The sequence below is a fragment of the Felis catus genome, chromosome B1 (genome assembly GCF_018350175.1).
Source record: "Felis catus isolate Fca126 chromosome B1, F.catus_Fca126_mat1.0, whole genome shotgun sequence".
NCBI classification, from domain to species: Eukaryota; Metazoa; Chordata; class Mammalia; order Carnivora; family Felidae; genus Felis; species Felis catus.
The window spans coordinates 20,979,782-21,101,677 of NC_058371.1; the positions used below are offsets into that span (position 1 = coordinate 20,979,782).

At 40.9% G+C, this 121,896-nt stretch overlaps 3 protein-coding genes and 1 long non-coding RNA gene across 8 annotated transcripts in view; 1 reads left to right on the plus strand and 3 right to left on the minus strand.

The window, feature by feature from the left end:
* PDGFRL (platelet derived growth factor receptor like) overlaps nucleotides 1-9,511 on the minus strand; it is a 70,444-nt gene extending 60,933 nt beyond the window's left edge. The window contains exon 1 of the mRNA XM_003984634.6: nucleotides 9,187-9,511. Within this exon, the coding sequence (XP_003984683.3) occupies nucleotides 9,187-9,241 (55 nt within the window). The 5' untranslated portion in view covers nucleotides 9,242-9,511. The remainder of the gene's footprint in view (nucleotides 1-9,186) is intronic.
* A 9,176-nt stretch (nucleotides 9,512-18,687) lies between these two features.
* Nucleotides 18,688-94,613, minus strand: SLC7A2 (solute carrier family 7 member 2). 5 transcript variants are annotated; one of them, XM_045055289.1, is made up of 13 exons: nucleotides 94,464-94,590; nucleotides 51,215-51,301; nucleotides 43,437-43,827; nucleotides 42,466-42,621; nucleotides 39,120-39,285; nucleotides 37,592-37,725; nucleotides 35,872-36,094; nucleotides 33,858-33,997; nucleotides 30,897-30,999; nucleotides 29,043-29,248; nucleotides 27,905-28,071; nucleotides 27,054-27,162; nucleotides 18,688-23,912 (listed from the first exon to the last, which is right to left on the minus strand). In XM_045055289.1, exons 3-13 carry the CDS (start codon nucleotides 43,810-43,812, stop codon nucleotides 23,716-23,718), a joined length of 1,977 nt encoding a protein of 658 aa, XP_044911224.1. In that variant the 5' UTR covers nucleotides 43,813-43,827; nucleotides 51,215-51,301; nucleotides 94,464-94,590; the 3' UTR covers nucleotides 18,688-23,715. The 5 variants fall into 5 exon arrangements, with proteins under 5 accessions (XP_044911224.1, XP_023108170.2, XP_023108169.2 ...); XM_023252402.2 differs by lacking the exons at nucleotides 33,858-33,997; nucleotides 51,215-51,301 and adding an exon at nucleotides 33,446-33,582 and having other exon boundaries at nucleotides 94,464-94,613; XM_023252401.2 differs by lacking the exon at nucleotides 51,215-51,301 and having other exon boundaries at nucleotides 94,464-94,613.
* Nucleotides 62,826-63,146, minus strand: LOC109498746 (40S ribosomal protein S29-like). The gene has a single exon (XM_045055290.1). It carries the CDS (start codon nucleotides 63,106-63,108, stop codon nucleotides 62,938-62,940), a length of 171 nt encoding a protein of 56 aa, XP_044911225.1. The 5' UTR covers nucleotides 63,109-63,146; the 3' UTR covers nucleotides 62,826-62,937.
* An 81-nt stretch (nucleotides 94,614-94,694) lies between the features above and the next one.
* LOC102899793 lies at nucleotides 94,695-119,509 on the plus strand. Its single transcript, XR_890197.3, has 5 exons — nucleotides 94,695-94,859; nucleotides 95,260-95,342; nucleotides 99,165-99,334; nucleotides 117,056-117,124; nucleotides 119,082-119,509. It is a non-coding gene; the product is annotated as an uncharacterized LOC102899793 (long non-coding RNA).
* The last annotated feature ends 2,387 nt before the right edge of the window (nucleotides 119,510-121,896 follow it).

A 121,896-nucleotide genomic window follows, 5' to 3' on the forward strand; every position in this document is an offset into this window, starting at 1 on the left:
GACATGATATTATATATATAGAAAATCCTAAACACTCCACCAAAAAACTACTAGAATTGATAAATGAATTGAGTAATGTTGCAGGATACAATGTTAATATACAGAAATCTGTTGTGTGTCTATAACACTAATAATAAACTAACTGAAAGTAATTCAGACAACAGTCTCATGTATCATTGCTTCAACAAGAATAAAATACCTAGGACTAAATTTAACCAGGAAGATGAAAGACTTGCTCTGAAAACTGTAAGACATTGAGAAAGAAAATGAAAACGACACCAAAATATGGAAAGATATACCATGTTCATGATTACAAAAATTAATATTAAAATGTACATACTATCCAAAGGGATTTACAGATTCAATCTATCCCTATCAAAATATAAGTGGCATTTTTCACAGAACTAGAACAATCTTAAAATTTGTATGGAACCACAAAAGACCCTAGATAGCCAAAGAAATCTTGAGAAAGAAAAACAAAGCATTAGATATCATGCTCCCAGATTTCACACTGTACTACAAAGCTACAGTAATCAAAGTAGTGTGGTACAAAAACAGACACACAGATCATTGGAACAGAATAGAGAATCCAGCAATAAACCCACCCTTATATGGTAAATTAATCTATGACAAAGGGACTAAGAATACACAATGTGGAAAAGACTACCTCTTCAATAAATGCTGCTGGGAAAACCAGAGAGCTACATGAAAAGAATAAAACTGGACCACTGTCTCACACCATATACAAAAATCAAATCAATATATAAATCACTACATAAAATCAAAATGGATGAAAGGCTTAAATGTAAGGCTTGAAACCATAAAACTCATAAAAGAAAACATAGGCAGTAAATTCTTAAACATCAGTCTTAGTAATATTTTTTTGGATCTGTCTCTATAAGGCAAAGCCAACAAAAGAAAAAATAAACAACTGAGCATATCAAACCAAAAAGGTTTGCACAGCAAAGGAAACCATCAACCAAAGGAAAAGTCAACCTGCTGAATAAGAGAAGATATTTGCAAATGATATATCTGATAAGGGATTAATATCCAAAATATATAAAGAAGTCATACAACTCAACACCAAAAAGAAGTCTGATTTAAAAATGGGCAGAGGACCTGAAGAGACATTTTTCCAAAGATGACATACAGATCACCAAAAGACACGAGAAGGTGTTCAATATCACTAAATATCATGTTAATGCCAGTCAAAACCACAATGAGATAACACCTCACACCTGTCAGAATAGCTAAAATCAACAACACAAGAAAGAACAGGTATTGGAGAGGATGTGGAGAAAAAGGAACCCTCATGGATTGTGGGGAATAAGCTTGAGTTTGCACTGATGGGTTAACAAGGCATAAAAAATTAGAAAGTCATAGGATGTACACACCCAAGTTTGGGTAAACAATATTAGGTAAATAAGATTAGGTAAACAGGGCAAAGGCCTCCAGTACAGGAAAAAGGTGTAGGAATAGGGAATCTCAGAATGAAAATATCCAAGATGAGGCAAACAAGATTAGGTATTCAGGGTGGAAATGCCCTCCAACTTAGTACAATAGTAGAAAGCTGATTTCACAGGAAGAATGGACCAAAATAGGTAAACACGGCTATAGACCACAGCAGGGCGAAGTTGCCCAGAGTGGAGATAATTAGCAAAAGAAAGGTACCTTGCTGACCCTGAGACAGCATGCGCTGTCTTTCTTGTCCCCCTAGTTCAGTTTAGGTAAACAGAGGTGGCTCCTCATGTGTGATGTAAACAACCTTCCTCCCAGCTCTACGATTCTGTTTTGTATTGACCCAAACCCCTAACACCACATTATCTCCAAAACCCCCTTTTCTCCACTCCATGAGTTAATGTTCACTGTTTCATTGTCTCTCTGTGCATGCCCATCATACTTGTAAGCCTTCGATCCTAATAAAAAAGGAGCAAGGACCCTTACTCTTGTCTCCTCCCAGACATTAGCCTCTCTCGCATTTTCAGTCCTGTGTCCTGCTCTCTTGATGGACAAGAGAGAACTTCAGACCCAGAGTCTAGGACAGTGGATTACTGATGGAAATGTAAATTTGTGCAGCCACTATTGAAAACAGTATGAAGTTTCCTCAAAATATTAAAAATAGAGGGCACCTGGGTGGCTCAGTCAGTTAACCTGTTGGCTCTTGGTCTCAGCTCAGGTCATGATCTCACATTTCATGAGTTCAAGCCCCACATCAGGCTCTCTGCTGACACCATGGAGCCTGATTGAGATTCTCTCTCCCCTTCTCTCTGCCCCTCCCATGCTCGCTCACTCTCTCTCTCTCTCTCTCTCTCTCTCTCTCTCTCTCTCTCTCTCAAAATAAATAAATTTTAAAAACTGTTTTATTTTTTATTTTTTATTATTTTTAATATGAAATTTATTGTCAAATTGGTTTCCATACAACACCCAGTGCTCATCCCAACAGCTGCCTTCCTCAATGCCCATCACCCACTTTCCCCTCCCTCCCACCCCCCCATCAACTCTCAGTTTATTCTGTTTAAGAGTCTCTTATAGTTTACCTCCCTCCCTCTCTAACTTTTTTTCCCCTCCCCCATGGTCTTCTGTTAAGTTTCTCAGGATCCACATAAGAGTGAAAACATATGGTATCTGTCTTTCTCTGTATGTATTATTTCACTTAGCATAACACTCTCCAGTTCCATCCACATTGCTACAAAAGGCCATATTTCATTCTTTCTCATTGCCATGTAGTATTACATTATGCATATAAACATTATGCATATAAATACTATGCATATGCATAGTATTACATTATGCCATGTAGTATTACATTATGCATATCCATTCATCAGTTGATGGACATTTAGGTTCTTTCCATAATTTGGCTATTGTTGAGAGTGCTGCTATAAACATTGGGGTATACGTGCCCCTATGTATCAGCACTCCTGTATCCCTTGGGTAAATTCCTAGCAGTGCTATTGCTGGGTCATAGGGTAGATATATTTTTAATTTTTTGAGGAACCTCCACACTGTTTTCCAGAATGGCTGCACCAGTTTTCATTCCCACCAACAGTGCAAGAAGGTTCTCGTTTCTCCACATCCTCTCCAGCATCTATAGTCTCCTGATTTGTTCATTTTAGCCACTCTGACTGGTGCAAGGTGATATCTGAGTGTGGTTTTGATTTATATCTCCCTGATGAGGAGTGACATTGAGCATCTTTTCATGTGCCTGTTGGCCATCTGGATGTCTTCTTTAGAGAAGTGTCTATTCATGTTTTCTGCCTATTTCTTCACTGGATTGTTTTTCGGGTGTGGAGTTTGGTGAGGTCTTTATAGATTTTGGATACTAGCCCTTTGTCTGATATGTCATTTGCAAATATCTTTTCCCATTCTGTTGGTTGCCTTTTAGATTTGTTGATTGTTTCCTTTGCATTGCAGAAGCTTTTTATCTTCATGAGGTCCCAATAGAAAGCTTATGAAGGAAATTGAAGAAGATACATAGAAATGGAAAAACATTCCGTGCTCATGGATTGGAAGAATAAATATTGTTAAAATGTCAATACTAACCAAAGCAATCTACACATTCAATGCAATCCCAATTAAAATTGCACCAGCATTCTTCTCAAAGCTAGAACAAGCAATCCTAAAATTTGTATGGAACCACAAAAGACCCTGAATAGCCAAAGTAATATTGAAGAAGAAGACCAAAGCAGGAGGCATCCCAATCCCAGACTTTAGCCTTTACTACGAAGCTGTAATCATCAAGACAGCATGGTATTGGCACAAAAAAAAAAAAAACCCATAGACCAATGGAATAGAACAGAGACTCCAGAATTGAGCCCACAAAAGTATGGCCAACTAATCTTTGACAAAGCAAGAAAGAGTATCCAATGGAAAAAAGACAGTCTCTTTAACAAATGGTGCTGGGAGACTGGACAACAACACGCAGAATAATGAAACTAGACCACTTTCTTACAACATTCACAAAAATAAACTCAAAATGGATAAAGCACCTGAATGTGAGACATGAAACCATCAAAACGCTAGAGGAGAAATCGGGAAAAAACCCCTTTGACTTCAGTCGCAGCAATTTCTCACTTGGCACATCTCCAAAGGCAAGGGAATTAAAAGCACAAAATTGTTTTAAAGAAACAGAAATATCACATAATACAGCAACCCCACTTCTGGGTATTTATCTGAAGAAAATTAAAACACTAATTATAAAATATACATACACTTCTACATTCATTGCAGCATTTTTGTAATAGCCAAGCTATGAAAACAACCTAAATGTCCTTTGGTAGATGAGTGGATAAAGATATGTCATGCATCAGTAGAATGGTACTCAGCCACAAAAAAATGAAATTATGCCACTGTGACAACATGGATGGACCTAGAGGGTATTATGCTAAGTGAAATAAGTCAGAGTTAGACAAATACTGTATGATTTCACTTATATATGGGATCTAGAAAACAAATAAACAAACAAAAGAGAAGCAGATTCATAGATACAGGGAAACAGCCTACAGGTTACCAGAGTGGGGGAAAACAGGTAAAATAGGTGAAGGGAATATGTGGTACAAACTTCCAGTAGTAAAATAAGTAAGTCACAGGTTTTTAAAGTACAGCATAGAGAATATAGTCAATAATATGTAATGACTTTGTAAGGTGACAGAGGGTAACTACAGTTATGGCGGTGGGCATTTCATAATGGATATAAATGTTGAATCACTATGTTGTACACATGAAATTAATGGAATACTGCCTGTTAATTATACTTCAATAATAATACCAAAAAGACCTTACTTTGAAATATTAGAGTATCCATTAGAATAGGGTTTATTGCTCTCTTTTAATTTTGCTTTGAAATACAATTGACATGTAATGTTAGTTTCAGGTGTACAACATAATGACTCGATATTGGTATGTATTGTGAAATGATCACTCTCTTCTTGAAGCACTCAGTTTGCCTGGCTCCTAAAACAGGGCGCTGAATTGGTTTTGTTTTCTTTGTTTTTTTGTACGGCACTGACAACTTCTCAGTCTGTTTGGCGGCCCTTCCTCGTCTTCTTTTCCTGCCTGACCTGGGTCCCAAGGGCTTAATCCTTGCAGTTCATCTCAATCGTTTATGACATTCAATTTCTAAGTGGCCTCACACAGCCTCCTGGGTCCTAGCGGCATTTATATGCTGAGAGCTGCCTTGTCCCATCCTGACTTTGCCTCTACACTCCAGATCTGAATAGTCTGTCGCTGACTCAGCACTGCCACTTGGAAAGCTAGGAGGCATCTCAAATTGAACGTGTTCAAACTGACCTCTGGATGCCTCTTCAGTCTGGCTCCTTCCCTGGTGTCCCTTTACCCGTATATGACAACTCTATTCACCCAGTTGCTCAGGATAAAAACCTCTGAGTCACACATGGTTCTTGTCTTTTTCTCCCAGGCCACATCAAATCCAGCAGCAAATCCTCTCAGCTTAATAGAACTCGAGCCCAGTAGGGAGAAGCACCTACATCCACTGCGGCCATGCTGGACCAAGCCACTTTGCATGTAGACTACTAAAACTGCTCCCTATGTAGGCTCCCAGCTTCCACCCTAGCCCTCCTACCTTTGAAAACATAAGTTGGATCATGGGCACTACTCTAGTCAAGACCCTCCAATGACCTCCATCTTAGATAAAGCCGTAAGTCTTCCTGTGCCTATTAGCTTTTGCCATTTCCTGTCTCCTCCCTAACGGTCCTTTGGCCACACTGACCACTGGGACACCTGGAAGCCGCTCTGCCCCGTGCCCTTGGCCCTTGCAGCTCTTCTTTTGGACACCTGCAGCATGGACTTCCTCTCTCCAGAAAGGCCTCTGACTCTACTGTCCAAACCATGCTCTGACTCCCCTCCATGGTCCTGGCATCCTCTCACCCCACGCTGCGTGTTAAATGTGCCCCGCAAAAAGGCACACTGAAGTCGTAACCCCTTGTACCAATGAGCGTGACCTTATTTGGAAATAGGATCTTGGCAGTGGTAACCAAGTTGAGATGAGGTGATTAGGGTGGGCTCCGATCCAATATGCTGGTGTCCTTATAAGAAGAGACACACACAGGAAAATGCCATGTGAAGTCAAATATACACAGGAGACCAGGTGACCACAGAGGCAGCAACTGGGGTGACTCAGGTGCAAGCCTGGGGGCACCAGGGATAGACAGCCACCAGCAAAAGCCAGGAAGAGGCAGGGAGACCAGAGTCACAGAGACAGAAGTTTCCTGAGGACAGAACTGGGCAGGAGAAACTTCTGTTGCCCTAAGCCACACCACCTGGCTTGTGGTATTTTGTCACAGCAGCCCTAGGAGACTAATACGTCCTGATTATTGATTCTTTGTGCTGCTTATCACTTCCTGAAATTTTATCTTTTCTCGTTTACCCACTTTCGGTCCTTCCATTAGATTATGGGCACCACAAAGGAAGGGGCCGTACAACCTTGTCTGGAGAAAGCCATCAACCCTCAGGACTCGCCACTGGGCTGGCACACTGCCCCACCTCCCCATTGCCATCAAACTTCTCTCTTTTTTGGCTCTAAGGATCAGAGATTATTTTGTAGGCCCAACAGATGAGCCAACACCCTGCATGCTTAGAAACATTATGTAATCTCATAGGTGATGAGAATGTTTACAATTCTTTTTTCATTATATGGATTTGTGAACTAATATTTACACTCCTTTTCCCAGGAATATATTGAGACATAAAAATGGTACAGAGTCCTGGTTGAAGAATCACCAGCAGTGTCTCCCTCCTGACCTCCTTAGACATATGGCTACGTTGCCCTCACATCATAACAAATCTCTGCAGGCCTCCCAGACAGAGAACCTTTTCATAGGACACAAAATAAACCCACGTTAGACCAAAGATCACACTAGCATTGACCAAAGGTCTGGGGTAAATTCAACAAAACAGTGACAAATCCATTTTTATGGATTTGCTCTTGACCTTGGATAAAAAAATATTTATGTAAACAATGAAAAGCTGGCTAAGCGCTTGCGATTTTATACGTTATATAAAAATAGCACCATATGGGGCGCCCGGGTGGCTCAGTCGGTTAGGCGTCCAACTCTTGGTTTCCGCTCAGGTTATGATCTCACAGTTTATGAATTTGAGACTTGCATCGGGCTCCAAGCTGACAGTGTGGAGCCTGCTTGGAATTCTCTCTGTCTCCTTTCTCTCTGCCCCCTCCCCGACTTGCTCTCTCTGCCTCTCTCAAAATAAAGAAATAAACTTAAAAATAAATAAAAAATGGCACCATATGAAGACACACAGTCGGATTCTGTATCTCCCTCTCTCTCTGCCCCTCCCCTGCTCATGCTGTCTCTGTCTCTCTCAAAAATAAATAAACATTTAAAAAAAAAACCTTAAAAAAAAAAGATCTTTCCTAGAAGTGATAGGAAAAGCAAAAGGCAGTGAGGTAAGCCGTATCACAGGCCTCGTGTCCGCAGCGCGTGCTTTGGGATGGCCCAGGATGCAGCAGATCCCAACCCACCCATGAGAGATTGTCCCTGGAAGGGTTTCTGTATGTGCCTCTCTCACTGGCCTGTTCCTGGCCCAGCCAGCCCCATGATAACTCAAAACAGGGGAAAAGAAAAAAAACATTCTTAATAGGTTTAGGAAAACGGTTACATAATTTAGTGAAGATTTACTTTTCTAATTATGTATTTAATATTTTATTGATAACCAGTATATCCTTTGAAAAACAAAGCTACAGAACTATGACACCTGAAACGTGTCCATTATTTTCTATGAAATATTCACTTTGTGCTCAACTCTCCCTGTCTCATAAATGTTTATTGAGTCACATTTGACTTAAACAGATGCTAATTGATTCAGGCAGATGCTTGCAATCATTCTCCTGGTCTGCACACATACTGGCTGGGAGCGGTCAGGGAGGGAGTGGCGGGCGGGGGGTGGGGGGGCTGCCTCCTGGGCCCCGGAGGCGGGCATCTTGGGTGAACTGTACAACCACGTGAGCGGGCTGTTTGAAGTTATTTTGTCTGGCTGTCTACTGCCCTATTCCAAAAACAACACCAGATTCTGCATCTCTGTCCCTTCAGTAACCTGCCAGGGGCATTTTAATAGTGCATTTTAGAACATGAACCCATGCCGGCTCCTCCCCGGGCAAAGCGGGCGGGTCGCTCCTGGAGCAGAAGCACTTGTAGACTCTGTATCCCGCGAGTCTCTAGGCCGGAGGGTCCTCTCCTCAGCTGCCAGCCCCACAACCATGTTGGACTTTGCAAACTAGAATTGTGGAGGGCGGGGGGGGGGGGGGGCGGGAAATGCTTCTAGTTTCACAGGCAATAAAGGAACTGGTCAGGACGGAGTAGTGGTTAAGACGTGAGCCAGGTTGAGATAGCGCCAGAGTGAGATTGCATAACAGCAAAAGCTGCTTTCAAGCAAAACTAAGCAAAAATCGGGGCTTGTAGCTGAGGAATTCCAAAGGAGGTGCCAGGATACCAGGATGGACTCAGGTGCCAAATGTACTGTATAGATAAATAACACTATTTGAGTAAATAATGGAGCCAGCCAAACAAATGCTAAAGTCATATATATATAGATATAAGAAGAACAACACCACACACACACACACACACACACACACACACACACTGACCCTGTGGTTGTGAATCTAAGCAACAGGGTGGGCCCAGATAGACGCACACGAATATCCGGTCTAAGCCATAGGTAGATCTTGCAGGATTCAAGCCCGTAGTGGTGTAGGAAACAAATCCAGGACTTCGGCTGGGAGGAGGAGGACACTTCAAAGTTTGCCGAAGAATCAGCAAATGCCTTGCTGAGGTGGCCCGCGCCCTCGGAAGCCGAACCCTGGGTGAACGCGTGCGCGGAGGTGGGAGCGATCCAATGCTCCCGCGCCACCTCCCAGAACGACACGTTGACACTGGGGGCTGGACCAGACGCTGGCAGGGGATGCTCGGTTCGCTCTCCCAGCGCCTTCCGAGAGCGCTGGGCGGTCCTGGTGGGGATCTGAAGGGCTGGGGTAGTTACCACTATCCCAGGGGAGCGCAGGGGAGGTGGAGAGAGGGAGGTAAAATAGGGCAGGTGTCCCGGGGCAGAGCCAAGGCTGAGCCTCGGAAGGTCAGAAGTTCTAGAAAGAGCTGGCTGGAGGAGAGTGGGCTGAGGGAGGATATGGGTTGGAGGTCCCCGCCCAGGGTCACTCACCATCCTCTAGCGCTTCGTGCACGAGCAGAAGACCAAGCAGCAGCCAAACCTTCATCTTCAGGGCAAGGGACGCGGGGAGAGGTGCCGGGACGGCGGTCGGAGGAGCACCCGACAGAACAGGGCTAGGGCAGGGGCGCAGGGGGAGGCGGCTGGCGAGGGGCGTGTCGGGGCGGGCGTCTGGGACGCCACAGCTGGAGGATTCGGTTTCCTGAGGTGGAACCCAGTTTGGGGGAGAAGTTTGGTTTTTTCCTCTTAATTCTGTGTAATGTGACCTCTCCTGCCCCCTGGCGGAGCAGTGGAGAGAGGCGCTTTCTCGTGCGCTGAGAGCAAGGGCTAAGGGCCAGCTGTCAATTACCAAAACCTTAACTGGAATTTCTCCACCTGGGCTTTTGACCAAGTTTACCAACTTCAACAAGGCCCAGTGTGATCCTGCAGGTACGGATGGGGTCACATTTAACCATAATTGTCCAAACGTCACCATCACTCTCTCTACCTGCTCAGGCAGAGCTTTAATGCTCTGTCAAAAGTGCTCTCTAAATACTTCTGTGTATTGCCAGGTCTCCACTTGCGCTAACAAGAGCATTACCCTCAGCTTTTTTTGCTGTTCCTCTGTGGCCAGAGATGGGCTCTGCACCTAGCCCTGTTTCAGCTGGCTATCGGCTTCTCCCCTGCAGTCGAGATGTTAGAACCCCATTTGGGGCTCCCAAATGGGGAGGCTGGCCTTCCATCAGAGGGAGCCACAGCAGGCCAGCTCCTTCCTTAATATCCCAGCAGAGATTGTGGAGAAATGACTGGACCCTTTTATTCGCAAGTCCCGTTGCACAACACTCAGGTGTCCAGGATAGACTGTGCCAGAAAACAGCTCTAAGTAACAGCATCAGCACCCCTGGCCCCCAACACATACATACACATCTTTCCCTCTGAGTCAAAATCAGCACTCTGGGCTTCTTTTAAATGTAGTATCTATATTCTCCTAGAAGGCTCCTTAGTTCTAGCAAATTCTTCCCTAGCCCTTTTAGGTTAGGAAACCCAGAGAGGTTAAATGGTGCTCCATGGACCCTTCTGTATGCTCATTATGAAGCATGCTGAGGAGGTGACTAAAATGAAAAGGAAAAAGTATTGGGGCACCTGGGTGGCTCAGTCAGTTAAGTGTCCAACTTCGGCTCAGGGCATGATCTCACAGTTCGTGTGTTCGAGCCTCGTGTCCTCGTGTCCTCGTGTCCTCATGTCTGTGCAGACAGCTCGGAGCCTGGAGCCTGCTTCGGATTCTGTCTCCCTCTCTCTGCCTCTCCCTTGTTTGTGCTCTCTCTCTCTTTCTCTCAAAAATAAACAAATAAACTTTAAAAAGAAAGGAAAAAATATTGCAAACCAAAATATAATTCAATGCTAAATGGTGTAATAGATACTATTAATAGTGGGGAAGTTCAGAGGAGTGGGAAATCCCAGGGGTAGGGCTTGAGTTTGGAGACACAGGAAGGAGGGGAGGGGGCAGGAGTGCATCGGCTCTGATTCCTTGGCCAGTGCTCAGGAGAGCACGGGCCAAGGCACAAAGCATAGACCTGGCCCGGTAGTGTGGGCTGGCCAGGCTGGAAGGGTAGCTTGGCTGAAGGAGTAGAGTGGGAAGGAGACTGAAGCAAGAGTCTGGGGCTGCGGAAGGTGGGCTGTGGTGGGGTGGAGGATATGGACGTTCATATGCCCCTCTGCAGAGAGGGTCCAGTTACGAGCTTATAGATTCATATGATGAAAGCCGCTCGCAGGTGCAGGTGAGGTGAGGAACAGGTTTTCCCCAGGGGAGGAGCAGGGTCTGGGCTTCCAGCCCACTTTGTTCAAACAGTACTATTAAAGTGAGCTTGATTCAAAATAGCAGGAAGGGGACTTCTCCTCCAACACTCAAGGGAAAAAGTTTAGCACAAACTAGTGCTTATCAGCCACTTCACGCCTGGGGACCCAAGAATTCCATCTGCCATCACCTGCTTCCCTTGGTGCCACTCTGGTGCCAGCTTTGCTATTCCCTGAGTGCAGTGGAGAGAACGGTTTCCTGGGAATACAGGAGACCAAGGTTCGGGGCCTGACATTGCCACTAGCTCTCAACTCCTCCCTCAACTCCCTTAACCTCTCTCGAGTGGGGCTCTCTCCTTGGTAGAGGGAGGGGGCTGGATGATTATTTCAGTATGTGTTTACTATGTGTTTCTTGTTGTGAAGGTGGAGACATCCTTGCTGTTTTTATGGAGTGGACACTAGTCTGAAGGCAAGCATCCGAACTGCCCTAACGGGAGGTGTCTCATTCTGGGGAGCTCTCAGGAGTAGACCGAGTCTGCCTGGGCTGCCTGCAGGCATGGAGTCTTTCATCTTGACTCCATGAAGTTGGCAACTTCGCTTTTGCCCTGTGTTGGAGCCTGGGTTCCGTCTACAGCTCCCCTCCCCCACTCCACACACTCAACCAGACCCTGCCTGGTCTACCTGTTGACTGCCTCAAGGCCACCCCTCTTTACACATCACCCCTCGCCTCACTGTCCTGGCCACATCCACCTAGTTGGTCTCCCTGCACCTCTGTCTTGCACCCAAATCCATCCTTTCCTCAGCAATCACATCTATCTGTGAATAATACTCTAAAAATCTAACCCAACTGAAACCTTTCAAAGGCCCTCCAACAAGGCTGAGACTCCCAAGTTCACAGCCCTGCTGGCCTCTCCAGCTGTTTCACTTGGTGCCACTCCCTGTCCCGCCCTCCAAACTAACAGCACACCGCCCTTGCCTACCCCTCAGCCATCATGAGGGTCCACTGCTCCTGTGGCTCCCTCTGTCCCAAATAGCCCCTTCCCCTGTTTTACCACCTGCCCAGCATCTCACCACACCCCAATCCCTGGCCTCACTTCCCCTCTAAGACTTGGTTCAGACCTTGCCTTCTCCCAGCTGGTCTGAGCACTTCTCTGGCAATAAAAGCTTCCATCATAGCACTGAGAACAAAAGGCAGATGTTAGCTGTGAATCTGGTTACGTCTCTTTCTCCTGCGCTATTCTATGAGTTCAAGGGCAGGAAGTGCGTCTTGCTAAATGTTGTATCCCACCACCAGGTTCTGGAAAATAACAATTATTTGTTAGGAACTTTCTGTGTTCCAGGCAGTGTGTTTCTCATTGATCTAATCAACAGGCCTATAAGGTAGGCTGTGCTGTCAGTATCATCCCCGTTTTATGGATGAGGGTGCCCGAAGCTAAACTTGTAGCTGAGTTATAATCCAGGCTTTGTCTGACTCCCAAATCTGTGGGTCTAACCCCTCACTCTACTGGTTAAAATGAGCTGTTGAAATCGGTATGAATAAAAGCTCTCAAACAGGGGCCTTCCTGACCTGTAAACTGGAGACACCACTAAGTTGTCCGTCTTAAGCTCCTGAGACTGGAGGCAAATGTTGTGCAAGATGGCAAGGCAACCAGTTGAACAGAATTGCACAGAGACAGAAAACCCACACTCTTCTCATTTGCAGGAGCCTGAAGAGTGGCCGGCTGCCGTTAAAGCAGCCATCAGAAGACAAAGCTAAAATGTTAATGAACTGTTATAAAGCCAAACCTAGAGGGGAATGAAAGCTGAGGGTCCCCGGGAGCCTCAGACTCGAGGAAAGTCTAGAATCACGCAGGAGCTCTTCCCATCAGCCTCTGCCGGCTGTTCACGATGAAGAGACAAAATGGCACCACATGGGAAAAGATTGGCTTTAATGAAGAGCTGCACTCAGCTGCTCCACCTGTGTCTTCTTTTATTGCAAGACCTTTTTTTTTTTTTCAAAATTACTCAATTAACCCACTTAAAAATATTTTAAACATCCACAGAATTATATAGAACAGAAAACGATAAGAAACTTTAAAAACACCTTTTCACGTCCCCTCCCCTTCCTACTGGCTATAAAATACTGCATAGGAAAGATGCACCAGAGCTTGTTCTGTTGATAGCTAGTTCAGTTGTTTCAAATACTGTCTTACAAAAAATACTGCCGTAACTACTGTGATCCAAATATCTTGATGCCCATGAATATTCTATAAGATAGATACATAGATATTAAGTTATTTAGCCAAAGGTCATGATATTTAACACTTTTGGTGAACCCTGTCAATTCAAAAAACTCTCCCTATTTACAACCAATTCCACTTTCCTTGGGAGTACCACCCTCACCAGGACTGCATACAGTCCTGCTATTCAATTTTTACAGCCTGTGGGTGGGGGAGGGGAGTCTCATTATGCTCTTTCCCCCCCCTTTTTTTTAAGTTTTATTTACTTGAGAGACAAAGGAAGCCAGCAGGGGAGGGGCATAGAGAGAGAGGGAGAGAGAGAATCCCAAGCAGGCTCCGCACTGTCAGCTCGGAGTCCAGTGAGGTGCTCAGACTCACGAACTGCGAGATCATGACCTGAACTGAAATCAGGAGTCTGGTGCTTAACCCACTGAGCCACCCAGGTGCCCTTCACCATATATGCTCTTTTAATTCCCATTCCTTTTGTTACTCTCAAGAATGAGCGTGTTACCGTGTTTTTATTTGCCAATTTTTGAAAATTGAGTTATTTTTATTACCGTCTTACAATGGTAGGATCTTAACATATTCTGGCTACTAAGCTCTTGTGTGTTACACATATTGCAGACGTTGTCTTCTAATCCTTTGCTGGTGCTTTAGTTTTGCTAATGGTGCCTTTCTTCAAATAATTACAATCAATGTTTAAGCAATTACATTTTCAGGAACTTCTTTCATGGCTTCTGGGTTTTACATTTTTTTTAATGTTTATTTATCTTGGGGAGACAGAGAGACAGAGTGCAAGCTGGGGAGGGGCAGAGAGATTGGGAGACACAGAATCTGAAGCTGGCTCCAGGCTCCGAGCTGTCAGCACAGGGCCCGATGTGGGGCTGGAACCCACGAAGCTCAGGATCATGACCTGGGCTGAAGTCAGATGTTTAACCAACTGAGCCACCCATGCGCCCCCATGGCTTCTGGGTTTTATATCTCCTTAGGTAGGTCTTCTCTGCCTCCAATTATCCAACTATTTTTATATTTTCATCTGCAACTTTCATGATTTGTTGTGATGTTTGGTCTTTAAACCCATCTATAATTTTTTTTTTCTTTTTTTAGTATCACAAGTTAGGAATCTAATTTTATGTGTTTCCATTTGGATGGTCAGTGTCACACTATCATTTGTTAAAAGGTTGGTCCTTTTTCCATCTTTTTGAATCGACTTCTAGTGTGTGTTAAATCACACATGTATATGGGTCTGTTCTGTACTGCTTTAGTCTATTGATTTCTTTATACCTGTAGAAATACCAGACTGCATTAATTGGTACTGATTTATAGTATGTTTTGTCACTTGTTTGGACCCCCCATCATTGTTCTATTAATTATCATTGTACATTTTCTCTTCCAGGCGAAGTTGGGAATCAGCTTGTTGATCTCCGTAAAAATTTGATTGTGTCTTGATGATGATTGCATTGAATTTATGTTTGGGGGCAGAATGGTCATATTTACAACATTGAATCTTCCCATCCAGGAATGTGATAATGTAATATAGCTTTCAACTTATCCAAGTCTACTTTTATGTCCCCATTATATTTTATAATTGTTTAATGCTGGTATTAGGACAATAATTTTAGAATTCTGCATTATCGGGTATATTTTGTATCAAATACTCTTTAGCTAAGTGTTGGCTACATAAGCGTGTGTGTGAGAGAGAGTGTGTGTATATAATTACATAGCTAAACACTTAAATAGTTACGTTCACATAGTTATCGTTTTTCATGTAAGTCTTGCTTAATACCAAGCAATAGTAATATACAAGGCTTATTTCTTATTTTTGCTTGCTTATTTGCTTTGCTATTATGAACGACTTTCCTCAAGTACATTGCCAAATAATTAACCGGTACATCAAAAATAATTTTGGAATGCTGCTTTCCCAGCATTTTTTTATCGCATACACTTCAGATAAATTTAGGTATCTGTTTATCTGAGGTTCGTGTTATGAGCTGAACTGTGCTCTTTCCTCCTTCCAAATTTTAAATGTTGAAGTCCTAACCTCCAGCACTTTAGAATGTGACTTTATTTGGAAATAGGGTCTTTAAAGAGGTAATTAAATTAAAATGCGGCCATTAAAGTGAGTCCTAAACCAGTATCCCTGATACTCTCAAGGAGTAAACCTAGACAGAGGTACAGGTACAGAGGGAAGGCCAGGTGAAGATACAAGACAGCCATCTACAAGCCAAGCACAGAGGCTCAGAGGAAACCAATCCTGCCCACGCCTTCATCTCAGGCTTCCAGCTTCCAGAGCTGTGAGAACACACTTCTGTGGTTTAAGCCATGAGTCTGTGGTACCTCATTATGACAGCGCTAGGGAGCAAATAGTCTATTAGGATGGGAGCAAAAGTTACAAGAAATACAGGGGCTTTTCCAAGACATGTAGCTGCTTAATCATAGGCTTATTATCCTTGAATGAGGCAACCTCAAGATGACTGAATTTGAAAAATAAAACGGCCAAAGTTGTATTTTTTATGGGTTGTATTTCACTGTAAAAACCCATTTTCTTCTTCTCTAGGGTGAGAAAGAATTTTATTTCTAGAATCTCTGTTTGCTTTGGTCTTTGTGCATTCTTTCTCCCAATAATTGCTGGAATATCGGCCAATTAAAATAAGCATTTACGGACAGCTCCAAGTCAAATACCACTTGAAGCCTGGTTTCCTAAGGCATGATTAATTTTTGTGTGTTTGTATCTGGTCACCTTAATGGACCCTCTTATTAGTCCAAATGGTTTTCTACTGAGCTCTTGGGTTTTTGGATCAATGATCATAGTACCTGCAACACCCACTCTTTCTTTCTTTATTAGCTGCTGCCTGTCTGTTGCTTCCACCTTGCTGGTACAGCAGCCTTTAGTGTTTGTAATCCACTGACCCCCAACCTCATGAAGCACAGAGCGGCTCAGGGATGGAACAAATCAGGGACTCCAAGCCTTCCCCGAACCATCAGCTACTTCCTGATCTGGGAAGAGAGGAGGCTGAAAACACGGCAGTGGCCTTTTAACAACAGTGTCTAGGGAACCAGTGTCACCCGTGGGAGGAGACAGCATTACCAGAGCAATTGTGCATCACTGCTTTTCTCTGATGAGCTGGGGCCTCAGCCACTGGCACTGGCTTAACAAATGAAGACCTGAAGAGAAAAGAGGAGTAAGTAGCAAAAGGGAGAAGCAAAAATCGGGAAATGGAAGAGAGAAGTGAGTGGGAGGCTGTACCTGGAGACATAGGTCTAGAGAAGCATATTTCTTTCAGTTGTCTTTACAAGCACAATTGGTACACAATGTGTATCTCATGGCCGATGAGACACAGTGTCAGCAATCCAGGTTACCAAGGGCCAGACTGAAAGGTCAGCACTTCCATTACGATTTCCTTGTTTGTGAGTGATTGTGTAGGTCGCATTTGCATTATAAATTAGTGATCATTTTCTAGGACTCCTTTGTGCTGAAAAAATCTCTGTTCCCTCTCTTCTTTCTGTCCCCTTAAAGGGCCTATATTTTGGGCACATGCTCCCCACCCCCAAAAACAGGACATTTCTCTCCTCTAACTGGTCTTCACTAACTATGGAAATACAACCAAGATGAATATATATTTTTAAATTAATGTTTCAAGGTTTTAGTAGGAGCTAACGTTAAGGGTTTTAAATACAGCTCTGAAAATTTAATAGAATGCCAATTGTGGATCCCAGGAGCTGGTAGTACTTCCCTACTCCAGGATATAGCATGCTGTAAAGATGTGTTGCCAGTCTGTTGGTCACATGAGCCTGTAAGTGGCTAGGGGAAGAGGGGCAACTCTGAGCTGTGGTGGAAGGGACTTGAAACCCCCATTCTCTCCGTCCTTTTTATTTATTTAATGGTGAACTCTCAACTATCCTTGCTTACTTGCTCTAAATGCTGACCTTTCCATAGTGTCTTCTGTTATTTACAACTTGGTGCCAAGTCAATGTTTCAGTCCAAGAACAGTGGTATTTTAAGTCTCATTTCTACCAGGGCAGTGAAACCCTTGGCCCTTGTTTGAAGAAATGGCAGACATCAGTGCACAGATAGGGGGAGATTGGGGAGACCTGGAGACTCAGCGACTGGGGAGCCCAGAAATGAATCACAACAATGGTATGGTACTTGTGGGTTAAGGGACTCAGAGCCCAGAAACAAGCTTTTTCCCCATCATCATGGAGATACAGGCCCACCTTGGGCTGTAGAGTACTCCTGGGCAGAATAGCTGATCTTGTTTTCCTCTTCATGGTGGCTGCTCCATTTTTAGGAGAGAGCAAAGATTCTTCACTCAGCTTTGACTAGCAAAGTTCAAGTAAGTAAATCAGTATGGAGCTGAGTTTCTTTCTGGACAGTTTCATTTCTTTTTTTGACCTACTCTAAACAAGCTGAGATAATGTGATAATAGGTTATTTTTGTATGTCTTTGGGATTTTTTTTTTTTTTTGGAGATATTTTATGGGATGAAATGAATCATTTTTTCCACAGAGATAGAGATTTCTCAGTACAATCTCTTAGCAATCCATGGGCTTTGGGCCCTTTGCCTGAAAAGGAAGGCTATCCGTGGCCTTCTTTAAAGAACACAAAGGAGATGGTATTCTTATCGCCAAGGGTTCCTGGCTGGACCCACAGCCCAGACACAGTTCCTGGCGGATTACTGCCTGCATGTGACCATATGGTACCAGGGCAGATGTGGGTCATCAAAACCTAGTAACAATCCTAATACCCAACAATTAGATAAATTAGGTTTTAGGCTTCTACTTGGCAAATACTTTGCTGTTTCAGCTTGGTTTTCCATGCTGGCTAAAGTGATAACTACCGTTTTCTTACTTCAGTAAGGCGTTCCCTCCAGTTTAGTAAAATCAGTGGGAATTAAGTATATACACAAAGACATTTCAAAATTAATTAATTCAAGAGATTTGCAATTTTAAATAACTTTGAGCCCTGTCCAGAACGCTCTTTGAATCCTTTCTTCCAGAGGGTTGACGTTGGTAAGAATGCTTTACTATACCGTAAAAAATGTTAGTTGTACATAACTGATTGCCAATTATTAAAGGCTATGATTTGCTGAGGACAACATTGAGAAAGGAGTTTCTTACGGATAAAAGCAATGAAAAGACCGGCAGTTGAAGTGGTAAGATCTCAGCTCTTTGGTCCTGGGATGGCATGCTTTAGGACCCAGTGCTATTTTTTAGAACGTGCCATGAGGACTGAGGCTTTGTGAAAACATGTCTTTTATCTTACAGGACTGGGTAGTCCTCAGGCTGCCAGGTGAGTATTCTTGACAATAAAATCATTTCAATTTAGATTGCACCATATTTCTGAGTTTTAAAAGTTCCCAAATTAAAAAAAAAAAAGGTTACATTAGATAAGTGTGTGACATGTATGCTTTTGCGGTGTGTGATACATATGCATATTATATTAAGTCATATTACAATTTATTTAAAAAGTACATGGTCACATTAGAAAGCGTATTTTACAGTGGTAAAGCAGCAATAGTTTTTATTTATTACACTTCTAAAACATAATCTAATGTTATAAGTAAAAAGGAACTCTGATTATCATTTAAAACATTTAAATTTGAAATTACCTACTCAACAGAAAGTCTTTACATTCAGATCAGACAAGTCCTGTGAATCTGTTGGTTTTTTACAGACATAGAATTTCTGTAGGGTTTTGGGCCCTATCAACAGTTTCTGTTAAGTACAATGACAACAAAATAGAGCAATAAAACAATGGGGCAGCCTAGTGGACACCAAAGACAAAAGGCCCCCTACCCGGGCCTGGGCCAGTGAAACCCACGCTGTTGGAAGTACCAGCTGAGCCTAGGCCCGTGCACTTTCCACCTCAAGGCTGTCAGTGCCGTACGGGGACTGTAGTGGGCCCGACCCCGTGGGACCAGTTCCAGGAAGCAGCCATCCTTCCTATGAGTCACAGACCTTCCTTAGTCCCTGTCATTTACGTGATGTGTTGATGGGATATTTGGACCCCACACTCCTTACTTTCATGTGAAGGCTTTCACTTCGTATCCCACCCTATCATCCCAAGACCCCACCCAATAAGGCTAGGTCTAGGTGCTTACGCTCTATGGGCTGCCTGACTCTAGATCCAGCCCAGGCTCCTGGTCATGATCCCCATGGGGCACCAGTGGTCAGCAAAGGGTCTTTAGGGCCAGATAATGGCAGCAGCTTCAGCCAGGGTGAAGAAAAGCTAAGTACTACTCTCAACAAGGCTGTCACGAGAGTCGAGCCATCACAAGACACATCTGAAATCAGTGAGACTAAACTGTGTACATATAAACAATAATGAATGTTACAAAAACCAACAACCACAAAAACAGAGCAGGCCTCTCAAAATCCAGAAACCAGAAATCCATTTAAAAATGTTTAAATATAATTATACAAAGAGAAAAAAAAAAACTCAGCTAAACAACAAAGCTAAGCAACCTTATCTGCAAATCTACATGACTGAAAAATGACCTGTGCTGGCATTATTTACTACTTGAACTTTGGTACTTTCTTCCCCTTGATATTTTAGGACATGTCAGAGACTGTAAGTAGAAAATGTACAGAGAAGGCAGTATTTTGGCACTAGCAACAAAAAAAAAAGTTAATCCCCTCTCCTGTCCCCCCCCCCCCCCCATTCACACTAATCATGTGAATTTTAATACGCTGTGATATACACTCTAAACCCAATCCTTTAAAATGCTGTGCAAATTGTAGTTTGGGTGTTAAGCAGGAGTTGCTTGAAAGGCATCAGGAGGAAATCAGGCAGCCACATCACGAGGCAGAGTTGGAATCTTGGCACGTTATCACGTGGTTTGTCATCTCAGAATATGCCCTGATTTACAAAGAAAGAAGAGTAATATACTCCTCTGGCATTATCAGTATTGCAGGGCAATAAACCTCCTTATTCCCCCTGCTAAGCATTCCCATTAATTTAGAAAATAACTCAGTAAATACAGACTCTGATTCAAAATATGGTCAACAACTACCAAGACTTAGCAAATATGCTGGCTAGTTTCTAAAATTAAAAAAAAAAAAGTTAAAAAAATCTTTTATTCATAAAATTGAAAGACAGGCTTTTGGATTTTAAAAGAAAATAATTCTCAAACAGATATTTTCTATTAACTATGGATGGCAACAGTAAAGTTTTACATATATCAAGGTTAGTTTTTCCTCTAATGTATATATCCCAGATGATGTTTTTGGTCTTAAGAAGTTTTCTTGATGTTTATCTCTGGGGAAAATGTGGGTAAGCAATAATCTGTATCTCGGTATTGATCAAAAGTTCTAACATAAGTTTTCTCATAAATAGGTTTTAAACTTGGATTTGTATAGCTACCTTTTTAAATAGAGGGTAGGCATATTGCCTTTATATGGTTATTTATAAGTCATCTTTTCCCTTTTCTCAAGAGCTTAAAATAATGGTGCTATTATAAGTTTCTCACTGAAAATGTTAAGACAGCATATTTCCTAGTGTAGGAAAGAAAAGTAATTTAAACTGTTTTTACTCAGTCACAATTAAGAGATTGTGTGGTATGTATTTTTTCATTCCTGGAGAGGAGTTTGTATAAGTGTGACTGACTACTAGTCAAATCTATACAAAACATTTTGGTAATCCTAAGAAAGTAAAAGCAATATTTTGTTCTTTAGGTTATGAATTCAGATGTAGATATGGGAGGCTGCTAAAAGAGCCAGAAATACGGGCTTTTACTAATAAACACAGAGCAAGACAGAGATGTCAGAAAAGGGGCCACAGAAACAAGTAAACAGAAATACCCTAATAGCTCCTACCCCTACTCCATTTCAGATTATAAAGCACCTGTTATAATAGAGTTTAGTGATTCCATATTACATTATAAATATATCTTTCTTAAAGAATCTATAGAAAATATCATACATATAAAATTGCTGTATATTGCAAAATAGTTTAAAACCTAAAAATTTTGTATAAGCATACCTATCAATATAAAACATTATTTTTTCTCCACATCAATTGGGTTTTTTTTTAAATCCATATAATGGTATTGTTTCCAAAGCCCATCATAAACCCAACCGACTTATACACTATTTGAAATACACAGACATATACATATATATATATACACAGACTCATACAGGGATATGACTCATACATATTTGAGTCTTCACAGAAAAAAAGCACAGTCACCGACGAAGCATCTTTTCATAGATACTTGTGTTTGCAAAGTGTTTTAATGTGGAAAAATAATTTTTAACTAAATTCTTCTCCTAATTGAACACAGTGGGCATAATAGTTTTAGCTGCCTATCACATTCTAAATAAATTTCTTTTGTTACAGTAAAAGACCTAAATATTTATGTAGGAAATTCCTTATGTTCCCTGTGTTAAGGGTCTATTCTAGATTGATTATAGAATAAAAGGGTGTTCTCAGTGTATTACTCTAACAGCAAGGACTTGTGATCATACGTAAAGTCCTTACAGAAATATTTTACCCCTTGCATATCCAACTCTTCTTCTCTAGCAAAACATGCTTAAAAGAGAATTCTGGGCTTCAGATTTTACCCTGTGCAGCCTGGAAACTGTGGAATGTCAGGACTGAGTTCTAGGTCAGGGATGCTTCAACAATAGCAGCCAGAAACCCAGGCTTTCTACCTGTTTACCTGATATTTACTCACAATAAACTCTTGGTTCAACAAAACAATCACAACTTGCTTTTTAATGGCATCAGTGAAATAACTAATCTCTTGGAAGTGCTGTCAGAAAACAAATGTTTTCCTTGCCTTTTGACTAAGCTGGTCAACTGGTGTGCTTGATAACATTTATCCTGGGAATGTAACCCATATATGTAAGTTTTTAGCCTCTAGCCTCACCTAGTAAACCATGTAATTATTTGTAAGAAAAACAATTCATTAGAAGCAAAGCGCACTGCAGATAAACAGTCCACTACTAGAGAACATTATCCAGTAAAATATAGTAATTAGAGAATCTTACATGTAAAAACAAATCATTTACTTATATAAACGTTACTGTGTTTATATAGCTTTAATTTAATTAGGTTACATTTTTTCAGTTGGAGGTTTTAAAAATCATGTATTTAACTAAAATATTTTATTCCCCAAACACTGTTGGGTTACTAGAGTTTTTATTAATAGATTTAGTGTGGTCAATTAAAAATAAATGAGATAAAAAGTGCCAAACAATTTATGGGATTGGGGGAAGAAAAACATCTTTCAATGTTTCCAAAAGATACAACAAAGGCAAATTAGATCCAAACCCTTCAAACTCGGTCAAATGCAATTTAATATCTGAATAGGCACTTTAAACTCAAAACGGCAATTTTTTCTTCTCGTGTCCCTTCAGTTCTCCTCTTTGGCATGTAATAAAGATGTAATTTGCTACTGTAGCCCCTCATGTCTAGGACAAGACAAAATAATAGAAACAAAGGAGTGAAATCTGTACCTGAGGAGGTTTAAAAAAACTGAATTGTGATTAGTTGTTAAGTAATAGAAAAAAGTATGAATCGTTCTACCAACTGTGTGACCTAGAAGATTCTACTGGCTTATTTTAAGTGACTTTAAAGACAAGGATGCTTAGTGTCTACTTTTCCAAGCTTATGTCTAACTCTGATTTTCAAATATACCCTCGTCACTGCCACTCACGCAAGCTTTCCAGCCATGAGGACCAGCTTCACTTTCTAGCATAAAAGGCCCCATGTAGATCACACATACTGCTCTCAAATCCCTGACTGGACTGAGGGATATACAGCACTCACAGGAGGTGAAGTCTTCATATGTAAAGAGCACATCTCTTAAAAAAGACAGCGGTTGAAAGAGGCCCCATTGGGTGACACAGAACACCACTTTTGCCCCATGTGGTATATCGCAGGAACAAATCCCGTGGCGGCTGAAGTTTGGGCAAAGTGCCATCCTTCATAGAATAAAAATCTCTACTAAACCCACTGCTGGCATTTATAAGTTATAGAAAAGGCTCATTTCTTATCCCCTCCTCTTGCTCCTGACCAATGACAGACACCAAATGGGTAAGTGCATTTTTAGGATGTTCTAATTGACATTAATGACACCTAATAAGGAAAAGCAACAGGTATTTCCCCAAACGCACCAGGCACATACAAAACACTTCTATTCAGTGACTGCCTCCATTTCAGCATGTGCTATAAGCCACCAATTAATGACAACACCGGAAAAATGTAATGTGGCAGTAGTAAAACACAACCAACTTTCCACATTCATATACCCCAACACACGCACGCACACACACACACACACACACACACACACACACGCTCCTGCTATTTGGGGGGTATTCGCCACTGAGGAGAGGGCTTGGGAGGTCTCCCCAGGTACATAATTCACCATCTGAGGAGGTGCTGTTCAGGTAAGCATAAGTTAGAGTGAACTATGTTTGCAGCAAACCCACAGCAACCTAGCGCGATGCTGACACCCTGTCACGGTTTACTCCACGGAGGATAGGTATGTTAAGACTGTGGCCCAACTCAGCTCCTGTAAGCGTTAGCATTCGCTCGTCTTTTCGTGGAATATGAAAGGCAGACTCAGGTTTCTTTGGTGATGGTCGTTGGCTTGAATGGCCGATTTTTCTTCTGTTGTTGCATGAATGTTGTCTGAGTACGTCTCTTCTTCATCTTCTTCATCTCTTGGATTACCCTCCAGGCTGTGTCTAATGCCATAAGCGAAGTAGATCAGGAAACCTTTTGGAGGGAAAAGAAAAAAAAAAAATCAATGTTTTAAGTATATCAGAAAATGACAGTTTGAACATGGGAAATTTAATATAGAACAATAGAGTTTTCTGCCTTCTCTTTCTGGTCTATTTTAGAACACAAGGCAAGAGGATTCCCCTGCAGAAGGTCCCTGATGGATGCTTTCTCAGCACAATGTGTTTCTCCATTGTTAACACCCAATCTTTATAGAACTTATGTTTCTCTCAATAAGTGTTTTCAGACATCTAGGTCAAAAAAATACACTGATTTTCTCAAAACTCAATACTACACTCTAAACAAAAGGATATGGGGGGGGGGGTAAGATCTCAAATGACATCCTAAACACAAGTGGTGGGGTGTCAGACTCACAGTGAGATATTTTGGAAAGCATGCCCTATGTAAACAAAGGGGGCATGTGTAAACATGTTACTGTCACCAGGAGAGGCCAAACAATCATGTACAAAGCAACTAGTTATTAACAGCTACGCTGGCTGGGAATTAGAAGCAAAGGTTTTAAGTATCCCCACTAGATAGTTTATTACTTACATGTAGGCATTTTGCTTTGAGTTATATATTTAAACATTGGTTGAGAGTTTGGGGTTGATGTGAAATGCATTATAATCTTCCCATCTAGGGGCGCCTGGGTGGTTCAGTCGGTTAAGCGTCCGACTTCAGCTCAGGTCGATCTCGCGGTCTGTGAGTTCGAGTCCCGCATCGGGCTCTGGGCTGATGGCTCAGAGCCTGGAGCCTGCTTCCGATTCTGTGTCTCCCTCTCTCTCTGCCCCTCCCCCGTTCATGCTCTGTCTCTCTCTGTCTCCAAAATAACTAAACGTTAAAAAATAAAAAATTAAAAAAAAAATAATCTTCCCATCTAAAATAACAGGAAGCAGGCTACCAATTAGCATTTTGGCAGGTATGTTGAGGAATGATTCTACTTCCTCTCATACCTCAACGGTTTAAAGACCCAGCCCTCCCTGTCCTCACATAAAGGTACTATGATCACCATTTTATTTTTTATTTTATTTATTTATTTATTTATTTTATGATCACCATTTTACAAAGAAACAGGCACAAAAGCAGAGAGGTAACTTGGCCTCGGCCACACAGTGAATAAATGGCAGATGTAGATTCAAACACCGAGAGTCTGGCTCCATAGTCGATGCTCTTAACTAAGATCAAGTACATTAAACTAGAGTGGACTATGTTTGAGGAAAGAAGCAAGGGCTCATGGAAAGGTAGGAAGCATGCTGAAGTTCTCTGCCAGATTTCAAAGAGATTCTTCTGGGCTCAGAGGAGGGGAGAGAGTTCTAGAGTCCTGTGCCCTGGGGGTTTTGGGCTCCGCTCCCTGGTAGCATGTGCACAGGACCCCAAAGGAATGGCTGTGTTGCTACATCCCTGAGGGTGGGGCTGACCGGCAGGGGATTCCTGTCAGGATCCTGGCCCTGAAGCAACAGAAGCACCTACCAGAAGTGGCCACGGTGATAGGAAGAGAGGACAACCGGGTGTAACCTGTGTGAATGAATAACCTGTGACCCGAGGCACCAGCATCCCCGTTCCCTGGCACAGTGTGAGGTCCCCAAAGTATGGGCAAAGCCCTAGTGTGGGTGTGGGGAGATGAGCAAAACTGACAGAGGTCAGATCTCCCATCAACTCAAGTGGGTTGGTGGCTTGAAACTAAAACGAAGTTAATTTCTAGCCAAAGCAAACAATTACATACACAAGAGTGAATCAGGTTCATTCTTGCTAAGCCAATGGGAAGACTGACAAAAAACACACTCTTCAACTGCTCGGGCAACCCAAACTATGCAGATTTAGCTCTTGTTTCTCTCTGCTTCACCTTACAGACATTTCTCCTCACATTTTCTTTAAAAATGTTTATCTGTGTTTGACAGAGACAGCGGGAGCAGGGGAGGAGCAGAGAGAGGGAGGGAGACAGAGGATCTGAAGAGGGCTCTGTGCTGAATGCACCCAGCCAGATGTGGGGCTCGAACTCACCAACTGTGAGATCACGACTCACAGTCGTGAGTGCTCACAGATGTGAGCAGGAGTCAGTCGGTCGACTGATTGAGCCATCCAGGCGCCCCTCTCCTCACATTTTTAAGACAAGTGCTCAGGGCTTTAGTTACAACAAATGCAAACTTTTATTTTATAACTCAATTTTTCACATAGGAAAGAAATCATAATGAAAAACAGTATAGTATAGATATAAATAAGCATACTGACGTCATTTAATGCTAAATCCCAAGGTTCAAACAGTAAGAACTTTAGATAACAGAAATTTCTTGCTATCAGCTCACTCAAAATGTCTTCAGGGGCACCTGGGTGGCTCAGTCGGTTAAGCGTCCGACTTTAGCTCAGGTCATGATCTCACAGTTTGTTGGTTCAAGCCCTGCCTCAGGCTCTGTGCTGACAGCGTGAAGCCTGGAGCCTGCTTTGAGTACTGTGTCTTCTCTCTGCCCCCTCTCACTCACGCTCTCTCTCTAATATAAATAAACATTTTAAAAAATTAAAAAACAAAACAAAACCCCAAATATCTTCAGAAGTCTACTGGTATACGCTGACAAGAACAGGCTTTGGAATCAAAGTCTCACACTGCCATTCACAAATTTGATCCCTGGACTTTTTGGGGCTTCTTTTTTCTCTCACCCATTAATTGGAGAAAGCAGAATTTACAGATTCTACAAGGTTACTGGGAAATGTAATTTAAAAAAAAAGGGGGGCGCCTGGGTGGCTCATTCGGTTGAGTGTCCGACTTTGGCTCAGGTCATGATCTCACAGCTCGTAAGTTCGAGCCCCACATCGGGCTCTGTGCTTACAGCTCAGAGCCTGGAGCCTGCTTCTGATTCTGTGTCTCCCTCTCTCTCTGCCCCTAACCCACTCGCATTCTGTCTCTGTCTCTCCCAAAAATAAAAATAAACATTAAAAAAAAATTAAAAAAAAAGGTATCTGAAAATATTTGGAAAAGTAAGCATGCTGATGATCTAAAATTGGGAAAGGAAGAAACTGAAAAAAAAAACAAACAAAACCCTTTATTTCCAGGAAGGGGGAGGGGATGAATTTGTCTAATCACAGAGCATGAAAACTGGAGAAACAGAGCCAAGGTTCAGAAAGCTAAAACATTGAAAGACCTACCAAGTGCCATCCAAATGCTAAATCGGATCCACGTGTCTGCACTCAACTGGACCATCAAGTAAATGTTCACCAGGATGCTGAAGGCTGGCAAGAATGGTAAGAATGGAACCTAAGGGGGAAAAATATCTTCTTAACTATACTCAGATTTGGAAAGCACATTCCCCAAACTGTGTCAACACTAACTCGACATATGTACTTTCACACTGTGTCAGTAAGCTTATATCCTTACAAAAAGAACAACCTGGAGAAAAATCATTCCTGTAGAGTATACTAAAGGCAACGTCCCATTTTACACTATTTACGTGCAGCCCAGAGCAACAGGGATTTATCCAGCCTGCTAACATCTACATCATCACCAAGATGCAATGGGTTTTAGGGTTTGGTTTAGTTTAGGGTTTACTGGTTTAGTTCAGGTATCAGCAGGCACGCCTCTGGAAGTCTGGATACATTTGGCATCTCAGAGGGATCGTTCCAGGAAGCTCTCTTCAAGCCCAAACCTGCTCTTAGTTCAAATCCAACAGGACAATTATAGCAGAAGGGCTTTTAGTGGGAATAATCTTCTTGAGAGAGTACTGAATCTCTAGAATAAAATTTCTTTATTCCTTGATTCCATAGATTACTTGACAAGAAATCTGTTTACTATTATACATAATAATGTGATAGGAGCATATTCAGGGTTTTGAAAAGCCACATAGGGAGAATACTTATGACAAAAAGTATCATCTCCAAGAATCGTGACACTCTAGTTCCCTGGTTAACTTCATCAGAAGTGACTTTTTTTAAACTTATAAAACTAACCCATAAGAGAAAATGCGCGAAATATTTAGGATCTTAATGTTCACAATTCGTACCATGAAGGCTACTTTTTGCTGATTCTGAGGCTGCCTCCAAATGGTGAGCACGATGACGATGCAGAGAACGAGGAAGAGCACAAGGAGAGCGAGACTCCACGCCTCCAGCCGGGCAAGAGCGTGGACTCCGTAAGTGGTCAGGATGCTCAGACCCAGAACCAGAAATGCTGTACAGGTGACATGTATGGAAAACAAAGTCAGCACGCGCACGTCACTCATTCCCTCAGCTCAAGCCGTCTATTTTGATAAGATATCAAGTTCTTTCCGGATCTACTTTGCCAAATACTAAGATTCTTCATTTCCATTAGGGGAAGACATGGCTGATCCCACTGACTTAACCTCCACTCGCTTCCTCCTGACGGTCTCCTGCCCCCCTCCTGGGACTACCATCTTGCTCCCCCTCCCCATGCGTCCTCTGGGTCCCACTTCGTGACATCCTCTGACTGTATCACATGGGTTGATGGGATGCTGTCTGGGCTGGAGATTTCTCTGTTCTCAAATGGGAGATGGCAGGTCTGTCCACTGTCCACAGTTGTAAACAGTGATTGTTAATGCAAACAAATAATACATGATCTGTGTCTTTTCCCCCTATTTCAGAAGGTGATGTCACCACCCGCCCACCCTATCTCTGACCATCACGTCCCTCCTCTGTGCTCTGGAGAAGTCTGTACTTCCCTCAGCTTGCCACCAATAATCCTGTTCCTTTCAGCCTCCCGAGAGCAGGGACTATTCTTCCTGCTGTCCCAGGTGCCCAGCAGAGCTCTTGGCACGTTGCCAGTGCTTGGTAAATGTTGCTGAAAATATCACCCATGACATAACTGCGGGTGAGCAAACAAGACTCTCTCTTTACTGGCAGGTGTTCCTGGGAACCCCCGGACGGCCACTGAGATGTACCAGCTTTGTACAGCTGCCACTCACACCCTAGGGAATGTCTTCCTTTCTTCTTCAATTACATGATAAATCTATCCCACTAATACATGCTCTCAACTACCAGTGACCCATTGGGCAGAAACTTCAGGGCTCAGGGCAGCGGCAAACTTAGTCTAAGGCAAGGTATGGCCTTTGTCCGCGTCCACATACCCACTCCAGCTACACACCCCTGGGGGCCTGTGCTCTGTGCGCGGCACGGCGGACTTACCGAGGAACCCCACCAGAAAGCTCACGAGAGAAGATGACTGTTGCGTAGGCAGAGCCGAGGGGCTGAAGAGAATCCGCAGGCTGAAACCCTGCCCCTGCAGCATGGTGACTTGGGACTCGCTTTTCGAGGCAGCGCTGGCACATGATCCCAGCGCTTCTTTTTCAGGACAGCATTTGGGCTGCTCGTAAGACAAGCCGGGCTGGTACCTGTTGCCAAATAAACGCCCGTGTCTTCATTCTCCAACAGACACTTGGCCCAAATGAAACGAACACCGTAAACTCTAAGTGAGACCCCTTGCAGGGTCCCAGCTTGTGCAGTAAACTGACACGTTTCATGACTCCGCCCCAGAGCATGCGGAGCCAGGCCACAAACCTGCTCAATAAAACATCTGCAGCAACTCTGAATTTCCTCTGACAGCCGTTTCATTACAAAGTGACACAGTAGATGCGGAAGAGAGTTACGTTTTCCAAGGGAGGCGACTGTGACTAGAGGAGGATTATCCTGAAAATATCTGGGTCCAAAGGAAATGCGTTTCAAGAAAACAGCACAGAAACTCTGCTTAAGCGTCAGCTGCAGAGGGACATCCAGTCTTCAGGTTGGCATTCAATTGCCGCTGGCCATCTGCCTCTCTGGCCTCATCTTCCTCAACCTTCCTCTCCCAGTCCTCCAGTTTAATCCAGATGAGCTCCGCCCGCCATGCTTCCCAACCCCATGTATGCCAAGTCTCTTGATCAATTTATCCCCTTCCTCTCCAGCCTGCGTCAGGATACCAGCCTACTTCACCTCCTAGGATCTGCCCCTGTCTCCTCAGTGTGGTCTCTGAGCAGCCTTTCCTTAAATGTAAAAGTAACATTTGACCTCAATCTAAAGAAGAAATATGCTCACTGAGGGAAAAAACTCACAAAATACACAGAAGAGAATCAAAACCACCCAGTGTTTTGAGGCAATTTCAGCCAAACAGAAATGCATATATATGATATGCATTAAAGAGATCATAAAAGATGCATTAAAGTGAAATCATGAAAATGATTTCTTCATGTAAATCTATGGTATTATTTAAATAAATTCAGATGTTAATACAGCTTTGCTGAATCAGATACATTTATCCATATAATTATCATATTATTTGCTGTAGAAGAAAAAGCGTTTACCTCTTTCGTAGAAGAAAAAGGGTACCCTCATTTGTTTCACCGTTCTGCTATTGATATGCAGGTCAGTTCAATTTTTTTCACTTTTACAAATTGCTTTTTTCATAAACATCCTTTATATATCTATATAGATATCTTTCTCTATATCTATATATATCTGTGTGTGCCTCTGATTAAAATCTTTATTATAAAATCTTAGCAGCTGAAATACTGGGACAAAAGATAGAATATTTTTAAGTGTTTTTATACATTATAAGAACTTGCGGTTCATATAGATTAGGCCAACTTACTGCTAATTATCAACTGTATTTAATTCTTTGCTAAGTAAGGACCGGGGCGCCTGGGTGGCTCAGTCGGCTAAGCATCTGACTTTGGCTTAGGTCATGATCTCGCGGTTTGTGGGTTTGAGCCCCGTGTCGGGCTCTGTGCTGACAGCTTGCGGCCTGAGGCCTGCTTTGGATTCTGTATCTCCCTCTCTTTCTGCCCACCCCCACTGGTGTTCTCTCAATCTCTCTTAAAAATAAACATTAATTCTTTGCTAAGGACTAAGTATGTTTATTATACTTTATAGTGATGTTTTTCTGCCCATGACCTCTTGCCTCGTGAGACCACTAGCTCCTTGAAAGCAAGGATGGTGAGTCCTAATTTTCTTTATTCCCTGGGCTCCATGTGACACGCAGCATCCGGGACCAATGAGGACACTCACCTAAGGATGAGAACACATGCTGCAACCAGAGAGTAGGCCAGAAGAGTGCCAATGGACATCATGTCCACAAGGGCCTTCAGGTCAAAAAGAAATGCCATCACAGCTATTGGGGAGAGAGCAGAATGGTAAAGAAAATGGCCTATCATGTAACTCCATACAGTTGATAACTTTCAAGTCAGGGACAGTTGTCATTTTATGGTTCCAGGACCAATGATAAATCAAACAAACTATAGAAAATATATTTCTCTCAGTCAAAAAGGTGTTCCTTAGGTCATACAAACTGCTGGTGAAACTTCCAAACCCCTTAGCTATCTATCAAGTATAAAACACATCTACTTTGATTATTTAAAAAATATTGGCCTGACAAAGAGTGAAAATATCATATGACAGAACACTCTCCTTTGATGTTTCAAAAGAAAAACATTGCTCAGAAATAGGAACTAGCTCTTGTGAAACAACCATTAAAAAATTGAAATGGAAGAACTTTCATTACAGAAATTCCATACTCATTTGCATTTCCATCTGCATCTTGAATTATGCATATATGAAAGAAAGTAATTTCCAATTAAATTACATTTCTGGTATAGGTGAAATTCCATGCTGGTTAAAACTCCTCACTCTGAGAAGATGGGGCTAAATTTGAGGGATGAATCTATGTCCTACACTCAAATTGCAGTAATGTTATGAGGCTAGAAAATATACTTTCTAGCTGAATAACTTTCTAGCTGAATAGTTAACTTGCACTTGGCAATTTTTTTCTCCATTGAAACATCAAATACCGATTAATACTAACTTGACTTGACCGCATAGTTGTCTCTATCATTAAGTAGAAACACCACATTCTATTCCCATGGTGTACCAGACGTCTCTTAGCAAGCTTTATATCTCTATGATCTCAATTTATCTTTACTCCAATAATCCTATGAGACAGGGAAATTAAACAGGCTTAACTATATGCAGTGGCCAGAATCTGACTGGTTTTGATCTCCAAACCAGCAATTTCACATGGTTTGACCTGAAAAGATAATGATCCTCATTTTATAGACAGGCTAATTTGGCAAGGTTATAACTGGTGGCAATAGAATTCCATGTAAACTCTACTTCTACCCTGCTTCCTCATGTTCCTTCCATGATACATCATTTCTTTAAATGCACCTCATGCCTTACTTTGAAAACCTTCCGTTGCTAGTATACTTATATATTAGATTATTACAGTTTCAGTATGTTTTATAAGAATTACAAATAGCAAAATAAGTAGCTTAGAAAGAGGAAGATGATTAATTATCCAGATAAGCTCTCTAATCTAAGCTAAAAACAAGCACAGTAAGGTGTGGGAGTAGAATAACAAAAATATAGTATTTCAGAACATTTAAAAAAAAGCCTTCTGCAATAATTATCTTCTTTTGTTATGTCAATATGTTATACTGCCAAATTAAATTCCTTCTGAAGAAAGAAGGATATATTTTGTAAAACTCTGAATACAAAATAAAGTATTACTGGGCAAGATTTCACTGGGAAAAAATAAACATTTTTATGGAATAAATAAAATGTATGATCCTTTGTCAAGATTTATAAATTCTTTTCACTAGCATAATGTACCGTTTAGTAACAAAATGGGCTATAGATCATCTAGTGCAACCTTCATTTTATGGGGGCAGAAATCTAAGCCCCCATTAAGAAAATAAGTGACTTGGCCTTCCAATGTATGTCTAATAAAGTGCCAAATTTATTAAAAAACATTTACAATGTGAAGTTGTTTAGGCAAATATTTTCTGGCTCTGAAAAAATACTATTTCATGCATAATTTAAGCATTAGCATTCTGTAATTTCCCCCCAATTGAGAGCCTTAATCAAGTTACCAGTTTTGGTTTGAATTTTTACTACTAAAATAGCTTTATAAAGCTTGCTGAAGTCTCTCTCTTGCTTCCTAGAACAGGACCTTTAAGGCCGTTCTCTCAGTCTGTATGAATCTCCTTGAAAATTTCTTCATGGAATAAATAAGAATCTGGCCAACGGCATTTTACAGAGATATTATGACATCCCCAAAGATAGGCATCTGCAAGTTTTTTTCAATATGAGTTAAACACCAAAACACATAGTTGAAAGCAAAAATAGAGTCCAAATGGGGTTTAAGAGGAAACAGTTGTTAGTAAGTCTTAGAGAACCATGGTGGTCCAGGCAGTGCAGATATCCCCACTCTGAGGGTGGGTAATTACCACAGCAAATATAAATTACCCTGACATTTCTTATATTTAATTAAAAATGAGTAAAAATACGGTGAAGACCCATTATAACCCTTTGCACATTTGTTAGGTGCCCCGAAAATTAAAATAATGAAATGGTAAAAAATCCCCAAGGGTCAGTTAAGAATGAATTTCAGTAGACCACCACCACCACAATTTTCAGATCTCAATGTTCATAACCTAATTTATCAGTGTTTTTTTTTTCTTAACTTACATGCACAGCAAGCAGACCCTCTTTATAAGTCCATGCATGCGCATAAAACGTTTAAGGCCAATGATGAAGAATCCTACGTTTGGAAAGCTTACCAGAAATGACCCCTGCCGTCAACGTGGCGGCAACTGGTGACTGCCTCTTACTCACTCTGCCAAGAAATCTAAACAGTAAACCGTCTCGGGCCATGGCAAATAGAATTCGGGGTAAAGGAAACATAGAGCCCAGAAGACTAGAACAGAAAAATTCATAATCCGCATGTGAGTTATTGTGAAGTATTACTCTAGACAGGCATACACAGGTAAAGACCGGACACACTAAAATGCAGAACCTAGGCCAAAAACCCCAGAAAAACAAACAAAAAAACATCAAAAAAGGAAACATTCACAAAAAAAGTTACTGACCTTTACTTAGATCAAAACAGAAAACTACCTAACTGCATTTCTCTTCAGAATCCTTGATGAAAAAAAAGATCCCCCTTTTCTTAACAAAAGTCAACTCTCTCACCTGCCACCGCACCCGATGATAAAGTAGCAATTACTGGTGTCTTCGTTTTGGAATTGATTTGAGCTAGACATTTGAAAAGCAACCCATCCTCCGCCATAGCATAGATTACCCGCGGCATTGGGAAAATGGATCCAAGAAGACTGAATAAAAAGCAAACACATGCAGGATGGCAAATACATTCATGCAAGATGACATCTCAGAACTGAAATTAAGCGACTCGTATAAAACTCAGCATCACAACCATGATTATGACGTCTTGTTATTTTTAAATGTGTTATGATTGGGCATTTAAAAATACTTGCCAATATTTACCATTGTGCTACCTATTATTCTGTTATAGATATTTGCCCCGCACACTCACCACACTAAGAACAATAGTGCAAGTAATTTGTGCATGCCCACAATTATTACTGAATTAACACTAAGTAATTAAGACTTAAGAAAACCAAAACCAATCACAGCATTAAGACGTTTTTAGTGGCAATAACTCAGAAAACAAAATTTCTAAACGGATATGAAATTAGAGATTAAGTAATTTGAATTCATAGTATAGTCACTTCATTTATTCAATGATTATGATTCTTGTATTTATTTTACCACTATTTTCCCTCCTATTGCTTGGTATTTGATCATATTAGTAATAATACCCAGCATCACAAGATAATCAAGAGAGAAAGGGTAAAAAAAAAAAAAACACAAAAATACACCAACTTACTGTAAATTTAGTACATAGAAGTAGCCACGATTAAAAGTCAGGAACAGCAAAGTTTTAAGAAAATGCTCTTTGCTTTAGATGTTTCAAATTTCTTGTGTGTTTACTGGCTGCACGAATCCATACATGACTTAGTTATAAAAAAAAATAACCATTTGAAAGAAAATATGTAAAATATTTTGTTTTAAATATTCATTTTATCTTTTGATAAAGCTGGGCTGACTTGGCCATGGATAAATCTTTGTCTATCTTCTAAGACCATGATGGCATGATGTCTTCATAGTTCAGATTTTTTCAAACTATTCAGAATAAACCTCAACATTAGCAGATGGCTGAGAAACCAATGGGGGCAATTTCTACTTGCTACTAAATATTATCCTGAATAGAAAATAAATAGGATTTTTTGAGAGCGATGAAAAGCTAGGCTGATGAATTATATGAAAAGATTTTTTTTTCTAATTCGGACTTTTAACAACTTATTTTCACTTAAAAAAATAGTAATCAGGCAGAGATTAATTTTCTCTTTGTAATAATGTTATACAGTATCCCATGATATAAACCAGAATGAAATATCTTATAATCACATGTTAATTTGAAACGTGAATAGCTCAGGGAGCCTGAGAAATGGATTCTCAAGTACGAAAACAAGTAGCCCCTGAAAATCTGGCCACTTGAGATTCAACTACCTTTTTCTTTCCACATAGACATTATATGAACTTTCAGCATTAATTTCAAAACAGTAATTTCTATTTCTAGACCAAGTTCACTCCGATCACTACTAAGAGAAAGTCTCAGTGTTTCACAGTAAAAAGCATATTACCTTGGACAATGTCACAGCATACAGCTCCCAGTCACAGAGATTTGATATTATTTTAAAAGACGACAGAGAACATCAAGTCTGCACACCAGGTCTCAGTGGTCTGTAACACTACAAGTAATACCGAAGCCAGCAGGGAAACATGCTGGTATAAGGGTCCTAGAGTTTTATAATATATACACATATGAATACGTGTGGCATACATGTGTGTGTATGTGTTCACGTGTATCAATGCCGTATACATTTCTACTGAAGCTTGGACCACCATTATCTTGAAAAACTGACTTTTAACTGATGGGTGAAAAACGTTTTGTCACTTAAGACTTTCATATGGAAGTTCTGGTCAAACTATTCAGAGAATATATAGTTGCATAACATATACCTTATACTAGGAGTATTTTTAAAACCTACTGAAGCAATTCTTTAAACAATGACTCTTCTGCAGTAACACCCACAGCCCCTGCCTCACAGGCAATGCAATATACCTTGTTGACAAAGCACAGAGGGAGCCCGCTGCAACAACGTATTTGGCAGGACCCCATCCAACATATTCAAATGCTACTGGAAGAGGGCTTTTCTCATCCAGGAGGTAGTATGGCATCATAAGTGTTAAAGCTGCAGAGACTCCAAAATAGGCCATAAAGCAAACAAGCAAAGAAGTCACAATTCCAATAGGAATCGCTTTCTGAGGATTCCGGACTTCTTCACCTAAGGAGATATAAACAAAATATTTGCATATTTACTAAAACATTAATAGATAAAACACGGATTCTTCTTCTCCTTCATGGTAATTTCAGTCTGCTTTTGTCCCTTCTGTTTTCTTAGCTTGATCCATCTATTCTAAATGAAATTTTCTCTCTTCTTAAGCGTACTCTGGGGTGTCTGGGTGGCTCAGTAGGTTAAGTGTCTGACTTCAGCTTAGGTCATGATCTCACAGTTTGTGAGTTCGAGCCCCGCGTTGGACTCTGTGCTGACAGCTCAGAGCCTGGAGCCTGCTTCGGATTCTGTGTCTCCCCCTCTCTCTGCTCCGTCCCTGCTCATGCTCTGTGTCTCTCTGTCTCTCAATAGTAAATAAATGTTAAAAAAAAAATTTAAGCGTACTCCACTATTACAAAAAATTCCAATTCCCAGAGGCAAGAAGAGAAAGCAAGATATCATGCAGGTCAGTTTCCCATTTCTAGAAAGAAAACATGATATACCAGCATATTAAATTTTTTGGGATAGCATAGCAGTCTTAATCATTTGGAAAGTGATTCATCCACAGAAATTAAATGATTGCCATGGCATTCTGTGGGCTCTTACATAGGAAGGCTTCCATAAATATGAAGGTAAACTTTTTCTACCCAGTGTATCAGTTTATATTAAGCTCCAGTTTCAATAACAACAAAAATAGTGCTTTGAATCTTTCTAGTAAGAGTTGGCATTTGCAATGCCTCAAAATGGTCAATCACACAGCCATACAGTAATCTGAACCCAGAAGAAGCACGTAAGAGAGTGATTCTGACATGATGGCTTTGTTGCATAAGATAAAGAGAAAAGAATTACCACAATATATTTTATCTTACTAAAAAAGAGACAACTTAAGAGCATGGTCATCATTTGTTACTCATTGTGATAGTACTGAAGGTTACTTCCAGGCTGAAGGTTAAGGACAGTAATTATGACTAACATTTATAAAATATTTGACAGCTTGCAAAGTATTTTTCAAGTGTATTATATTTTTAAAAAAATTTTTTTAATGTTTATTGAGAGAGACAGAGTGCGAGCGGGGGAAGGGCAGAGAGAGAGGGAGACACAGAATCCGAAGTAGGCTCCAGGCTCCAAGCTGTCAACACAGAACCCGATGTGGGGCTCAAACTCACAGACTGTGAGATCATGACCTGAGCTGAAGTCGGACGCTTAACCGACTGAGCCACCCAGATGCCCCTCATGTGTATTAAATCTTAAGTAACCTTCATAACATGAGGGGTTAACATGAGGGATAGGTACTGGCTCTCCCAATTTTACCAAAGTGGAAACCAAGGCTCAGAGCATTTTACTAAGTTTCTTTTTTATCACATACAGTAGGCGCCACAGCTGGGTCCAGAACCAGCCCTGATTACCCCAAATCTCACTCTTTCCTTGACCTTCTGCTGCCACCCATGGGTACTTGTGTACAACAAGGAACACCTTTCCTTCCACAGAGCACCAAGATTCTTCCCTTACCAGTTGTTGCAATGCAGTCAAATCCCACGAAGGCATAGAAGCAGGTGGCAGCCCCAGCCAAAGTCCCTGCAAAGCCATACGGCATAAAGCCACCAGCCCCATAGATACTTGTTCCATTTTCGGAAGGCAGCTCTCTAAGGCGGAAAACAAGCACAAGGGAAAGTTATTTTCATAGAAAACTTCTTCTAGTGATTTGTCTCAAACTACCTCTTTGGAAAGCTATTGTGTTCACCAGCTCTTTGAAACTTACATATATAAAATGAAGAGTAAATCCTACTTTTCTCACCCTGTCCTAGAGAATGTAGTGGTGTTTCCAACAATGGCGTCCTCCTGGGTTGCTAACACTCAACTGGAGGCTGATCGATAGCATAAGCACAAAATCCGGATCCACTCTGGCTGGAACTCACAGCCAGGCAGGATTGTGAGAGCAGAGATGCTATATATGGGCCATGCTCTGAAACAAAGACATGACACTTCCTCTTCTCATGGATAGTTGGGCAGGCTGCACAATTTTCCTAATAAGGCATTTGAAAAGGTGGCATCCAATTCTCTAGGCTTGATTACTAATATTGAAGTTGAATATTTTATTACATGGTAAAAATTGTATAAAACCAGGGGCACCTGGATGACCCAGTTGGTTAAGCATCTGACACTCAGTTTAGATTCGGGTCATGATCTCACAACTCGTGAGTTGGAGCTTTGCATCAGGTTCCTTGCTGACAGCCTGGGATTCTCTGTCTCCCTCTCTTTCTACCCCTCCCCCACTCATACTCTCTAAAAAATAAATAAATTTTTTTCAAAATTGTATAAAACCAGAGAATATTAATTTTTTGCCTCAAAATAATGACTATAAGCAACATACATAAAGAAAACCATGTAGTTACACCTCACTTCATGTAACAGATATTTGTGTAACCTTATTTTATTTACACATAGGAATATTAATATAAATCTTGGGCTGAAACCTTCTGTATATAATTATCACGAATTCAATTTTTGAGCCTATCAGGTTTAAAGTAAAATGCACAGACAATTCTGCTTTTGCAACCAACAACATTTTCCAAAAATCAAGGCCTGAAAAGTACTACAAGGCTGCAAGAATGCAGTGAAACCAAACAGTGTTCCCCAACGGAAGCACTAAGGAATGCAAGTCTCCAAAACACCCATTGTTTGTAAAAGGGGGGAAACCTTTGTGGGGAAGGAGCATCCTTCCTCCAGTTAGGATCTCACTTCACTCTACTCCTATACCAACCGCAGAGCTTGAAGCTGAGAAGGAGCCGCTGCAGGCCTTCCAATGGCTGCTCAATAGTGAGCACACGTATGCATTTGTGTGGGGGTGGGGGGACACTGGGAAGAAAGGTCTCGGAAGAGAACAGACCCTCAGATATCTCTCCTAAGCACAAAAATTGAGAACCACTGCTGGTAAAAGAAAATGTAACGTAAGACAAAAGCAGGCAAATTGATGGGGGGAGGGGGGGAGGCGGGTGGAGAAAGCACTCAAAATAAGGGAAAAACCCAAATATTATACCTGGCACTTGCTGATATATTTTTGAGAAACTCTTCACTAATCTTCCAGTTTGCCACATTGCCTTTCACAAACCCAGCAACCATAACAAAAAGAAGGACCAGGATGTTAATAGCTGTGAAGATTTTATTCACCCAAGCTGATTCTTTCACTCCAAAAGACAAAAGACCTACGGAAAAAGAAAGGGTATTTTAATTTTTACCCAAGTTTTAGCAAAAGCAATGGCATTTTGAGGCTGTTACACGGTTTAGGATATTATTTCACCAGGATTCATATATTTAACTTACATTTATCCCTTTCTATCGCCCGTTTTGACTCATTTAACTGTGTAACAATGTCTCCTGAACACAACCAACTTGGTTTTAGAAGGCCGGCTGTGCTCGTAGCCAGGAGACGCCACACTTCAAGAAATGAGTAGGTCTAGTGATTCTGGCTATTATCACCAATAGATGGACAGAGGTAAAGTAACTGAATTTTAAAGAAATGCTTGTCTAAAAAAGCCATCTCAACATACATACAACAAATAATACATACAACAAAATAATTCTTCAACTGTTACACCAAAAGGATATTTTTAAAAGTCAATTCTCATTTTAATAGCTTTATTTTATATTCTTATTGTAAAAGTAATCAATTTCCTATTCAAGTAATTTGAAGATACAGAAAAAATATGAAGGAAATAAAGATCAAGTATAATCTCTTCTCCAGAATTCTGGGCGTGAGCACGTATGCATGCACACACACACATTTTCATGTTGACAAACAGAGAACCTCATTTTTAACAGCCACATACTCTTCCACAATATGAAGACACTATAATCCCTTATTTATAGACTGACAGGCAGCTCTTAGTTTCTTACAACTATAAATAGTACTGACATCACATCATCATCCTTTTATAAATATCTTTGTACATTTTCAAATTATTCCTTTATAATAATGTTATATAAGGTAATACCACATCAAAGGTATGTCCTTTCATACAAGGCTTTCAGTTCATATTATCAGAAATATTCTCCAGAAAGTGTGGCCCAATTGAAGCTGCCCATTTTTTTTATTAGGTTATTCTATTTATATCAATTTGTTAGATTTATTTATATAATAATGCAAGGAGCTGTCTTCCTGTCATGTATTGCATGTTTTCCCCAGTTTATCATTTACTTTTATTCTTAGTGCTGATTATATATACATATGTAAAAGTTTTAGAACATAAATTTTTCCTCTTTAGTTTTTCTACCTTTAGAAAGAGTCTCCCCAATATTAACACCAAACGTTTACCTTTGTTTCCTTCTATCATGACTGTATTTACCATATTTTTATTTTTAATCCATCTTATGTTAACATACAAATTATGGACCAAAGAAAGTTTACTTGTTCCTACTAGGGAGAGGATGGTGATGAAGGGATTATGTCACATAACTACTTGCTTCTCCCACAAATCCAAACCACCCAGGATCGAATAAGCAAAATTACCCAAGTAAAGAAGAGGGAGACTGGGTTTCATTCTTCTACCTATATAATTCCCAGAATTTTATGATAATGTAACTATAATGAAAAAAAGGGAACGGCATGAACGGTATAATTACTGGCTCTTTCACACTAGAAACCTGTATACACCTACACGCTTTGTAAATACACTCTATACGCTGCACCCCTATCCATCTGGAAAAAAATAAAGGCACTGTCAAGTTTTATTAGAGTTTCCCAATACCCCGTGTGCATGCTCTATCCTGAGATCCCTACCTCCTGCCAATAGATTAGAGACCAATGAATATCTCCTCTAAATACTGTATACACTTACTTCCCTGTGTCTTTAATAAAGCAAAAGCTTCAGCTGACAAGACATCTGGTATTACAATATGAATCGAAATTTATATTCAGAGATTCTGATCTTCAGATATTCTAAGGACAACGTTATCATGTGAGCTCAGCCTGTATATAAAGTAAAAACATACTGGTCAACGACACAGGACAATGATGCAGGCCAAGGCCTGAGTCCTGCCATGGACTTTCATGATTCTAACCTTGTCACAGCTACATGCTTCTCATCGCTTAGAGATTAAAGCTGAATACGTTAAGATCATTGAAACCATCCCTAAATAAAATATGATGTAACTAAGTTAATGTTAGCTAGGCTATTTAGAAACCAAAACAAATGAAATCTCTCACCTGTTGAGAACAATTGTTGCAATTTTTCTTGACATTACAGGTAAAATGTCAAATAGTTTTGAGCTATAAATTTTGTTCATGTCCTTAACCCTACATAAAATATTTAATAAATGACTAACTTTTTTAAAGATACAATTTTTTTTAATTGTATAATTGTATAAGTAAAACGTTCATTATAAAAAGATATTTCTGTCACACCTTTGTAAGCATGGGAGAGAGTAGATGGAGAGAAGGTTGGACAGGAAAATAAGGGGCAGCTAGCTATCCAGGGTACATCAGGTAGGAAGTGAGAACATAGATTTTATTCTTAGTAAAATCCTTGATTGGTTTAAGCAGGAGTGCAAGTGAGGATGACCATCAAAATAGAAAATGTTCAAATAATCAAAACAAATGTAATGTGGCAACAGGGATTAAGTATGCCTACAAAATAAAACTGTCTGCCATCTAAGTGCTTCCTATGAACCAGGCAAGAAGTCTGTACAAGACAGACACTGATATCCCCATTTTATGGATGAACAAACTGAGTCACAGAAAGATTATGTCATTCAATGGTCCAAAGATAGTGAGTGGCAAAGTAGGACTGAAAATCTGGTTGTTCTGACTCTAATTCCTTTCTAAATCACTATGCTACATGACTGATAAACATGGGAAAATTCTAGCCTCAAGTATGTTTGGCCACATAATATCTGTATTAAAAAATGACAGGTGGTTTGAATATGCTTCTTTTTCAGCTAGATACCTACATTACATAGATGAAGGCATGAATAGACAGAAATTCTTCTAGAAACCGTATGTTTGCCAATATGCTTACTGCAGCCAAGATAAAATAATGCCAAAAAGTGTACATTCCTCCTTATTGAAACTTCATCCCTGCAAATCTCCAATTGCTACTATAATGATGTGTCTTATCCTATTCTTCAGTGCATTCCAAGTACCATTTACTTAGAAGTGCTATTTCTCCCCTTCCATACAATTTAGATTTCTTTTTAAAACATGTCTGTCACATAAGAAAAAATGTGATTCTAGCCAGTGACGAGGCCCATGGGTACCCAACAGTAACCTAAACACATAAATATGCCATCTCATCTTGGGAACTCAGGCCCGAAATCCAGGGGTAACTTATTTTGCCGGGATGATTAGTCTGGCTCATCTCAGGGAGGAGTGTGATTGGTCTTCTTACCTGCTAGAAGTAATATAAGACACACAGCAAAAAAGTCAGGATACTCTGCAAGGCCGGTATAATTCATTTTGAAGTAGGTCCTGAAAAACTGACCAATCTGTTTGCTAAGAAGTTCATCAAAGGTGCCACTCCATGCTCTTGCAACACTTGATGTACCTTCCCAAAATAAAGAACATACAGAGAATACGAGGTCACTGGGAGAAGATTAACATAACACCATTCGCTACTCTATTCTAGGAGGAACGTGGGTTAGTTCAGACAGAATTCAAAGTTTTAATCACATATAAAATTACCCTGATAATTTTATATAGAATATATATACTATTACATATAACATAAATATATATATATATATATATAATAATTTTATAATTATACATTGGTAACCAAATGCTCAAGTATATAACTGTGGAATCAGCTAACTTTATTTGCATTAAAGAACTATGGTTATTTATTCTATTTTATTTTATTTTATTTTATTTTATTTTACTTTACTTTACTTTTTATTTTATTTTATTTTATTTTATTTTATTTTAGAGAGAGGGCAAGAGTGGGACAGAGGGACAGAGGGAGAGAGAGAGAGAGAGCAAGAATCCCAAGCAAGCACCATACTCTAGCACAGAGCCTGATGCAGGGCTCCATCCCATGACCTTGGGATCATGACCTGAGCTGAAATCGAGTCAGGCGCTCAACCAACTGAGCCAGGCACCCCATGGAACCATAGTTTTTCAGAAAGCAGGTTTCCAAACCCACTAAGAAGCATATTCAGAGATGAAGCAGAATCATTGGATTTTGCAATCAGGGAGATATTTTAGAGGGGAGATAAATGGGACATACAGGGATCAAGTGAGTCACTCACGGTCACATGGTCACTAACTAATGAAGACCTACAAAGATAGGCCAAGGCCTCCACTTCAGTGCTATTTCTACCATTTCACAAAACTAGATTGATTTTTTTTTTTGAAACGTACCTATCACATAAGATAAAATGAGATTCCAGCCAGTGATGAATGCCCACAGCTCTCCAACAGTGACATAGGTGTATAAATACGCAGACCCAGTCTTGGGAACTCGGGCCCCAAATTCAGCATAGCAAAGGCCTGCCATCACGGAAGCAAGGGCAGCAATGAGGAAGGACACCACGATGCTGGGACCAGAATCTGCTTTGGCCACCTCCCCAGCCAGGACGTAAACCCCAGCACCAAGAGTGCTTCCAACCCCCAGGGCGATGAGGTCCATGGTGGATAAACAGCGGCATAATTTGGAATCTTCTAGACTGTCCAGAGTGACGATTTTTCTCCGGATCAGACATCGGGCAAAAGACAGCACGGCTCTGCAGGGAATCATTCTGAAGAAAGTAGCCTGAGGAAGAGAAGAGACGAGGTTAGAGGTGGAGCTGGAATCATCACCCCTCCAACTATTGGCCTAGCTTCTCAACACAATTATGGCACCATGTTATTTTTGTTTCTGTTTGACTTTTACCAGAAACACAGCCTAGAGCAATCAGAAAGAGGACTGAAAAAGTCAAAGTTGTGAATTTCTTAGAGTCCACTAATACACGGCCTTTTCTAAGACACTACAACAAATGGCTTATCTGGGGAACACACGAATAGAAGCTTTGGGTGGTTAAAAAGATTTGCCATTTTTGTTCATTTGTGCTGCTACAATTTTTAAAGATATGCTGATAGAAATCTCTTCCGGGACACGGCTCCTTTGTCCTCACTACAAGCAAGGAGATGTATTACCTCATCTTTCTTTTCTTCAATCATTCATTCAACTCATGTTTTTTATGCCTTATTGAATGCTAGGGGTTGTGCTAAGAAACAGAGCACCTGGGTGGCTCAGTTGGTTAAGCATCTGACTCTTGATCTTGGCTCAGGTCATGATCTCACAGTGTGTGAGTTCAAGTCCTCTGTCGGGCTCTGCACTGACCCGCTTGGGATTCTCTTTCCCTCTCCATGCGTCTCCCTTCCATGAATGCATGCACACGTTTCCTCTCAAAATAAATAAATAAACTTAAAAAAAAAAAAAAAAAGAAACATGTCTAGAATGGGGTGGTATGTATTCACAGTCTCCAATTTTATGGGGCTTGCAGTCTACTTATTGTCTAAAAGCTGGTAAAAAAAAACACATTATGTATTTTACAGCTTTATCAAATACATGTGAGCTCTGTTTTCATTTCAGTCTCTTTTAATGTGAAGCCATTTGAACATTTTAGAATAAAAAAAACTCCTCCCCAAACACACTTGAATTTATCTAAATAAAATTGCTATTCAGTGATAGTTTGAGTATGAATTTGTAGTAAAACATACACGCTCATTTACAATGACTTGAGATTTCTAAATAAATAAATAAATAAGCCCTAAGTCCATGCCAAATATGCTGTGTTCTTTTTAAAATGGAATGAATAAGGTAGACAGAAAGACTTACTCCCCATACTCTGTAGGCCCAAACAACCTAACACCGCAAAAAATTATCAGGCTATAAAATAAAGTATGGATCTTAGTAAGGAAAAAAAATGTATACATATTACAGTAAAAAGTCTGAAGTAAAATTTACCAAAATATTAACCATGATGATCTCTGGGTAGAAGCTAATTTCTACTTCCACGTATTTCATAGAATATGTATTATATTGCTAATATATATTTCTAAATTATCTCTAGTAGACATGTATACCTTATATGCAAAATACATATTAAAATTAAAAAGCCCTACATGGCCTTGTCTACAGAGACATATAACTCAGCAGACTAGGAAATAACTGAGGAACGGGGAATATAATAGCATATGCAGCTTATCAGTCAGCAAAATTAAATGTATGTAACTTTCAGAAGTTCCGAGTCCTGTTCGCCACTTCTGCACAATGATGCAGAGATTGCGTGCGGTCTCCTTCAATCGCATTCTATTATCAATTATCTAAACTCATGAGATCACAGCTTTGCCACCCTCTCTGAAGAACCTAGAGCTTTCTATCTTAGAAAATAAACCCTTGAACATTTCTCAACCTTCATATCTATAAAAGACAGCTATTATTAAAATTATTTAAAAACAATAAATAAGATGAATATTCTATGTTAAATGTAAACGACTTGGTGCTCAGAAGAGACACAGGCATTTCTGGGATACGAATCATCCAGTTTTACACTAAACTAGCAGACGAAGCTCACTCCCTGAACAGAATTCATGTATCAATGTAAGTGCAAGTCCTTGATTTCAAGAACAGGTAGTTCAAAGAAGGTAGAGAAAAACCCTGCAGAAATAGTAAAATGAGTGAAAAGTTCCTTGACAGTGAAAATAAACATTTTTTTAAATGTTTGTTTGTTTATTTATTTATTTATTTATTTATTTATTTATTTATTTATTTATTTATTGAGAGAGAGAGAGAGAGAGAGAGAGAGAGACAAAGGGAATGAGGGAATGAGAGGGAATTCCAAGCAGGCTCTGTGCTGATAGCAGGAGCCTAATGCAGGGCTCGATAGTACGAACTGTGAGATCATGACCTGAGCCAAGATCAAGAGTCGGATGCTTAACTGACTGAGCCACCCAGGTGCCCCTAAAGTTTTACGTATCACTACTGTCCACACCCCCTGACCTAGTGCCCAGCACGGCCCTTCACAAATACTTGTTGAAAAACTCTGCAAATACATGTGACCTCTCCAATGTTGCCAATATATTCTAGCTTCCAAAGTCTAAACAGAATACTTCTATAAATCAAATATGTATCAGTTTCTACCCCTACCTAGCCCTAAGTAGCTATTTCTCAGATAACACAGCTAGAAGATAAGGTAAGAAAGTGATCTGCTTAAAAAAGAGTCAAGACTTGAAAAGGTGAAATTATATAAAAGGCCAAGTGAGAGGAAGTGAAGGGGTTTACTACACTCACCTTCCATAACACCGAAGTGTTTTTACACAGAGATGTGCAAAGAGCAAGGAGTAGGGATCACTGCCAGCTGAAAAGTGCTCAGCAATAAAGAAGAACGAAATAAAAAAATTTTTTAATGTTTATTTATTTTTGAGAGAGAGAGAGAGACAGAGCAGAAGCAGGAGAGGGGCAGGGAGAGAGAGACACAGAATCCAAAGCAGGCTCCATCCACGCTCTAAGCTGTCAGCATTGAGCCCAATGTGGGACTTGAACTCAAGAACCCTGAGATCATAACCTGAGCCAAAGTCAGACACTTTACAAACTGAGCCACCCAGGCGCCCAAATCCACTGACTTTTAGTAATGATTTAAGATCATGTGAAAATGGGACACGTCGCCTACGACTTTAGGAAACAAGTGATAGGCAAAATGAGGCACATCTGTTCCTCACTGAACTAAGTGAAACACTCTTGATAAAGTACTGGATTAACCCCAGTTTTCATGAATAAGTTCTGCAACTATTGCAACTATTTCTGTTTAAAGGGAAAGCATCTAGAAGGAAGCAAAGCAAACTAAAAAGAAAGTGGCGGGATTCTGGGTGGGCTCTTATTTTTTTAATTCTTTTTTTCTGGTAATAGAGTAACAATGCTGTTTGTGAAATTTTTGAAAAATAAAAAGACAAAAAACAAAAAGCCACACACACAGAAAATGCAGCATAAAAATTAAAGGGGCTAAGCAAGCCAACCAATACTACAAACCTCTCTGAAATGTTAAAAACAGCAAAAACTCTTATTAACATTTATCCAAAATGAATACGTGAGTGACCGTCATCTTGTCAACAGAAAAGTGAATTTCATTTCCTCCAGATTACATAGGAAGCAAAATGGTTTTGCAGAAATGTATAGTTTTAATCAGGTAAGATCTACTACCTCTTTTGTATTAAAAATGGAAAGTATTTTCTCTGTTGCCCCGAGGAAATAAGACAAAGCTGCCATTTGTCAAGCATTCATTTGCTTTGAGTAACAGAAACACATACGTCAGAAACTCTTCTCAGAACCAACAGGTTACACAATGTCCCTCACAAACAATCTCAACTACGCACACCTATCTGATAAAACACTGATTGCAGACGCTATGACACAAAACCAATTTTGCAGAAATATAATGGGATGAGAAAAAAGCAATGTAAAAACATACGGGGTTCATTTAATGAACCATTATTCAACAAACATATATTCAATCCTGTAGATTTTAGTCAATAAAGAAAAAAGAACTGTGCTTTTGTAAAGTAGGTTTTTGTGGAGACCACCTAATACATGGAAGTAGAAGAGCAACAGGGGAATAAGAAAAATAAAAGATATTTGTGCTTACTATCAGTGATATAATTTGGTATTTACATAGTTTTCATAATTTTTCCTTTAAAACATTTTAAAAAGATATGCTCCTGGGGCGCCTGGGTGGCTCAGTCGGTTGAGCGTCCGACTTCAGCTCAGGTCATGATCTCATAGTTCGTGAGTTCCAGCCCCAACATGGGCTTTTGTGTTGACAGCTCAGAGCCTGGAGCCCGCTTCAGATTCTGTGTCTCCCTCTCTCTCTGCCCCTCCCATGCTCACGCTCTCTCTCTGTCTCAAAAATAAATAAATAAATAAATAAATAAATAAACCCATAAAAAAAAAGATATGCTCCATATGTGAGACAGGATAACTTTATCATACTTCCCCAAGTGATTTTCTTTGCTGAAAAAAAATCCACTCATACCTCTCCTTTGAGTCAGGTCTGTATCCATCGTCCTTGCCTGGGCCCCTGTGTGCTGTCTCATCAACAAACAACTATGCAGGGAGAATCTGCAGGGATTTTGAAGGTGATTCTATCGGTCTAGGGTGCACAGACAGTTTTTCCAAGAGCAGACAACAATCCGCACCATCATATCCACTGTCAGCTGTTGCTGTTGTGACCAAGGACTGGTATTTAAAACCAAACCTCCAGAAATGTAGTAAAGGATGACCATCTAGACTTTAGGGAGAGGCCCACACAACACTGATTACCTCATGGCCTTAGCCTTAGAATATAAAAGCTCCAGTCAACATTCCCAAAGTCACAAATGATTCTGGTAATAGCAGAAACAGATACGTATCTTTCTTCAACAGTTATTTTACTAATTGCTAAGATAGCAGCCTCTCTATTGAGGAGGGAAAATAAACACACCTTAGCTTAGATCTGAAAATGCTATTAGCCAACAGAGGGCTAGAAGGGATTTTCGACAGACTCTGCAACAGAGAAGTCTCTGAATACATTTAATGAGACTAATGCTACAATTAGATCGTCCTCAGCCCCCTGCTAACCCTAACCCTAACCCTAACCCTAACCCTAACCCTAACCCTAACCCTAACCCTAACTGTTTCAAGACACCTAACTCTGTGAAGGAGCCCTATTGATTCTTGCCAGAAAACGAAAGTACTTCCTCAGCAGCTGGGAATCACCTCCTTCTCAAACTTCTCCAATCCAGATTGCAAACGACAGTACAGAATTTTAGGTCAAGTAAATTCTTAGCTCCGATGATAGGACACTACCATAGAGCAGACTTTCAACTAACCACAGAAAGCTTCCAGAATCTGCTACGTACAGTCAAAAGTCAATCAAAACTTTGATGTAGTGTTTAGTGTCATAGAAATGGACCTTTCCCCTCCTTCCCTAAATAAAGTGAAATTTCAAACTTAATACTCTGTGTCAGTGTCACAGGCCCTGACAATAAATCTTACAGGAAAAAGCAGCTGCAGCCAGACAGAGGGGTGGGCCTTCCAACAAATCCTCAACAAATTAGCTGGTCAGAATTGTAACCAATTCTTCCCGCCTCATTTGAGTTGCTAGTTTCATGGTGAAACAGTCTGCACTTTCTGTTTCTGGACTGACAGGGGGAAAGGAATTAAACCACACAGAATTGGGATCCCTGCCCCACTCCGTTTTCCTCTCGTCTGACGTAGGCCTTTGGGGTTTGCAATCTCCAAGTTCAGCATCAAATACAGTTCTAAAAGTTTAAATTTCAAAACCTTATTTTCAAATTATATTGTAGGTTAAATAATTTAGTGAAAAGGAGAAAAGGCATATGGACATAATACCATGAGATTATTGACTTTTTTTTCACTTTTTACTTACTTTTAAGAGATTAATTTCTCAAACAATACATCAAAAGTATAGCGCAGGATAAAAGACAAAAGCAACAAACGTTTTCATTCAAACCCAAAACTTTTCTTTTTTCTGGAAAACAAAAGTACTTTTTCATACATATTTCACTTATATTTTGTTCCAAAGCTTATCTTTCCTTCAAAGCAAGTTTTCTGAACAAATTTCTCAAAAGTTCCTCCAAAGCTTTCTGCAGCTAGGTGAATGCAAATGTAGAAATAAATAGAAATCGAAGACTCAATTCAGGCCAACACAAAGTCAATAGCCATTGTAGCAATAACATTTGTATTTTGGGCCCTTTTATATGAAATCAGTACAAGGATAGTAAACTATTTCAAAATTTCTGACACAAAATCCAGAGACAAGCATTTTTTCTAAGGACATGCAACAAACAAACAGCTGATAGAGTTTGCAAAGGTACTTGGCTGATGCTTTAAAATGTGAACCCATTTAGGGGTGCCTGGATGGCCCAGTGGGTGAAGTGTCTGCCTTTGGCTCAGATCATGATCTCATAGCTCGTGGGTTCGAGCACCGTATCAGGCTCTCTGCTGTCAGTGCAGAGCCTGCTTCAGATCCTCTGTCCCCTCCTGTCTCTCCCTCCCCAGCTCCTGCTCTCTGTCTCTCTCAAAAAATAAATAAACCGGGGTGCCTGAGTGGCTCAGTCAGTTGAGCGTCCAACTCTTGGTTTCAGCTGAGGTCATGATCTCACAGTTCGTGAGTTCAAGCCCTATGTTGGGCTCCACACTGACAGTGCGAAGCGTGCTTGGGATTCTCTCTCTCTCTCTCTCTCTCTCTTTCTCTCTCTCTCTCTCTCTCTGCCCCTGCCCCACTTGCTCTCTCTGTCTCTCTCAAAATAAACAAGTAAACTTAAAATTTTTTTTAAATAAACATTTAAAAAATTTTAAAAAATAAAAATAAAATGTGAACCCATTTAGCTTTATTTAGCAAAGGCAAAAATACAGGACTAAGGCATCCCCAGCTGCCTCATTTAGATAGATGCAGAGCAATTAAAAAACATTAAGTTTTCCAGTTTCAATTTTTAGGGTTGGAGAAGAAAGGAAGCAAAAAAAAAGAGAAGAAGAAGAAGAAGAAGAAGAAGAAGAAGAAGAAGAAGAAGAAAGAAAGAAAGAAAGAAAGAAAGAAAGAAAGAAAGAAAGAAAGAAAGAAAGAGAAAGAAAGAAAGAAAGAAAAGAAACCAGAGCCCCCAGTACCTTGGTAACCAGAGTATCTGCCCAGGCAGCGCCCCACTTTCACGCTCAAGGATCTTGGTGGCAGCTTCGGCACAGACAGAACCCCGTTCCCGTTAGGTTTTAGCGATCTCTGGCTAATAAATCACTCTGAATGCCAGAGGGTGCCACCTGTTCCCTCTCCCCTGGCAGCTACGGAGGGAAGTGTCCTCTGCTGGGCCCAGTCACCCTATACCTGCCACATCCAACATCAGGAGAGGCCCTTTCCAAAGCGAGGTCCCAACTCCGGAAGTGCTATGCTAATAAAACCGGCTAAGACTCATTAAGCATTTCCCACGTGCCCGGTATTGATCTAAGCCCTTTTAGTCTACTCCTTCAAGACTCTTCCCAGTATCCATATGAGATCAGGACTGCTATGAATTTCATGGCATAGCTGAAGGCACTGAGACAGAGAAAGTCTAGGCAATATTACAGACACCGCTTTTTACAAGGCAGAAAAAAATGTTCTTCTTGGACGTACCTCCAATCAATGGGGACTCCTGATAACACTATTACTCCAATGCTCCTCGCAGTTTAAATGGTCTCTGTTCCTTGAAACCAGAACCTACTAAAGAAAATTAAGGTGCGATCAGCAGGGCCTACTCTACTGGGTTCCACTTGCAATCTCAACCCTTCGAGACTGCTGCTACTTCTTGACATTTCTGGTGTATTTCCTGATAATTCCTCTTCTCACCAAGAGCAGGTATCTTCATGGAATTAACTTGAATTTGTTTAGATATTTTTTCTAATAAGGCTTTCCTTTATACCCACCTACATATATATACACCCTCTACCTGAAAGACACAGCTTTTAATTTTTTTAAATTAAAAAAATTTTAATATATTTTTTAAATGTTATTTATTTTTGAGAGAGAGGGAGACAGAGAGAGAATAGGCAGAGAGAAAGGGAGACACAGAATTTGAAGCAGGCTCCAGGCTCTGAGATGTCAGCACAGAGCCTGATGCGGGGCTCAAACTCATGGAACTGTGAGATCATGACCTGAGCTGAAGTCGGACGCTTAATGGACTGAGCCATCCAGGCGCCCCAAGACACAGCTTTCTATAAGGCAGAAATAAACGTTTTCTTCTTGGACATACATACATCCAGTCTGGGCTCCAGATAACATTATTTCTTTAATGCACCCTACATGTAGTCAAGATCGCAGGAATAGCAAACAAGGGTTCTACAGTAATTACTAAAGACATTTAAAACCTTTTTACACCAATGAATTACAATGATGAATCAATTGTTCACTTAATTAAAGGAGGGATAGCTAAGGAAGCACAGGAAGTATTTTACCACACTGGAGAAGGTTAAGAGTTTGCTGAGTCAGAGTCAGAGAGGGATGAACTGGTTTTGGCCATCTGCATGTGCCGTGGGAAGGAGTCCGGGAGGGGAGCGGCTGGGATTATGGTATTTTGGGTGGAGGGAATGGCAAGTAACAAAAAGTGGTTTTATATACCAAGAGCTTAGGGGCTTGAGGAGAAGCTAGAGGGAAGCAAGATAAACAGAGGGGCCCCCGGGTCATGCAAAGAGCTTAGACTTCATCCTGAGAGCTGTAAGGAATCACTGATGGACTTTAAGCCAGATCTACAACTTGACAACTATCATTCTGACTGTATCGTAACACAGGAAAGAATGACTATATCATAATACGGGAAGGGAAGGGATGAGAAAGATCAAGACTGGGGGTTATGAAGAAAGGAAATCAGGCTTCTGGAATAATCAAGGCACAAGGACTAAGACCTGCTCTCGGGTGAAGGCAGTGGGGTGAAAAGGAGTGGATGGACTACTGAGCTGCTCAGGAGGTGAAGGATACAGAAGCTGATGACTGTGGAATTCAGGCCCAGGGCTTCTAGATGGTTTGTGTGTCCTTCACATAAGGAATGAGAGAGAGACAAGGGTGCCTGGGTGGCTCAGTCACTCAGTGTCTCTCTCTCTCTCTCTTTTTTTTTTTTTTTACTTTTTTTTAATGTTTATTTATTTTTAAGAGAGAGAGACAGAGTGCGAGATGGGGAGGGGCAGAGAGAGAGGGAGACACAGAATCTGAAACAGGCTGCAGACTCTGAACTATCAGCACTGGGCCCGATGCGGGGCTCGAACCCACAAACTGTGAGATCATGACCTGAGCTGAAGTCGGCCGCTTAACCGACTGAGCCACCCAGGCACCCCTCAGCGTCTAACTCTTGATTAAAGCTCAGGTCATGATCTCACACTTTGCGAGTTTGAGCCCCACACTGGGCTGTGTGCTGGCAGTGTGGGGCCTGCTTGGGATTTTCTTTCTCCCTCTCTCTCTGCTCCTCCCCCATTCTCTCTCTCAAAATAAATAAATACACATTTAAAAAAATTTAAAAAAAGAATAAGAGAAGGCGGTTCTTTTTGACCACCCTGATTTTAAGGTATGTACAGGACTGTCATGTGGTCTCAACAAAGCTCAAGAGAGCACAGAAGGCAGGAGATATGAGAATTATCAGCACAGAGATGATCATTAAATGGACAGTGTCACCCAGTAACAAGACTGTACACGAGAAGGGAAGTGAACAAAACACCAAAGATCCATACATCTAAGGAATGGGAAGGAGGGGTGGGGGAGCAGGAGGGGGAGGGGGAGGGGGAGAACAACAACAACAACAACAACAACAACAACAACCACCACCACCACCACCCATGGAGGGGTGAGAAGAGGCAAGAGCAGTAGAAGGAACCAGGAGTTCTGACCCAAAAGGGGAGTGAAGCTTTGAGGAAGGAAACAGTACTCAACTGGGTTGGACAGTGCTTGAAAAGAAGGCAAGAAGCATGATGTGGGTTTGTAGTAACAAGCAGATCTTTGGTGACCCTGACAAAGGAAGTACCTGTGGCTTGGTGGGGGTGTAAGCCGGGTACATTGGGCTGAGAAATGATGAGAGGTGAGGCAATGAAACAAGTTCAGGCGGCTTTTTCAGCAAATGACATGAGAGGCCATGGAGTCGAGGGGGGACTTTGGATAAAGAAGGAATTTACTGCATTTAGACACTGAGAGGAAAGTGTTGGGAGAGAGAGGGAGAGAGGTAAAACATAGAGAAGGGAGAATGGATAAAGAAGGTTCTTGAGATGTGGAAGACTGACATCCGGAGCTGGGATGAAGTGTCAGGTAGGAGAGGAAATGGCACATACACCCTAAGAGTCCAGGAGGACAGGGCAGGGCAGGGGCAGACAAGCTGTAGGCCAGATGGTAACTGCTGAGCTCTCTTTCCACTGAGAACTCCTAAAATCCTTCCTGTATGTAGCATATGCAGTTGGCCCTTGAACTGCGCAGGCCCACTCACACACACATTTTCAATAAATACCACACAGCACTACAAACGTATTTTCTCTCCCTTAGGATTTCTTAGTAACATTTTCCTTTATCTTACTTTAAAGTAAGAATGTTGTATACAATAGTTACAATACACAAAACATGTGTTCACTGTTTATATTACCTATAAGGTTTCTGGTCAACAGTAGCCTATTAGTAGTTAAAGTTTGGGGAGAGTCAAAAGTTATACTTGGACTTTTGACTATGAGAAACGTTGGTGCCCCTGTCCACCATGTTGTTCAAGGGGCAACTGTAATTTATAAATAATAAAAGGGAATGAACAAATAATGTCAGAATGACTTCAGTAAAACTTTGTGCATGGATGTTTCTTTGTTTTGTTTTAATCATCGAAAACTTGTGCTCTCATTCTAAACTTAAAAAAAAAAATAAATGCATAGTAAATTCAAGTATGTGCTTCTAGACTATAGTCAAAACTTCCATGTAGAGTTCTTTGCATTCTCAGAAAACAAACAGTAATATTTGGCACAGTCATTTCATGGAACAAGGTATCCTAAATAAATGGGCTTTCTAGATAACTGAAGCTTATTTTTAATTTTTTAAAATTTACATCCAAATTAGTTAGCATATAGTGCAACAATGATTTCAGGAGTAGATTCCTTAGTGCCCCTTACCCATTTAGCCCATCCCCCCTCCGACAACCCCTCCAGCCACCCTCAGTTTGTTCTCCATATTTATGAGTCTCTTCTGTTTGTCCCCCTCCCTGTTTTTATATTATTTTTGTTTCCCATCCCTTATGTTCATCTGTTTTGTCCCTTAAAGTCCTCATATTAGTGAAGTCATATGATTTTTGTCTTTCTCTGACTAATTTCACTTAGCATAATAACCTCCAGTTCCATCCACGTAGTTGCAAATGGCAAGATTTCATTCTTTTTGATTGCCGAGTAATACTCATCTATCTATCTATCTATCTATCTATCTATCTATCTATCTATCTATCTATAGAGAGAGGAGATATACATCTTCTTTATCCATTCATCCATCGATGGACATTTGGGCTCTTTCCATACTTTGGCTATTGTTGATAGTGCTGCTATAAACATGGGGGTGCATGTGTCCCTTCGAAACAGCACACCTGTGTCCCTTGGATAAATGCCTAGTAGTGCAATTGCGGGATCGTAGGGTAGTTCTATTTTTAATTTTTTGAGGAACCTCCATACTGTTTTCCAGAGTGGCTGCACCAGTTTGCATTCCCACCATCAGCGCAAAAGAGATCCTTTCTCCGCATCCTTGCCATTCTCTTTCTAAACAGAGCTAAAGTATCCCTCTCAAGTCACCACCCTACACCCTACACCCTCCCCAAAAAGCTAACTACTTTAATTCATTGTTAGAATTCAGTCACTTTTGTTCCAGTGCTAAGCAAAATTCCTTCTATCAAACTGTGGCAGAAAAGGAATTCAAGCGGAATTCAGATTCATTTTGAGTTCAAGTTCACAAAATTTAGATGGATACTATGCCCAGTGTACTCATGGTTTATGGTTTCACTGGAAAGTCCTTTCTTAAAAATTTGTCATTTTGTTTGAATAACTATATTTTCAATTTTGCAAAGCATGTTCTGATTTGGTACTTCTTAAAATACAGAAACAATGTGTCTCCAGAGATTTTTATCATTAGCATCTTGGCAGATTGTGGAAATACCACTATTGGCTGAGACGTGTTTGGAAGTTCACGCTGGCTTCAAATAAATCTGAATAAAACATCTCTATTCTGTGCTCAGGGAAAGTAATTACAGCAGTGCCAGTTCTTCATTATCATAATTCAGAGCCTAAGATTTAAGCTCAGAAGATGAAAACAAAGAAGTTTAAAACTAAAATAACTTGAAATAATGTTCCTAACACTGAGGTCTGACATTCTTGTCACATTCATATTCCACTTATTAATATGCCATGACTGCAAATAATTTCTCCAACTTAAATTTTCACCAAACTTTTTCTTAATTTTTGGAATATTATTGCATAGACTGAATTCGACCTATTGATTGCTAAATGAACTTTCAATTTCTCTAAAAGATTAACTCTTGGAATTTCAAAAAGAGGGGTATCTGGGTGACTCAGTGAGTTGAACATCCAGCTCTTGATTCTGGCCCAGGTAATGATCCCAGGGTCGTGAGATGAAGCCCTGAGTTTGCCTCTATGCTGAGCAGGGAGAGATTCTCTCTCACTCTTCCCCTTTGCCCCTTTCCCACTCATGCTCTCTCTCTAAAATAAAAATAAACAAACAAATAAATAAAAGGAAAAAAAGACAAAAGGAAACAGTCTAAATGCAACTTATATATTTATATTACATACATATATGTTTTTATATTATAAAAATATGTATCTTCTTTATCCATTCATCAATCAATGGACACTTACAAAGGAATATTACTCAGCCATCAAAAAGAATGAACTCTTTCCATTTGCAATGATGTGGATAGAGCTAGAGAGTATTACGCTAAGCGTAATAAGTCAGAGAAATATCATGTGATTTCACTCATAAGTGTAATTTAAGAAATGAAACCAACCCTTTACTCAAAGGGAAAAAAAGAGAGAAAGGCAAATCAAAAAACGGACTCTTACCTATAGGGAACACACTGATGGTTACCAGAGGGAAGGTGGGTGGGGGATGGGGGAAATAGGTGATGGGGATTAAGGAGTGCACTGTCATGATGAACACCGGGTGATGGCTGGAAGTGTTGAATCACAATATTGTACACATAAAACTAACATTATACTGTATGCTAACTAACTGGAATCTAAATAAAAACTTAAAAATAAATAAATAAATGCAATTTCTAAAGAAAAGTCCAAGTAGCAAGGAGATACAGGCAGAGGAAGACAAAAACAACTGGCTGTTACCATATAGTATGCTTATGGGTAAGGGAAGTCCAGAGTGACTGTGGGACATGGGGGTGTCTGGGGGGGGGCAGCCTGTTCAGACTGAGGTTGGTGCTGGGATCTTTAGAGAAAGTACTCCTGGGGGGGGGGGGGAGGAGGAGCCATGACTAATCTGAATACCTTATGCATTCTTCCACTCCAGAAGTCATTGAAAGAAAAAAAAAAAAAAAGAAAAAGAAAAAAAGCCTAATACTGTTTACCTGGTCCTCAGAACAAAGCAGCATCCATAATCTTTAAAAACTAATTTTGAAATTCTGGCAATTAATATAATCAACCACTTCTAAAAATCACTTACTTCAAAGTTCAACCTTTCCTCATTCTTACTTTATTTGAAAATTTCCTTTTCTGGAAAAAGATCCTGAATTTCATATAAATACTTAATAACAACTGAAGTTATTTCCCTAATAAATAGTACCAAATCCTTAAAATAATTATATATCTGTAAATTCTTAATCAGAAGTTCCTGGAAACATCTATTTTGATCTTAAATTCTAATAGCAGTGGCCTAAGTAGCACTACAATTTAAAAGTCAGATTATCACATCATCTTCTAAAAATTCTATGGGGTAATGGCTGATCAGTAACAGTTCCCTAAACAAATCAATTATTTAAATAATGTGTGAAGAGTGGGCTCTACAAGGAATAGGATTTATAAAAACAAAAAGAATAGAGCATTATAAGACCTTCCAATTAAGCAGAAATTTAAAATATATGAACACATATATGTACTACTCACACAGTTTCTCAAACTTCTTTTTAAAAACACTCATTTGGGGGCACCTGGGTGGTTCAGTCAGTTAAGCGTCTGGCTTCGGCTCAGGCTATAATCTCCGGGTTTGTGAGTTCAAGCCCTGGGTCAGGCTCTCTGCTGACAGCATGGAGCCTGCCTGGGATCCTGTCTCCCTCGCTCTCTGCCCCTCCCCCACTCACATTCTCTCTCAAAAATAAAAGTAAACATTAAAAACATTTTTTAAGTAAAAACACTCACTTTGTATCACCCCAAAATAAAACTATTATCTTGGCCTTCTTGCCTCTATATTGCTCCCGTATACAATGTAGCAATGGTACCCCTGGAGTAGGAAAACAAGAATGTAACAGGAAGATAAATAAATAAACTCCCTTCATCCTCATACTACTGCTGCTCCTTTGCAAAGAGCTGTTTAGGCAGTTCTTAGCACCAACATGCAGAGAGAGAAATATCAAACGCGGGACTCTGAATTCCAGTAAGTCCAGGAGACCAGCACTGTTATTTCCCAGTGTTGACGTTAAATGGTCCCTGCAAGAGGAACCAACTATGAAACCATGCTGTGCAGAGATTTGAAAAGAATTATTTTGGTCAAAGAGAGTTTAATGTCTGTCATTTTAAAACATGCCTGGAAGTGCTTCTAAATATCAGCATACTCAAAAATAACAGAGGATGATGAAATGCATAGAATGAGCTGAACGTCAATGCTTTGGATCTATTATTGACTTACTTGGATCTAATCTGCCTCCTGCCATTTCTCCAGCAACCCCAACACCGCAGCCTGGACTTCCACAACCACCCCATCTGCCATGGGGCTCAGCCTGCGCTCTTCCTAAGCTTCTATTTTGCTACTCTCCACATGAATGCTGTAGTTCAGGAGGTTCCTTTTGACTCAAAGAAGTAAAAAAACACACACCACACACTTAAAGAAATTAAAGCCAAAAAGCCAGGCTGATTTATATAACAAAGGGCTGGGGGTGGGGGTGCATTTGGGGAAGTGCTGGTGTGGAGTAAGAGCTCTGTCTCCTTCAGTAGATACAAGCCAAAGTCCAAGTTCCTTCTAGGTATACTTTTGGCAGTGTTTCTTTGAATGTGGCCTCCCCCCAAGGGACTGGGTGCCATGGCACCCGGGTAGTACTAACTTTTACTTACACTGTGCATCCTCCTGGTTCTTCCTTCCCCAATGAACGTACAACTGTTTGCTTGGTGTAAAAAAGGATGTACACATTTACATACCATCACTTATAAATAGGAATTATTTGGCTTAACACAAATGACTGGCAACTGATCCCTGGGAACGAATCTGATAGAACAAGCCACATAAGGACAGCTGAGAGAACATGAGGAAAAGGAAAGAGGTATTTGTACCAAGGACGGGAGGGGAAGGACACCCACCACAATCACAGCAGAGTGTCGTGAAAGACCAGCACACTGAAATAATTCCGCAAAGATTTTTTGAATGGAGATATAATTGACAGACCACATTGTATTACAAAGGCTTTTTAAAGAATTCAGTTGTTTCATAATCCCCCATGGACATTTAATCTTAAAACCTTTCTTTTTTTTTTTTTAATTTTTTTTTCGTTTATTTTTGGGAAGAGAGAGACAGAGCATGAACGGGGGAGGGGCAGAGAGAGAGGGAGACACAGAATCGGAAACAGGCTCCAGGCTCTGAGCCATCAGCCCAGAGCCTGACGCGGGGCTCGAACTCACGGACCGCGAGATCGTGACCTGGCTGAAGTCGGACGCTCAACCGACTGCGCCACCCAGGCGCCCCTAATCTTAAAACCTTTCTAATGCTCTTACATTTTAATTATAAAGTATGGGTAAATGTATTTTAGAAATCTCAAGGGCACATTTGAAAACCTACCGATACTTCTCATGGGGGACCTTGGAGAACATCATTCCCCACCTTACCTTCACTGCAGAACACCTTTCAGAGCTGATGGATGGCCAAGGCACAGAAAGGACTCATTCTCCAGGCATCCCCCTGTTCTTTCCCATGTGGCTCCGTGTGGCTCTGACTTCTAGAAGCTTTCCGGTAGCTCCTGCCAATCAGTCTAATTCTGCCCCAAGAACAACTACAGAAAAGTCTTCTCACCCAAATAATTCCAAATGGCTGCCATCCCAGGATTTCTCTCCTCTAGGGTAAATACGTGACTTCAAAGTACAACTACAGGGGGCCTGGGTGGCTCAGTTGCTTAGGCGTCTGACTTCAGCCTAGGTCATGATCTCACAGTTCCTGAGTTCGAGCCCTGTGCCAAGCTCTGTGCTGACAGGCCTGGAGCCTGCTTTAGATTCTGTGACTCCCTCTCTCTCTGCCCCTCCCCCACTTGCATTGTCTCTCCCTCTCTCCCCCCTCTCTCTCTCTCTCTCTCTCTCTCAAAAATAAATAAAACACTTTTTAAAAGTTTTTTTTTTAAAAACAAGCAAAGTACAACTACTACACTTTGAAAAGCACTAACTTAAAAACTGACACTGTGAACAAGACAAAGCACTCCAGATGTGGTCAGACAAGTACAGTCTCGTGTGCCTATTATCTTCTTCCATCCTGTGTACTTCTATTAATCTTTTTTGGTTTTGTTTGTTTTTAGTAGCCACCCCAAGCCACCTCAACACTGTGTACAAAGCTCTGCTGGATCTGGCTCCGTGCTATCTCCTTAGCTCATCTTCTGCCTTCCCCTCATACCCTTGAGCTACACTGGGTTTCCTTGTAACTTTCTCGGAACTCCAAGCCTCTGCCTGCCTCCAGGCTTTCAGCACAGTTGTTTCTTCTTCCTGGAAAGAGACTCCTCCTCTTTGCCTGGACAGCTCCCAATCATCCTGGATAGCCTCCCCCAAGCTCGTGTTGTTCTCACGGCACTGTATTTTAAAGGCAATTCTTCCTATCAGAATTACAGTCAACCACTTGGACGAATAGTTTTTAATCCTTGTTATGGGTGGAACGGTGTTCCCCCAAAAGATATGTTGAAGTCCTAAACCCTGGTTCCTTATTTGGAAACAGGTCTTTGCAGGTATGATCAAGTGAAGATGAGGTCACTAGGGTGAGCCCTAATCCACTATGATTGGTGCGCTTACAAGAGGAAAATGTCATGTGATGACGTACAGAGGGAGAATGCCACGTGATGACAGAGGCAGAAGTTACAGTGACACAGTTGCAAGCCAAGGAGCCCCAAAGCCTCACGGCCACCACCAGAAGCCAGAGCGGCAAGGAGGGACTCTCCCCTACAGGTTTCAAGAGGATCATGGCCCTACCGCCACCTTGATTTGGGACCTCTAGTTTCCAGAACTGTGAGACAATCAATTTCTGGTCTTTTTAAGCCGCCCAGTTTGTGGTACTTTTTTATGGCACCCCTGGGAAATTAACGTACTCCTTTAGACTAGAAACTTCTTGAAAGCAAGGTCTCTATTTTATCACTTGTATTCCCCATGTACTTAGCGATATGGATAGGGGCACAATAAACATTTGTTCACTGAATGAATGAATCAGACTTGATTTGTAGTCAACTACAACCCTAGGTTTCTTTTCTCAAAGATATCAACAGATTGGTTGTTTAGATTAGATTTTGTTTCAGTGATTATTTTAAAAGTCAAATTCAGAATTCTAAGTTTCATATTATTCAGGATTATGTTGTATTATAAATCCACCAATCAATATACTAAGTACTGTACCTATCTTTATGTCGCTGCAAATTTAATAAGCATGTGTTCCATTTTAATCCAATGATAAAATATTAGAACTGTTAAACCTGATGGGGTCAAGGGCAGAGTACCATGGCCCGCCACAAAGAACATCCCTCCAAGCTGGTATCGACCCATTAGTCAACACTCTGGGTATATCATGCAACCAACCAGGAAACCACATTTCTCTCCAGCTCATCCCAAGGTTATCACAACACATAACGTGGAATGCTTTCTGAAATCCTAATACTTTATGTTTAAACTCCTAAATCTACCAGCCTAAAGCCATGTAAAAGTAGAACACAGAGTTTGTTAGGCATAACTTGTCCTTGGTGAACTCATGCCTTTTAGAAATCAGTCACTTCTTTTCCCACTACATGCCAAAAACTGCTAAGATTTTGCTGGTGAACTGTGTCCAGCTCCCTCGTCTGTGGTTTCCAAGATCTACACTGGCCTCCATTTTGAAAAAAGGGTACTGGATCTTTCCTTTTTTCTGCCGCCTTTCTTATACTTTAGGGCACCTCCAAGATTATAGATGGTCACTCCACACTCGTATCTACAAATTATTTTAATATCACGAGGCATAATTCATCCAGGCCTACAGTTGGGAACTAGCTTAAAGCAGCTAGGATCCCCCTCAACAATTTGGGCTTTGGATTCCCTTTCAGTTATTTGTTCTGTCCTTCTGTTTAGATGACCACCCTTCTAGTAAAGACAAAAGCCACACAGGAATAGCTGATCATTTAGGGAATGTTCTAAGGTACAATCAAATGACCTCCTTGTCACCAAAAGACTAACATTTTATGAATATGACCAAAAAGTATAGTTTGTGCAAATTCTTTGAACCTTCTAAACTTTCATACTCACTCTCCCTATTTGGTTTATCTTATGTCAACAAAGACCAAGTTTGTTTAAGAATCTTTCACAGGAAGGTTTCAACAAATCCTGCTTGCGGGAATGTCCTTGTTTGCAAGCAACAAAACAAAGTTTCATCATCTGTGGCTCTAGCATCATCGAGTTGTTTAATGTACTCTGAGCACGAGCCCACACGCACCCAGTCATCACCAGAGAGGCACAAAGAATTCTACTGTGATCCTTTGAATCACAGATCATTGTCAAATTAAAACCCAGGCAAACAAATCCTTCCGGTTTATCACTTGTGCCTCCCTCAGAACTTGTCAGGCCTAACAGTTCACACATCCGAACCCCTAGCTGTGGTCCTTTGTCCAGGACATTTTTCTGTGAGTGTAAAGATAATTTATTGAGGAATATGAAAAAAGTGCAATACTAACAATTACAACTATGATTTTTGGCCACTTTCTTGTTTCATATTCTAAAGCTCGTTTTTTTCCCCCTTACGACTTCTAAACAATTCCCTTTTTATTCAAATACAGAAATGCTCATAACCAAAATATCCTTTCTTTTTTTTTTTTAAACACTCATAATTGAAGTATTTTTATTTTATGTACAATGAGTTGGCATTAAGATAGGTTATCTTGGATATCTTCAGTTAAGGTAGTGATCTTGGATGACCCATTCAAGGAAGTTCACTTAATCCAACTTAATGAAGCCTATATCCTTCGCGTGTTGACGGAAACACTGGCGGCACATGTTGAGGCCGTATTTCCGGATCAGACCGTGCCGGTTTGAGCAGACGCGGCAAGAACGAGAACCCTGGCCAAATTTCCTCGGATGGCTCCAGTAGAGTTGCTGGTGACCCATCTTGCTCTCCCGGACGCAACGAGGCAAAAGGCCCAAAATATCCTTTCTAATGGGGCATACGAAGAGCTTTACACATCTAAGATACTCAGTGAAGGATACTACTGAACTTAAAGAGTCAAGGCAAACTTCTCTGTTGGGCTGAAAGGCTAACTCCAACACAAATACAGCAAAAATCTAAGGGAAGAATGTGGCAAATGGCTCCATGTTAGATTCCACCTTCACCTAACACAAGGATACAGAGTCTACCTCTGACTCATTCTTGATTCTTGCCCCAATCAATAATTGTTGGTAATTTCTCCACTTCCAAAAGTTAAAGGGCTATCATTACACAGAAATTAAGTAAAGAGAAACTAGTCATCTATGCCAAGAACTTGTTCCTAAGAGCATATTATGCCTCTGAATTTTTCCCTAATCCAAACAACACAGAAAAAAAAAATCAGTTAGATGTGAAAGTCACAACTATGTACATAAATGCATACACATTTCAGCCAATTATTTTACTTATTCCAGGCGTTGAGCAGGAAGGGGGAAAAGGTGGGCAAAGCACTTTTGTTTGCCCCTTTACAATGGCAATAACAAGAAAACGATAATTATTGCCATCCTTCCAGGCTTCCAACAAAAATTTAAGATGGCTCTCATGCAAAATTAAACACCTCTAGAAAATTCTAATGAGTATCAGCTGTAATTATAACATTACCACACTCATTTGAACCTATAGTTAAGTGATAAAAGCAGATTCCTAAAAGCAACCCAGTGTTGGAAAGCTTGAGAGGGTTTTAGAGGCAGACAGATGGGTGTTTACCTGTCAGTCCTCATTTTCTCATTCTCATTAGATAGTTCTGAGGGTCAAATGAGATAAATACATGTGAAGTGTCCACTACAGAGCAGATACTCAATGGAAGGTAGTAGGTGTTGTTAACTTATTTATTATAATATAAACCGAAGACATGTGTTTGACATTCGCATCTTGGAGCACCAAATATAATCCATTTATAAAAGCCACTTATTTTTATTTCAAAAGATTTATAGAGGGGGAGAAATTAAGATTCAGAATGAAATAGCCTGCTAGTTTAGTACTCTAACTTTTCAAGATGAAAACTGAGGCCAGGGATAGACAGCCAAGGAGGCTGGCTCCCCACTCCCGCCATGCTGGGCTGATGACGGCATATGGCTTACTGCTGTATTCTGTCTCTCACCACCCTCAACCAAACGTGGCACCTTGCAATGCTCGGACAGGAAAGGACTTACTTCCTAAGTAAGTGGCTGATGCTGTACCTCTGCTCAGTGGTTTTCCAGTTGCTCCCTGAAGGCATTTTAGGGGAACCCCAGTAAGACCCAAGGGGTAGGCTCCCTTCCTCTCCTTGTCCCCATCCCACCCTTGCCCCTCAAGAGAGTTCGTATAAACAAGTCTCCTCCTTATCCAAATTGTAGAGGTAGAGATATTTTAAGGAGAGGGAAAAAAATCCTTGATTGGTGTTCGAGAAGCACAAGTTCTCTCTCTTCACATAAAATTCCCCTTGCACTCACACATGAACACTCTGCGATCAGTCACTTGAAGGCTCTACGACACAATCTTCTAAGGATCAGGAGACCTGAAAATCAGAGTTAAATCTCGTAGGTAGAAGGATAACTTGTACATATTGTAACTGCTTGTTGAAAATTATAAAATCTGCCTCTACTATTAATTCTTAGCAAGTACATGAGGATTTCTGTTTCCAAAAGTAGACGAGGCTGCATACTCCGAAGCACTATTCTACAAAAACACCACTCACTCCTGGATAAATGATAACATAATCCTGGATACATGACAACACAGTACGGTAGGGCTCAGCAGAAAATGGAAATTTCCCAAGGTAAAGAGACGGACTGAGAGACAGAGAGGATAAACATCCACGAGGAAGATGAAAGCGGAAAAGTGGGTGGTTAAGTTTATATGAAGGGAATGAATGCCTATGTAAGTACAAAGCCTCAGTCCCTCCTCAAGATGAGGCAGCTGCAATCAGGGCTATTATTCTAAGACAGGACAAAGGGGGTTAGATCAGCCCAGTAGCAGTTTTATGCACCTTCTAAAACTGTCTCCTAGCTTATTTGTATATAGAAGTACAGGGGTGCCTGGGTGGCTCAGTCGGTTGAGCGTCCGACTTCAGCTCAGGTCACCATCTCGCGGTCCATGAGCTCGAGCCCCACGTCGGTCTCTGGGCTGATGGCTCAGAGCCTGGAGCCTGTTTCTGATTCTGTGTCTCCCTCTCTCTCTGCCCCTTCCCCGTTCATGCTCTGTCTCTCTCTGTCTCCAAAATAACTAAACGTTAAAAAATAAAAAATTACGGGGCGCCTGGGTGGCGCAGTTGGTTAAGCGTCCGACTTCAGCCAGGTCACGATCTCGTGGTTCGTGAGTTCGAGCCCCGCATCGGGCTCTGGGCTGATGGCTCAGAGCCTGGAGCCTGCTTCCGATTCTGTGTCTCCCTCTCTTTCTGCCCCTCCCCCGTTCATGCTCTGTCTGTCTCTGTCCCAAAAATAAATAAACGTTAAAAAAATAAATTAAAAAAAAAAAAAAAAAGGACAAATCCTCTCCCCATAGGAAAGCCCATCCCACTGAGGCCTTCAGGACCCCCAGTAAATAAATTTAACAAAGGAGTTCACAATAAAAATATCCATTTATCTAAGAAATGCAAAACATGAGAAAAAATATAGAACACACATAAAACACAAAATAAGATGACAGAAACATGTCTAAAAGTTCACTCATTAGAGTAAATATGATGGACTCATTTTCCAGTTAAAAGTCACAGTATCAGATAGGGTTTTTTTAATTCCAGTTATTACTGTTATTACAAAGAAATATCAAGTCAAGGGCCGCCTGGGTGGCTCAGTTGGTTGAGTGTCCGACTTCGGCCCAGGTCATGACCTTGTGGTTCACGAGTTCTGTGCTGACAGCTCAAGAGCCTGAAGCCTACTTCAGATTCCCTCTCTATCTGTCCCTTCCCCCCCGCTCATTCTCTGTCTCTCTCTCTCTCTCTCAAAAATTTAATAAAAACATTGGAAAAAGTTAAAAAAAAAAGAGAGAGAAAAGAAATATCAAGTCAAAAGAACCTGGAAATGCTGGAAATAGAGAAAAAAACAACCAGACAAATTCCAATACTAAATGAACAGATGCAGAAAAACCAAGTAAATAAATACTAATAAAAAACAAAGCTGAGGTAGTTATATTAACATAAAGTACAATAGACATGAAGACTAAAAACCTTATTAAGTCCATAATGTGAATATATGCAAATTAGGGGGAAATTATTCTAGATTTGTATGCACTAATAAGATAACCTCAAAATACATGAAGCAAAATTTGAAAGAACTATGGAAAAAAACTGACAAATGCATGCCCATAGTAGGAGATTTCGACCACTTCCTTCAATTGTTGATGTTAAACCAAGAAAAAATTATCAATGCTACAGGCAACTTGAATGTCACAGTTGATTTGACTTACTTCACTTGCAATCAATAATTAGAATCTGCCGTATGTCAGTCACCATTCTAGGTAATAGAAACAGAGCAGTGAACAAAACACAGTCCTTACCCCCCACAAAAATCAGATTCTAGAGGATGAGACAATAAACACTATGGAAATAAATGTAGAGCATTAACACGCACAGAAACCTGCTTCTAGCAATTATAGAATCCATATGCTTTGCAAGCCCATGAGAAACACACATAAAAATGGATATAACTTTAGACCATTTAAAATAAATCTCAATGAACTTCAAAGGAAACCAAATCGTAAGAATCCGACCACAATGTAGATCGGTCAATTAGATCAATCACAAATCCATTTTATCAATCACAAATCCATTTTATAATCCAAAGTTTTGGACGTTTTGGAAGTTTATGAGCATGCTGAAGAAATTCAGAATAACTTGATAGCTTTCAGAGAACTGCAGGTTTAGAAAAATCTTCCAAGTTTTAAATGTCTCACTTTGATGAAAAGAACTACATATAAGCAACTCTAGTATAGCTGGGCTGAATTGTCTAATAGATTTATCCCAGAGCTTAACAGTTCCGTCTAGTCTTTTTTTTTTAACTGTTCACTATTTAAAAAGGTATCCTATACTGAAAATTTAAACCTCTTTTGCATATCTTCATTTCAACTTAGTTACCCCAATCTTATTCACCAGGATTTAGGTTCAGCTCTCAGTGACAGAAAACCCCAGATAACAGTGGCCTGAACCAGAGGCTCATTTCACTGTCGTGGAAAGTCTAGAGGCCATGTGCTGGGGCTCCACTGGACCAAGGGCACAGGCTTCTTCTATCTTGCTCTCCTGCCCATTCTCAATATACAGCATTCACTTCATGGTCCAAAGGAGATCTTCAAACTTCAGCCCCAGATCTGCCTCCCAATCAGTGAGAAGTAGGAAGCAGGAAGGTGTCTCAGTTTGGGCTGCTAAAACAAAACCACCATAGACAGGGTGGCTTAAACAACAAATGAGACTGGGAAGCCCAAGATCAAGGCATCAGCAGATTCAGTGTCTGGTGAGAGCCCACTTCCTGGTTCATAAATGGCCATCTTCTGGCTGTGTCTTCATGTGGCACAAGAGCTCTCAGGGGTCTCTTTTATAAGGACACTAATTCCATTCAGGAAGGACCCAACCTCATGACCTAATCATACCCAAAGGCCCCACTTCCTAACATCCTCACCCTGAGGTTAGGTTCTCAACATACGAACTGCAGGGGGACACTTTCAATCCATAAGAGAAGGGGTGAATATCCTAAAAAAGATACTTCCCAAAAGTCACAAGACACTTTTCCTTACTTGGCATTAGCAGAATTAGTCCAATGCTTCAAGGGAGGCTGAGAGCCTTGTCTTTATTTCAGGTGTTTAAGTATATACCCAGGTAAAAACTGGGAAGATGGGGAGGAAAAACAGCACTCTCTATTAGATCATCTGAGAAAATGTGATTAAATATAGTTAAGAACAGAGGAACATAGGGGAAGGGATGGAAAAATAACATAAAAACTGAGAGGGAGGCAAACCATAAGAGACTCTTAAATACAGAGAACAAACTGAAGGCTTCTGGAAGGGAGGTGGGTGGGAGGATGGGCTAAATGGGTGACAGGCATTAGGGAGGGCACTCGTTGGGATGAGCACTGGGTATTGTATGTAAGTGATGAATCACTGGGTTCTACTCCTGACACCAATACTACTCAGTATGTTAACTAACTTGAATCAAAAAAGAAAAAAAAAAAGAAAGAATCCTGGCCACTCTCCCGTCAGCTGTTTACCAGGGTGGTGCAGGTGAGTGTGTGGCACGCTCAGGTCTCCGGACACACACTCAGCTTCGCTGGGGCCAGGAGGGTTTTCAGTCTCTAGGGTCTCAAGTACAGTCTGGATCATTCCTGTCCTCTTGCCTATAAGAGGTGGTGTTGCTGCAGCCATCTGTATTTATTCTGATATTCTGTAGCTTTGGTTAAAGAAACTTGAAAGAAATTCCAAATACAATTTCCTGGGCATGACCTACTGCGTCACATCTCCCTAAGGAAGCTGCTTGACAGAAAACTTTCAAGTGGGAAATGAAAGCATTAAGAAACTTGCCTCCACATTTGGGTTTGATTTCTTCCTTTTATAACCAGAGGCTGCATGCTAACAATGTATCATTCTAGGCACCCACGCAAGGAAAGAGTTGGGTTTTCTTCAAGGCTTTGCCTTGGATTTTCCTCCTGAGCCAAGTGTATCCCAGCACCCCATGCTAATGAGGGACCTGTTGCCAGTAAGCTGAAAAGAGGTCACAGCCCAGAGCCACTTCTTCCAGTGAAGAGCCCCTCTCTGGGGCTCCTGGCATCACCTCTGGGCTGGGTCCTGCCATGGCTGTCTGTACAACAAGGTCTGGCCCAGGAGCAGGAGACCCTCAATGGATGGCAATCCTGTACGCATAAGACAGCACAACTGTCCCACTGTAATTCCTTAGCCAAGAAGTTCACACGCGCTAACAAGACAGAGACAGTGTGCCTAGAATTAACTAGCAAGGACCTATCAGAACCCTGCCAAGTGAACCTGATGTAAATTCTTCCAGTCCGACACTGTCCCCTTCCCACCAATCACAAAGAACAAACACAGGCCATCTTTTCTTTCTGTGCGTGGGAAAAACACAGCTACAAGTATGCCAAACATTGCCTAAATTCTGTGAGGCTTTCCCTCCATTTTTCTGAAATATAAACATGTCTTTTGACCTCCGTCTATCAAAATACACAACATCATATTTTAAATATACTTTTCCTAGAAGACAAGTACCCTAAAAAGGCTCAAGGACTATAAAAAAGACTAACAGGAAAAAAAGATGTAGTTACCTCACATAGACACATATATATTAGCCTAAATAATAATATCAACAAATCAGTGACAGTAAATATCATTATGGTCCTATGTTTTCTTTCAAAATCAAATCGTATCTAATCCTGACATAGATTCACAAAGGTCACTTTAGCTTGAGGTTAAAATTTTAAGTGACTTGAGGGGTGCGTGGGTGGCTCAGTCAGTTAAGCATCCAACTTCAGCTCAGGTCATGATCTCAAGGTTGGTGGGTTCGAGCCCGTCGGGCTCTGTGCTGACAGCTCAGAGCCTGGAGCCTGCTTCCGATTCTGTGTTTTCCTCTCTCTCTGCCCCTCACCTACCCGCGCTCTGTCTTTGTCTCTCTCTCTCTCTCTCTCTCTCTCTCTGTCAAAAATAAAATTAAAAAAAAAAATTTAAGTGACTTTAAAGCAGGTAACAATTTATTTGTTTTTAAGATACTTAACATTTTATATCGCAGGTCTCTGGTCACAAATCAATTCTGGGATATAAAATAAACATGCTATTCTATTTAAAAAGATATCCTCTTTCTTTAAAGACTTGGGAATTTGTAAATATGAAAATACGAACACTACTGTTCATGGGGCCTTCCTTCCCAATTGGGCTCAGTGACCTCAATTTAAAGTGTCAGTGAACACTGTTGTTATTGCTATAGTCTTAGTTCATCCCATGGTCCTTGCTTCACAATTCAGACACCACCGCCCATCAAAATACAAGCTCCTTCTCTCATCATTCAAAGTCAAAATTGTGAACCTAATCTATATTTCTAGCCTTATCCTACTTATGATTAAACAGCTAATACAAGTAAAGGCTTAAAACAGTACCTGGCACATAGTACAGACTTAGTAAGCGTGAGGTATTACTATTATTCCTTTTCTTTCCCTCTTCCTCTCCCCTCTCCGCAATTCCCTCCTTTTGCACCTTACCTCAGTCAAGGCGAATTATGTGCTATTTTACCGATAGGTCCTATACTTTTCACAGTCCTTTGCTCATGCTGTTTCTGTACCAAGAATGTCTTCTTAACCTCATCTCCACTACTGGATATCCTTTCTGGATATCTTCCTCTTTCTAGGTCATTTTCAAATCCTATCTTCTTCATGACACTTCCTCTTGATCCCCTCCAGTGGAAGTGATCTCTCTTTGAAGAGCCCTTAATTTCCTGTTGACTCCTCTCTGGATATGGTATTCATCACCTGTGCCCTGGACTAGAGTCCCATATGTATCTGGCTTATCACCCTGTCCTCAAAACATACACATTATATCAACCTGCTGGGCAGAAACTGTGTTCTATGTATCTTCATATAATCCCTTTGGAATTTACCACACATCCCCTGAATTGAAAAAGACACTAAAATATTTTTAATTGTTTACAATTTTCTTTAAAAAAAATTTAACTATCTCTGTGTTGAAGAAGTACCGACATTTTTATTATAGCCAAAAATATGTTTCTCATATATCTCTAAACTTGATAGGAGTCTACTCTGAAATATTTCATGGAACATATGCCATAGTAAGAAATTTTCCACCTTCGGTGATTCTTCCCTAAAACACATTTGCTATTTGTTACACATAACTTGTTTTAAGATTTAAAACATCTGTCACTCATCAAAGTTTCAAAACGGCTCCAAATCTAAAATCAATGCCAAATAGTATTCAAACTAATATAGTTTCAATATATGTGTTTTACTATGGTCATCACTAATAATTCTTTTTTTTTTTTTTGGTGACTAATAATTCCTTCTTATAGAATACTCTTAATTTCCCCAATTCATTGTTGAGGAATACGATGTTTCATTCTATGAAATCGGTAGACAACGATGGCAGACTGGATCCATTAACAGGATTCATAGAAGCAGCAGCAGAGTATTCCTCTTGGGTCAGTCTGGAAGGCTTTATGGAGAGGACAAAGTAGAGAATACTTTAAGCAATCAGAAAGAGTCAGCTTGGCAAGCTGAAAATGAACATTTGTTGGAGGAACCTGGCCACTCTCTCAGAAGACCTGGAGAAACTCTCATCTTCTGTATCTCAGTGACTCTGAAGTGAATGAAGAAAATAAGAGGCCGTAGCTGGGGAAAAAGAGAAAGAGTCTAAAGGGTTTGAAGCAAAACTTAGGGAGCCACCAGGCAATTGGCAACAAGCACCATGCCCTTAGTGGAGGCTGCCCTGGAGGCACAGAGCTGGAACGAACAGGATTCTGAGCAAGCAACTTGCTGTTATCCTGGGAAAAGAAAATGGCAGCAAGAATATGAACAGGGCTTAATGAAAAGTCAATCATCAATTTAAAATTTAAGAAGGGTCCTGGTAAGTTCCTGGAATGAGACATGTTCACAACGTGTATACAAATATATCACCTCTATGACTCACTTTTGCTGCTAGCACTGGGGCTCACATTTATCAAGGGCACTCTTGGTTTCAGGGGCTGGCTAAGTGCATCAAATAGAGTGGCCCACCCAAATTGCCCAAGATTCCTATGAGGTAGGTACTCTTACTATCCTTACTTTACAGATGAGAAAACCAAAGCTCCAAGAGGTACACTAGCTAGTACCTATCAAAGTCAGGACACAAAATCAAGTCTGCTTGGCTCCCTATAATAAGATATAACATAAGCATCAGCTTTTCAGAAGCAATGTCACAGTCTCACAATTTAAAAACAACAACAACAAAAAACTACTACTTCTTTTCTTTCTTTGCTAATGGTTTTCTTCCATTACAGTCACTGAAGCTTTGGGTTGCACTGCACCATCTAAAGAGACAAGCATGAAGTTTACACTTCTTTCAGAGCTCAAAGTTTCCCAGGACAAGGGCTGCGCTGAGGAAACAGTGGTCTGATGAGCGAAGTGTTAACTGCCACATGCCAGAATGAAACACAGGCAGTTCTCGGCCAATAAATAGTCCAGTTATGAAGTCCACATTCTAAACTGAGCAGAAATACGATCCAGAGTGTGCCTTAAGGAAAGAAACTTGTTGCCACAGCCTGCTTAAAAGCCAATGTTAGCTAACGGTTACATCATCTAGCTCAATATAGCACGCTCAGGAGGAGCTCAGAATTGATGGGGTTGCAGGACACTGTTTCTTTACTTTTGGATATTGTGTGGGAGGGGAAAGGAAGAAAAAGGAATAAATATTTGAGACTATTGACTAGAGAGAAAAAAGAAAAACAATTCAAAGGGGGTTGCATTTAACCACAGGCTTTGAGATATGAAAATAAAAAGTATCAGTTGGGGTCATTCTCAGCTCTCCCATGATGTTCTGGGTGCTCGACATACATTCCTTTATTTAATCCTTACAACCACCTCGGGGCAAACACCGTCTCATCTTCAGATGGTGCAACTGCTGTCCAGAAATGTGAGACTTGCTTAAGATCTCAGAGCTATAGGGGCCCCTGGGTGGCTCAGCTGGTTAAGCATTCGACTTGTGATTTCAGCTCAGGTCAAGATCTCACAGTTGATGAGATCGAGCCCCGCGTTGTGCTCTGTGCTGACAGTGTGGAGGCTGCTTGGGATTCTCCTTCTCCCTCTCTCTCTGCCCCTTCCCTGTGTGCCCATACATGCACTCTCTCTTTCAAAATAAATAAATGTTAAAAATTTAAAAAAAAAGGGGGAGGGTGCATGGGTGGCTCAGTCAGTGAAGTCAGGCTCTGTGCTGACAGCTCAGAGCCTGGAGCCTGCTTCGGATTCTGTCTCCCTCTCTGCCCCTCCCTCGCTCATTCTCTCTCTCTCTCTCTCTCTCTCTCTGTCTCTCTGTCTCTGTCTCTCTCTCTCTCAAAAATAAATAAAACATTAAAATTTTTTTTAATTAAAAAAAAGATCTGAGAGCAAGATTTGAATCTGAGGGTGTGTAGCTCCAATATCCATGCCCATTCCTCAAAGTCACATAACCGAGAAGCAAAGAACAATGTAGAATTCCAGCTTTTCCCAGGCTTTTGGCAGCCCACCCAACACTCAAATGATGAAAGACGATTTGAAGAGTATCATTAAGATGTTACCAAAAACAGGGACACCTGGGAGGCTCAGTTGGTTGAGCATCCGACTTCAGCTCAGGCCATGATCTTGTGGTCCATGAGTTCAAGCCCCACATCAGGCTCTGTGCTGACAGCTCAGAGCCTTGGGGCCTGCTTCAGATTCTGTGTCTGCCTCTCTCTGCCCTTCCCCTGCTCGTGCTCTGTCTCTCAAAAGGAAATAAACATTTAAAAAATTAAAAAAAAAAACCAACGATATTACCAGAAATGTAACTGGAACACTTTGGGATTTAAAAACCTTACTTCCAATAGAGTTTCACCCTTCAAATTCGTGAACCACTACCACCTATGACTGAAAGTGTAATAGTTATTAAAATATAAGTGATGAAGGAAAAACATTAAGAGCATCATAATTTATGTCTACATTAAAATTTTAACATATATTAAAACTCACTTCTTCTAGCTAAAAAAAACCCCAACGATCTAATAGAAGAAAGCTTCCTGCAATTGAAAAACATGAAGGCTTTTACTGCTTTTACTAAAATACACAACATTTCTGAAACATTATATTCATTTTATAATTTACCTAGTTCATTCCTTATCCATGTTTTGGGTTCTCAAATATCTAATATTCTCAATTCTCCCCATATTTCTAAATTCAAAACATTGATTCAGAACAAATGAAGTCTTTAGGTTCTGCAAATCACATCTTTCATGTTTCCATTTTGCTTAGATTTTATTCCAAATGGCCTCTGATAACATCAGGCACCTCTCCCTTTTTTTCTGTGGCCTTGTTTTGTGCCTGGGAATAAACTGATATAATTCAGTAAAAGTCAACATTATTTTTTTAATCCATAAAAGGAATCTGTCTGAAGGGATGAAAAGGGGGAAGTGAGCAGAGATGTGAGATACGTATTTGATACACCATTTGGAGTTTTATAGAGAATTCCCACTTAACTCCTGAATGGCACAAAGCCTGCTGTTCTAACCCTTCAGTCTCCTGTTTCAAACTCCTCTTGGGTGTTGGCTGTGCAGGAAGGGGCCTCAGCTTCAGTGTAAACCCTCACGATGCACAAGCTTCACAAGGGCAGAGATTCCGTTCGATGGCTTTGTTCACTAGTGTTTTCCAAGTCCCCAGAGAGTGCCTGGCACACAGCAGGCACTCAAACAGTGCCCGAATGGATGACTGCTTGGCTGTATGTGGCCACCATCTTTTTCTTCAATGTTGACCAACTACGTCCAGTAAGGAGCAACCTGGATAGGTTGAGGAGTCTGTAAACCATGTCAGCACTTAAACAATTAGATCAGTAGCAGGTGTTTGGGTATAAAAAGCAGGGGTGTGGCTGGAGCCTAGAAAGAATCCTAGCCCGTAAGACTGAGAGTTATTGGCCATGTATCTGGGCAAGTTGCTGGAGTCTCCATCTTTCCACCTTTGAAATAGAACTGCCACAAGCATTAAATAAACAAGAAAGGTGTCTGGAAAAAGCAAAACACTTATGAAAAATAAGTTGGTATTATTTCTACATTCTTGCTTCTTTTCACTCTTGGGAGAAGAAAAATACTTAGAGACGGTAACTTTCTTCAAATATGTGAATGGCAACATATAAGAAGACAATAACACTAGCCATGTTATACCAGGAGGCAAAACTCCAAATAAAGGCCATAATACAAAAAGAGTAAAATATTGACGCAATAAAATAAACACCTCCCCAATAAAGAGTGTTTCTGCCCAAAGAAGCTGCCCACCAATAAAGGTGTCAGATTTCTGTCATTATTTTAAACAGAGGACAGGTGATTCAGAAATCTGCAGAACTGGGTTTAGTTAAAAGGGTTTTAGCTAAGGTAACTGCCAACTCAGATTCTCTGATTTAATATTTTTCTGTGGCTGAAAAGGTTTATTTTTCATGATTCTCTGCATATATATAAACCAGCAGTCAGATTACACCAAAGTCTATGTTGCCAAAAAATCTCCCACCCCAATCAATAACCGTATCTTTACCCTTCTCAAGAAAGTGGCCAGTCTCCATCTTTGTAAGACCACAGTGACGAGAAAATAAAAAAACCCACCAGGTATGGCCTCATTGCACTGATGACTTTGGGAAGTGTCAAAGGGTATTACACCATTACATTTCTGTTATTCAGATTAAATAAATACTGACTTGGTAAACTTTCTTAAGTTTAAAGCTTCACCTGCCTTTAATGGCAGCTCAACCAATGTACCTTCCAAAACCAATGTCCTACAAGACCAGGGGGAAAAAAAAGCTCTTACTCTCTTAACCCAGACTATGATAATACTCAACACTGGGACTATTCAGATCGCATACTAACAGGAGACTGTCTTTCTCATTTCAGTAAAATTTATCAGACCCTCTCCTGCCTGTATCCTTATTACTGTCATGCTTCTAAGACTTAAGGTAGTTGTGATCCATCAATTTGAAAAAGTAGAATCTTCTGGAAGATGAGGTTTTAAGTGATCATTTTCACAAGACAACATTTTTGGCTGAAACAAAGGATAGTGAAGCTAGCCTAAAAGGTGAATACAGAAACTGAGAAACAGGAAAAAGTCATTCCATACAGGCAAGACTCAGCTTTGTTCCCACTCAGAATAGCTTTCAGAGAAGAGGGAAATCTAAGAAATTTAAAAGTTTAAGTTATTTCAGAATTAAATGCAAGGAGTCAACTGCCACCAACTGCGGCTACAGATCTCCCAGCTTCACCCTTTCTCTGTGCATTTTTAAGGGAAAAGATATTTGGAAGTGCTTTATATATAGCGTGTTCTGACATACTTAAAGAGAGATGGAATAAAAATAGGGTTTTTTCCTGGGCTGCATTCTCAAGTCACATCTACTCTTTCCACAGTTTCCAGGACTCTGCTGACTCTATCAGCCACTCTTCCCACCTCCCAAACGATGCTTCAGTGCACGTGGTACTTTTAAAAGTTTGCTTTCTAGTTCACCACACGCCTGTTTCATTCGTTTGCATTACATACCTGGACCCAGGGAATTGGGACTGAATCAGTGGGAAGCCTCACGAACGTGGAGGGGGGCTTTGACGCCCAAGCAATCCTGTAAGAGTGGAGCGTGTACATCCTTATTCACATGCTATTTGTGTGTTGAGACAAGCTCAGGGCTTTCTTTACTGACAGATGCTATTATACAAAAGGCAACTTATGTATATCTTTTGCCTGTTGTATACAAAAGGCAACTTACCCTGAGAATAAATGGAAACTTTTAAATCTTAGGAAAACAACCAGGTAATGTTTTAAACTTCTTTTGGTGTGAAGGAAAGTAAAACATTTGATTTTATATTTATTTAGTTTAGAGAAAATTTGTAATTATAACAGCACTCTAACACCTACTGGGATGATTATTAATTTAAAAAAATAAAACAGAAAATACTAAGTGTTGGCAAGGATGTGGAGAGACTGGAAACCTTGTGCACTATTGGTGGGAATGTAAAATGGTGCAACCACTATGGAAAACAGTATAGCGATTCTTTTTAAAAAATTTTTAAAGAAGAAAGAAGAAAGAGAGAGAGAAGGACAGCGAGAGAGGGGGAAGGACAGAGACAGATGGAGACACATCTGAAGCAGGCTCCAGGCTCTGAGCTGTAGGCACAGAGCCCAGCGTGGGACTAGAACCCACGAACCACGAGATCCATGACCTAAGCTGAAGTTGGACACTTAACCAACTGAGCTACTGATGCACCCCTATACTGATTCTTTAAAAAAATTAAAATAACCATATGATTCAGCAATTCCATTTTTGGGTATATATTCAAAATAATTGTAAACAGGGACTCAAAAAGATATTTGCACACGCATGTTTACAGCAGCATTATTCACAATACCTAAAGTTGGAAGCAATCTAAGTATTCTCTGACAAATGAATGGATACACAAAATGTGGTGTATACACACACTGGAATATTATTCAGCCCTAAACAACAGGATATTCAGGGCGCCTGGGTGGCTTAGTCAATTAAGTGTCTGATTCTTGATTTCATCTCAGGTCATGATTTCACAGTTTGTGAGTTCGAGCCCCATGTGGGGTTCTGTACTGACAGTGCGGAGCCTGCTTGGGATTCTCGGTTTCCCTCTCTCTCTCAAAAGTAAATAAACATTAAAACAAAAAAACAAAGCCAGGCTATTTTGACACACGTTACAGCATGAATGAACCTTGAGGGCATTACACTAAGTGAAATAAGCCAGTCACAAAAAGATAAATACTGTTGAATTGCACTTATATAAAGTATCTAGAGTAGTCAAATCCATAGAATGATTGCCTGGGGTTGAGAGGAGAGAGAAAGACGGAATTGTTCTCTGGGTATAGAGTTTAGTTTTAAAAAAGGAAAAAGTTCTAGAGGTTGGTTACACAACTAAGTAAACTAACACTACTGAAATGTACACTTAAAAACGGTTAAGACAGGTGGGGTGCCTGGGTGGCTCACTCACTTGCTTAAGTGCCCGACTCTTGGCTTCAGTTCAGGTCATGACTTCCCTGTTTGTGAGTTCAAGTCCCAGGTCAGGCTCCCATGGTGATGGTATGGAGCCTGCTTAGGATTCTCTCCCTCTCCCTCTCTCTCTCTGCCCCTCTCCTGCTCATGCATTTTCTCTCTCTAAAAATAAATAAATAAATGTTAAGACTTTAATTTAAAAAAAATGGCAAGGCAGTATATTTTAAGCTATGTTTACTTCAACATAATTAAAAAATTTTTTTGGAGAAAAAAGGACTTTAAGAGTGTTGAGAAAGGCTATTTTTATTTACTCCAGAACCACCTGGGGTTCTATTTTTTAATGATAGATATTGGATTGTATGTCTCTAGGGCTTAGGAAAAGAGCCATGTCGTTTGTTACTCTGTTCTGGGTATAGAGACACCAATAAGTCTGACTTAGAGTATAAATTTTAAGAGCTCAAAGAACATATCCTTTTTAAAATTTGTGTGTGTATCTAAGTACACAGAAAAGTTCTGCATTTAGTGGGCATTCCAGAACTACTGAGTGGCTATATGTTTTTAAAGGAGAAAAATGAAATTATAAAATAGCTTAAAGTTTATCTTTGGGCCAATGAGCCAAAGATTTCATTTCCTTAAAGAATGGCATACAATGCTGTGCAATTATTGGTTCCATAGTCACAGTTTGTCAAGAGGTGGCTTGTGAAGAAACATAAACTCTGGTGGCCCTAGTATGGGTTCAAACCCTCTAAATTCTAGCTTTCAGAGTCTAAGTTGTAAATGGGAAATTCTTTCTTCTTTTTTTTTTTAAATTTATTGTCAAATTGGTTTCCATACAACACCCAGTGCTCATCCCAAAAGGTGCCCTTCTCAATCCCCATCACCCACCCTCGCCTCCCTCCCACCGTCCATCAACCCTCAGTTTGTTCTCAGTTTTTAAGAGTCTCTTATGCTTTGGCTCTCTCCCACTCTAACCTCTTTTTTTTTTTTTTTTCCTTCCCCTCCCCCATGGGTTTCTGTTAAGTTTCTCAGGATCCACCTAAGAGTGAAAACATATGGTATCTGTCTTTCTCTGTATGGCTTATTTCACTTAGCATCACACTCTCCAGTTCTGTCCACGTTGCTACAAAGGGCCATATATCATTCTTTCTCATTGCCACGTAGTACTCCATTGTGTATATAAATCACAATTTCTTTATCCATTCATCAGTTGATGGACATTTAGGCTCTTTCCATAATTTGGCTATTGTTGAGAGTGCTGCTCTAAACATTGGGGTACAACTGCCCCTATGCATCAGCACTCCTGTATCCCTTGGGTAAATTCCTAGCAGTGCTATTGCTGGGTCATGGGGTAGATCTATTTTTAATTTTTTGAGGAACCTCCACACCGTTTTCCAGAGCGGCTGCACCAGTTTGCATTCCCACCAACAGTGCAAGAGGGTTCCTGTTTCTCCACATCCACTCCAGCATATATAGTCTCCTGATTTGTTCATTTTGGCCACTCTGACTGGTGTGAGGTGATCTGAGTGTGGTTTTGATTTGTATTTCAATGGGAAATTCCTTCAATGATGGGTTGCCTTTTGGGCTTTGTACAACCTCCAATTTAGTACCATGTACCAGCAAGTCCTTATAAAATGGTTATTATCCTTGAAAAGCCTGACCTAAAATATGTTCTGCCAGTAGATGTCTTTTAAATGCAATAATTTAAAAATATATAATAATTAATGCTTTAAAGACAAATATTACTCGAATAGAAATCTAATTCACTGAATTCTATCCTGTGAGTAATTTCTATAATAACAAATGTCATAACAGGATTTCAAAAAGCAGTAACTCTGTTACTCTAATTCAAGCCATTAAACTAGCTCCATTTAAAAGTTACTTGGAAAAGCAATAACTAAAAGGGATGACTCATAGAGGGGCTGACTTCTTGAGAAAATGCATTGGCTTTTTTTTTTTTTTTGAGTAACTACAAGGGCCTCTTCCACACAAAGTTAATGTGATGCTATAAGCGAAGCAGATTTTTCTTAAAAAGTTATTACAGAAGTACCTCTCTACATCCACTGTTGATTTTTATACTCTGAAAAGGTTGCCCATTATCCTGAAGTTAGCATTTAGAGTCAGGCTTGAGGGAAAGGGAGTATACAAAGAGAATGAGGGAGTGGAGGGAAAGCAGATGCTGACACCAGCTTCTCCACTCAACAGCATGCTCCCCAGAGCCTCTGCCAAGTGCCCGTTAACAATGTTCTACAAGGCTGACCTCATCCAAAGGAGAAAATACACCCCACGCGACAAGGACAGCAGACAGTTAAGGATGACACCAGAGCATGGTCCACAGAAGAGCTCAGTCTTGACAGCTGAGTCTCTGGTGAGCAGTGGGCTCAGGTTTATCTAGACAGTTTGCCCCCTCACACTTCCAACTAGAAAAATGATAAGGGAGGAGCAAGAGGAGGGAGGAGGAGGAGTAGGCAGAAGAAAGGGGGACAAGGGGATGAGGAGGAGGAGGGGGGAGGAGGGAGAAAAGGACAAAGGGACCAAGAGGAGGAGGAGGAGGAGGGGGAGGAGGAGGGGAGAGGCAGAGGCGGGTGGAGGAGGACTAAGAAGAGGACAGGAGACTAAATGAGGTAGGGGGGAAGAGAGGACACCTGTAGCCCGCTGAAAATGCTTCCTTGATTATAAGCTGAATTACCTGAAATGGCCACCAGTTGCCACTGTCCACCACCCCCGACCCCGCGCATCCCAGCCACATAGGTCTCTTACGTCTGAGTGCATCATACCTGACATGGCCACAAAAGACATCAGGAGGCTCTTGATGGGAGCCTAGGGAATAATAGGAAAACCTAGGGAATAATAAAAGGGAACTTGCTATTTTACTTCTAGAGCAGGAAAGGAGCTTAAGGGATCTTCTGATGTCCTAAGCCCTTCTTTTCCTAAGCACTGAAAGAGTTGGAACAATCAGAGTTGGAACAATTAGTGTTGGGAATTAAGAAGTTAAGGAGAAAATGCTGATTTTTCTACAACTATAGATATCACCAACATTTTATTGTTTTTAAATACAAACTATTATCGTTAATGTTACTAGTTAGGAAATGTTGACTTTTCTACAGATGTGTCTGCACACATACAACCTCCAGCTCACTCTTACACAATACACACACCTGTGAGGAATGGTGAGGCATGATTCTGTTTGGGATGAAATGTACAGGTGTCTTGTGAGCCTAGAATCTCATGATTTATTAAAACTAGGAATGCTGTATATTATGCTTCAGAAAATAATCTCCGTGCAAGTTCTGCTGAAGTGAACCCCAGAGAAAAATTATTTTCTCTGCCTTCAAACACTATTCTACATATATCATTTTCTGGGGGCGGAAAAAAAAATAAGGATCCTTGCATTCTTTGCTCACCTTTTATCTCAACGGAAATTACACTTGGTTCAAATCTTCCTTTTCTTCCACTTCTTGAAAACAGCCTGAATTCTGTTTCATGCATACAAAGTTAGAAGTGAAAATATGTAGTTCAACTTTACCGATTCCCCTGTCTGCTACGTAATGCGTTAAAATTATGTGAGATGAAGGGCACCTGAGGGGCACCTGACTTCAGCTCAGGTCATGATCTCACAGCTCCTGAGTTTGAGCCTCGGGTCGGGCTCTGTGCTGACAGCTCCCAGCCTGGAACCTGCTTCGGATTCTGCGTCTCCCTCTCTCGCTGCCCCTCCCCCGCTCATGCCCTGTCTCTCAAAAAATGAATAAACGTTAAAAAAGTTAAAAAGAAAATCTGTGAGATGAAGTAAAGTTCTCAACTGAGCTTTCAATTACCAACTGCAGGTGTGTCTGGAACTCCTGGCTGGTCAAGTGACCTCCGCGGCAGCCACGTCATCCTGCCTGCCTCACACCTCCGTCACCTCCACCTTTTGACGCCACACAAGAGTTAAGCGACAACTAAGAACAGGCTGGTGGATCGACAGAAAGTCAAACATTAGACAGCAACTGTACTAAACAATTTCAAGACTGGGGGATTAGAGAGGTACGATGGGGTTCCCCAGGCTTTCTTTCAGGTTTAAAATCCTTACAAAAATTAAGTTACTACAATTTCAATGTAGTTCAAGGAGATAAAAGTGCCTGCAGTTTCCAAAGTCACTGGAGCAACTTATCAGTTGTAAAATTAGTCAGGGCCTGCAACATGCCTCGAGTTGGCACAGTAGTAAGAGTAAAAAATAGATTCTGTACAACTTTTTTTTTTTTTAATGTTTATTCATTTTTTCAGAAAGAGAGTGTGAGCAGGGGAGGGACAGAGGGAGAGACAGAGAATCCAAAGCAGGCTCCAGGCTCTGAGCTGTCAGAACACAGCCCGACGTGGGGCTCGAACCCATGAGCCATGAGATCGTGTCCTGAGCTGAAGTTGGACACCCAGGCTCCCCTGGAAGGAACAGTCATTGTTTAAACGATTGCCTCTAGTTGTTCTGATCTTCCAATGGCAGCAGGTGGTGGGGCAGAGCTATGAGAACTGTCCCCTTCCTGTCACCACACCTTCCAGCTCCTGGGGCGTGGTGAGCAATGCCACAGGAGCCCAGAGGGGAGACAACCCACAGACGTGCTCTCTGACTGTTGCACTGAGGTGCTCAGGACTGGCCTGTGTGTTTTGTTTTTAACGTTTATTCATTTTTGAGGCAGAGAGAGAGAGCACGAATGCGGGACGGGCAGAGACAGAAGGGGACAGAATCTGAAGCAGGCTCCAGGCTCCGAGCTGTCAGCACAGAGACCTACGCAGAGCTCGAACCCACAAACTGAGAGATCACGACCTGAGCAGAAGTCAGACGCTTAACCGGCTGAGCCACCCAGGCGCCCTGATACTGTACAACTTTTAAAGGGCAATGCCAGGTCGTTTTTCCTTCATATTTATCTGGCACTCTGTAGCAGAAAAGATCAGAATAATACAAATATGCTATTCATTATTCAGAAGGTCCATACAACCCATTTCAGTGAGATAAAATGCACCATCAACAGAAATTTTATGCAAAGTCTGCTCTTTGTTTGGTTCACTGAACTAAGTGCAAACCATCTGTTACCTACGATAATCAGAAAAAGTAAAAAATCGAGCCTTTTTTTTTCCTCTAGATAGCACAATAGCACTCCAAACAGAACTTATTTGCTTAAAAGCACCACTTAGGAGGTTTAAATCCTAATGACTTTAGATAGCTTAGAACCCATATTAAAGTCATTTTATTTTTAGGTTAAGATTACATTTTTCCTTTTTTGGGGGGGGTGGGGGGTAAAAACAAGCCATTTAAAAAAAAATATTTCACATCCTAAGAATGCCACTACACGAAAATATCTTATTCAAATATGCTAATTTCTAAGAAATTTTAAAATCTAAAAACCTAGGTTAAAAACTGTACTTTGATTCCCCGTTTATAAACTTCCTACCACCTAAGTAGTATATTACGAGTGATTATGATTTACTTTCACAAAAGCAGAATAGCCTGATATAAATCCGTGCTTTTGCTATGTCGAAATCTGGAAATCAAGTCTTCACTCTGCCCCTAGCTGTCTAACCTCAGATAAGTTACACCTCTTAATATCTCAGTTTCTTATCCTATAAAAAGAGAGCCCTAAATTGTCATTCTTAGGAGCTTACCTCCTCGTCTTCCAAACCTGTCTAGCACTGTGCTTGGCTGGCACATACACAGTGCCAGGAGCTCAGAAATGGTCCGCGGCCAGGGAGGCAGGAAGCGAACACTTCAAAGCTTCACAAATCGCCCACGAGACAGTTTTCAATGCACTGTTAAGTGTAGGGTTTGGCATGGAAAAACCAGTTATTACCACAGTATCTCCCCATTTTCATAGTGGCAGAACCAAATTTCTGGGATACGGAGCCTTATGCCTGTGTTACCATCTAACCAAAAAAAAAAAAAAAGTGATTTTGTTTTAAATAAACTGTTTCAGGAGAGTTTAAAACAGGCACCAGCCCAAGATATGTTTTCAAAACTCTAGTACTACACATTTTATCGACACCCACTATTGCTTCTCAATGGCATGGAAATGTGCTTTGTGTTCTTTTCTTGATGAATACTGCATACAAAAGTCCTACGCCACCTACACAACCACTATGTCACAAACGTAATGCATTTAAAGAGGGCTCTTTGCAACAAAACAGTACAAATCTTAACCACATATAAAGCAAGTTTTGCAAAAGACAAGCACGTCAGTGGAGAAATCCACTTTAAAATTCTTCACTCTTGGGGCACCTGGGTGGCTCAGTCAGTTAAGCATCCGACTTTGGCCCAGGTCATGATCCCACGCTTCGTGGGTTCAAGCCCCTTGTGCAGCTCTGTGCTGACAGCTCAGAGCTCAGAGCTTGGAGCCTGGAGTCTGCTTCATGTTCTGTGTCTCCCTCTCTCTCTGCCCCTCCCCTGCCTGCACTCTCTGTCTCCCAAAAATAAATCTTAAAAAAAAAAAATTAAAATTCTTCACTCTGCCTGTTTTTCATTAGGCACATTATTAAGCATCTGCAGTGATGCAGTCACTCTTCAGTTCTGCATGACGTCTTTAGTTCCATCACACTGAAGTGTATTAACTTCCAGAGATTTCTAGAATATACACATCAGACTGACACTGAGCCATACGGCTGAATTTCAAATGCCATTCCAAAGACGCTCCAATTTTAGAGAAGAAAAGAGGGCACTGACTATTCTTATCTCTTATGTTTTTCTTCCCATTTATGTATATATTTACAACTATTCAATTCAAGTGATCTCAGCTATGCTTAGAATCAAATTTATTTCCTGGCCCATATGTAGACATAGAAATCTGGGAATATGGAAGAGAGAAAGATGGCGACTCTGGAAACAACGTAAGTCCAAAGTGTTCCTTTGATGTCAGGCCACTGCTTCCCTGGGCATCGTGGTGTTACTGTCACAGCTTTCAGCTCAGCCCCCACAGCCACACGTACCTCTGAGCCAGATCTCAGCCCCTCCGTGGGCCACGAGCAGCTTTACATCAGCAAGAAGAAAGGATGTCGGACCCACGAAGGACCCATCCTGCCCCCAGACGGTCTCTCCTAAGATACCCTTCCCAGGAGCTGAAAGGGCTTTCTGAATTGCAGGGGCCTCATTCTGGGCTCCTAATCACTGAATTCAGGGAAGCTTTCACCACCAGATATATTACAGAAAACTACTGGGGCATTTGTATTTTTCATGCATATGTGTGTTTCTTCTTCCTTCCATGAAAATATAATCAGAATGGACAGAAGAAGGAGGCGCTCCTCTATCAAAAAACTGTTAAGTACCATTAGTTCAAATACAGTTGATGCAAATTATAGGAAACTTGTCATGAAACTTTTCATTAGAAAAAACAGTAAGTTGGGGCAGGCACCTGGGTGACTCAGTTGGTTAAGTGTCTGACTTCGGCTCAGGTCATGATCTCATGGTTCGTGAGTTCAAGCCCTGCCTTGGGCTCTGCACTCAAGGTGTAGAGCTTGTTTGGGATTGTCTCCTCTTTCTCTGCCCCTCCCTGACTTGCACTTTTCTTTCTCTCTGAAAATAACAAGAAAAGCAAAGCAAGGAAAAGAGAAAAGAGAAAAGAAAAGGCGGGGTGGGGTGCCTGGGTGGCGCAGTTGGTTAAGGGTCCAACTTCAGCTCAGGTCATGGTCTCACAGTTCGTGGGTCCCAGCCCCACGTCGGGCTCTGTGCCAACAGCTTGGAGCCCGGAGCCTGCTTCGGATTCCGTGTCTCCCTCTCGCTCTCTGCCCCTCCCCCATGCGTGCTCGCTCTCTCTCTCTCTCTCTCTCTCTCTCAAAAATAAACAAAAAAATTAATTTCTCCCATTTGATTCACTTGTCCAATCTTTTAAGAGTCGGACAGTTAAATTTCAGAGACTGCTCAAACAGCATGGACTGCAAGTTTTACTATAATTGGATTTCATTAATATATCAACATGGTTCTATAACCCTCCCCTCCGAAACTGTTCATGTAAATTTGTAATATAGATTGAGCAGCCAAAGAGAAGAGGATTGGTAGGGAAGTAACTCTCAACACCATCAAATTCCACAGAGATTAAACCATGACCCACCAGGGTGGAGATTCACCACACGTCACATCCTTCACACAGCACAGAGTGGGTGCTCAATCTTCACTGCACGCCGGAACTTGCGAAGAAACTCGCTAAGGACCTGGCCAAGCACCTTGGCAGTGGTGTTTGTTTCACGTGATGAACAAAATGAACTCTCAGTAGGTTTTGGACTTGGAGGAAGTTTCTTATTCTTCTGTCAACTCTTTCATATATAAGTCTAGATCAGTGCAAAATGTCACACATAAGAATTAAAACAGCAATTTCATTTTGCTTGATTAAACACAGCCAATCTGAAGTCATTTTGTTGCACTGACTGGCCCGGACAAAAGAGTTAAATTCCTAACATGGCCAAGATAACTCCAGAGTGTTAATGAGCCCTCAGCATGGAGTATCAAAGCTCATCCCTGGCTCCTTCTAGGTCTCCAAGAAACATCTCCTAAATGATTGCTCAAATAACAACTGAATTAAAGAAACAGAATTGAAACTTGATGTTGGATTCAAACAGAAATATAAAATTGTGTTGTTTAATATGATCATTAAAAGCAGAGAAAAGGTCACGCAGACTAGCCTGAATTTACCGGACAAAGAATTTTCCCAGAGGAATTCATACCTAAATTTGATACAAACTATCAGTGAAGTTTTCATTCAGACTTTTATCAAGTTGCAAACATCTTGTAGACCATGAACGCTCTGCAAAATACTAAGTATTCTTTGCTTCAGGAGACCAGGAACATTATGGGAGTGAACACTGAGGGAATTTCAGGAGGAAAAAAAAAGTCACTCTAAAGAAAACTGTCTTTGTGAATGAAAGGGGAAAACTTCATTTAATACAAATGTTTTCTACTTGAAGGAAAAACACAAAGACATTTGTAAAGATTTTTATTTGCTGATTTATTTAGGAGAAATTTATTTAAAGTTTTGTTTATTCATGTATTATTCTAAAATAATAATACATTGAATATCCATACCCCATCCAACCCAAGAACTTGGAAATAATACTTATTGGTCATGCATGAGCCAATCAGCAATGACATGACACCAGTCATCTTGCAAACAACTAGGATTAATGGAATTTTGAGCACCTAAGGTCCATCAAACAAAAACATTGTGAAGCGACTTTTATCTAGTAGAAATGGAAAGATTTGTCTAGTAAACTAAAGATGCAAATTAATTACCTGTCCTTCCCACCTCCACCCCCCTCTCAGGAACAATTATCAGATTTTTTTTTTTTAAACGGTATTTTCGCAAGAACCTGAAACCTGGAAGGTGGAGCTCTGGCACCAGCTCCCTGTCTACATGGAGACCTTCCTTGTACCACCTTAGAGCCTGACTTAGGACTGAAGACAGGAGCTGTCTGACAGGAACTGAAGACTATAGTAAATATAGTTTGGGTTATATAATCTCTTGTAAAACATGTCCCCCACCCCCCACCCCGAGGGGCACCTGGGTGGCTCAGCTGGTTAAGCATCCAACTCTTGATTTCCGTTCAGGTGATGATCCCATGGTTTGTGAGATCGAGCCCCACATTGGGCTCTGTGCTGATAGTGTGGAGCCTGCTTGGGATTCTCTCTCTCTGCTCCTCCAGTGCTCATACACTTCCTCTCACTCTCTCAAAATAAATAAACTTAAAAAAAAACAGCATTTTTTTCTTCTACTAGGTCAATGGTAGACACTAAACTAAATGTGCTTTCTTCTAACAAAACAACCCTTCCCTCTCAAATGTGGGATAGACAAGTATCTCTTCAGCTATCAGCATTTCTAATCAGTCCTTTCTCCATCCCAAGCTGAAAGTAAAGATTGCAACCAACGCTAAAGTGTAGACAGAGTCTGCTTTCTTGATCTGCAGTGGGTGTTCTGTGGGAGAAGCAATAATGGGAAAATGGATGAAGACCTGTTTCCATTGTTGACAAGGCCCTTTATGGATTTCAAACTCATTAAGTTTGTGCAAATATACCTCCTTGCTTAATGGAACAACTCAACTGTTAAAGAAAGAAATTAAAATAATCTCATTCTCTTAATTTAATAATTTAATAATGTGAGGCACCTGGGTGGCTCAGTTGGTTGAGTGTTCGACTTCGGCTCAGGTCATGATCTCACAGTCTGTAAGTTCAAGCCCTGGGTCAGGCTCTGTGCTGACAGCTCAGAGCCTGGAACCTGCTTCAGATTCTGTCTCCATCTCTCTCTGCCCCTGCCCCACTCATACTCTGTCTCTCTCCTTCAAAAATAAATAAATATTTTTTAAAAATTTAATAATGGCTTTATTCTTCAAAACTTCCATCTAGGGGCGCCTGGATGGCTCAGTTGGTTAAACATCCGACTTCGGCTCAGGTCACGATCTCACAGTTCGTGAGTTCGAGCCCTGCATCAGGCTCTGTGCTGACAGCTCAGAGCCTGGAGCCTGCTTCAAATTCTGTGTCTGCCTCTCTCTCTCTGCTCCTCCCCCACTCATGCTCTGTCTCTCTCTCTGTCTCTCTCCTTCAAAAATAAATAAACACATTTTTAAAAAATTAAAAAAAAAGATTTCCATCTAAAATATAATCTCCTAATGTGTTTTAACTCTTCTTCTAAAACGTTTCAGAATAGTTTGAATTTGCAATTAAATGTAATTTTCTAGAGGTCCCTGAGTAGCTCCATTGGTTGAGCGCTAGACTCTTGATTTCAGCTCTGGTCACGATTCCAGTATTGTGGGATCGAGCTCCATGGCGGGCTCCATCCTCTCTCTCCCTCTGCCCCTGCCCTGCATGCTAGCATGCGCTCTCTCTCCAAATAAAAACATATATATATATATGCACACATAATTTTCTAGAGGTCCGGGGTAATAAATGATACACAATTTTGCCAAATTAATAGTAAGTATTATTGCCCTCCCAAATGCACATTTTGGTGAATAACTGCCCAGCCAGAACTCAAGTCCAAGTGACTCAAGTTTTACCAAAAAGCAACTAGAGGAAAAGAAAGAGTAGTTTTAGCAGCAGTAATAGTAACTATAATGATGACAATACCTAAATTGGTTGGGCATTTTGTCTATGTCAGAACCACAACACATACCTTTTTTTAAAGTAAAGTTTGGAATAGAGTGTTATCTCTCTTCCCTATACCTCCAGCTTTTTTTGCCACCTGGATGACAGCTTTATCATTGTTCTTCCATTGTATGTTTCCTCATTAACCCCTTCACTGGGTGGTCAATGCCCAGAGAACAGGAAACAAGTTACTTATTTTTTGCTTCTCTACAGACTCGAGATCTGGGCAGTAAATATATACAACACATATTTCTCCAAAATGGATTAACTAACCGCTGTTCATCTATTTGGAAGACTCCAAATAGAGTTATCTCATAGGATATTCTTAGAAGCAAAGTTACAAAGTCCCATTTCCTATTCCAGGAATCCTAATGGATCAAAACAGTATTAAGTAACTTGGATGCACATACAATTGCTAAATACTCTAAGTTTTGCATATGAGTTGTGGTAAATTCTGCCTAATAGTTTCACAAAAATCAAATCCAGTTGTTTCCACCAAATGCATAACTGCTTTTGGAACCCAAACAGCATGAACAGGGAGAAGGGTGGAAGATAAGTCACGTGCTTCAGGAAATACACTCTGCGTATGATACAGAGAGGACTTCTTACTCCCACCACTCCAATATTTTTGAAGTTCTAGAGATTTTAGTGTGACTTTTTAAAGTTTATTTTTATTTACTTTGAGAGACAGAGAGAGCACACAGGTGCACGCACACATGCCCATGCAAGGGAGAGGGAAAGGGAAAGAGAATCCCAAGCAGGCTCCACGCTATTAGTGCTGAGCCCAATGTGGGGCTTGATCTCACCAACTTCAAGGTCATGACCTGGGCGGAAATGAAGAGCCAGACGCTCAACTGACTGAGCCAACCAGATGCCCCTTAGTGTGATTTTTTAAAGTAGAAATTGAATTGCATTCTGAAAATCTGTCCTGAGGTCATATTTGACCATAAAAAAATAAGACTGAACATGCAAAAAGACCCCATTTTTTCCTTAAGGTTCAATATACAGACACTTAATTCCACTACCACTGATTCCACTGGTGACTCTCATCATTATCATCATCTACCAATATGGCAGCTAGATACCCACAGCCAAGGCAAGAAAAGATCCTAACTAACTAATCTTTATTCTTCTAATGATCAAAGTAACAACTTCCATAACATCTTTTACACAGAAGTAAAATAAAGAAGCTTTAAGGTGTACTGTCTTGATTTTCTGAAGAGACAAGCATTTGTTTTTAAGCAGAACAGATCCACTTATCTTAAAACTTAACTAAAAAAGGGGGGGGGGCAAAAGAAGTATCAAATGAGAGACTCTTAATTACAGTATCATTCAGCATCCTTAATGACATGGAGTTCCATCCACCATGATCACTAGGTTCACTAGGAAGTAGGCTTTGAAGGCAATAAACAGCATTGTATTACATATAATTGTATAAAGACCTAGGAAGGCTTCCTGAAGCCAGATTGGGTTAAGGAAAGAAAAGAATTTTCCCCAGAACTGTGGGAAAAACTAGCAAGAATCAACAAGGGAAATAAAAATTCTTTGCTGTGTATTGTTCACAAAATATTCCAAAAATGAATACAACATAGGGCTTTTTTTTTTTTTTTTTTAACTCCTGGAAGAAAGGTTAAGGAACGTTCTTATACCATCTGCCTCACTGCAGAATCCCAAATTGGCTCACATTCTGAAGAGAGGTACTAATATGCAGCACCGGAAATGAATGGGTGGGTATGGATTTTATTTTTATTTTATTTCTTGAAGAGGGATGGAGAGAGGCATAAAATTAAATTTATGACATCTGCAGAATGAAATCATCACATAGGACACTGTAGCCTGATGATTCCATCTTAGATGTAAGAAACCCCAAGTGTTATAACCACGTATGTCCATACACACCCAGAAAAATAGATCTTCAATAATGTATGTCCACACATACCCATGGATTTCTCTGAACAGAGATTCCAAAGTAAAAGTCTGAATAGGAACAGAAGAAATGCAACCCACATATTTAAATCCAGCATTTTAAATAAAAACCACTTTACCTCAAATCTTAAAGTCAATACAACTTGTACTTATCAATGAGAAGGTTAACTAATGACAGCAGAGGGCTTTCCTACAAACATGTAAAGTTTAAGTCCATAAGCACAAGGAAAACAATAGTACACTGTTTGCTTCCAGAGATTAATATTATGTTATGTTTATTAAGTTGGACATGAAAAATTAATAGATCAATCACGCTCTGGTTATCTTAACTAAGTTACTGAGAACCTGGTCAACTATTTAGAGCCCGCTGAGAATGAACCCCTAGCTGTTGGTTTGGTTTTATCAAAGGCATCTACAACACTGCCACAGCCATGGACAACAATTCTAAAACAATAGCCAAAAAGGCAAGTAAGAGACTATATAAGAAGAACCAAGACAAATTTGTTACTACCAATAAAACAAAAACGCCAAGCACAGGTACTTTTGATGATGAAATAGAAAGCAGCATCATTTTCATGTAATAGAGAGCGTGTTCCTTACTTGCTTTCTGGTATAGACAGTACCCAAGTCATCTGTTTATAGGTATTGTTACTTCGTATAAAATGACAACAAAAAAACCTACTCATAAATCCATCGATGAAAGGTTTCCTTAATGTAAAACTAACTGAAAAATCCTTCCAAAACTGGAGCTACACATAACTTTTGGTTGTCCAGTGTCTGGAACAGAATAGGGATTTTCAGTGAAGGAAACTTGAATGAAGGAATATACAGTCAAATACATAAATAGCACCCTTTCTCAAATTATTGAAATCAGTGGCATCCATTCAACAATGACATATTGAGCATGTGTCATGTGCAGACATTGTTAGGCAGTAGAATGAAAACTTATTGCAACAGGTGACGACGAAAAGAACGATATTAGTGTTTTGTTTTGTTTTTTTAATGTTTCTTCATTTTTGAGACAGAGAGAGACAGAGCATGAATGGGGGAAGGTCACAGAGAGAGGGAGACACAGAATCTGAAACAGGCTCCAGGCTCTGAGCTGTCAGCACAGAGCCCGACGCGGGGCTCGAACTCACCGACCGTGAGATCACGACCTGAGCCAAAGTTGGACGCCCAACAGACTGAGCCACCCAGGCGCCCCAAGTTTTTTTTTTTTAATCAAGGCTTTATCAGTATGTTTTTGAATACTCAGATTAAAGGTGTAGTATGGGTTAACCACGCAGATTTTGCAAACCATTTAGATGAGTGGTCTCACGTAAGTGAAATCTTACCGTTAAATGAGTTTTTCAGTATTCAGTTGGATGCCAAAACATTCAAATGAAGCATACAGTACTAAGCATGTGAATGTTGAGAAATAGATTCAACTGAAAATTCGGCTTTTGTTTTAAATGCCTATCATCTAAGAAGCCAGTCCTTAAGAATCAATGTGTTCATATCATGTTTGGGGAAATAATAAAACACACAGCAAGGTAGGATGTTTTCAATATTCTGTTCTGAAACTTGGTCACTGAAGGGCATCAAAATAAAACTAGCAGATGACCCTGAACACTTAAAAAAATACTTATACAGGTATATAGGTAAAGGTATATGGAATAGCAAACAAATAAAACCGAAGGGAAGACAGAAACTAGGCTAAGTAGAGAAGCCACCAAAGAAAAATGATGAGAGAAAGCCCATTTGAAAAGTGGACTGAAAGAAGACGAAACGGCCATAAATGAGGGCCCAGGTCTGGCCAAAAGAGCCAAGAAAAGCAATGACAACTTCAGCAAGGAAGCATGAGAAGACAACAGAAGGTGGGCCATGTAGAATGGAGACTAGGCACTCCCACTCCGCAAAGGGGAGCCGGCTTCCAGTGCAAAGCAAGAACTTTAAAATTCTTCAGGTGCATATGTCCAAAACCCAAAAATATATGAGATGGAAAACTCTAGAGTATTCTGTCTTTTCAACCTTGTTTCCACTCCCAGCCTCCATGCTCTTTTTTACAGACTCTAAGTCCAGTGATAATGCTTAGAGACTTTGGAATCCAAAGGACTTTGCTGACGATGTGCTGAAGAGGCCGGGGATTCTGCAAACTGAATCCCAAGAGATACCAGACAGAGTTTTACTCGGGTCTCCAAGGCCACATCACACCCTTAAAGATTAAAATGCTTTAAGGTAAATGACATTCCCCAATCAAGGCATGATGTGGAAACGAGAGGCAAGGGAGAAAAGTGAAAAGATCCTAATAAATAATGTGGCCTCTCAGCATTAACACAGAGCGGCCAAGTAGGAACTCTGTAGTAAAGCAAAATATTAAGAAAATGCATATGCTGTTCTGCACTAAAACACTTCATATCAAGCATCAGTGCAACTAAAAGAAAAAAAGGGTTTAATAGTACAAAGGGGAAAAGCAACGATAAGAAAGCATATAAAACTATTATTATCCTGCCCATCCCTTAGACAAAGGAGCACAAATACTTGTGATTTCCTGGGGAGATAATTATTATTAAGGCTCAGTGAGGAAAGAGGTGACTGAGGTTTTGCAAGAGTGCAAAAGTATCAAGTCAGAGGTCACATACGCACTTACTTGATATGCCAGGCCCCCGCCAACGTTCAGAACGCTCCTAAAATCTGACGATCCTCCCTCATTCAAAGATGTTTTCTGTACTTGCGACTAGATAAATCTTATTACCAGTCCTAAGAGTCCCCTAAACGCTTTTGCAGGCAGTTCTGCATGAATACTTGAAAGTCTCAATAGGTTGGACCTTTTTACTCCCGAAATCTGGGCACTGTTTCCACTTATAAAGACTTACAGGACCCCATGAGAGTACTTTTAAGGCCCTTTAAGATCCCGTCTTTGAACACGTTGCTCCATCGTCTGGATATACGTGTTGGAAAGTTCTCCGCTGGAAGGGTATTGTGAGGCGATGGGCTAGGTGACTGCCGAAGCATCAAGAACGGCATTTCGAGTTCAAAGCTGAAGACTCCAGGCAGTAGGCTTTAAGAGTATAGCCCGTCCCTGACGGGCTTAAAACGGCACCCCTTTACTTTCAAACACACCGCGACGGGCCATTTTACCTGTCCTACCCGTCCCGGTCAGGTCTAGGACGTGAAAGGCTTCCAGGGCTCCAGGCGCTGTTCTATATTTAAATCAAAACTCTCTGGAAGGCGACTTCGGGGACCCCTCAGTGTGCCCTCCCGGAGACGGGTGCCCAGGGCCCCTCTCCTCCCCGCCCCGGACGAGAGTGCCTCAAGGGCCCCCGCAGGGTCTCCGTGCCGGCCGTCTCCAGCCCCCGCGACCCGCGCAGTCCCCGCGGACCCCGACGCCTCGCGGCACACGCGACCGCGCGGGGTTGGCCAGGGCGAGGCGCAGCCCCCAGGGACGAGGGTCTGCGGCGGCAGCCCCCTCCCGCGGCCCCGGGGCTCTCCATCTCCGAGTCCCGGCGGCGCGGCCTCGGGGCCCTCGGCGCCCCAGCCCGGCCCTTCCCGTCCGGCCCCGGAGCCCAGGCCGCCCCTCGCCTGCGGTCCCTCCGCGCGACCGGACCCTTGGCAACTTACTGGGGCGGTGCTAGGGTCGCGCCGAGGGGGCGGTGGTGGGCGAGCGGCTCCGGGAGGCTGAAGGAGCGGCCGCCGCCTCGCTGGTCCGCGCGGAGAGGAGCGCCCCGGGCCGCTGCGCTGCAGAAGGCGGGCTGGGCACGTGGGCGCCCCTCTGTGTAGCCGTGCGGGGGGCGGGGCGCGGGGCAGGGCGGGGCCGCCTCCTCCCTCCCCCGCGCCGGCCGCCCCCCGTCCCGGCCGCGCGGGCCAATCCCCGGGGTAGGCGGCGTCCGGCCGCAGCGCCGCGGGGGCGCTCTGCAGCCCCGAGCGCGGGCACCGCGGCCGTGCGCTCCCTCGGGCTCCGCCCGCTGGGCGCGGGGCGTGCGGCCGGCTCCAGGGGCGTCGGGTCTGGGAAGCAAGGTTTGGCTCCAGGGAAGAGTGAATTCCTGCCTCCCTCGGGGGACCCAACCTCCGGGGCGTTGCCAAAGCTCTAAGGGGAATTCTTCCAAGTGGGGTTTTTGTCCCCCTGTTTACTTGTCCTGCAGAGAAGAATTTGTAAATAAGAGTAATCATAACATGCTAATGATAATGATAAATAGAAGCCCAGACGGGTATGCTTTGTCCAACAGTACTACTTCACTAGTAAAAAGCATGAAAGTTTCTAAAAATGTGCAGCTGCTATTCTGAAAATTCCAGTAATGTGAATAGGCTGTCATGACACTTTGAGGGTGGGCAATAAGAAAATGATACTTGCTTTTTCCAAAAAAGAGCAGAAGTTACACAGTCAAGGTTTCTCATACTGCGCTATTGTTTATTTTAGGAGTCTCTGATAAGATTGAAGTCACAATGTGAAACTGTTGATTTGAACCCAAAAGGGGACAAAACATGGGCCTGAAGTCAGCAGTGAGTATATGTTATTATTTCTGTTTGATAGCAAGATCCACCGTATTTTGTTTGACGTGATGGTAAACATCCTTTTTATTCACCTAATAATACTATTAACTTTGGCGAAGTGCCAGGTTCATATTGATGCATTACACATATTTTTAATGTGATGTTCTAAATCATTCTTAACTTCTTTAAGACGGCAATGTGTTACCAACAGAATCTCATTAAAGATTTGGGACTTCACTCCAAAAAATGCTACATGCACAAAAGCTCAGTGACTATTTCCATTGTTGAGCAACTCAGGAAGCCAGGCAACAGAGCCCATTGAAGAGCTAGAAGGTCCAAAGTGAACCATGGCTGCAAGGATGTTTGTTTTCTGTTCTGTTAAATGTCCTAAGTAAGAGTTTTTATCAATATAAACTTAGTTTTACAGTATAAAACAGATTTCTCAGGCAAATAATCATTAGTGATATAGAAGGAAGTGATACGTGGTGAATTTGACACAAATTTACTCATCCCAGGAGGGTTGGGAGGCATTGCACCAAGGGGTGAAGAAGACTTAAGAGAGTGTGTCTAATTTCTAAGGGCAAGGGATCTGATATAAAATTTTCTGCCCCGTTTTCTTAAACACAATAAATAAGGGTTGCTATTTTAAATTTAAGACATTATTTTCCTACACATTTTTATCTAAACACCCTGAAGGGACAGTCTGTGATGAGGTTGCATGACAATGATTTGAGGTAAACTAATCTACCTGACATTTAAAAACTGCCAATTTAGTCAGAATACCAATCTTTGAGTTTATCTAGTAATCTGACTATCTGATTTTGGTGCTTCCTGAAACACGAACACATTGTGTGCATATGTATGAATAATAAGCTGTTTCATCTCTAAGCAAAAATGAGCAAGTCATTTCTAAGAAGCACAATGTTTGATATAGCTCTCTTGACGCACTAGAGTTCGACTTAGGTATTCCTTTTCCTGTCTGAAGTTATTGATTAACTATTTATCTCACATCTCATTTTTGGTTACTTCTCAACTTTTAAAATGTGTTCAGATGAAGAAAGAATAGAACACTCACAGATCTATTATTTTGAGTCTTTAAGATGGACTATGAGAGACAAGGGAAACAGAAGAGTTAGAAACAAAACATTTGAAATGGGTGAAGCTATTTTGACTTCATCTGCGTTTCCATTTGCACTACTCTGTTCCTGCTACCCAGAATGGAATTTGCGTCTTCTTCCCCCTTGAATACTGTTTTCACCCACCTCCTTCTACCTCGTCCTGTCTGGAGTCCACACTTTTCACTTTCATCCGTCTACCTTCCTCCTTAGGAATGAAACAGAAAATCCAGCTTAGTCATTTTCAGCAGCAGGAGTGATCTAGGTTGTTGTCTTCCAAAGATTTCAGAAACATTTGTGCATATCGGAACAGCTAAGTTTTATGAAATTGCAGGGGATTTCAAGGGACTTTTGTGGCTCAATAAGTTCCACACCCTTTACTCCTACACTCGCCAAATACAACCAAAGTAAATTTCATGTCCGTGAGTGAGAGACTTACTTGCAACTACCAAGACCTGAGTTGATTCTTCTAAGTTCTAATTTGACTCCATTATCTGGAAGCTAGTTGAACTAAGACAAAAAGCTAAGATCCCCATTTTTTTTTTTTTAAATCTTTGGCTACTGGACACTGTTATAATTGAATTGGCTTGAAAGACAAAAAGGATTGGATCTGAGTTTCGGGCCGCTAGTGTTTCCAGGACTTTCCGGGCTAGTGTTGTTCTCCATTCCCCTTTCAAAAACGTGTCAAAACTTAAAGGCAATTTTCCACTGGATACGTTCCATGTTTGCCCATCCCTGAAGATAAGCAATAAAATATTGAAAAAATGGTTGGAAAAAACCCACAGTAAATCCTGAAAAATTATCTTTTAAATTTGTATTTTTCTGCTTGTCTTTTAACTAAGACCAAATAATGGTTTCGCAACGGTTTTTCAGTCCTGTGCTACTCTCCCTACGAATTTCCCTGCATCCTGTCCCTTGGCTTGTTTCTGGGGTTTCTTTACATTGGCCATTAATCAAGAATCACCCAGAGCTCCACCCGCTCTGTGCTGGTCTCTGTTTCCTTCTGCCAGGATTCCTGCTGGGACTGTATCTGCTGGAAAAAGTCAGCTTTCTCAATCCAAACGTCTTCAGTCGGCCTATTGGTCTAAGGATTGAAAACCAGGAGTTTGGAAGAGAGCTCAGCTAATGTAAATCCTCTTTGTTCCTTCAGCCTTGAACAAGATTCTAACTGCTTCAGAGATGGCTTCCTAAGAACGTCCAATGGACTTTTCTCTATTCTTATTCTGTCTCAAATTCTCTCCTGCTTGCTGTCCCTGTTTTGAAATGGTCTCCTCCACCCTCTTGACTTCCGTGATCTCTTCATTTTTTTCCCACCATTCTTATGACTTTTTGTCCTGCTTGCTAATTATGGAACTCTTAAGACTAAATTTTTGAATCATTCTTGTCTCTATCTGCCTTCACAATCGTAAGATGCTAAGTCGCAACCAACTTAATGGCCTTGATCCGAAAAGCTACTTTACTAAGCCTCATCTTTCATCCTTGCTCCAAACTGTGTCTCTGGTGAGATGAATTTCCCAGCGCCTGAAATTATATGGTTGAAAACAAATCCCTCTCTTTCTTACACTCATCTCCCTCTCTGACTTCCATCTTACCATTCTCCTGGTACTCTGGGCTTAATACCTTGAGTTATTTACTTGTTTCTCTCCTTTATTTATTTTTGTTCTGTCATCCACAAAGTTCTGCTACTATTCCTCTGTTTGTTTATTCTTTATAACGGAAACACTCCTTTCTTTTGACTTCTATGAATTTGTATCCTTAATCTCTATCTTCATCATGTTAAGAAATACTATTGTAGTCTTTTTAAAAACTTTTTATTGATGATAAAAACAAACTAAACTCTTCTGTCATGGAAGTCTCCATCAACTGCTTCAATACATTTCCTCAAATTATCATTCAGACCTGTGCTGTCTGATATGGTAGCCATTGGCCACATGTAGCTCTTGAGCACTTGATTTGTGACTAGTCCAAATTGAGATGTGCTGAAGAGTGAACTACGTACTGAATTTCAAAGACTTAGGACAATCAAAATCATGTAAAACTGTCTCATTAAGAGTTTTTTCCCATTGATTACATATTGAAATAATGTTTGGGAGATCCTGGGCTAAGTAATGTATATTATTAGAATTATTTTTACCTGCTTCTTTTGATTTTTTTTTTTTTTGTCAACGTGACCGCTAGAAAATTTTAAATTACAAACGTGGCTCATCTTATGTTTCTATTGGACAGTGCTCTTTTAGATAATCGGCGAGCCAATTCTGGGCTGGACACTGTGAAACAGATCAGAGGCAATTTTTAATAAGGAAAGAAAAGTTCAGACAGCCCACCTTTCACAACCCAGCTGAAGAGATAAGACATTGATACAACCAGAAGGCAGACACCAAATGAGGCAAGAGGATTCCCCTTGTGGGAGCTTAGAGGAGAGAATTGGTCAGAAATACCTTTTCTGAAGAAGCAGAATTTCAAAAGATCCTTTCAGGGTAAATAGTATTTCTTTTCTGCAGCTGTACAAACAAGAGGAAGGCATTCGGAGATAGAGAAGGTAGAAAGCACCGAGTAAGCCTGGGGTAAAATTCATCGACCGATTTGTCTGGAATGAGCACTGTGCCCTGAAAGGGACTCAGGTCCACACAGTCTCCTGTGCCTCGATGCACTCAATCACCTCCAGAATGACTTCTGCCTGCTTTCCATCAACTTCTGTCCTACTGCTTCCTTCCAGACTGTACCATACTCCGGACTTGAAGCTAGAAACTAAAAGTATATGCACATTGCCAGCCAGATCTTTACCCTGCTTCTGACCAAGCTTCTGGAACGTGTGCTTCAAATTGCATGCTCCTGGACAATGGCACAGCATGGTGTTTTCACTGAGGAAACATTCTCCTCAACCAGGTAATCCTTTGAATGGAGAGTCCCACCCATGTAAAGAACAGAGCTCAGTGTTTATTTAAATTGCCACCTACCTAGGTTAACCAACCATTCTGATTTGCCTGGGATTTTTCCAGTTTCAGCACTAAAAGTCCTAGGCCTCAGGAAACCCTCCAGTTCCAGAGAAACTGAGATGGTCGGTCCACCTCACCTACTCTGCCATATTCCAGGCTCCGACTTTGTTTCTCATTTCTAGTCCCTGGCCTCCTGCTAATTTGCTTTCCCTGGCCACACCAGTGCTGACTTGACAACATTTTTTCTTAACCTCAGTTTTGTGATTTCTGTGGGTGAGAGAGAGGGTCACCATTCTTCCTATTAAATTCATTCATCTTCCATTTTAAAAACATGTCACTGCATAGTGTAAGGAGGAAAGGCGTTATATACTCAATCAAATCAGGGGAGATATTTCAGTTCCAAAAAGTGGGAACAGAAGTCCTACATGCAGCAAGACTCATCTCGTCATTGGAACCTAATTATCTATGTCAGTTCCATGTCCTCCTGGGACCACTTCCTGCACCTCTGAAGCCATGCTTCTCATGTAAGTCCTTTTCTTGTTCTCAAGGGCTATCAGCTAAGGGACAGCATCAGAATGAAGTGAAAAACCCCTAGATAAGAAATTCAGAAAAGCAGGTTCAGTTCTAAGTTGTGGCAGCAAAAGGGTTACGTGGTTCAGAAACTTCTAAGTCCAAAGGAATGAAGCCACGATGATGAAAAGGGTAGGCTGTGGGTTTGAACTTTTAAGATACTGAACTGACCACCCATGTCACAGATTCATGAAACTAGCTGTATTAGAAACAGCCACCCCAGGGGCGCCTGGGTGGCGCAGTCGGTTGGGCGTCCGACTTCAGCCAGGTCACGATCTCGTGGTCCGGGAGTTTGAGCCCCGAGTCAGGCTCTGGGCTGATGGCTCAGAGCCTGGAGCCTGTTTCCGATTCTGTGTCTCCCTCTCTCTCTGCCCCTCCCCCGTTCATGCTCTGTCTCTCTCTGTCCCAAAAATAAATAAACGTTGGGAAAAAAAAAAAAAAAAACAGCCACCCCAGGGGCGCCTGGGCAGCTCAGTCAGTTAAGTGTCCAGCTTCGGCTCAGGTCATGATCTCATGGTTTGTGAGTTCGAGTCCTGAGTCGGGCTCTGAGCTGACAGCTCAGAGCCTGGAGCCTACTTCAGATTCTGTGTCGTCTCCTCTCTCTCCCCCTCCCCTGCTCATGCTCTGTGTCTCTCTGTCTCTCAATAATAAATAAATGTTAAAAAAAAATTTAAAAATAAAATAAAATAAACACTAAAAAAAAAATTTAGAATCACCTACCTCAAAGTTCTAGCATCAGTCTGAAAAAATATCTAAATTCCAATTTCTACTTAGCAACAACTTCTTGCACAGGGCTGTGAATTCGAAGTTGCAAAACTTAAGTCTCAGAATATTCATGTGGAAAATGTTACTGTCTAGCACCTTCCAGGGCTTCTTGGTAGCCTTGTCAAAAAATTAAATTCTTTGAGGGGCGCCTGGGTAGCTCAGTCGGCGAAGGGTCCTACTCTTGATTTCAGCTCAGGTCAAGATCTCACAGTTTGTGAGATCCAGCCCCGAGTCTGCCTCCCTGCTGGCACGGAGCCTGCTTGGGATTCTCTCTCCCTCTGCTCTCTCTTTCTCTCTATTTCTCTCCATAAATAAATAAGCCTAAAAAAAAAAATTAATTCTTTGAGATCAAACAATGCAAAGTAAATGAGCCTCTGGTGGTGGAGGGAAGGATGGACAGTCGGCTCCCTGCGAAGCATGACTTTGATGTGTTTGACTGTCTGGCTTAGACTCGCAAGATCCACTCCTTAAAAAGCTCCATGAGTTGGTAATGTGTCCTGAGACCTCAGGGGCTACGTGCCTCAGAGAGGATATTTCAAAAGATCCCACCCGTTTTGCTTTTATATTTGGATTGGCATGAATTGATGCCTCTTGGCTCATTAGTCTTTTTTCCCCCTTTTGTGTCCCAGACAGGGAGGCAAAGTCTGCTTTAACGATGAGCAGTCTGGTCCACCACACTTCTTCATAACAAGTCAATGCTGGCTCACTCAGGGAGGGCCAGAACACCTGGAATTCTCCCTTAATTATACGGGAGAGTCGGAGCTGCTGACTCTCAGTGGCTTGTCCCCTAATCTCAACTATCAAATCAGACCACACTGTGCAGAGCAACCGTGCTTTTTTTTCCAGATGCTTAAGAGGAAACCTGACCTTTTGTGATTATGCATGGAACTGGAGGGAGAATTCCCTCTCTCTCTTTTTTTTTGGTTTATTTTGAGAGAGAGAGAGAGTGTGAGCATGCACGTGAGCAGGAGAGGGGCAGAGAGAGAGAGAGTGAGGGAGAGAGAGAATCCCAAGCACATTCCACACTGTCAGTGCAGAGGCCAATGCAGGGCTTGACCTCATGAACCGTGAGATCATGACCTGAGCCAAAATGAAGAGCCTGATGCTTAACTGACTGAGCCACCCAGGTGCCCCAAGAGAACTCTTATATAACCAGGCTAAGCCTGAGTAGGATTCTGGCCTAATCTGGAAAGCACTCCAGTTCTGCTTAGGTTAATTTTTATCCTTCCCCAAATTTAGTCCTGTGGCAAAAGATCATGAAATAAAAGGATACAATTGAGGGGCGCCTGGATGGCTCAGTTGGTTAAGCGTCCAACTTCGGCTCAGGTTGTGATCTCATGGTTTGTCGGTTCGAGCCCCGCGTCAGGCTCTGTGCTGACAACTCAGAGCCTGGAGCCTGCTTCAGATTCTGTGTCCCCCTCTCTTTCTGCCCCTCCCTGCTTGCACTCTCTCTCTCTCTCTCTCTCTCAAAAAATAAATAAACATTAAAATTTTTTAAAAAAAGGATACAATTGCATACAGAGGTACAGTGAAAAGTACAAATCAATCCTATTGGTTGCTGACTTAACTAAATGTATAATTTTGAACAAAAAGTTCTCAACTGCATTTTTTCAGTTTCTTTTTTCTGAGCAATGGGAATCATAATACTTTAACTCCTTGAAAAGATTGTGAGGAAATACACAGGCACGCAAAAACTGTGAACAAGTTAAGTCACTGAGGTTTTACTCTTGCATCATTTCATACCCCCATCAGTTTAAACTTCAGTTCCAGAAACGATTTAAAATTAAAAACCTACCAGGGCCACCTGGGTGGCTCAGTTGGCTAAGCATCCCGCTTCGGCTCAGGTCATGATCTCAGGGTTCATGGGTTCCAACACCACATCAGGCTCTGTGCTGACAGCTCGGAGCCTGGAGCCTGTTTCGGATTCTGTGTCTCCCCCGCTCTCTGCCCCTCCCCCGCTTATGCTCTGCCTCTCTCTCTCTCTCTCTCTCTCTCTCTCTCTCTCTCTCAAAAAACTAAACATTTCAAAAAATCTACCTCATAATTCTTAGGTTATACATGTAAAGCATGTAATGTAGCATTATCTTTAACATTACATGGAGACAAATAAAATAGGGTTTTAGAAACTGACCTTTTAAACCAAATTAATCTGTCCAAATAAGCCCTTCAGCAATGGTTCCATCTTTGGCAACATTTTCCATTGTCAGCAGCAGTGGCTGCACAGAGTGACCCGTGACTCCATGGACTGGCCAAAAGGACTTCCGCATGATGGTCATGCTTCACCCCCTTCTTCTTTTTTTAAATTGAAATATAACTGACAGACGACATTGTATTAGTTTCATGTGTATGACATAGCGATTCAACATTTGTCTCCACTGCAAAATGCTCACCACGATAAGTCTAGTTACCATCTGCCACCATACAAAGTTACAAAATTCTTTTTCTTGCGAAGGGCAGTCTTGAGATTGACCTTCTCGGCGTCTTTCAAGTTTACAATACAGTATTATTACTGACTCTTTGCACCGTCTGTGTGTTACATCTCCATGACTGATGTATTTTATAAGTGGACATTTGTACCTCTTGATCCCCGCTGCTTCCCCTTCTCCTGGCCCTGTGTAGACTTCTTACTAGTCTTCTCACAATGTGGAGCACCTTAGTGAAAAAGTAGCTAGCAGAAGAAAAATAGGAGAGGAGAAAAAAATCTTGAAATGACAACATTTTAATTTTAAGCTCTCAGGTATATCAGAGCCTCTGCTGGTATGTAATAATTTCTGAAAGGATACAAAGAGATGTCTGTATTTTGTTAATGTGTGCATGTAAGTATGGCCCTCGAAAAAATCTACGGGGCCCCCAGTTCTATGGCAGGAGCTGCCATCTCAGCCTTCCAGGGAGGCCAGGCAGCTAACACCAAAATGTGAATCCAGACAGGCATCGGACCATAATGAGGTTGGGGAGGAAGACAAGGGAACTAATAAAGCATTCCAATACAAAAATTTAAGAACACTGAGCCAGATAGCAAGACACAAATATAGCCTGAATCATACCTCAGGGCTGCAAATTTTCAACGTCTGCTCTAAGGTTTACTTATATAATCAAGAAGACAATTAAAATTGTTTACCACAATTATTTTTTAAACCCCATTCGCTACAGGCTTAGTAGATATTTAGTATTCTGTAATATTATAATACGGTTTTCAATTGAAGGTACTGTTTTAGTTGTTGATTTTTAGATGAATACAAGGTTTAGTATAAATTTCTTTCAGAAAGTTACATAACATTTCCCATGAGAAACTCCACTTGTTCATGTGGGAAACTTACAACAGAGTTTTTTAGCAGTAAGATTGTGCATGATCATCAGAATAGCAAAGTGATCTTTTTTAACTGAGTGCATATTCTAATCCGCCTCTATGAATTATGTGAATAAAATCTTTGAAGTATTGTTGAGGAGGTCATCTTGGCTAAATTGAACTTGACAGAGCCCCTTTATCTAGTTCCAATGTGATTATACTTTGAGGCACATATAGAATCATAGAGAATACTGGTTTAAAATATGATTCAGTGAGTACATTCCGGCATTAGATAAAGCACCTCAGGACAATGAAAAGAGCACTGAATAAAAGGAAATTTGACAATAATTTAACATTAACTTTGCGGGGCGGGGGTGTTCAACTTGACAGACTGTTTCACATCATTTTACATTTAAGTAGTTTGGCAGTAATATCTAAAAGAGGAAGCATTCCTGTTACAACTACATGTTGTATAGTTGTAAACCCACCCAACGTGTTATATGTTGTAGACTCACAAGGCGCCATTCACGTGGACAGCAATGTAAAAGCCATCCTTCTATTTGGAGTACAATTTTCTCAGCCATAGACGCCTCATTGATGGATGGTTCAGGAGTTAAGTAAGCTCTTCTGCATAGGTACAGCAGAACAGAAATCTGTCCATTTAAGTACCCAAATTTAAAGTGCCCATGTGTGCGTGTATGTACATATAAATATATCTTTAATGGAGTTTTTAAATTAGTGTGAAATTCCCTGGAACCTTAAAGAGACTATGCAGAAGGAATTGTCTTATACCTTTGGGTCAGGCTTAGGAGCATATCAATAATTAGAGTACTGTTTTATCATATATATTATCCCACTGGTTATTGAAGTGTGCATGGTTGACGACATCTTCAACAGTGTTTTAAAGAATGTTGTTGACATGTCTTTAGAGAAAAGACAATTTTCCAGGATCCTACCTTGGAATTTCTCAGAAACAAACACTTGAGACAAGGATTTGACTGCAAGAAATTTATTTGGGAAGAATAAGGGAATGGGGAATTAAGACAGGAAGGAAAGGGAACAAATAAAAGGTGTGATATCAAGAGGAGTGCACCACAGGTGGAGGGGCCCCTCAGTGGCTCCATTGATTAAGTGTCTGACTCTTGATTTCAGCTGTAGGTGATGATCTCAAGGTTCGTGGGACAGAGCCTCAAATCAGGCTCTGCACTGACAGCTCTGCTTGAGAGTCTCTCTCTCTCTCTCTCTCTCTCTCTCTCTCTCTCTCTCTCTGCCTGTCCCCTGGCTTATGTGCATGCACTCTCTCCCTCTCCCTCAAAATTAATAAATAATTTAAAAAAATTACATCACATAGAGGGACACAGCACTATTGGAGAGCCCACAGACTCCAGTTGAGAAACTGTCGTGCTGAACTGGCAGAGTTTTGTATCCATTTTAAGAATGTACGAACTCGTACTGGCCAATGTGGGAATTTGGGTTACAGAATAGAACGTGAATGACGTAAACCTTGACAATACAAAAATATAATGAATCCAACCTAGTATGTGGGGCTGGAAACATGCAAATGTCTAACTGTAAGTACTGAGGTCATCATCTTTCAAAACATCCCAAAGTTATCTGTAGGTACCTAAAGGAATTCTGTATTAATAAATAAGTAATAATAGGGGGCGCCTGGGTGGCGCGGTCGGTTAAGCGTCCGACTTCAGCCAGGTCACGATCTCGCCGTCCGTGAGTTCGAGCCCCGCGTCGGGCTCTGGGCTGATGGCTCAGAGCCTGGAGCCTGTTTCCAATTCTGTGTCTCCCTCTCTCTCTGCCCCTCGCCCGTTCATGCTCTGTCTCTCTCTGTCCCAAAAATAAATAAACGTTGAAAAAATAAATAAATAAATAAATAAATAAATAAATAAATAAATAAGTAATAATAAATGGGTAATAAATAAGGTATCTAAAGGTAGCGATAAGATCATAATAATATTGTGATATTGAATATTCCAACTTCTTAAATATTTTTATTTTTTCTTGATTTTGGAGACATTTTTAAGAAACATATTTTTAATAAAGAAAGACTGATCTCAGATTTATCAGTTCTATCAATTTTTCATTATGAACTTTTTCTTTGGTTGAATTACAGTTATACTGAATACCGTTAATTAAAAAATAACGTGGGGGTGCCTGGGTAGCTTAGTTGGTTAAGCGTCTGACTCTTGATTTTGGCTCAGGTTGTGATCTCAAGGTGGTGAGATCAAGCCCTGGGTTGGGCTTCCCGGCTGGGCATGGAGCCTGCTTGAGATTCCTCTCCCTCTCCCTCAACCCCTCCCATGTGTGAGTGTGCGCATTCTCTCTCAAAAAATAAGCAAATAAAAACATTACTGACTTAAAAAAATTACATGTACACAATGATCCTAGTGTTTTTTTGTTTACTTGTTTTGATTTTTTTCCTCTTTCCCTTCCTTTTTTCTTTCAGCAGAGAGAGATGGCTGGAAGTTACTTACTTTTGACTATTTAATTTTGGCTATTTTATTTCTGGGTGATAGGAATTTGGGGATTTTAATTTTCTTTAGATTTTACTTGAATTTTTATAATTAACACATTTTTACATGATAAAATCAGGAAAAGTATTGGGGAAAATAATGTAATTAAGCTTAATTGCCATTATTTGTCTTTAATTATGTCATAGCTTCTGTACTGATCTAAGATCAAGACATATTTTTAATCCAATCCTGATTTTTTAAAAAAAAATTTTAACTTTTATTTATTTTTGAGAGACAGAGAGAGGCAGAGCATGATCGAGGGAGGAGCAGAGAGAGAGGGAGACACAGAATCCGAAGCAGGCTCCAGGCTCTGAGCTGTCGGCACAGAGCCCTACGCAGGGCTCAAACCCACGAACTGTGAGATCATGACCTGAGCTGAAGCTGGACGCTTAACCGACTGAGCCACCCAGGTGCCCCAATCGTGATTATTGAACCAACCTAATTTCTAGAGGCCAAGTGGTCCAGGCACAGTTTTATATTCATTTTTTAATAGTTCCTTTTTAGCTTTTGGGTTTTAATTAACCGAGATGAATCTCTTCAGCCCAAAGAAATGGAAAAGACTTCTTATTCTTTAGCTAGTTCTGGTTGAAATCTGTCACTCCTCTGTGGCTGAACTCATTGTTTCAGCCCCTGAAATCTATTGATATGATTAGAGCTTATCAAATTAACAAACCAGAGCCAACGTGACCCTGTGACAGAGTGATCCTCCAGAAGCCGCAAGAAACAGAGTGGTTAACCCCCCTTGTAGTTCTTGAAATGGAACTGGACAAAAATCAAAACCATATAAAGGAAAAAGGCAGTTTTAGGGTAAATATGAGCTCAAATGTCAGACATTAAAGTTCTATATCCCATGAAATGTAATATCCTAAATTACATTCCTTGCTAATAAATAGGCAGCAAAAAGCAAGAATCTAGAACGTCCACACAACTAAAATACCATTTTACTCGAAATATAATACCTGCCTCAGCTACAACTGCAAGTTCCCCCCAGTTCAGGTGAGGTTAAATTCAGAATTCACACATCATGAGCGTACAAGGACTCATGTCTATTAAAAACAGCCATATGCCTGGAATTCTGCTGCCGCTGTGGCAGGGTAACAGATAGTAAGTGGGATTTTTCTTGTTGTCTCAGAATTGCTGTTAAAGCCAAGCCCGCGGCAAACGGGCTGAGTATCCTACATTCTAAGTTCAGAGACACCAGCAGTTGAGGCCTGGGTGAGAGATGTGGGCTTTGGCAGGATGTGACATTCATGGAAACGAGTGATTCCCAACCTTCTCTAGAGCCAAGGATGGGGATGACCCAGGAAAATCATTTCTAAAGATGGGAAGGAGAGATTAGCATGGAAGCTCGCTATTTAACATATATTGGGTCAACAAACTGGGTGACCTGATTGGCTGCTGGCGTAAGAGAATAAAGAGGTAATGTTGGTGTGGGGCTGAGACGCTCAGGGAGCTAAAATCCCACCAGAAACCATACTGAGTTCTTGGTTTAAGAAGGGACAGAGCTTGACCTTCATGTGCCCACTGACCAGAGAACAGCGTTGCAGGGTAGATTGTTGGCATTGCCAGGACCGTGGCAGTGTTGGGGACAAGGAGGTGGACACATTAGAGCAACTTGATACGAGGTTACCAGGTGGCTGGAAGTTATGACCAGCTCTTGAAAGGGGCTACCAATGACTAAGGAAGTTTCTCCAAAGTGATCTGTCTTCAACTATTCCCACCAAGACAGTGAACTAGAGTGGCAGTTGAGATGGTCTACAGAAAGGGACCATATCCCTACAGATTATAGTAATTAAATGTCTGTCTGTCTCTGATTCTCCAAAGTCAGGAGTCCATCTCGTGCCTCCCTCTGTTCCTTAGACTGGCTCCTCTGTTGGGGTGAAGAGAGGTGGCTAGCTTTGAAATAGATAGGAGATTAAAGTTTTGAAATGAACTGGATGGGACTTTTGGCTGAGATGCTCAAAATTGTTGGTCATTATGGAAGTGCAAATTAAAACCAGAATGAGATACCAATACATTCCTATCGGAATGACTAAAATGAAAAATATTGACAATTTCACATATTGGAGGACTTGGAGGCACTGGAACTCTCCACCCTTTTGATAGGATTATACAAATATGTTGGAAAACAATTTGGCAGTTTTTAAAAAATACATTGAGCAAATACCTATAATATGACCCAGCCTTTCCTCAATTAGGTATTTATCTAAAATTTTAAAAGCAAAGGTACAATGAAAAATTAATAAAATAAAATAAAATAAAATAAAATAAAATAAAATAAAATTAAATTAAATTAAATTAAACTGAATTTAAAAAGGGGCGCCTGGGTGGCTCATTCAACTGAGCGTCTGACTCTTGATTTCAGCACAGGTCATGATTCCAGTGTCGTGGGGTCAGCTTTGAATTGGGCTCTGTGCTGAGGGTGAAGCCTGCTTAAGATGCTCTTAAGGGGTAGGAGTGAGAGTTTCCGAGGGGCAAGAGGGAACTTTGCAGAGTGATGGTTGTATTCACTACCTTGACCTTGGGGACAGTCTCACAGATGCTTATATGTGTCAGAACGTGTTGAATTATACCCCTGAAACATGTGCAACCCATTCTATGCCAATAACACCTCAATAAAGCAGAAAAAAATAAAGAACTGTATGTAGCTATAGGAGCTAAAATGAGACTTATCTAATAATCAAAGGTATTGGAAAGTTATGGAATTGGCCTGAGAGAGAATTGAGTCCCTCCTCAGACAGAAATGGTTAACAACCACAGTTGTTAACAAACTGTAGGTTAACAAACACAGTTGGGGGGACTGCTATTCTTTATAGTCTAGTGAGCTCAAATTTTGCAATACACAATGGTTACAAAGCTAGCCATTCATTTGCAGTCACCAAATGCTACAGCCAACCCAAAAGCCCCACTACCCTATGGTATCTTGATAACCCTACGTTAGTTCTGCTAGTGCATTTTCAAGGTCTCTTGGCCAATGTGTCATGTGCTCAGGCTCAGGAATTAATCTCATTTATTTTCCCTCAGGGTTCTGAGACACTCAAGAAATAGACACCAATAGAAATTGGGGTCAAAATATTGTCTTTGACTCATTATAACTGAATTGGTGAATTAACTTGGACCTAAGGTTCTACACCTCCACTTTTGATTTGAATTTATTTTACCAGAACCTGGACAGCTTAATTTCCTCCTCATTTTTTTCAGTACTGCTCCCCACCACCAAGGCTGAGACAACTGTAGTAGATTCACATAAAGAAACAGGTGCAGAGAAAGAGAGAAAGATTCTGTCTGTTCAGGTACTATAATGGCACTGGGATGAGCTACTTGAGAAAATGTTTGGAATTATAGAATGAGTTAAATGTCATTATAAGCATCAAGCTGGCTGCTGTCCCCTGTAAATAAATAAGTGGATTGGCATTCAGATGCCATGTTTTTTGTTTTGTTTTGTTTTTTTAATTTGCTTCACACATCGCCTAACATCAGCACTAATCTCAGTACATGTTTTTTTAGCTGATATCTAGTTTATTAAATATCCTGTAATTGAAATCTATCTCCTTTGCGGTGCCTGAATGGCTCAGTTAGTTAAGAACCCAACTCTTGACTTCGGCTCAGGTCATGATCCCACAGTTAGTGAATTTGAGCCTCGCATCGGGCTCTGTGCTGACAGTATGGAGCCTGCTTGGAATTCTCTCTGCCCCCACCTCTCTCTGCCCCTCCTCTGCTCTCTCTCTCTCTCTCTCTCTCTCTCTCAAAATAAACATTTAAAAAATAAAATGAAATCTGTCTTCCCCCATAACAAAGTTGTCTAATACATTTCTTTCACATATATTTCAAGAACTTCACCATAATTATTGAAGTATAAAGCAAAATATGACAGATAGGAAGACATGCACAAGATTTGCTCTTTCATTAAAACACACTGATGCAAAAGTGTTGTGTCCCTGGCCCATTTAATTTAGGGAGATTCAACCTTATTACAGACAGAAAGTGAGAGAGAGGGGAACAATTCAATTAGCAATTCCACCAAGTATGACTCTGTGGTTTAAAGGTACATATATTTTGTATACTATGGTCTCTAAATGCAATCTGTCCAACTCATGCAGTGCCAACCAAAAAGGAGTAATCTGTCCCAGTGTTGGAGGAAAAACTGGTCTTGTAATGAGTAAGAGATTATTTGTCTCTCGTGTGGTGACCGATGACATCCCAACATCACCATCGCAAGAGATTTTCAAGGGGAATGCTATTGCTTTGTCTTTTGTGCTACTTATTAACCCGAACCCCTAGATAAGACAGTGTCTTTGTAATATTTGCCATTCACCAGTGGTATTTAGTAAAGAGATTTGGGGAGGAGATAATTCTATTTTCTCTCAGCATAATATTTGCCTTCAACTTCGTAGCTGGTTTGCCAAGCTTTATTGACTCATATGTGAGGCTTACCTATTTTTTGTCTCTTCTACAAAGTACAATTTCGAATATCTTTGTATTTTGTTCTCTTCTCCATCTTTAGCAACAAAACTAATCAATTTTATACTAGAAGGTATTATTTTGTACTCGTTCTGGAAATAGGTTCACCAGAGGGGTCATTGAACTTTTTGTTTTAAGGATATGAGAACTTCCATGGATTTTTGCCATTCTGACAAAGTTTCATAACAAACAGTGACCTGGGGACTATGGGTGGCAGGGTTGAACAGTGTAATAAGAAAGTTTTCAGATATCCCCAGGATCCTTCTCCTTTTTTTTTTTTTTTGTAAGATTCTTCTTATTTACGTCTCTACAAAATCATCTTTCAGATTCATTTGTCCGAACTCATGCAATGAATATTCTATATTCATGCTGATGTGTTGTGTTCTCTATTTGCAGCTATGACTTTACTTGGAATTAGATGTTTAAAATATTATTTATTTATTTTTGAATGTTTATTTATTTTTGAGAGAGAGAGAGAGAGATTAAGAGAGAGCATAAGCAAGGGAGGGGCAGAGAGACAGGGAGACACAGAATCCGAAGCAGGCTGCAGGCTCTGAGCCATCAGCACAGAGCCTGATGCAGGGCTTGAACCCCTGAACCATGAGATCATGACCTAAGTTGGATGCTTAACCGACTGAGCCACCCAGGTGCCCCCAAATATTTATTTTTAATAATTACTCTTGGGCTGTCAATCTATTTTTGATTGATTAGACTAATAACAACATAACTTTAGATTAACTAACGTAAAGAATTTATACCTTTACACTTGTACTTCTCCTCACACTTGAGGTTATTTTTGTCACAATTTGCATGCTTTTTTTATTGTGTAACTACTAACAGAATATTGTAGTACCATTGTTTTTCTACATTCTTTTTTTTCTTTTTAGTTTTAAACTAGAGTTGTAAGTGAATTATGTACACTGTTACCTTATTGCAGAATCTAACTATGATTATCCATTTACCATTACCAGTGAGATTTACACTACCTTACTGTGTTTTTATTATGTTAATTAGCATTATTTTACTTCCACTCAAAGAACTCCCTTTAGCATTTCTTGTAAGGCAGTTCTGGTGGTAATGAACTACCTCAGCTTTTGTTTGCTCGGGAAAGTCGGTATCCCTCCTTCATTTCTGAAGGACAGCTTTTCTGGGTATCGGATTTGGTTGATTGTTATTTTCCTTCAATATTTTGAATATAATGTTCCATTTTATCCTGGCCTGAAAAGTTTCTGTTGAGAAATCTGCCAGTTGTCTTATGGAGTTCCTTTGCATATAACTTCTCTCTTTTATCTGCTGCTCTTACAATTCTTTCTTTGTCTTTGACTTTTGACAATTTAAGTATAATGTGTCTCAGTGTAGCTCCATCTGGGTTCAACCTATTTGAAATCCTCTGGGCCTCACGGATCTGGATGTATACTTCTCCCCCCAGGTTTTGGAAGCTGTCAACCATTATTGCTTTAAATACACTTCCCACCCCCTTCTCTTCTGGAATTCCCGTAATATGAATACTGTTTCTTTTCATTGTGTCCTATAATCCCCACAGGCCTTCTTCATTCTTCATTATTTTTTCTTTTTGCTCCTCTGACTGGATTACCCTTGCGTCCTCAACTCCAAGTTGCTGGTTCTTTCTTCTGCATGATTGAGTCTACTTTTGAAATGCTGTACTGAATTCTTCAGTTATTTCCCAACACCAGGAATTCTGTTTTTCTTTCTTTCTTTTTTTATGGTTGCTATTTCCTTGTCAAACTTCTTTTGTTCATACTTTGTTTTCTTAATTTTGTTTAGTTATCTGTCCGTGTTTTCTTGTAGTTCACAAAACTTCTTTGAGAGCATTATTCTGAATTCTTTGTCTGATAGTTCATAAATTCCCACTTTTTAGGGTCAGTAATTGGAACTTCATTATTTCATTTGGTGGGTACATATTTATCTGATTCGTGTGTGTGTGTGTGTGTGTGTGTGTGTGTGTGTGTGTGTGTGTTCCTTAATTCCTTCCATTGATATCTACACATTTGGGTAATGGGACTCCTCTTCCATACTTCACAGGTTTGCTTTAACAGAGACCGTTCTTCACCAGTCCGCTTAGTTTGGATTTCTGGGTGTGTCTACTGGTAATGTCCTTGGTCAGATAGAACTACTATTGTGGTCTGTTTTTGTGTAAGGCAATTGTTTGAGCTCTGAGGACAGGAATGAGTGGGGGTGGGGGGGATGCCACTGGCTAAGAATACTTGCCTAGGACTGCTAGCTTGATTCCTTACCCAAGTGAGCTGAAAGATGGGCTCCATGGTTGGTTGGATTCTCTGGTTAGGCTTATTAGATGGTTCAGGACTAGATGAGACTATACATTAGCTTCCTTGCCTGGGCAGGGCAACAGGACAGGACTCAGGGCCTGTACAACTCATTGTTTGGGGACCTGAATCAGACCAGAGCATGCACTGAATTCCCTGGTCATGTGAGGCCACTGGTTTTGCTCTGCAGATGGGGGAAGCCATGCAATATACTCTCCATTCAAATGTTGCTGCACACAGGGCTGTTGAATTGGCTACACAGCTGCCCCTGTGCTCTGGTTATTTTCCCTTGTGGGAGAAGCTAAAGGCTATCTTCAGTAATTTGAGTGTCTATGGATTAGATTTCCTGCCCATACACAGTGGGGAGGCAGCTCTAAACCTAGTAAAGCTCTTTGTTGTCTTTTCTCAAGCCAACCTGAACCCCAAGTTCCCTGGCCAAACAAGGTCACTGACTTTGCTCTGTAAACTATCAGCTCTGCCTGCTTTTCTCGAGCCTTGAACGCTGCTGAGCTGCACAGCTTCTAAGAGTTGTCACCAACCCTTCTGGTCAGAAAGGGCCAAAAGACACTCTCCACAGTGGGTGGGGCTGTGACTTCACTTCTTGCCTGGGCATGGGAAAACCTGGCTGTAAGGACAGCAGAATTCCTTGTTTGAAAATTTGAACTAGGTAGATATGCGCTTTGCCAAGTTCCCTGGTCAGATTGAACCTCTGACTCAGTTGTGCAGAGGAACAAAGCTGCTGGTTGGGATCATTACCTGAGCACTGCAGGTATGAACTCCATCTGCCAAGATCCTTGTGCTGGTTGTTACAGACCCTCCCTCCTTCTTCTTCACAGTCAGATTTTCAGTGGTTGAAATCCCAGGTTTCTCTGCAATCCCCATGGTGTGAGATCAGAGTAGGGACTCCCACAAAGTGACCCACAATACTGGAGAGGGCTGGTGGTAGCCCTTGGGTGTTCTTTTCCTACTGTGGAAACCAGAGGCTCAGGAGAGACCTTTCCATGAGACTGGCCTGGGGAAAGGACAATGCTGGCACATTTAGCTGCTTCTCTTTATAATGCAGTCTGTCTTGGTCTCTGGGGTCCAGGAGATGTTTGGCCTCACCCCTATGTTCTAGGATTCAGTGGTGATCCATTCCTGAATAATTGTTGGTTGTTCTTGTGAGGGAGAGCAAAGTCGGGAATGACCTGTGTTGTCCTTGGTGTCTTCACTACCAAGACTGATTATAAAAAGAAATCCAATCATCAAAGAAAAGCCCCCCCCACACACATTTTTCTCTGGTGTCTACTCTCCAGTGAACTTCCCTGATAATAGAAAAGTGAAATGTGTAACATTTTCAATACTCTAACAAGTATGTGCCTATGGGAGCAGGGGAGTGGATATCACCAAGCTTGGATTAGGTAACTTCTTAAGATTATTCTTTATGCTTTGGTTCACTACTACCTCCAAGAAAATGAGGCAAGTTGCAACCCAAGGTGTCGTAGGGTAGTGGAGAACCTGGATTTGTATTCTTGCTGTTTGGTGTTCTTCCTGTCCATTGGTAAAGCACGCTGTTGTCATAGAACCTTTGAAAGCTAGAGCTATGGGGAGCGGGGGCAGCGGGAGGGGCTCTGGCTTAACCCTGTGCAGCTATCTCATTTGTCACAAAAGAAAATAGAAACATGGATAATTTAAATTTCCTTTCCCAAGGCTATAAGCCTAGTTAGTAGAGGAAGGTAGAGGGGGAAAACCCCCAAAGTGGATGTTATGGTTTTTCTGCTATCTTGTTGCTTCTCAAAGTATTGTTTTACTTCTCAAAGCAAGTTCCATGACATTGCCTCTATGTAAGGTAGGGAGTTTCTCTGGAATTTCTCCAGTCCACTGGATATCTTGACTCCAGGGAAGAATGTAAATGGCAGGGGAGATGCACCACCAACGCATCACCGCTCTTGTAATGAAGGTGGTAGGTGTCCTGTGGGTCAAGGTTGAAGCAGTTGGCAGGAGAGTGGTTCCTGCCTCCAACATGCTTCAGCACTAGACAAATATGGGATTTCAATACTTAGGACAACTTGTCCTTTAACCTTGTGATTTCAAACAGAGATGTGAGTGGAAATGTAGGTGGAGAGACAGTGAGACAATGACTAGGCATTTGTCAAAACCATTTGTCAACTAGTTGAAATGTGCCACAAGCCCGTACAAATACAAAAAGCAAAGTACCTGGGGTAAGTAATTATAAAAATACTAATTTTCGAACATTGCTTTATCCATCTCTAATGTATTGCTTGATTTTTCTCATCAAGAATTAAAGCTACATCTTTTTTAATGGCCAGGAGAGGTTAGGGTAGGTCTCTACAGTTAGGTGAGGTTAAAAAGAGAACATTATACAAAAGGCAAAGCTTTAAACACAACTTAGGGAAAAATAGAGTGAGGCTAAATCATTTTATTGTCCCGTCTGGCAGCCCTGTGATTAGTGATAGCAAGGGGTGTGTGGAGGGGGTGTGTGGAGGGGGTGTGTGGAGGGGTGTAGCTGGGGAGCTGCAATCACTGCTTTCTATCTGGTGTTGACGTAGGTGTCAAAAACCAGCTGACAAGCTTGATGTTGGGCAATTCTTGTGATAACTTAGTTCAAGCTTCTGGTCTTAGGCAAACACAGTGAAAAACAGACTGTAAATGTCCACCCACTGGAAGTTCCAGACACTAATCGGATTTTGCTGCATGTATGGTATACATTTCATCTCAGCTGATGGTCAGGCTGGGGCGGTGCAAGGCAACATGTGCCTTCTTATTCAGAGACCCGCCAGTGACAAAGTCCCTGCTTTGTACCACGCACTGTAGGGTTTTTTTTTTTTAATTTTTTTTTAACGTTTATTTATTTTTGAGACAAGAGAGAGACAGAGCATGAACAGGGGAGGGGCAGAGAGAGAGGGAAACACAGAATCTGAAACAGGCTCCAGGCTCTGAGCCATCAGCACAGAGCCCGACGCGGGGCTCGAACTCACGGACCATGAGATCATGACCTGAGCCGAAGTCGGACGCTTAACCGACCGAGCCACCCAGGCGCCCCCCATGCACTGTAGTTTAATGTGATTATGAAAACACAGGTTGGGCTAACATGAAACAATGATTTTAGGGAAATATATCACAGTGGTAACCTGATTTTGTGAGCGTAAAAGGGAATATTATGACACCTCTGCAGGGGTTTGAATATAAAAATGATGCCTAATCTGCTGTGACCGTAGAGTTCGCTATAAAAAAATCATTTCAAGAAAATGCCTTTACATTTCTCTGGAAAAAAGTAGACCTTTCTAAAAATGGCAGAGAATACATCCATAGACAATTTCTTTTCCTTTGGGGTGCACATAAACTTTTGCTTAATAAAAAAATAAAAGATAATCCCGTGTGATTCTGAAGTGTAATTGATAATATGTCTGGCACTTAAAAAAGTAAACTTTGTAATAAAGGAAGAAGGAGTTACTGGGGTTTTGAGTTTCTTTGTCAATAATCATGAAGTCTTATAATGCTTAGAAAATTCTTTAAGGCAATTGCATTGGTCACTATATGGTTCATAGAGAAATATGGGGCTTAAAAAAAAAAAAAAACACCGTACAAGCAGATAAAACTTACAGAGTCTACTTTCCAAGAGCTTTCAGTTGAAAATAATAATCAAATCAACATGTAGGGAAAAAAAATTCAAATATGAAACATTACAGCAAAATACAGATAATATAGCAAGATCCACATTCCTGAACCTCCTTCTTTCAAACACGATAGTTGACTTTATATAAATAATTTTTTTCCAGGGCACCTGGGTGGCTCCGTTGGTGACGTGTCCAGCTCTTGGTTCGGCTTAGGTCATGATCTCACAGTTGGTGAGTTCGAGCCCCGCATTAGGCTCTGTGCTGACAGCACAGAGCCTGCTTGGGATTATCATTCTTCCTCTCTCTCTGCCCCTCCACTGCTCTCTGTCAAAATAAATAAGTAAACTTACACAATTTTTAAAGAATAAATAAATAATTTTTCCCCTCATATCGGCTCATTAACTCCTAAAGGAAAGAAATACATTTAACTTCACATCCACTTAAATTAGTAAATTTGAACACAGGACTTTTTTTTTTCCTTTTTAGTTTCATGTTTTTAATAGAAATCCATAAGCAATACAATGGTGATCCATAAAGCCTAAAATTAAAAAAAAAAAAGAGCTATTCTCAGATGAGACATTAAAATAAGGAAAAGTAAAATTCAACCGTGTGCCAAGTTTTGACTAGAATCCATTAAAGGATACAAATGAAAAGGATTTCACTGAGTCTGCTTGAGGAAAACATTGTACCATGCTTTTCCCAGAGCATATGTTTTGACAACCACTGTTCTACTTGATTTTTAGGCTTATATGTATTTCAAAGCAAATGAAATCCGTATGTTTCTGATACACTGACACTCAACTCATCAAAATGTGCTTGTGTGAGCTTCTTGAAGTCTGAACAGCTTCTAAACCATGCTTATCCTTGTGAAATAAAACTCAAAGGCAAAATTGGATTGCATTTAACTGTATAATTATTTTTAAACCATCTCAGGAATTTTGCTGAACTCATGTGGCTTAATACACATTATTATGCTATCTTTTGGAAATAGGCAAGCGGTATAAAATGGTTAGCCAAATAAAGCCTCACTATCCCTTCTGCCCACTGCCTTTTTGCTTGCATTATTTTGAAAGGGAAACAGAAAGAATTTGGCCTGCAAAGAGAAATCTGTTCTCTCCTCAAGCAATGTAAAATATTCTATTGCTTTCCTCTCTAATTCTTCATGTAAGCAATAATGCTTGTCAGCTGAGGAGTCAGGTAATTCTCATTTCTAGTTCTTCACTGGACTTCCGTTCAGGGAATTTTGGTTAGAATCTGATTATGGTTTATAATAACTTAAAGTGTTAGTGCCACGAAGCCGGAAACCAGTGACTGTGTTCTTCAGCCTTGGTTCCTACATCCACACAAAAGACTATTAGTTGAAGGAATGAGTATGTCTGGTTTTGTCAAGGTGACTGGCATCCTGCTTTTGGTTCTTTGGTCTTGGATAGAGTACAAGTGGCCCTATATTTATTTATAGTAGGCACGCTTCAGAGATAATGTAAAGACACAACAGTAACTCTGATCCTGGGTTTTGCTGAAGATTTAAAACACTTCAACTACTCAGATCATTACATCATCAAAAATTCCCCAGGCAGCCTTTCAAAGCTGAAGTGATATGACCAAAATGAGATTAAGGAGAGTTACAAAAAAAAAAGGAAAAAAATCCATAGGATATCTTCACTCTGGCGTCAGTGACATTCCATGCTACCCCAAGAGAGAAGTTTTTCTCCCAAGACAGTGCTTGTAGGGCTGGGGGTTTCTCTGCCACGTCTTCACCCACCTGGGGGTGCCTGGGGTTCGGCCCTAGTTTGGTCCTTTTCCTCCATTAAACTTATTCCACAGATGGCCCCACCATTATCTTCCAGTGCCGTCTAAAGGCAATTTTGTCATTAAATTCTCTCCTCTCAGTAGGGCTTAAGGTGCCTGCGAGACGTAGACAAAAACAAAGTATTTACGGTCAGACAGATCTGGATTTCCAAAGAAACTGTAACCGTGGGGAAATAGTTCAACATCTTTGAACTTAAATTTGTTTATTTCAAATGCAATTATAATAGCCAGCTTGAGGACTCTAATGAAAATTATATAAGAAAATATGCACAGTGCCTAGCACATAATTGACTTTCAAAATATTAGGTTTTTTTCCCTGTCTATTCCAACACTCAAAAGAGCATCACAACCACCTATACCTGCATATTTATGATTTCAGGGCATTCTTGTCAGGTACCAACTACGAGCTGGGCAGTCTGTCGGGTCACTTGAACCCTGGAGTGCAGGTAAGGGATGTGACCGTGTTCTCTTGGGGTTTCCAACTGAGTGAGAGAGAAACATTAAAACCTCATACAAATGAATGTGTATTTACAAATTACACCACACTGTGAAGGAACAGTAGATACCTGTAAGCACTGTTACCAGACATATCTCCTGGTCAGCTGGCTTGTTTCCAGGAAAATATCAGGATTCATAACACCCAATGCATTTTCATGGTCCTAGCTGCAGCCACATGCGATGCTTTCAAGTCCTATTAGATTTTTATGAAGTAGGGAGGGGTAAATACTTGTGTTTATGGGGCACCTGGGTGTCTCAGTCGGTTGAGCGTCCGACTTCGGCTCAGGTCATGATCTTGCAGTTTGTGAGTTCGGGCCCCGTGTCAGGCTCTGTGCTGACAGCTCAGGGCCTGGAGCCTGCTTCGGGTTGTGTGTCTCCCTCTCTCTCTGCCCCTCCCCTGCTCATACTCTGCCACTCTCTGTCTCTCAAAAATAAATAAATGTTTAAAAAATTTTTTAAATCCTTGTGTTTATAAGACATGTATGAACACATACAAACAATATAAAGACTAACATCGTTTATTATAAACTGCCAAATTACTAATAGATTTGCGCCTAGAAGACTATATGATGGATACGCTTGTCCTAAGGATATCCTATATTGCCCAAAAAGGCAGTGTTCTTTTTTTTTTTAGTTTTATTGAGATATACTCTATATGTCAAAAATGCATGTATTTAATGTATATATGTTGATGAGTTTGGACATATGCACACACCTGTGATACCATCATCCCAATTAAAGTACTAATCATGGACATGATCACCAAAAGATTTCCTGTGCCCCTTTGCTTTTGTGTGTGTGTGATAAGGGCATTTAACATAAGATCTATCTTCTTAACAAATTTTTAAGTGCACAACACTGTACTGTTAACCGCAGGCACTATGTTGTATAGCAGATCTCTAGAATTTATTCATCTCTTTTAACTGTAACTTTATACACATCGAACAACTTCCCATCCTACCCCAACCCACCCCAATTGTCTGGCAACCACCATTCTATTCTTCTGTTCTCTGCTTCTATGAGTTTGACTCTTTGGATACCTCCTATAAGTGGCATTATACAGTATTGGTCCTCTTATGACTTATTTCTCTTAGCTTGATGTTCTCTATGTTGTTGAAAACGGTAGGATTTTTTTTAAGGCTGAATAATATTTTATTGTGTGTGTATACCACATCTTCTTTATCCATTGATCTGTCAATAGGCTTTCAGGTTGTTTTCATATTTTGTTAGTGTAAATAATGCTGCAATGAATATGGGGATGTAGACACCTCTTCAAGAGAGTTATTTCATCTCCTTTGGATGTGTATTCCGAAGTGGGGTTGCTGGATCGTACAGTATTTCGATCCATACAGAGGTTGGGGAACCTCTGTACTGTTTTCCATAATGGCTCCACCAATTTACTTCCTACTAACTGTGTACAATGGCCCTTTTCAATTTTGTTGACAGCAATTGAGAATTAATGCAATGAGTGATGAAGAGGGGCCCAGACCAGCTCACATGCCATAAATTACCCATAGCATAGCTAAATCATTATTGTTATTAGTGCTAAGTTGAGTTCTGGGTTGCGTGAAATAGAAAATAGAAAGCAGAGAATATCTTCCTCCTGATGTAAGGCTGATATACGCCAAATTTGAAAGTAGGAAAGTGTGATCTGTGCTCTTTCTTGTCCTTCCTACCTATTCCCACCAAACACCCAGAGCCATAATGTTATCCAGGAGCTATGCACTTGGGTCTGCTCAAAGTGATAAATGTATAACTTGGCAGGTGGCAGATTTTCTCTGTTTGTTTTGAGTATGAAAAGGTAACATTATATTTAAAAAACATTGAAAACGCAGAAGAGCAAAAACAATCCCAAGTTTTCATCATACCAACACACATATTCTTATTTATTTTTGTTCCCTCCTTTTTGCATAAATGTAATCCAAACTATTTGGCATCCTGATTTTGTCCTTTTTATTTTGCTACTTTGTGTTTTTAACCATCACATTGAATTACAGCTGTCGTATTGAAATACGACATACGATGCATGTCGTATGTCAGTAATCCTCCCACTGATACTTGAAAGTTATATTGCATCCAATTTTTTTTGTTACTACAAATAACACTATGAAACATTTCTTCCTGTTTCTACTTTTCTCTCATTAAGGATGCTCTCTCTAGAGGTCCCAAAACGGAGACTTCTAGGTAAAAGTTTGGAAAAAAATGTGTGCCAAGTGGTTTTTCCCCAAAGACTATCTCTTTGAAGTGCCCTTAGAAAGGTGTGAGAGCACCAGCTACATTTATTTCTTGCCCATCTCGTCTACCACCTTGTTTTTCGAAACCTTTTTATTTTGAAATATTTATAGCTTCACAGACATCTGTAAGGAAATGTGAGGAGAGGTCCTGTGCAACCTTCACCCTGCCTCTTCCAATGTAACGTCATGAATAAGTATAGCAAGTTTTTATAGAAGTATATATCCAAACCAGGAAATTGACATTGGTTCAATCACAGAGCATTGTGTGTGTGTGTGTGTGTGTGTGTGTGTGTGTGTGTGTGTGTATGTGTGTGTGTGTGTGTATGTGTGTGTGTGTGTGTGTGTTTAGCTTGGTGCAATTTTTAAACATTATTTTAGAGAGAGAGCATGCAGGAGGAGAGGAGGGGCAGAGGGAAAGGAGAGAATCCTAGGCAGGGTCCATACTCAGCGTGGAACGACCCC

Excerpts from the sequence above, each read along its gene's own strand:
- SLC7A2 (XM_023252401.2), bottom strand. The coding sequence starts at position 43,812 with ATGATTCCCTGCAGAGCCGTGCTGTCTTTTGCCCGATGTCTGATCCGG. Across the intron at positions 29,249-30,896 it reads GCATGTGTTCTCATCCTTAG|GTACCAGCCCGGCTTGTCTT; the intron begins GTGAGTGTCCTC and ends ATTTGGCAACAG. Across the intron at positions 23,913-27,053 it reads TAGCATTTGGATGGCACTTG|GTTTCCTGATCTACTTCGCT; the intron begins GTAGGTCTTTCA and ends TCCCTCCAAAAG.
- LOC109498746 (XM_045055290.1), bottom strand. The coding sequence starts at position 63,108 with ATGGGTCACCAGCAACTCTACTGGAGCCATCCGAGGAAATTTGGCCAG.